The sequence below is a fragment of the Cyclopterus lumpus genome, chromosome 9 (genome assembly GCF_009769545.1).
Source record: "Cyclopterus lumpus isolate fCycLum1 chromosome 9, fCycLum1.pri, whole genome shotgun sequence".
Classification (NCBI taxonomy): domain Eukaryota; kingdom Metazoa; phylum Chordata; class Actinopteri; order Perciformes; family Cyclopteridae; genus Cyclopterus; species Cyclopterus lumpus.
The window spans coordinates 16389137-16520577 of record NC_046974.1 but is presented as its reverse complement, the minus strand read 5'-3'; the positions used below and the strand labels follow the sequence as shown (position 1 = coordinate 16520577).

Below are 131441 nucleotides of genomic sequence, written 5' to 3'. Positions count from 1 at the left end.
CTTCCCCGTGACTATCCCCTTCCCGGTAAACACACTGTATGTGTGTGAGAGAGGCAGAGAAGGATGCAATGCTCTTATATACCAGCCAATGACAGAGGGGAGGGGAAAGGTGGAGGAGGGGATAGAAGAAGAGGGAGGCGAGTGGAAGAATGGGTAGAGGTTAGGTTGGAAGGAGAGAGGGAGGAGAATCAACCATGGGTGGAGTGAGTGGGACACAGAACAGGAGGAAAAATGAGGGAGATGATATCAAGTGGGGAGATTAGGGGATGGGAGGAGACAAAAAAAATAAGAGGGCGGGGGACGACGAAAAGGGGGGGATTAAGGAAAAGAGTGTGGGAGCACTTCACACAGAGAAAATCACGAGGGGAGGAAGAGAGGGGACAGTTTATCTTTCATCCAGATATTTTGGGAACATTGACTCAATGCTGCAGGCTGCTTTATTTAAGGTGGAACCAGGTCATGACCTGAGGACACATCCCAAAGGCTTTGATCAACATATCTCTCAAAGGTTACCCTCAAATGATACATTGGGGTGATGGTGATTTGATACAAGCTCAGGATCACCTTCTTCAACTCCTGTAACAGGGTGGTGTATCTACTGCTGCGCTGGTGCCGCAGTATGAATATGATCATGAAGCACTGGAAGCTGTTCAGTTGAGTCACACTGACTTTTTAAACATTTTTAATTTGCCACCTTTATTTTTAAATACCATAGCTCCTTTGTCCTAATCAGTTTGAGTTGCTCGATACTAGATCTTGATACTACATCTGTTTTATGTGTTATGACTCTACCGCTCCCTCATTCAAAAATCTAAGTGACATGGAAAGCCAATCTCAACTAATCTCATACGCAATATCTGTGCAATGCCTTCTACACTTTTGTCTATTCCCCCCTTTTTTAGCCCAGACAGATAAATATTGACTTTAGACTGATACTTAGTGGCTCAATCAAACACTCATCCCATTCCTTTCTTGGCCCTGAACAAACACTCTCTCACATACACACATACACACACACACACACACACACACACACACATGCACACACACACCATCCTGCCAATTGCTCTGTGATGTGTTCACTGCACTGCTAGATCAAATTACTTTTTCAACAAATATCAAAGAGGAGATAGATAGCTTGATAATAAGTTGCCCATTAGCTTAGAGGAGGTGGCTGGACAAAGACGGGACGGTCTTCAAGACAGAAACAAAACAAAATAGAGAGAAAGTGCACACAGAACTTAGACGGAGAGACAAGAAGGGGGAAGCAAGCAGGCTAAACATTACAATTAACCTGCCAACTTTTTATAAGCTAACATCATGATGGATGCACAGTGTGAGAAGATGAAATACACAAAGTCCCACACATAAACACAGGATGCTCTTCATTACTTCTGCTAGCGGGCGTTCTCACAGTGAGTCGAACACAGACAGCGCACACTCCTCCAGCACAGCCAGGTTTAACAACAGCAGAGCGAAGCCTGGGAGGAGCGGAGACGGTGGAGTCATTAACCCGCTTCCTCTGCAGCGCTGAGGGGGTTAAGTTACACTTTACAGCGAAAGCAATTACAAAAGGCACGCTGTTTATTCAAAGCTATAGCACGGATAGTTGCCCATGCCTGTTGTAAAAAGGACGAATCACATCTGTATACAGGAAGGTGACATGGATAAGTGAGCCATGGTTAGCCTTGGTTGATGCTATGGTGAACAGCATAGCATGTAACTGAACCTTTAACTGTATAGTAACCAGGTTAATGCCAGCAGTCTATCTTGTTAATTTAATCAAAAACACACTGCTGATTATCCACAGCAGCAGTTACTATAACATCCTTTCCTTTCCTCCCTAGATGAGGTCCCACGTGTAACACGGTATGCCTAAGGTCAGGGGTATCCAAGGTAAACAGAGAACAACAGGAAATCAGAGGGGAAGCAAGGTATGCTGAAGCCAGAGTTTTGGGTTTATGAAGGTGGCTCTTTTAACGTGGCTGGATCAGCACGGTAACTTGTGCTGCATGGCGAGAACTAATTGATATGATTGTGTCACAAAAGTCCAAACAGTCCCCTTTTTATGAGAACTGCAATCCATTCCCATGTGACAAGAGTACTGGTTTTGAGTCTCATGAAGATAAAATAATTACAACAGGGGGCCCACCATAGGCCCACCAGTCTATTTCACTGTCTCAAAACATTTGATCAATTGCTTGTATTGTCACAAATGGCCAATGGCCACAAACTGCAACCGAGCGAACAGAGGAGATTTGCGGGCCCCACGATAATGATATCAAACACTAACAATAGAGAGTGCACTATAGCTCGAAACCTCAGACACCCTGCCAGTCCTTTGTTCTGTCAAATGGTCTATTCCAGTCCCCATATGCTCACCTCTCCACATGGTTAATGATCACAGCTTAGCCTCCAGGCAAACACACACAAACACACACAGACACACATGCACACATTGAGACAAGCCCCACCCCTTAATAGTATGACAATCTGCCCCTCGAAATGACATTTAATGCATCATCCATGTGAATAAAATAAAAGAGGGGCACCCGCCACCCGCATATTCTGCCAGCTGCCCCACACACACACACACACACACACACACACAAAGGGTCACGACCAATCTCTCTTGTGTATAAATCATGATTCAGGTCAAAGCTGAAGACAACAGCTGTGGTCTGAATAGCAAATAGTCTAAATTAGTTTAAATACTTTGAGTCAAAATTATCAACAATGATACGATGTAATTTCCAGGTGTGAAGTTGCCAAACTGTATCCTGAAAAAGATTATAATTATTCTTCCAATCCATGTTGTCTAATAAAGTTTGAAATGTACTAAAACTGTTATAATATATATATATATTATTCTATGTTATGTGGGATGCACTGGAGAATACCATTTTTAAAATAAGTAAAAGAAACAATAGATACAAGGTGTTTTTGCTTGTGATAAGTGAAATATTATCTTTTTGTTAAGAGGGGAAATAATTTGTAGGTATTTTTCTTTCTCCTAAACATGATGAACTTGGAGGAAATGGACAGCATGTCAGACCTAACTAACCCACAGTGAGAGGACACACACACATCACAGAAAACCCAAAAACATTAGAATTGTGCACATTATTATAGACAAACATTACGTTCACACACACTTATCTACAGGTAGAAGACTAACATGTGCACGGTTGTTTTTCATCAAGGAGAGTATTTGTCTGCCAGCCATCTAATCAGTCTGACCCCCCAGACTGATATAAGCCCAACTAATCCCACAACCCATGTCTGTAAATACGGCACAGTCAGGCACAGAGTGAGGGCGTCTTGTCTTTCTCAAGGTTTCAGCTGGCGTTTTCAGGAGTTACTTTAATTCACTGCCAAACCAGTAATGGTAGTACTCTACCCAGATAAGTATGCTTATTTGTGATTTGTCAAATGTGTTCAGATGGCAAACATACAGAGACCCCAGACAGACCAACACTTGATGTGTTTCACTATTTACTGTTTCTCATCATTGTCAGATATGGATAAAGATGACTTTAGGTCCTTTATGCTATAGGTTTTCATGCAAATGTGGAATTAAATACATGAACAATCCTAAAATGTAATTTGGTCTTGAGTTGATGCATCCAAGATACAGCCATCTCTCCATAATTGAGTGTATTATATAATAATAATATAGGCCTGTTTGGAACCCAGAGATGGGCTTACTATCCTGTATCTTCTGTATGACCTCAGTCACCGTTTATAACTGCTTGCTTTCACAGTGGAACATATTCCTCTCTGCCCACTAGACAGACAGACAGACAGCAACTGTTCATCCTAGAGAGATAAACTGAAAGAAATCAGACTTCAGCTGCTCAGAGACATGACTACACAACGGTTTAATGTGTGAGTCAAGTCTGGGTCAATTAAAGGCCAAATGCAAAGTTTCCTCTGAGACATACAGCACACACATTTCACAGAGACCATCCAACACTTAAGATCAGCTGTTCTCAGTCGTTCCTCACACCTACGTGTGATCAACACTAAAGTCCCTGAGCTCTCCTTTTTCTGTAGCAACCACCCTCAGGCATACATTTTCTCATCAAATAAGCAGGTTCTCATGAACTTTACTGACCACATTCAAGCTCCCCAGAGGATGAACTTTAAGATTTCATAGCGCAAGCACTTTACATTGCTCACATCCCAGGTAAAGCAGTGAGATGATGCCAAAGGGTTGTTTGCTCAAATACCATGAAACTGTGACTTGTGGCAAATGATGTCTATAAACACTTGCAGGTCCCTCATATCCACCTACGTCTATTAGTGTTTTTAGCTTGGAGTATAGACCTGGAGTATACTTTGACACATTGTGTCATTCAATTGATTTATGTTCTGTTGCTCTCTGCGAGACTGTTAGTGAATTTGGCTAAACTACTTTTGAACCCGATGCTGGGACAGCCTCCACCGCATTGAGCAGTCCCGGCCAACAGAAGGGAAGCTTCAGCCATATTTGGCATTGAAAAAATGACAACGATGCTTAAAGTTACGGAAAGAAGTGTCCAAGAGCTGTTGCTAAGGTTTTTAGTCCAGTGTTGGCGGACACTTTTCCCCCACAGTGCAATGCATTAAAAAAAATAGAGCAGCTATATGCAGCTGGAAAGATTTGAACAAACTGAGCGGTGAGCGAGTTCCATGAACAAAAAAAAAAAATCATTAATCGTTTTTTTTCTTTCTGGTTCTGATTGAAATGTTGGCAATATTTTCATTAGATTTCCACAATTGTGGTAGGATTGTTCCATATCTAGTACCATTTCCTTCATACAAAAATGGCAAGGTACATATTTTTGTGTGCGTGTGCAGTCTTTCAACTTTAACAGTTTGATAACATGTTGTGCCTTTATCAGCTGCAGCCATTACAACAGCGTCGGTGGCATACACTGGCTTCAGTGGCTTATGACTTATACATGCATTGTGGATACCCACATCCAGAAGCATAAATAAGACAAAGAAACACACACAACATTTTTGGGTGGAATAACTTCTGTGCATTTCTTTTCTCAGTTGTTCTGTGGTGAATGCAGACAATGAGGGAAGAAATGAACACAGCGTGTAAAGAGGAAGTGTAAAGTGTGAAGGAAAGCAAAGATTACAGAATGATGGGGAGAAGAAAAGGAAGTGGTGATTAAGAATTGATGAAATACAAATAAATCACAATTTAACTGAACCTCAACCTATGCTTAATCAAGTACTGTGGAGTTTGTGTGTGTGTGTGTGTGTGTGTGTGTGTGTGTGTGTGTATGTGTGTGTGCGTGTGTGTACACTTGCCATTGCTACCGATATAGCTGAGGAGAGGCAGAGCTTCAGTATTTGTAGGGTCTCAAGGGCAGATCAAAGCAACTGCTCCATTCAGCACAGACTAAAGCATAACCCAACGTCAATACTTCCCCGCCCCCCTTCCACACGCACACACACACACACACACACACACACACACGCACACACACACACACATACACACACACACACACACACACCTCCCCTCTCCCTCTTTCTCTCTCTGTCAGTACACTGTCTATATCTTCCACTGTCGATTTGTTCTGCTGTATTTCACTCAAATTGCTTCCAATGAGGTTACTCCAATAGTTACTTTGATGTCGTTACAGCATCACAAATCAAAGATGTGTAACAACAGTAATAAAAAAGAAATACACTGATATGTAGCATAACAAATCACAAACACCACCAGGACTGCATGCCAGTGATTGACACTTAAAACTCCCAAATCATGGTTTATGGCTTAGAGAAGAATCAGCCCACTCTTGATGTTACAACATTTCTTTTTTCTATTTCCATTGACATTTGACCAATTACATGATAGCCCTGCTTCAAACGTTACAATTGACTTGTGTGATAAAAGTGGGGAAAAAAGAAGAAGAAACCCCACGAAGAAAGAGCCAATGAGCACTGAGTAGAGTACAGAAGGCCGAGAGAGCTTCCCCCGTGATGTGTACTCACCGTGTCGCTGTGCTCCGGTCTATAGCCTCTCCGGTGTCCCGGGACCACACGCACTTCATTAGACATCCGCCGCCACTCATTGAGCTCTTTGTGTGATAGGTCCGTCAGTAATGAAGCAACGTCATCACGCACTCAGCCGCAGAGCTGGTTCAACACGAGGGAGGGTAAAACAATCTTAACAGTGATGCATTGTGACCGTGAGATTTAAAGAAACTTTAGACACAATACATTCATCTTTATTTTATTTGCATTAATTTGTATTTCCTATGATTTCCTCACATCGGACGCATAAGTGGGCGGGGTCGGTCAAATACAGCATCACCGTGCACTGGCACGATGGGCCAGGTGTAATATAGGGGTCCGCATCCGCAGCGTGCTGCCAGGTGACGAGAGGCCTCGTGCATGCACGCATGTGTCTGTCATAACGTTGTTTGTGCTTGAGGACAGAAAAGCATTGTTTGATAGCATGGCAGCCTAGGACATTTTAAACTCTGATCCAAATAAGAACGAGGAAGACGCGGTGATTTCTTACTACACGAGTGTGAGCTCTTGTGACATGTTCCTATTTTCTTTTACTCTCCTCTAGATACAAATGATATGATTCACCAACTCCCTCTAGTGCCCATTTGCTGCCATTACATACACAATAGCCACACTCTTGCCTGCCTGCTATAGTTAACTTGTCACATTACCCTTCCTGTCCAGTGAAATCCATGCATCTCCATGTTACTTGTTTGAAATCTTAAGATGCAATGAAAATGAAAATTCTTCGTCATAAAGTTGAAAACAGGGCAGAGGTGCAGGTGCAGGTACCGATAAGGATTCAGGTTTTAGAGTGCATCGAACCGCACCGATGAGCTCAGTCTCTGAAAGAGCACTGGTATAAATACTATAAATACTGTGGAAGTCACAAATTCTGAAACGATCAGCCTACATCTGTTGGTGAGATACAATCTGGAAAAGTTCAATCCATTGAAGGAGAGGAGGAAGAGTGATTTGTTAGGTCAAAGGTCACACTGTACCCCCGCTACAACACCAACAGTACTCCCCCAGTGTTGCCTCTCTCGTATCTGTTTAACATATTCACAAATAGTAAAATTGACCAAAATAACATATAGCACTTTATGTGGTTGATATCAAAGTAATTATGCAAGTGCCCGTGGCCATGTGAGGAGTGTTTTACTTGTCCCTGCTTGTCCATATGGCAGTTACAGCTGCTCCACCTGCCATTCACTAATGAACACGGTTCAACTTCATCCTCAGCATTTTGAAATGTGCTTTTCCTACCTTCATATTCTCGAACACTGAAATACTGGACTTCTGCTCAACGATAAAGAAAGCAGATCTAATTTAAAATCAAACACTTTATCAGAATGAACCAGATTGTTCCTCTAATGTGTGACTCATGCGGTGCAGATCTAAAACTATATATAGCACCCCGTATTACTAATGTCATTAATCACTCAGAGAAAGTTTCAGGCCCGTGGCTTTGGCTGACCTGTGTTTTCCACATGGAGAGCAAAATACAGTGAGAAGCATATGTGAGAAGACAGTCACAAATATTCAGAATTGTTGGATGTGGACTGGCTGTACTTTAACCAGTCTCTTTCTTAAACCACTCGGTAGCTGCCGTACATGCACAGATATTGTAGCAATAAAGAACATGTGAGGCAAATGTTCTCATTGAACGTAATCCATGGATTTGCAATCAGTAAAATATAAGTGTAATCATGTGTGCTCCTTTCAGATTTATGAAAATGGGGGATTCAGAGTGTTTAATCATCACATAAACGAACATGAAAAAGTGCTTCCCCAAAATGTCCTCACCTTCGTTATGAAACCAACAGATGCGTGTCAAATGTTGAAATGCAGATGGTACAGATACAACATCAAATGCTGAAAAACAGATGTGAATCATGAGCAAGATCATTTATTCTTTATTTTTTCAACATGCTGTAATTGCTGCAGTGTGCTGCTAATTAGTCTTGCTGGAAGGATTACATTAATAACAGGAATATTTAAACAGGTAAGAGCAAAGTTGCCGTTCTTTCCCTGGAGTGATTCTATAATCCGTCTAAAAAGAAAGGATTTTTAAAAAGTGTAATCAATTTACCATCCAATAATAATAATAATACTTCAGCAAACATCTTTGGTCATATGTGTACTGTGCATACATCTACATTAGTGGTGTACATCTCTGGCAACAACACTGTAGCATTCACAAATAACAAGCATAGTTCAGGTACATTTTGTATAGGAATAGAAATAGTGTAAGGAAACAGTGGAGCATGTGTTACCAAGACTGAGTCCACACAGAGAAAGACATTAAAGTCACCACAAGGAAAATGTTAACAGTGTGTGTTTCTATGAGACACAGGTGACCATGTCTGAGTCTTTTAACGAGTAATCACATCAATACCTCAACTGTTTATTATCCGACCATCTCCCCGTCAAAGAAAAGTTGGAGAGGTCCATGTTGCCTGAAGGAACTACTACCACAAGACAATAATTTAATATGTATACTTTAAATACTATGAAAACATCCTCACAGCCTGGAGTTATTGCTGCGCTTTCTTTCCTTTGCTTTATTTTTAGCAATATTTTGTGTGATATGAGTCAGACTCTTTTTGAAGTACAATGGTCTCCTTTTCCCATTAAGGTGGCAATAGATGTCCTCTCCTCAGTCTGCAGCAGATAATGCATGAAGCGTGTCTCACATCCACTAAACATTCCAGCTCAGAACTTGAGATCCCTGTTTCATAAAGCTGAACTAAGAATCTGGACCCAAAAACACATGAACATCAAAACATCAAACATGTGCTCCACCCCCATGCTGCCTCTCAGGGCGCACTTTTCCCTTGCAAAGACAAACACACAAATCTACACTGCATACCAGAGCCAGGTCATATTGTTTCATTTTGCATACAAACCTTTCTCATGTTATCTAAACCAGTGGTTCTCAACCTTTTTCAGTGAACCACCCCCTAACCAGCACAGAGCATTGTTTGTTGAAAAAAGAGGTAACGCACAGCGCTATGCCATCAGAGTCTGATTTAATATTGAATATATACAATTCAGTTTATGAACTCACACTTATATGTTATTGAATATTTATGAAATAACTATTTTTAAAGGATTTTTGACATTTAAATATATATATTTTCTATTCACCTACCCCCTGGAGTGCCTTCATGTACCCCCCGGGGTTTGAGAACCACTGATCTAAGCAAACAGGGCGGTACGTATGATTCATTTTGGTGGAGACATACTTTGTCCACAGGCAAAACAAGTCTGGGCCTGTAAGTTGTGTTCTGTGATGACAAATTAAAACAAAACGTACACGGGTAATTATCCTAACTATTGTCCAACCAAGTCCAGCTGATCATAGGAGTAGCTCTATAGCCTCAAAGACTTCTGATGAGAAGTTTAGGCTGATAAAGACATTGTTCTCCATTGCCTCAATGCTGTCCTCTAAGCAGATACTGTCGTGCTTGATGAGGCTGCTTTCAGATGTGGGACTGATGACGATTATGCGCGGGACACCCTGAGGCGACCTGGGATCATTGGATGGGATTTTACCAAAATTCAGGGAATCAAAAGAATCGCTCTTGTGGGGATCGCTAATGCCGTCTTTCTTCTCCAAAGCATCTGGCATCTCATTGGTCAGACTCTGGCTGCGCCTCCTGGTAAGAACCAGTAAGGGGAGAGAGGCGATGGTGAGGGAGCTGGAAACCAGTTCATGGTCACAAGTGCTGGATGGTTCACTCAATGTAGATGGGTGCTGGCAATATGAAAAAAAGAACAATTATCTCATTAACCCAAAACACATTTAAACTGAAGTCCCCGTGTTTATATGTTGTGTTTGTCACCTTCTCTGCAGCTTGGGTCTTCCGCTCTATTGGTTTCCGATACGACCTGCATCTGGAAGACTGTCTGTATGATGGTATGCTTCTGAAGGAATCCCCTGACTTCCTTCCAAAGGGCTCCATCTCTACATCCTTTAACACCTGCAGGACAAAAGCAGAGTTAATGTGAGCTGAACTGAACGTAATTCAAGAGGAATCCACATCCACCATTTAACTTCAACTATAACCAGGAACGGGAACATGAGTAAGATTCAAAATCTGTCAAGAAACTAAAGCTGCTGTGTCTTGGATTTCATTTATATTTAAACATTAACCTGGAGTTAAAGCCCACTCTTCTCGAATGAATGTAGGCAGACAACACTTGTTGTCAAGACACTATAAAAGTAAAAGTGTAAAGAATTAGAATATATGAGATTTAAGATTACATAATTCTCATGATTCATTTAGATACGTACAAGACATCTTATAGAACAACAAAATACATATAAAGTTTACCATGTTAGGGCACGCTGTAATAAAGTGAGTCCTTGATACTGTAGACTGTCTGCTGATGATGGAGTCCCGGAGAGAGGACTCACTGATGGAGGAGGACATGCATTCCTTTCGAGGAGTGGGAGACAGGAACCTCAGGCAGGGAAACTTTTCTGCCAGAGTCCTCCTAATAAAATACAGGAACAGAAACAATCTGTTTTGTTTTTCTTTGAAAGACGGATATGATGAACTACGACCTCCAAGAGTGAAGGTAAAAAAAGGAAAACATGACACAGATTCATCAGTTACCTGTATTTGTTGTGTATGATAGCGTAGATAAAAGGATTGTAGATGGCAGAGGCCTTTGCTATGACAGCAGGGACAGCCTTGGAGTAGGGCGACAGGATGTCGGCATGACTGGATGAGACAGAACAACAGGACTTTGAAAAAAAAGTTTACTTCTTCTTTTTGATATTTTGTGTCATAATGGAGTTGCCACAGAGGGCTGGTTTAGTCCATCTGACCTCTGTGTGTGTGTGTGTGAGAGAGTGTGTGTGTGTGTGTGTGTATGTGTGTGTGTGTCTTTGGCTACCTAATGAGCAGAGGAAAGTATTTTCAAGGTTACATAACTACACCTCATCCTCCTGTTTTTTCCCCTAGGACAGACGTGGTTTTGTGAATGTTGCGATGGGTTGTTGGATAAGCAGAGGACCGTCTATTGATGTCACTCATCAACGGTACTTGGCCTCCAGCTGACACAACATTACATAATGAAATATTCAATACCATTTTGGGAACACTTTTACCCATATTGGCAGACCAGCACCCCCACTCTGAGTCAGAGTGTCGTATTAAGGGATGGAACTTTAGCGTTACTCTTGTGCTGCTGTAAAGCGGGTTTACTCAATGTGATCAATGATCTATTTTACTCTAAATGGAACCAGAACTTACTAAATGAACATAATGCTGGATTGAAAAGGACTAGATTTAGACCAGAAACTCATGCCAGTTTAAGCTATATCATTTGAGTTGTAAACCCTGTGCTGACATCGTCACTCCACAACAGCTTTTCCATAGCAGGGATGCTATTATAGAGGGAACATGTATACGATGAAGAATACTATCTTGAAATGTACAAGCACACTGAAACCATTGCAGCAGAAATAAATCATATGAAAGAAGTCTTACCCAGCCCATGAAACCAGTGTGACACAGGCGTACGGCGACCAGGAGAGGACATAAACTACAATGACCACAAAGGCGATCTTTGCCAACTTCCACTCACTCTTCATGGACTTCTGCTTGATCAGGGTGGATTTCCTCACCTGGGTCCCCAGACGCTCCACCTCCCTGGAGGGAGGATTATTATTGTGGATCATTCAACAGCGGTATGTATTTTGTATTGCATGTCCATTTGCAAAAACCACACAATATTCACATAGCCTCTGATATAAGAGTTACAATACCTGCTAGTCTTCCGTATAGCCAGAAACATAAAGAGATAGCAGTAAAAGATGATTCCCAGTGGAATGAAGAAAACAAAACAGCACAGCATCATCGTGTAGCTCCTATTGGCCAATGTGTACGTGACATAATCCCATGTACAAGATGTCATCAGGCCCTCCGGGATATAAGAGCCTACAGGGGGGAATTGAAAGATATTAGGTGAAACATCAATGGTTGTGCATTTTGTTTGACTTCAGACTTTGGTGTAATGTCCGTGGCCCAGTAGATCAAGATCGAAGTGACATGAGTAACTGCAGGTGGATGAGTTACACCAATCGCTACATCAGTTTTTCTACAGCACAGGTCATCTCACCGGTTTCTGTTAGACTCTCACACAGCACACTGTATTAATGGGCTTCAGTAAAGAGGATGAAACTCACTCCAGCCAACAAGAGGAGCCAGACTCCAAGCCAACGAGTAAAGCCAGACCAAGAGGATGGCCAGGGTGGTTCTTCGTTTAGAGCCCCAGTGAATATTCTGCAGAGGCTTGGTGATCACCAGGTAACGGTCGATAGAGATGGCCAGTAGGTTTATCATGGAGGTGATGCCAAACAAGGCGCCGCAGAACGCATATATCTTACAGCCTGCAGAGAGCACATACAAACTCATATATATGAAATACTGTTTCATCTTATGTCCTCTATATATAAGTAGGATCTCAAATCTATTGTAAAACAAAAAAAGAGCGTTACCCATTTCTCCAAACACCCATTCCTTGTAGAGGCAGTTGATGAAGAAAATGGGGGACTGTGTGAAAGCCATGAGGAAGTCACTGATCGCCAGGTTCATGATGAAGTAGTTAGGCAGGTTACGGAGTTTCTTGTTACTACACACACACACACACACACAGAGAGAGAGAGAGAGAGGGCATAAAGTAAGGGTATGCAAGGGTAGGAAGTATTATTGACAGCTCTAACAATACACACATGTTTTGTTTTGCCCTTCATTCACTCCATAAGCTTTTTTTATAGAGAAAGTTTAGTTAGTTATTTAGTAGTGTCTACCTTTATAATATATAGTATCAGTAGCACAACCCTTGGTTGTGTGTTGTACCAAATGTCGTGCTTTCTTTAGGGGAAGGAAAAGAAACAGTCACCGTGTCATGTGCAGTATCTTGTTTGAATGCATAACTCATTAAACAAAGGGCTGTTTAATTGCCAGCATGAATCAGAAAGAAGCTTTTTGCTGAACTGGTCAACTCGGTGTGAACCATCATTCACTGCAGCTTGATTAAGCCGCATATTGACCTGCTGTCTGCCTCCACAGCTCTTCATTGATTCATCTTTGTTACGACGTCAGCTGAATTAAAAGTGGCTGCTCTCTGATTAAACACCAAACAATCAGGTGATGTAATCCTGTGAGCATCTTGAACATCTGAATGTGTATTAAAGTGTTTTGTCTGTTTGTATAGCACTGCTGGTGTTTGTGTTTGTGTGAACAAGTCACATGCGTGCATATGCCTACGACTATACGGCACTTACTTCCTTCCTGGGAAATCATCATATTGGGTGACATCTCACATTATCTCCCTCCCCCACTCTCTCGATCTTGGAACTCATAACATCATGTGCATTTCTGATTCAATAAACACATTATCAGCACAACACAGTGCACCCATCTAGTGTGCACCTATCCAAGGTAATGGACAGAAATATAAAAGCTTATGACAATCCCTGGAACACACACACACACACACACACTTTCTATCTCTGACCCAGTTTCTGTGAAACCGTTAATGTTAGCAGCACAATAAGAGGTCAACGGCCATCCAAATTAATCACATATAACACACATTCATCCTCTTGACTTCTTAAAACAATCCCTTTGTGACTTTAGATGGACTGTGTAAATTTCACAATTGATTTTAACAGCATTGTATATTAGATAAAAAAAATAATCAAATGAAGAAATCAGTTATACCAATGTAAAGAAAATGTTTACACTGCATACAAATAATTCTAGCACAGCTCTTAGCCTCAGTTGTGATCATACATCACAGGTATAATATTCAAGATGCTCTTCGCAATATTTCTCAAGGATAAAGGACTGATTTACTCTGATGAACCTCATTCTACTAAAGTGATGTTTCGACCTGGACACTAAAATGCAAAGATTATTTCAATGCTAATTGTACCCTTTGATCCTCTGGAGAATAAAAGATGTGCAAATACTGACCCAATGAATTAAAGACAGCAATTTAACACTCATGTTTGCTTGAGATGCATTTGCCTCCTAAATCAATCACACTGATTAAAAGAGAGAGAGAGACACATTAAAAAAGGTAAAAGCTTCAGGAGAAAAGAGAACAGGCTCCCCAATAACTCAAAAAAGTAAATCTGAAAAAACTAATCCCTCGCACAAACCCACCTGTAGAAGGCGAACATAACCAACACGTTGCCAGTGATGCCCAGCGTCCCGATGACAAAGACAAATAAGGCGACGATGTAGTGAGCATGGTCAGGCACATCCACCTTGCTGAAGAAGCTCCTCTGGGTGTGGGTGTTCTCTGGCTCCATGCTCTCAGTGGACCACATGGTTCAAACACCTCATCAGGATTGCCAACCTGGCCGGGTGCAGTGGGTCTAGAACTTTGTAAACTTTGCTTTGCTCGTGTCTTGGCTCCATAGTAGTACCATTCACACGAGAGATGCGAGGGAGATGGACAGTATCTGCTTCAGATTGTGCTACATTAAGGTTGAGATTAGTCAAGGTTCATATCAGTGAGAAAAGCCCTTTTTCTTCATAAACCATCCATGTAGTACGCTGTACTGAATACGGAGGAGAAGGTGATGTCCACTTTGGAAGTCCATATGTTTACCTCGGGAAGACTGAAAAGGGTAATCTGTACAAAATGATATATTTTTGGTCATGCCAAATGTTACCAAGAGTTGTTGGAAGTGAAAGAAAAAAGCAGTTCCTCTTTTACTTCTTTGTCTAGCAGTGTTAGATGCCAAACGACATTCACAGCCGTGCAGTCATTAGTTATCTCCAAATGTACCAAATGTTGAATCAACATCCATTCTGTTACTCCACTCTGGTCTGCTGTTCCACAACTTGTCCTCCACCTAATGTTTCCTGTTTGACCCTTGGGCTACTGAGTTGATAATAAACATCCAGTATATTAAATCCCCCACACGTTGAACATTGCCACTGTCTGTCCGCTCAGTGTCAGCCTGCAGCCTCCTCACCCGTCACACCAGCTGTGCACCAAGCTTTGAACCAGAGGCCTTTCTCTGATTATGTCGTCAAACGGCGACTCCTATCCGCTCATCTCTCTCTATGTGCCTCCTTCTCGCTGTCCCATGATGCTCCGTGTTGCTCTCTCAGCCCTGCTCCCTTGTCATACCCTCTCTTCTCCTCAAACCAAACATAATGCCATCCTCCCCCCTCTCTTCCCCCCTCTCTCCTCCCCCCCCCCCCTCTCTCTCTCTCCTCCCCCCCTTCATGTAATACAGCACAGCCCTGAGCTCTAACCCTTTAACTACGAGATCCTTACATAACAGACATCATGTTCACTAACTCGACCAGTATTAACAGCCCTTTAAGCACAGACTTTGAAAACGAGGTACACACGCTACAATGCCTGGACGTCGCCTTTCAAGTCTATTGATTCCCAGTATGCAATTCAGTACGGCCAGTTAATTAACAAGCTGACCAGTCCGTGAAACCTGATGCTTGCAGGCGAGCACTCACGCATGTCCTCTTGTCCAAATAGTGCCCGCTCTGCTGCCACATCATTGTGTTGACAGTCACCAACACACACAGACTTTTTAAGACCCCTCATGGAATCACACTAATTGGTCTTCCCATTCCCATTGATTCACCACAGCTATGACTCATAAGGCATGCATCATGATCCAGAACATACACACACACTTCTCACACACACATCATGTCATCCCTTCCCTTTAGCTGGAGATACAGGTTATTCATGTGCACATGGGGCAGCTTTAGGAATGTTTTAAATGGCACAAAAACCCAAAATTACTGTAGTACAGTTTATATCAATGAGTAGATTCAAAGGCTTTATCTAAATCTGACAATAGGATAGTACAATCGGGAAAAAAAACAAGATCATCAGTAACATATAATATAGTTTGTTCAATTTGTGTGATGTGGTGGAACCATCAACCTATTTTAAATACAGATTGGTTATTCGATGTACAATGGGAATTTGAGAAAGTGTGCATATAAAGAATGCAATACAATAACAAGAATGTCATTAATAGTGGTGCTAATATCATCAGGATCCATTTTGGAAGAGCAAACGGACATTTAATGAAGATATTTTCTCAATGATATTCTGAGGACTACCGACGGGACATCGGAAGGAAGCATGCCTCATCTTCTGGTCATTGCTTTTTATGGACATGTGTAAAGGAGATGAAGGGAATAGAGGGAGGTGAAGAATTCAGAGCTTAGACAGAGATGCCAACTAAGCCCCTACAGCAAGAGATAGCCTTAATCTGCGCACTGTGCATGCATGTGGATCAGTGTTTGATCTGCCTGGAATAAGAACTTATGTGATGCTCTCCATGTAACTGTGTGTCATATGTGTGTGATATGTCCACACATGCAGGCATGTGTACTTGTAATTGTGCTCTGCATCACAGTCCCCCAGCAGATGTGTTCAGGGATTACTGCTGGCCTTGATGACCTAATCACAGTTTATGTTTATGTCAGCACAGCAGGGGAATATACACCAGGCCATCTAGTGGTACTTCATGTTGATACAAAGGTATTTCAATTCAAACAAACACATTTTAACGAGGGAGTACGCATACTCTGGATGACATAAATAACATCAAATTTGATGCTGATTTGCCTTCCACTGACTGTGACTGCAAGACCACTTGTCGTGTTAATATAGTATAAACAGCAAGGATTAGAGGAAGATGAAAGAGCCAAGACATCCTCCTCATCTAACTCTTATGCACAAGCTGACAGCTCCATTCAAATTGTACTTGAAAAGTATATTTGAGTTTATTGAGAAAGATCACATTGAATTAAGTAGAAATATTATTAAACCTTATTTTTAAATAATCCACATTTCAGGAGCTTTAGCAAATCATAGAAATAAGAAAAAGAGCTAAAAGTGGCTTTGCAATTTATTTCTGTAAAAGGCCTGCTGCAGACCTGACTTTCGACAACTCAGTACAGTTCCGCAGTTTAATCTCTACTTGTAATACGTATTTACTAAATGACTATGTTTTCAAAATGGAAAGCATCCCAAGGAAGAATAACTTGTTTTGCCCAGAAAACTCAGTTTTCCAGCAAAAAAACGTTGTTTTATTTTTGGAATACAAAGTAGTGTTGGTGAAAGTGTTTTCATTTATTATATTCCACTGTAGTTTGTTTGTGTGTCTCATCTTCAGAGTTCCAAACCATGTGTAGCTTCCTCTCTGTTTCACTCAACACTATCTGGATGAATGACCTTGTCTGGGTGGAAAAACACATCAGTGGTACTGAGCAAATGAGGTCAGTATTCAACATGTCAATGAGTCAATTAGTATTGAACAAACTGGTAGCGCTGATGCTTATGTCCTGGGTATGAATCCCCTGTTATAGCTAGCTTTTGGCGCACAGTGGAAAATACACTAATTATTATTGAGTGGTGCTGGCCATGTGACCAAGACTGTGTCCTCGGGCACATGAGCCATGTTGGAGATCAATATTTCACTATTGAGGGAAATAACGTATAGCTACTCTACCGAGCACCGGGAGGTTTGTCGGGTGGGATATTGGATGCATGTATCAATTTTAGCATACTCACGAGAGTGAAGAAGTTAATGGGAAAATGATGTTGTCTATTTCACAATTTCTCCTTTCCTCTTAAACCGGAGAGGCCCTGGTACCGGGGGCAGACAAACCCCATATAACGATGTGTTAAATATGTAGCAATGTACTTGTCCCGCACGCACACAAATCGTAATGAAGCTCGGCTTAAAGCTCATGATCACCGTTTCACCTAAACGCACTAATGGTGGTGCTACTACAGTGGTGTCACTCTTTGACCTAAACTCAATGAACCAGCAGCTGATCTGAGAGAAAAAATAAACTTTACTTTTAAGATGTCTTACCTTTGCTGTGTTTTGAGGGCATACTGAAGCTGGTAATGGCTATTCCGATGTCTCTGAATAACTTTCAAGTTGACTCCAGCCGTCTCTATTCGTTTGCCTTCCTCTGGAATCAAACAGCCTATCCTCAGCCTTCCATGTGAAAACACGGCCATCGTCTCCATCTAATGGATGAATCATGGTGCTACACTTATCTTAAAGGCATTGGCTTTTCACAGAGCTGGTCAAATAGATCAATGGGTTATAGTTTTTTTTCTGATTTATTTATTTATTCTAATCAAATACAAACACAGCTGTACGTAGATGTAATTAATATCAATAGTGACATTAAATTAAAAGAGTGTTACAGTTTCGTTATGAATTTTTAACAGGGGGAATCAGTCTTTGATACCACTCATTAACTTGAAAGGTCTTTGACTTTCTCTAAAACTTGCTGATTTTCTTTTTGCTGTATGTGGATGGTGGGCTTTGTTTCTATAATCATTCTAAATCGGTTGTGAATGGAAAACGCTTCATTCATTGCTAACCATGCTTTAGTAAAAGTAGACGTGTACCTGTCCCTCTGGTTACAGGCGCTGATATTAGGAGGTGCAGCAGCATGTGGAGCAGAGAAATGGAAGTCCAGCAGGACATTATGGATATGGTATTAGAGCTTTAAAGCGTTAATGCATGTCTTAAGCCTCTTTAGTAACTCCCTGGGTTTCTGTTCACCACCATATTGGAAATCTGGGTTATAGATCATACAATGTGGAAAAAGCAGGACACAACACACTCTCCGTTTAGTGGAATGCATTTCAGTCAATAACAAACAGCCACAGTGGGACTCTGGATCTCTCTAATCAATCTCTTTCCCTCGTTGCCTCTACCTCTCCCACTGTAAAGGATTGTAATTAATCTGATGCTTTTTTAATTATGAGAAGTGATAGATTAACTTGATCATTGATCAATATAATATGTAAAGATATTTAAAGTATGGTGGTAAATATCAAGCTTGATAACTATCCATTATAATAAATGGTACTGTGGTAGAGTATCAAATATCACAAAAGCCAGAGGGTGTCAGCAGAATGACTAACTGTCTTCTTATATTCAGACGTACTCTTAGAAACTTACTCTTAGAAACTTACTCTTAAAAACGTTCTTCTTTGAGAGCTCTGAAATGCTTTAAATGGCATCTCAGGTCTGTAAAGGTGCCCCAGTTCTTCTCTTTGCAGATGGCCGCATGTGTATGTATTAAATAGGACTGAACACACACCATAAAAGCTGGACAAGACTGCACGATGCATTATAAAGGTACATATATCATTTGTGTCCAGGACGAGTGAATGGATATTGGCAAAATGGACACAGCTAATTATATCTGCAGTATGATATGAAACGAATGCTCCATACATCACAGTCAAATCTGTGGACAAATGTTTTTAGGCTCCATGTTTACTGCAAAATCTGGACAACAAATCATCAAAATCAACACAAAAAAGAAGAGGAAAAAGTAGATATAGGGCTTGTAGAATTGGGTGGCATCCAGCTGTATACAGTGTGTTGTCCTTCAGGTTGGTGCCTAAAAGCTCCTGGTGGATTTCCTACACACTGCCCAATGTAAAATATCCACATCAAATTCACATTACAGAACCATTTGGACCCAAGAAGGTAAACAGCATACAGTATTTTCTTAGAGTTAGCAGTGAAATACATTCCTGTCCGTTTTATATTTTTTGGACATGTCTTTTCTTAACATTTGTACATGCTTTATAAAAATACAGCCTTTAAACTAAATGCCAGATGTATAAGATGCACATTTAAAATGAGTACATACAGTAAACTAATACTATTTGCTGACCAACAATGGTGTCAAAAGTAGGCTCATCGGTGCCTGTCGTGGCGGCAACCCGAGAACCCGGTGGTGGACACCGGGGGTGAGGGAAGCCGTCAAACTGAAGAAGGAGGCCTTTCGGGCCTGGCTGGACCAGGGGTCTCCTGAAGCAGCTGACGGGTACCGGCGGGCCAGAAGGGCTGCAGCTGCGATGGTCGCGGAGGCTAAAACTCGGGCATGGGAGGAGTTCTGGGAGGCCATGGAGAAGGACTTTCGGTTGGCCTCAAGGAAGTTCTGGCAAACCATCCGACGGCTCAGGAAGGGAAAGCAGGGTCTACCCCAGGCTGTTCTCAGCAGGGGGGGGGAACTGCTGACCCGGACTGGGGACATCGTCGGGCGGTGGAAAGAGCACTTTGAGGATGAGAGTTAGCACCTCCAAATCTGAGGCCATGGTGCTCTGCCGGAAACCGGCGGATTGCTCCCTCCAGGTGGGGGCAAACTGCCTACCCCAAGCGAAGGAGTTCAAGTATCTCGGGGTCTTGCTCACGAGTGAGGGTAAGGTGGAGCGGGAGATCGACAGGCGGATCGGTGCGGCTGCAGCAGTAAAACAGGCGCTGTACCGGTCCGTCTTGGTGAAGAGGGAGCTGAGCCGGAAGGCAAAGCTCTCCATTTACTGGTTGGTCTATGTTCCAACCCTCACCTATGGTCACAAACTCTGGGTCGTGACCGAAAGAACGAGATCTCGGATACAAGCGGCCGAAATGAGCTTCCTCCGTAGGGTGACCGGGCTCAGCCTTAGAGATAGGGTAAGGAGCTCGGACATCAGGGGGGAGCTTGGAGTCGAGTCGCTGCTCCTTCGTGTCGAAAGGAGTCAGCTGAGGTGGTTCGGGCATCTAGTCAGGATGCCTCCTGGACGCCTCCCATTAGAGGTTTTCCGGGCACGTCCAAGTGGTAGGAGGCCCCGGGGAAGACCGAGGACACGCTGGAGGGATTATATCTCCCGGCTGGCCTTGGAACGCCTCGGGATCCCCCAGAATGAGCTGGAAAGTGTTGCGGGTGAGAGGGAAGCCTGGGTCGGCCTGCTGAACCTGCTGCCACCGCGACCCGACCCCGGATAAGCGGGTGATAATGGATGGATGGATGGATGGACAATGGCTCAAAATAATAAATAAAAGTGGACACAGAGTTGAGTAGAGGATGTCTGAGCATCCAAGGAGACATAACAAAGCTCAAATTAAAGATAATGAGGTTTCCTTGCTATCAGTACTTGGCAATTTTGTTTTTACATTTCCCATAAAATACCATAAAATTGGTAAATGTAATCATAATATCAAGTGTGAAACAAATATTTGTATTTTCTTTATATATATATATATATATATATATATATATATATATATATATATATATATATATATATAGACAGCTTCCCATCAACTTGTTTGTTAATAATGTGTAATATTCATTGTGTTGTTTTTGCTAAAAGTATTTCAGCAGTATGTTTCAGCCTTGCCTGCTGAAACATCCTGCTGTTGGTGAGGGTGCTGGTGAAGGCTGAGGCAGCACCCCAGCATGGCCCCACAGGGGGGCCCCACAGTGGGAGCACCACTGGGATAGCCAGCAACCAAACAGAGCATCTGAAGCATAATGAAAGCAGGCAACAACAACTCCATCCGGCTGAATTAGAAGCTGCCGCACTGCAAGCAGAAGAAAAGTATGTGATGCTGACAACTGAGCAGAACTTAGCTGAGGGATGGAAAAAACATCTTTTCTTCATTCATAATATTCACTTTTCCAACCATTAAATGTGCTTATCACGTCGATGTTCTCATAATTTTTATTTTTAAAAAAAATAAGCAAGCTACATTTTCCTCCAACTAAATATTTGGATGTGTCTATTTCTTGTTTAGAAATTAGGGAAGTTAAGGGGAAAATTGCATGATGAATGTGTACTGCACCATAGTTCTACATGTAAAGCATTTTCATGAAACCTAAAATCCTTTTTTGTTACAAAAAGAAAAATAGGTACAAAATAGGTGCAAATGCGTTTTCTCTGGTATTATTATTATTATTATTATTATTCATGTTATAAGATGACCATTGGAGAACATTTTGACTCGACAGTTTAGCTCTAGTCACAAAGGAGGAACTTTTTACTGAACACACAGCAACTTTGGAAAAAAGATGGAGATGCATTTGTGTTCGCAAAACAAAGACTGTGGATCCTAAAGAGCAATTAGTGTCGTATAAGCGGGACGTGCTTCTCTTGCTAACTCCCAAGTCGTGGATTCAGTCAGAAAAAAAACTTTTCCTGAATGTATGCACAAGTATAATCTTAGGGCTTAAAGGATTAGTCTCTCATTTGTAAGAGTATTTCTGAGTGTCCTCGAATCTTTCTAATCTTTTGTTTTGTCTGTTTTATAATGAAAAAAAAACATGAACAAAGACGTCAAATAAAGAACTGACTTCACTAGTGGTTAAATCACAGAATAGCCACGAGTTTAGTTCTGTCCATCCCTCTGACATTTCACACTTCCTGTTTGGTGTCTGTATGTCATATGTATTATTGATTTCACACATAAAAGGACCACCGTTGTGACCTGACACTAAGAGGAAGGAGCTGGCTGTGCTTTTAATAAATACAGAGCCAGGCACCATGACACATTCTCTCTGGCTTTCAACTGTTTAAATGTGCATCTCCCTGAGAGGATGAACTGTACTCTTTCATCATGTATCATTAAAGAATTATGGCTCATACAGACTGTTGCAGCAGAGTCTGATATTCTAGTCTGATAATGTTTTGTTCCAGTGGATTTCTGACTCATTGATGCTTTGTACACTCTGTTCTTTTTTCACTCACAGAAAAAAAAAACTTGGCAAGACTAATCAGAGTATTCTTTATAATAAATAGAGATCCAACAGAACATCCCCTTGTTTGGTAACACGGTTCCTTATGTTCCTTATGTAAGCAAAGACCCATGTGCGAACAAAGACAAAGGTCTAATTACGTCTACTGTTATTTCCATTAATCTCGTGGACGCTCTCCCGAGTCAGCTGAATTACTTGGAAAGAAGAGCGAGTAGAAGGTAGAAGTTATTTTCTGTACTAGTTTAATGTGTCGAATGAATGAATTGTTTTAACCCAATTAGGCTTGTCACTCGTCGCCAGTGTATTAATTGTTTTAATTGTATGTCACACCGAGCAAAAGCTCGGTGTGTTCATTTAAAGGGTTCCCGTTTATTGCCAAAAACCTGGTCATGAAGCATAAACTATACATCAACCTGAACATAAATATTTAAATATGTTTTTCTGTTATTTGAGTGGGTCAACCCTTTAAATGCGGCATTAGCTGTAAGTAGAGCAGGATGAGGTTATAGTGTTCCATGTGTATGTAACATGATTTGTTATGGTATTCAAGTCGAGATTAATGTTCTGATTGAGAAAATGGATTAGGGTTAGGAAACAGGTTAGGTAACTGTTCTGATTAATACAGAGGGAACGTACAAAACGATTAGATAAAACCAAATTATAACAAGTGAATTAAATGTGGCATGTTTAGAGCTAATCTTTTAGAGGTTACCTTTAACCTTAAACTGTGGATGACCTCAATATAACTAAATGGTTTCATCTACATGAAACAGCTGGATTCATTAGTTTATTTGAGTGTGAACGCTGCAGAGTTTGATGTAACTCTAGTTTTAGTGCTACGTGTTTGTGTGTCAGGAAAAAACAACAGCGGTCGCACAATCAAATCAAATTAAATATAAAATTCCTCTGAGCGACACTCAGTCCTCAATTAAATGTGCAATGTGCAAATTAGGTGGTAAGAGGTACCAAGACGACCAACGTAGGCTATCTGTTAGCTGCTGACATCACAAGGACAACCTTCATCAGTGATATGGTTACGTTAACATGATGGAGCTGTGTGCTGAATCTAAGCAAGACCATGTCCTTCTTGATGTCCAAGCCCTGTACAGTGATCGGGAGACATTACAGACTCAACTGCATACTTCATAGCTGGTTTGTGAGACTGTGCCATGTTTTGTGTTTGATCTGAGCCCATTACCCAAATAAAATCTAGAGCACACTGCCTTTCATGACCAAATAAAGCTCTAGCGTGAGTTCAGTCCGGAAGATTATACTCTACTTCCTAGGACGTCCAGTAGCCAACGTCCAGTTCCTCAGCAGAGGAGAAAACATCTGCTTCCTCTTGTTTCCTTAACTGCGAATCTCACCTGTTACTCTGTGTAACAAATTCTTATTTTCAACTGTGGCCTGACAAAAGGCGAAAACCTCTTGACGGAAAGGAGAGGAAAATAAATAAATAAAAGTTTTAAAAAGTGCCAAGGAGTGGAGAAAGCAACATGCTAACAGCCTGAGAGTGTGTGTTTGCTTAACAGCATCAACTGTTGTCTGCTTCTGTCACACATTCACAAACATATTGCTGCAGATCTTCAAGCCGCATCTCATATCCATGGCAGCGATTGCGATTGTATAAGTGAGCACAACATCACAGCCACACACGAGGAAATATATTTTAGAAAATATATTTATGGAAAGATTCTACATGCATAGTTTTTGATTCACAGTTCACAGTTCCTTTAAGCTCACTGTCCTCTCCGATAACCTGTTTTTCTCTTCATTCATTCTTTATTCATTGTGTTCTTCAAGATAACTACTATTCATAGGTTTCTGCCAACCCCTTTTATCTGTTGTACTCTGGTAGTAGTTGTACTCTGGTAGTAGTTGTACTTTGGTAGTAGTTGTACTCTGGTAGTAGTTGCACTTTGGTAGTAGTTGCACTTTGGTAGTAGTTGCACTTTGGTAGTAGTTGTACTCTGGTAGTAGTTGTACTCTGGTAGTAGTTGTACTCTGGTAGTAGTTGCACTTTGGTAGTAGTTGTACTTTGGTAGTAGTTGTACTCTGGTAGTAGTTGCACTTTGGTAGTAGTTGTACTCTGGTAGTAGTTGTACTTTGGTAGTAGTTGTACTCTGGTAGTAGTTGCACTTTGGTAGTAGTTGCACTTTGGTAGTAGTTGCACTTTGGTAGTAGTTGTACTCTGGTAGTAGTTGTACTCTGGTAGTAGTATGGTATGGAGTGTCATATCAATAATAATGCATTCTATTTGTAAGGCACTCTTCATCCAAGAATCTCAGAGTGCCACAGAGCGAGTACAGTTAAAACTAACAATAATAAAAAAATGTAAAAAAGGAATAGTTGACAAGTCACTCAAAAACGCCTTCCTGAATAAAAAGGTTTTTAGGCCAGTCTTAAAAGAGTCAATCATATCGGGTGAATGGTGTTGTATCGTCATACCTGGTAGGTAGCGTCCTATCAATTCTTTCTTATTACAAGTGATTAATATGATTGTATTCTCATAGGCTATCCGCTATATTTTCATTGCTTTTGTAATTGCTCACAATCGTTGTTTTCTAATAAGTGACGTCACGGTACATCGAAGTTGTGTCAGATCCATCGCATTGTTAATGCTCAGATCACTGATGACCTTTGGTTAAATCCATTCAATGTCTTATGAGTGATGTATGATTCATTAAATGTGGCATGTAAGTGAGACTTACTGCTGAGCCAAATCTATATAATTTCATGCCTGTTATTTCAGTTCACTAGCCACATTGTCTAATCTCAAACTGTTGCTACTCAGTAGCCATTTCATCGATCATTCGTCACCTGTTTCATTCCCAAAATAAAGCTTTTGGGGTAAATATTAGGTTGTGGTTTATTTTTGTTCTCCTCCAGTTTATCTTGCTCAGGGTAGACGGCCCTTAGTTTCACCTGACTCGTCTCTCACTGAAATGCTCTTTCATAAGCAGGTTATTTGGTTAGCATTTATTGTAGAGTCTAATTTTTGACAGGCAGCTGTCACAATGTACCATTTACCAACACTGTGAACATTTCTTGTTAATGAAAAAATGCTTTTAAATAGTGGCAAAACAAATTGTATGTTATTTAACTCACGGAATGTATTTGTTCTCACCGTAGAAGGTAAATGTAAACGTTCACACTTTTCAACAATCATCTTTTCATCATATAACAAATGGTTACACTAGTCTACCCGTAGATTACATGTTGTACAGTGGATGCTCAAACCCATGTCACTCATGCTCATTCACACGGTGGATTTCATTTGACGAGCCTTTCAGACTTGACAAACGTGTTGAAATGCCACAACGACCACTGACTTTTTTTCATTCTTATCAAAATAAATTCAAGAAGTAAATTTGTGCAATAACTGACAGTTTATTTTGGGATTTTTTGAGCTAAAACTTACAACCAAGGTGTGTGTGCCTCATCTTATTTTCACATTGTCGTCACTTTTTCGGGGTGGGGTGGGGGGAAACAACAATTAAGTTAAACAAGATTAATTAGAACAAATGCAGAATAAATAGCTGCAACCTTTGCAGAATGTTATTGAGGCATTGAAACTAATTTGACAATCTTGCACCGCAAATGCTGCAATAAGAGATTATCTATTTTGTCAACCCCCCCCCCCCCCCCCCCCCCCCGTGTCAACATCAGGCTTTCATGTGGCGAGTATCTGAGATTTCCTAATAAAAGGAGCATGTAAACTAAAAGGAGAGTTTATACAGAAACAAATGTAGTGTGCAGCTGACATCTCTTCGCCCTTCAAAACTAGCAACCTTTATAAAAACTGACATCAATCAGACTTCACATTAAATAAAGTTGTCTATGGACTGAAAATACGGCACGAACAATAATACGAGTGCGACAAATACAACAGAAATCCTCTATGGCCAAAGAAACCAAATCCTCTACAAAGACGTTTATCTCTGCTAGCTGCTCTAGGTCAGGTTCATGAAAAACTTGTGATGACTCTTGATCCCTTGGATCACTTGGTTCTTCCAGCAATCAAATAAGGATTTACAGTAGAAAAAAATAAAGATACGATTGGAATCCCATGAAAAAAAAGAAAAATTGTCCTTCAAAAACCTTCATTATCCATAACGCTTAAGCTCACAGATTACTTGTGCTTTGTAATATCCATGGTGTTTCTTTTATTGCTGTTGCCGTGTTTCAAAGGAGCAATTTACATATCAACAAGTTGTTAATGTTAAAATAAAAATGTACAACTAAAGTTGGTTTGTAAACTTTGCACACAGGAGCCACAATAATCTGCTCGTGACTCAAAGTAACAATTGTTGTTCGTCTTTTCGCACTTTGGGTTTGTACCACGTCGGCCCTGAATAGGAAGGCTAAAATGTTATGGTTTTAGTCAGTTTCAAGATGACAAATGAGCCGGTCGTGGTGTTCGCTCCACTTGACAATGTTGCTGAAACGCACCTTCGCTTGTTTAACGTGTGCTAGTTGGAACAGGTGTTTATGTTCTTGCCATCAGCAGCGTCCTCCACCAGTGCTAAGTGATAATCAGTGGAGAGTGTGAAGTGGGACACGCAGCCCACCAAGCCTCCCATGTACTGTCTGTTTGTGTGAAGAGCTATCTCCTTCATGCCACCTTCAGGGAGAGAACAAACACATGCAGATATTAAAACCGCTGTTGGATCTGCAGTACATATTCAGCACTTTATGTGATTGTGAGTGGAAAGCAACGCATACCAACATATAAAGGTCCATTGATATTGAGTTGTCTCATCTTTCCAGGAGACCTGCCTGTTTTTGCTCCATAGTCATCCACTGTCAGCTTCCCTGACTGTCCATCCCTGAACAGATAATAAGATGATTTATTACTAAACCAAATGGCACTTTCGCCTTTGCTTTTTGCATCCCCGAAGTATGTAATAAAAGAAACAAAATCTGAACTCCTTAGAAGGAAGTCCTTGGGTTTGTCATTTTCCACATGGATTGAAAGTTAACTTGTCTCTGAATGTCCAAGAAGCTGCAATAATCCATATTTGTATATCAACAAAGGATCAAATGTCATATATGCGATATGTGTAAGAGGTTGATCTTTGGGAGCATCTTAGTATATTTTAGCTCATTGAAAATAAAAAATAACGGTGTGCATATACGTACATAAAATTGACAAGGAGATAATATGTCTTGTTTTGCTGCTCCCAAGTGGACAAATAAAGCAAGTGGTGCATCTTTCCTGTCTGAGTGGCCAAGTGACACAGATGTTGTGATTACCGCCGTGTCTTTTTGACAGGATGTTTTTGAAGCTTACCTCACAGCTTTGACTCTGTGCCACTTTCCATCGGTGAAAGTCCCGTTGACAGCGATGTTAGCCGTACCGCTGCCCAGGTTATAACTAGAACAACATGGAAACACGTACAAGGAGTTTAGCTGGTTTCAAAAGGGGGCGGTGGGTTCACATTTGTACGGTACTGCCCAGATCCACCCTGGTCCTTTTCCAGGTCATGGTCCTGCCCCAGACTTCAGGTCTTTTTTTAGCTCTGCCTCTACTGGGTGCTTAGCTCTCTCTACCCTGCGGCGGGATCAGCGTCTCTCCCCATCATTCTCATCCTCTTCTTGCACTAAACGTTCTTCTCTTGCTAAAATCTGACCTTTTCCTGCTTGCCCGTGTTGTCAAAAACGACAGTGAAGAGCAGCCATGTGGCAAGCTGACTAAAAATATGTATAATATATCTCTCTTAGAATAAGTAGATACACTTACAGTTGTTTTTATTGTTTTCCTACTTTTATGCAAAACCTTACCTGAAGATTAGTGCACCCTCCTGAAGCCCCATAGACAGGAAGTCACTGTTGGGTCTCATTGGACTGTCTCCTCGCCATAGCAACAGACCGTCTTTGGCTGTGCTCTTAAAACGCATGAAAAGATTGGTCCTGGACCCAGACGCCCTACAAAAGTAATGACAAATTGAGTGATTAAAACTTTTGATGTGATGGAAACAAACATTATTAAAACAACATTAAAACTTTAAGATGGGAAATTGTATCTGAACATATCAGAAAACCCCTTTTCACACTAATTTGACTCCCAACCTTTTCAGGATATCTCTGTTGTCATATGTCAGGTAACTTCTGCCAATGAACTGCGGGATCTCAATGGATTCAGTCACAGCTGGGCAGAGAAAACATTGTATTTACTTCATAGCATCACAAGGTGGCAGTGTCTGCATTTATCTACAAATTGGATAAGCTAGAAATCTGCTTTTTGAATACATTAAAGAAAACTTACTGTTCAAACAGTAATTCCCACACTCTGATCAGTGAAAGCATTAAACACAGAGAAGGCATAGATAGACTGAAGGGATTAGGTTGTCCAATATATCATTTTAAATGCAATTACATGATTAAAGAAAACACATGTAATGAGCTCCTGAGAATAGGAAAGATCATGCAACATGGTTATGTTATTACACAAAAACAAAAACATTGTCATCATTAATTTCTTTACAATTTTTTAAGAATTATTTGCCATTTTGTTCTTTGCCTCTACTTCATACACAAACCACTAAGTGTGCCGTCTAAATGTATAGTACTTTTGGGTTTTATTCCGCAAAAAAGACATGCCAAAACATATTTATATGTACTCCTTGTCCTCAAAAGTACATGGCAACAGCTCAAAACCCATCTTTTGCTGTGTATCCACACACTGATTTCAGTTATATTTATCATGCCATTATCCAAACCGCTTATCCTATTTAGGGTCGCGGGGCGCTGGAGCCGAGCCCAGCTGTCATTGGGTGAAGGTGGGGTTCACCTGGAGGCACATATATAGAGGGCACATATATAGAGACACAACCATTTACACTCACATTCACACCTACGGGCAATATTAGAATCTCCAATTAACCTATGTAAGTAAGTCTTTGGACTCTGGGAGGAGGCCGGAAAACCCGGAAGGAACTCATGGTGCCACGGTCGGGGATCGAACCCTGGCCCTTCTTGCTGTGGGGTGACAATGCTAGCCACTGCACCACCGTGCACACCGTTATATTTATCATCTGATACCATTTCACGTTGGTTGCTCTCTAATCACAGCTCCTTCACTTATCATCAGTGCAGTGTTCTTTCAGCCTTTGCAATTGTTTAAACTTAACCAAACACTGCACTCAGGCCCGTAGAGATCACCCCCGCAGCCCCCGCACCGCGGGAGGGCCTTTTTTTTTTTAATCCAACACTAGCCAGCGGACTCGGCCGTATTGCGGCTAAGTGTCGGCTGACTCGGCTGTGTTCCGGCTCGATGTGGCCAAATGTGAGCCACCTTTGGCACATTTCACTGTTGCCATGTCTGGCCCAGGTGTAGCTGTTACGGACATGAGCAGATTCTGTCTGAGACATCGCAACCGGTTTATCGGCTGCCGAATCTGGGCCGAATAATGTAATAAATAAATAATATTACATTACGTAATAACATTAAGATATCCCTCAAAGTTGTCTCTCTCATATAAAGCTACACAATAAAAAAAAAGTATTTTAAACTGGCTTTATAAGTTTTAAATAATAATTGTAAAGGCAATCGTAACAGGCAACCACTAGGGCCTCCTGCTACGCGGACTGGTGTTATTGTTGGGCCGCGGTGTATTCTGGGAGAACTACGAGGAAATTTCTCTTGAGGAAAAATGAAACGCACATTTAAAAGTGGTGCCCAAAAGGTCATTTTCCAAGCTAAAACTGATCAAAACATATCTCAGAAGCTCCATGTCACAAGAGAGGCTGTCAGGTGTGGCCATCCTTAGCATAGAGAATAAACGTGTGCGCAGTTTAGATGTAAAGAGCGTGGTTAAAGACTTTGCACACAGATTTGCTAAAAGACGCGCACATGTAAATGCAAACCTGTAAAAAGTAGCCTACCGGTGTATCGACTATATGTAGGCATATTTGTTATGTTGTTGTAACACATGTTCTGTTTGAGCTGTTTGATAGGCCCTAGCATATGTTTTGTTTCTGTTGGAATATATTTGTTCTCTGTTTGAGCTGTTTTTTCTGATTGAATAAATTTCCCTAAAAAGAAAAGCTTGGGTCCTGTTCGTTAACTTTGGATAATGACCGCTGGACAATACATTGTGAGGGGGCCCTCTCAGGGTTATTCTGCAGGGGGGCCTCATGTGTTTCCGTTACGGCACTGACTGCACTTATTTTATAACGGACCTAGTCACAGGATGTATAGTATGTATACTAAATAAAAAAAGACCCCAAACATGTCACTGTGCTAAAAAGAAAAGAAATAGCTAGTTCCGTAAAAATATTGTTGACCAACTGACCTTTCTGGCAGTGCCTCCCATCATACCCTAGGGGGCAGTCACACTCATAGCTGTCCCACTTTGGCCTGCAGGTCCCCCCATTGGCACAGGGACTTTCCACACATGGGTGAGCTGAATTAGCTACGTTAACTCCACCAGCGGAGCCAGTTGTTATCGGGATGGTGCGGTCGTTGAGTATCAGCTGTGGATATAAAAAGGAAAGCGACCGACAAAGACGAGGAGGCAAGTAAAGGTATAAAAATCAGACACGTATATGCATCATGTTGTTGTTTTTTACAACGAAAGCAAGTGGTGTGACTTAAATATATATTATTTGGATGTTTACTCGTTACCAGTGCTGGATTTTCAATGAATGCCAAACTAATTATATTGCCAAATAAAAAACAAAAGTTTAAGTACAGGTGTTATAGATGTAGATGTGGTAATACCTTCTGAATAATTCCTGTGAAGGGCTTTATCACACCTGCTGTCCTCTTGGTTTTATCATATTCTGGTACTCCACCAATATAAAGAGGTGAGCTGCAGTTGATCTGAGTGAAAGCTCCCTGAAGAGTAAATTAAACAGATAGATATTAGTTAATTATGTCAGTAGCTTATACAAAAGAAACAAAGTGAGAGTTGTTTGTATTTTAGCTAGAAGCCATCATCATGTATACAGACATCTTGTGTACACAGTTGAAGTTCAAGCACCAATCAGGAAAGAGAATACATAATTGCATAATAGGCCTCATTTGTGAATGCACCGCCCAGAACTTACAGCTCCTAATTAAGGAGGTATCAGCAAAATAGTCAGACACAACAAGGACAATCACGAGGTGAAAGATAATATATAAAAGTGAAGTCCCAAGACCGGAAACCCATATGAAAACAGGGACATAAGCGTCCATACAGATTAATAAAGGAAGAACCCCACAACTGTGCTTGATTTGCTATTTCTGCGTGTTGGATTATCTGTGAGCTTCTTCAATCACGTTATTATAAATGCCCTTATTTGGACGAAGAAATACTTTTCATAACTTACTGTTAAAACTGTATTTGTCTTTTGTTATATTTGGTGACGTGATGGTATATAAGAAAAACAATATCAAACTGTGAGTTTAAAGTGATATATTTGCAAATGAATAGATGAAAACATTAAAGCAGGTATCAGAGGTAAAAGTGAGTTGAATCAGAAGGTTTGCTCGGGTGTTAGAGGACAAAACAAGACCCATAAGATGATCATATGTTCAACAAGTGTCTCCAATGAGACATCCATGTTGCTTTACATCTGCTGAAATAGTAATTACACCGCCCCGCAGAACTTAATAGTGTACAAAGACACCATTAGTGAGTGTGTTGGACATAACACAGAACCCAAATACCTCAGCAATTCCCTCCATTGGCCTCTGACTATCCACCTGGAGGATACCACTCTTTGCTGTGCGAGACACCCTCAGCTCATGCCATGTGTCCAGTCTGATCTTCTCTTCACTCCTGTTGCACAGATCATCACACACATTATAGGCCATACAGTTCAAATATAAAGTGAGAAAGTTAGGGAGACAGAGAATAGCATGAAAGTGCATCTATTTCACACCGTATTGTAGCTCCTCCAGAGCCGCAGTCAAATCTGAACTCTACATATCCGTCAACGAGGTTGATAGCCAGGAAGTCTCCGCTGCCTGCGTCATCACTGTACAGCAGCGTCCCATCGGGCATCAACGGCCGAAACGTCAGCTCAAACTCCATGAAGGACAGATAACTCTGAGAGGACTGAGGCCAGGGGATGACAGCGTACGAAAACGCAGTCTCATTGAAGAGAGGTGAGGACAGTGAGAAAGCTGTAGGGAGAGAAGCCATGAAGAGAAAAGAAGAAGGATTTGGGCCCAGCGGGAAGAGGAGGTGTGAGCATTAAGATGATTAAGAGTGAAGATGAAGAAGATGAGAAGAGAAGATGGGAGGACGACAGAGAAAGTGGAAGGTTACTTTGTGTGAAAGCTGGTCTAACATGCAATCAATCCCTCTGCCTCAGTACAATATATAATGATCCTCATACCCACCAATTTCCTTCATATTGCATTCAACTGGTCAGTAATTACCTTAAAAGGTTTGGGCGACAATCTGTGACCATGAAGTAAAAAGAAACCACAAAAGGGATTTTACATCCAGGACATGGTCAAATCGTACACGCCAGCTCGTTCACTTCGCTCGGCTTCTGCCAATCGGCTTGTAGCTCCTTCACTTCGAGCTAAACACTCAAAATCACGACTGTTTGCTGTGCTGGCTCCTCATTGGTGGAACGAGCTCCCCATTGACATCAGGACAGCAGAAAGTCTCTACATCTTCCGTTGCAAACTAAAAACACATCTTTTTCGACTATACCTTGAATAGGGAAGGTAGAGCCGTAGTAGCACTCTAGTAGCACTTAAATGTCCCTTACCGATAGCACTTTGTTGTTTAGAACTTTAGCAGCACTTAAATGGCTCTTACTGATGTCACTTTGTAGTTTAACTTTATTGAAGGAATTGTACTTTCTTGATTCTTGTTGTTCTGAGTTTGGACTCATGGTTTAATGCACTTATTGTAAGTCGCTTTGGATAAAAGCGTCAGCTAAATGACATGTAATGTAATGTAGTGTACTTTCTACGTTCACAGCGGTAAGAAACATTTACTCTTTTACAGACAAGAGCGAGTTCTCTTTGTAGGCGCGGGACAAAGGAAGGTAGAGTTGACTTACTCTCTGCACAAAGTGCTCCCCTGAAGCCGAGCGGGCACAGACAGATGAAGCCATCGGCACGGTTTGCAAAGCAGACTCCATCGTTGGCACAGCTGACCAGGTCACACACGCTGTCGCTGCACTCACCTTGTGGGGGGATTAGGGCAGACTCAGCATCTGTTTCAGTGCTTTCATCATTTCTAGTAACATTCTTACTCTATAACTGGGTGTATAACAACTGCATTCTGCTGCATTATAGAAAGTATACATTACAAAGTTCAAAAAGGTGCTATTTTATAAGCTAAAGAGTGAAATGTCACGAGCAACAATCTCTGCAATGTAGAAACACTGTCACCCAAATAATATTGGAGCCCACTTACTTTATAACAATTATTCATGTACAAAGTTTAAAATACAAAGTGTCCTTCTGCAGTGGCTTTGGTGCTCTGAAACTATATATCTGCAAAGCTTGAGAGGAGAACGGGTGCATTATGGGTAACATGGGTAAGGATCGCATACCGGTGGCAGCAGTCACACTGATTGCACATGCTTCCTCACCTATGTCAGCTCCACTCAGAGCTCTGCCCAGAGGCCAAGGTCGGATGTCAGTAGCCTTGTTGTTGATGGTCAGACTCTGAATGCAGCCAAGAAAGCCACGATTTGTCCCTGTCGCCCTGACCAGCCAATAAGCACTCGGGGATCCACCCACATACAGCGGCGAGCGGAAAGTGATCTTAGTGTACTGGCCCTTTGAGAGTGAAGAGAACAAAATGTGCTTTTGTTATGTGCCTTTATTACTGAAAAACACTTTGAGTGTAATCAACTGCCAGAATGGACTGAAAGGCAATGATGTCCGCAATACCTCATACCAAATTCATCCACGCCACAATATTAAAATTGAAATAGAAAAATCAATTTTTAAAGATGTACTATACTTTAGTCATATTTATGCACAAAACCTCTCACCACAATGTCCTAACTGTGGCATTGTATACAAACAATACAAATACGCATCTTTATCTTATACATTTCCTGTCTTATTGTTACCTGCGAGCGGCCAGATATGGGGGTGTCGTTGTCCATACGCAGCCAGCCGCTCATGCCGTCCCTAAAGACGGTGACCATGTGCCACTGGCCGACAACAACGCGACTCTCACTGACTATCTGAGCTGCTCCTGTGCCACAGTTAAACCTGAGGGGAAAACAGATCCAATATTAGAAGCTCACTTTTCCAAGACAATATCAAATCTATTCTCTATCTGCTTGTTCTATCAACTCAATGACAATGTATTGTGCTAACACTGTGAAATATTCAACATGTGTCATGGCTGCACCATTGAATCAAATGGATTTACAGTAGTATAGCTTTCTTCAGTGTTATGCTTACAACTCCTATAAGCTGGTTTCTACAAGTCCATCAGTTTTCCTCTTTGATGCTTTTGAAGACTTCATGAAAAACTTCAAAGGAAAAATGTTGTTCCTGTTTTTGCTGCTTTCATGAGCAGCCAACCCTCTGATTGTCTAAAACAATAAGAGAGTCCCCGTGTTCTTCACCTGTAGTGAAGCTTGCCCCGCACCAGAGCCAATGAGGTGAAGTCTCCGCGGCCATGTTCGTTCTCTCCACAGTATAGCAACAAGCCATCCTCAGAGTCTGCCTGTACCACAGAGAAACTGTTTAAAACTCCTCACCTTTTATGAATGACAAAAATCATTGGGGGGGGGGGGGACAGGGTGCTTTACCTTGAACTCGAAAGAGATCTGAAAGGTCTGGAAAGAGTTCTTCAAGGGTTCAAAGGTCATGTGAGAGTAGCCAAAGAACCTCGGAAAGTTCACAGGTACCACTGAAGAAGGGATAAAATACATTTTGGTGATGGAGGTACATTTAAAAACTTGGGGGGGGGGGGCTTTTTGCCTTTATAATGACAGCCATATAAGAGGTAGAGAGAGGGGACGACATGTAAAGCGTATCGGATTTGAACCTGGACCGCCACGGTCAGAACTGGCCTCGGTACGTGAGATGCCCACTCCAGTAGCCCCCCCACAGCAGCTTGTACCCAACTGCACTTCTCTCACCCTCAGAGCAAGTGTCCCCTCTTCGTCCGAGGTTACAGTGGCAGCGTGAGCCTCCGCCGTCGTAATCGCTGAGACAGAAGCTGTCGGGCGGGCACACAGTATCATCGCAGGTCAGGTCGTACACACGAGGCACCTCTCCTTTCCAGGGGGACATGGTGGGCGTAGTAGTGGTGGTGGGCAAAGTGACACTAAGGCGGATCAGAAGAGTTAGAAAGATAAGCTTAGTGAGTGCACAGTCCGTGTTTTTACAAAAAGCTAGCAGTTCAAAGTGAAACATAGTTCTGTGTTTTCGGGGAAGAATCAAACAGCACAATGCAAAATGTTCAGCGCAAGGCAGAGGTAGTTCAACCAGTAGTTATGATGTGCTGCACATCACAACCAAAATGACAGCTTAAATTGATGTGACATTTCGCTGTGGAAGAGCATGAAAAAAAGAAATTGTTGGTGGCTTTTAGAAGAAAACGGAAAGAGAGCAATCTAGAAATCAAGAAGCAAGACGAGCCGCAATAAGAATCATGATTTTGAGGCAATAATAACTCTGGAGGTAGTGACATTTCATCAATCTATAACAGATTACTTCGATCAAACAGAAATCAAGGTACGATCGAGAGGTACATCTTACCTGGTAGTGGTCTGTGGGGCAGTAGTTGTGGTGTCAATAGTGGTACTGGGCTCTGAGGTGGATGAGAAAATCCGATCTGTGAAATCCGGGAAGATGAGCGAGGTGGTGGAGGAAGCTGGAGGGGCAGTAACGTTGGGAGGAGCGATGGTGTTCATACGGTAAACAACGTTGCGACCAGATGGCGGATCAGGGCGTGAACGGAGCTGCGACTTCCTGTTGTCCTGATTGATACCTGGGAATGGCTTTAACTAGGAAGAGGAGGAGGATATACAAGATGAAATAAGCCGAACATGTTGAAGTATTCCTGTCCTGCTGTGGTATGTAACAACCCACCTCTTCAATAAAGATATCATAATCAGAGTCATCAATGTCGAAGCCATCTTCATCTTTGATCCTTGAATCTGTGAAGTAACGGCCGTAGTCACCGCTGCTAACATCTGAGGCACCTGTTCAGAAAGTACTTTATCATTTAACGTTCAAGGGCAGTTATACAAGATACATGATGATTGCAGTGGAGTGGTTGAAGGGTTAAACAAAGGTAGTTGAATCATGAAACAAGTCAGCATGTCAGTGAACATTTTAAATTCATATCAGGGATTCAGATCATCAAAGCAGAATGAACTATACAGCTATATATATGCAGTTTTATGCTGCTAAAATCTAGAACAGTCTTCCAGAATATGTGAGACAGGCCTCAACTCTGACAATGTTTAAATCCAGGCTGAAAACAGTTCTATTGGACAACTGAAAGTGTTTTATATGCACTCTTCGCTTTTAATATAATGAATATATTATTATTTTTATGGAATGATTTTATTTGCCTTTTTGTAATTTTATGTAGCTGTAAAGCACTTTGAATTGCCTTGTGTACAAATTGTGCTCTATAAATAAACTTGCCTTGCCTATATAATCAATCAGATTTTTTAAGTAGCTATTGTTACTTTAATTACTTATATGAGTGGCTTCTGATGGTCCAGAATTATTATGTATCAAATTTAACAGAACATCAAATGTACCAACAGCCAAATTGTTATGTAGAGGCTCCAAGTTTCTACTTGAAGAACAACAAACACCCTCATGTGGAATATTTCTCATGACAAAATTACAGCAAAATGATGATGATGTGTAAAATGGCCTCGACAACAAACAACAAATGTATCCAATTCATAGGAATGACGCCTGAGTCCTCTGTGGTTATGACAAGGTGACAACAATATTGTCATAACCAGGCTGCTGAAGCACGGACGGAAACATGTCTCCTCGATACACAACGGCAGCGCATAATGTAAAAAGACAAAGCCAGACAGTGAATACTGTATGCATAGCAACGAAAACAAATATTGCCCCGAAGAGACAGACAATTATTTCTTGATAGAAATAGTTAGTTGAATAATACTTCCCTGGTTAAGATAAATAAAAAACATTAGTTCCCTTCATTCAAACATACGTTCAGAACTTCGACTTGACATAAATGTGTATGCTATGTATGGTTCATCTGTGCTGGGCGATAGAATATTATATGTAAAATGTATATTTGACTCGTATGTATGTTGTACATTTAACCGTATAGAAATAAATAATGAGTCTCGAGATGCTAAAAAATATTCCTTTCAACAAAATAAAGTACTAAAGGATAAAACAACCATAGCGTGCATGTTCCGTGTGACACCTCCCTTGCCATCCACTCTACCTTGACAAAGCTTAATCTTAGCTTACATAAAAACATCCCCTCCCTCTTGTCTCCTTGCTCCTCCACCTCCCCATCTGCACTATCAAATACTGCATGTTTACGATGCTGTTAGTCAAGGGAGCGAATTTAAATGTATTAAGTTGTGGACTGATATCAAACTACTTATACAACATAGAAAACCCTTGAAACAAAACAAAGATATCATAGAAACCTGACTATTAAGTCTGAATGGATATAAAGTGCTAATTAACACAGCCTAATAACATTAACTCCTGAATACTGAGTGCTGGTGTACGGTGGTGGGGGTTGATGGGGGGTGCCCAAAAAAGCCCTCAGCAAACTAATCTTCTGTTGTGTAACAATCCCCCTCAGTCCATACCACCCAGTCTCCAACTGCGCACGCACGCACACACACACACACACACAAACACACACACAGAACAGTCACAGAGAGAGCGACAAGAAAAGTATGTTAGTCAGACAAGCCCACCCCCGCTGTCCACTCAAGCAGTGGTGCATTGTGTGCGTGCATGTGTGCGTGCATGTGTGCGTGCGTGTGTGTGTGTGTGTGTGTGTGTGTGTGTATGTGCGTGCGTGTGCGTGTGTTTGTGTGTGCGTGTGTGTGTGCGTGTGTGTGTGTGTGTGTGTGTGTGCGTGTCCATCAGAGGTGTGGATGGGCAGGGAAGGGGTCTGGCATCCCGTCCTTAATCCTGTCTGATGAGACTCGGACGTAACCCGCTTTTATCCCCCGCTAAGAAACCGCGCTTGTCTATCTTTTCGTTTCTGTCCGTCTGTCTGTCTCCCTGTGATTCTAACTGGCTCATTTATAACTGTATTGACTTTTTTCGTAACAATGTCTTTAGACCTCTCTTCCTGTTTGTCTTTCTAGCTCTGTCTCTGTCTCACTCTTGCAGTACTGACTTAATTAAATCAGGGCAGTTTACAGCAGTATGACAGCCAACATACATACATACTTTCTAGAGTCAACAGTGTGGTCTGTAGGTCACAGAGGAAAAAACGCCTGGATAATGTGATTGTGTCTACTCTGCTGTTTTATTTTAATAGTCATATCTAGACATACTCCTAAAGCCTGATATGCAAGAACATCCACTCACGCATGAGCACAACATTATGCCCATAGATTGTTTGAATGAAATGGTCCTCGATCCATTAAAACATTGCTATTACTGCACGTACGCATGTGTGTGTATCTGTAGTACACACCTGTGTGAAATAGTGTGTGTTTGTGTGTTTTAATATCAATCAGGCCTGATGATCCCCCTCCCCCACAAGCCGGCTACATCGAAAACATTAAAGTAAATGCTCTCCATCATCCAAGGCTCCACTGACACACTGCCAGGTGCTGTCCTACATTCAAGCTCAGAGTCAAACTGTGTTTCTGTGTCAAAATTAATGGAACAAATGTAATTTATTCCATAATAATGATTGGACAAAACAAAGACCAACAAAACACAGGAAATATTCCACATTTTAAGAAATTGGGGGGGGGGAGAGAGAAATATGCCTTAAATTATCGGCTCGATATATTAATTTAGAAAAAAAGAATCTAGTCGAGGAAAGGTAAAACATGTTGATAATAAAAGATTGGGCATTGTTCATGCTCTCTATAAACGATGCCTCTGTAATTGTTAGAAACTTTGAAATGACAGTATCGTTGGTTCACAATGCTGGGAGAAAAATGTGAGTGTTTCTGCAGTAACGTTGGGATGTAAACATTGTGGTTGACCATGGTAAATGCTTTATTGTGAGGATAACTTTGGCCACGGAATAAATAAGCACAGTTTGTTTAGTTCTGTGTGGGTGTATTGTTGAAAATAAACTGAAACTGACTGTTTTGAAACGTTGTTGAAACCAGACTAACGAGGGAGCTGAGACTGAGCTTTCCTGGCTATCACATCTCAGCTCGTTGGCACGGAGATGAACATGCAGCCTTACCGAGCGTGCGCACGGGGCTGTTGATGTGGCTGGGTGGGCTGACTCCGTGCACGTTGGCTGCCCTGACAACAAACTGGTACTCTGTTTCCGGTAATAATCCCTTCAAAACCATGGAGTTGGTCTCAATGGGCTCACGGATGTACGTCCACTCCGTGTCCATTTCTGGCCTGTGAAACAAAAGACATACAAAATATATTATCTGCTTTCATTTATTTTTTTTGCAGATCTTTCTTTTCAATATCATTATCCTCAAAACATCTTCAAAGTTATTGTTTTCGAGGACGGTGATGTGTTTTTATGTCCCTGCAAATGTCTACAAGCACAATTATTAGAGAGCTCTGAGTAATTCAAAGTCACAAAAATGCAGAATAACTTACTAACAAAACAATCAATGGAGATGTTTTTTTTTTCTATGTTACTATTTTTTAGGCCCTTTAAGTCTTAAAAGCATTATGTTCTGCTATTCATCAGAGTGTTGTTTTAAAAAGTTGAGCCAAAAACAAAATGAACTCCTGATCTTAATTTTCTTTCTTTTATCATCTCCAGCTGCCACATTAATGTGCTGATTCTGGACGCCTGGAGCCACAACTATCTGTTGAATAGAGTCATCTTCCACACCGATCAATGTCTCTCTTCAGCAAAGCCTCTTTTGATGTAAGACATATTTGCCTCTGAGATGCCCTTTTGTGTGGAAAATGCCCCTGCACGCAAAAACAGACTCTGATTCATGTCTACTCTGTCACAGTACGTGACAGTTTCTCTGCCTCCGTCTCTTTGTCTCTCTCTCTTTGCTCAGTTCCAGGATGTTAACGCCGCACCACAAAGTGTGTTTCCTCTTATGTCTTGACTCCTTTTTCTTCCTTTTTACCAATTCTTATGTCATTACGTCTTATGTCATTGTTTTGTATTCTATCTGCCTTTTTGAATTCACGTCAGACACAATCAGAGGACTCAATGCAAATTAGTTCAGACTTCCTTGACATTGTAGCTGAGGACTCATCGAGACAATAGAGGTCCTTTGTGTGTGTGTGTGTGTGTGTGTGTGTGTGTGTGTGTGTGTGTGTGTGTGTGTGTGTGTGTGTGTGTGTGTGTGCAAGAGGCCGGACACTACAGGACAGAGAATGAAATTCCTTCTTTCCTCGTGTCTCCACTGATCCTCGTGTCAAAACACAAATGGTTAGATTAAGCAGACCAGCAAAGCAGCATTGTGATGAGGGAGGCTAAATGTGCAGCAACAATACCCATTAATGCACAAATAAAAATGTTTGTAAATAACCATGTGAGTGATTACTTCTGCTTATAAATGTAAATGTTTAAATCGAAAGAATTAGTTCCACATTTTGGAAAATACACTATTTGCTTACTTGCTAAACATTAGATGGCACTCTCATATTTGCTTATCAATTTTGGAGCTAAAGCTAGGAGTCATGGGGCTTAGCTTCACATAAATACTGGAAGCAAGGAGAAACAGCTCGCCTGGCTCACTCCAGATGTTCAAAAGCATACCTACTAGCACCTCTAAAGTTCCAGTACACAACTCCTCATAAAATCACAACTCATGTTTCAGTTTGTATACAGAGTAAACAAACAAGGTATACACTGTTAGTTGATGAGCTTTTAGGCAATGGTAGGCATATTTTATTTTTTATGATTTTTGCTTAGCTACGTAAGAAAGGGTATACGTGTATTTCCCAAATGTTTTCTTTTTCACCCTTATTTAAATGCGTGCAGCATTGAGTCTGAAATGCTACTTGTCTCGTGCATAGTTTTTGCAACAAACATTTATTTCAAAATCTCAGCATGTTGACTATAACTTGGGCTTGATCAATGCTTGGCCCCACAACAAACATGTGTAATCATTGATCCATCAAGCGATCTGTGTGGTCATAGAAGATAAGGGAGTAGTGTTCTGGGTCAGGTAAAAGCTGTCTGAATTGTCCAAAGTCAGATGGCTTGTAAATTAGGAAGATAAAAGCAGTCAGCCTTTCTGCTTTGCTCTCAAAGCCGGTGATGGAACACCACTTTTCACTTCGGCCTGTTCTTTCCCTGTAATGTGGCCACTTCAGACTGCTCTTCACCTTGTAAGTGTCCCTATGTGCGGGGTTGATGGTGTTCGTATGTGTGTGACCTGGGTGTAATTTAGTGCAAATGTATAGACCTGTAAATATGAGTCTGTCTGAGTATTAGCAGCGACATTAAGCTGGGGAGGTCACAAAAGGCCGGTTTTATAAACCTTAAGCTTCATTAACTGCTTTCTTGGGGTTGCTCACTCAACTGACCTGATGTAAGCCACCAGGAAGTGAAGGACAGGTGCACTTCCCTCGCTCTCTCCTTGCTGCCATGACAACGCCAGCTCTGTGTCAGATACCGCCATGACAACAGGCTGAGTGGGGGGCGATGGGGGCATGCACATGTCTAATGGCACAGGAAAAAAAACGTAAAGATAATAACAATACCGCGTTAGAAATAATAGCATCCGTCGTAAAATGGATTCCTACTACTCACGTATTCTTACCATGTGACGCAGTGCCGATGTCTCGGGGCATGCTGGGTCTCCCCTCCCCTGCCCAACCATACGCTCCAACAGTGACTCTGTACTTAGTGTTCACTCTAAGGTTAACAATGTCCACATCCTAGAAGACAGCAAAAGGGGAAGGGGGGGCAAAGGTACAAATAAATACAAAAATAAATAAAGATTTGTTAGAGGGAGAGAAAAAAGACAAGAAGCAACATGAAAAGAAAGAAAGATGGTGTAAGAAGAAGAGTGAGGATGACTGAAGTGGAAAGTAAACACTTATAGATGTCGAGCATGATGAGAAAGCAGTGACATGATTTAAATTCAGTAAAAACAAAGAATAAACGATACTCACAAAGCTTGCTTGTCCATCGAATTGCCCCTTTTGAGAAAATAGCCACAATGTTAAATCATCATAATGTTAGTGACATAGATTGACATTTCTATAGAAAGTAAAAAGGGATTTTGAATACTTGCAAGATTGGATGAGGTATTAAATGATCATTGTAACCAAATATTCAAGGTTCTAGGTATTCTGTATATTCTATCTTATTGCATCTTATTTTCCAATGAAAATATCAAAAGCAACAACATCCCCCATGTCGATTTGTTTAAAAAGTAGATATTAAAAAAAAAAGTAAAACAGGTTACAAATTTGTAGTTAGATTTTTTTTAAAGCACTAAATAATTCCCTAAAAAAGCTGGGCTCTGTAGTTTTAATGTACATTATCAAAACAGGTGTAAATTGTTTATTTGCATAGAACTATTTTCAGCCGCGGAGTAATACACATTTGGTGCTTTAGTATAAAGGCAGCAAGACGGTGCATGTGGGATTAACTTTAAATAAACTACAAGGCCCAGGATCACCATAATGAAGCAATTCCTGTATTTTAATAGCTTTTGGAAAACAATGTGTCGGAGGAATTAAATGTATCAGGCATTGGCTACTCAGACAATATTTATTAGTACGATCAATTATGTTTTTGTTTTTTTCAGGGCCATGGTTGCTTCTCTGTGCATCAAGGAATCAGCACCGCGAGAATTGGGTTTCCTGCCACAGCGGAGATTTCCCTCAATCTCAAAATTGGAGTTTAAGAGGTTATTATAATATCACCACTGATTTCAAACATAAAGTAGCACAGTTAGCAGTCAGTGTACTCACAGTGGTCAGCATGTCCAAGCTGAGAGGCACCTCCAACAAAGACTCTGTCCCCATTGAATGGACATTCCTCATCTCTGTGTAGAAGACCTAAAAAACGTACACACATAGTCAAAGAGAAAGACTCGTACAAATACATATTTGAATGAAAAAGCCTTAGAATAATTCATTCAAAATCTAAGCTATTTTGGCCGGCATTCATGAATCTCATGTTTGAAAAGTAAAACAATCCCTTTAAAACAAGCTTTTAGCTTCCATTATCAAGTCGAAGCTGTGACAATGTAAACACAGAGTAAATACTATGAGGAAACAGGATTATTCATGAACTTCTAAAGTGATTGGCCAAATGAACACACATGCTTATCAACGAGTCGTGGGGAAGCTAAGGTAGCTGACTAATCCTCTTAGTGCAGACATATGGCCATAAGCAGAGTACGCTCATACTGATCCACACTTTGTTAATGTTTGACTCAAAACAAACAAAAGAGAGGAAGGAAGGAAGGAAGGAAGGAAGGAAGGAAGGAAGGAAGGAAGGAAGGAAGGAACTGGATCATGGTAAGGCTTCATAGCTCATTCTAAAAACATTAAATAAATAAACAAGTGGACAAACAAAAAGCACAGGCACTCAAACATTATGATTCATATAGAGTAAGTTAGACTAATTGTTTTAAGTCAGCAGCAACAATACACTATATCTAGATTACAAATCAGCCTTTGCATATCAATAAATGTACGTACAGTATATTATATTTCTACCAAGAATAGCAAATCCAAAGCACAGCTGGGAGCAAGAATTATCGTCAAGACACTCAAATAAAGATGTGTGACTTTCAGAGCTGTATTGCCCCTCAAACATGTGGCAGTGAAAGGTTTTTCCATTAAAACACCAGAAATGTTGTTGTGTCAATCCAGCCATCAAGGCCATCTTGCTGCACAGTGGATTTGAATGGCACTTTAAAAGTGTGGGGGAAATGTGGGGCCCAACCACGTCAACAGCTTGCAGAGGGCATCCGAAATATGGTTTTGGACATACGTACCTGAGAATTTTTTTAAATCTTTACCAGGTTGAAAAGCTTTCTATCAATTTTGATAAAGAGCATTGTTAGTAATTTAAGCCCACTGTTTTTTTTTGTTTCTTTCTTGATTTTCAACATTTCTTTCTGCGTCAACATGGCTGTTTAAATGTGCAGGTGGTGGCAAGCAAGAAAGCCACCACACAGACACGGCTGCTGGCAAACCTTGATGCAAACTGTATGGAGCATCTCACCTTAAGAATATCATAAACAATGTGTTAAATAATGGAACATATATGTGCTTAAGTAACCCATTACATGTGCCAAGATCATGTTACTAACAGCTAAACAGCTTTTTATCACACATATTTTCTCATCACCAATTGAGCTGTCACATAGAAATTAAAATAATACATATATTATTGCTATTTCTGTGTAAAGGTCCCAGTGTGTGGCTACCTTGTATCCAGTGATGGTGCTAACATGTCGCCGGGGCATCTTCCATCGTACACTAAAGGCGGTGCAGTTGACTGTCTCCAGCTGGATGTCTAGCGGAGGACTCAGGCGATCTGGTTTGTACGAACACACACAGAGATGATCAGTGAGGGCAACAGAAGATATTAAGGGGAAATGAGTCACTGTAACTACTCTTTATTTTAATTGTTAGCTCTGATAAATTACAGAACCAGAGACGATTAATGTTACATTTACATGGAAGGTTAGGACCAATATTTACAATAGTATAAGATTCTTTAGCATATTAACATTTTACATTTAGATCTGCATACGATGTAATACTAATTCAAGCGGATAAAAGCTGTTTGAACTCAAATGTTGAAGTTACGCGGCTCAAATGAAGAGGTGTGCCCTTTTAGCATTTTAGCACCGTTTAGCTCTGTTTTGGTTGTCTTGGCCATAACTTTTGTTTCTCTCTCATCTGCCTAGTTTCTTAGCAGCAGTCGGGGACTCATTAATAGCACCAAACAGCAGACTAGTTGGTAAGCACTTTGAAGCCAAATATGTTGTTTAATAAAGATGGACTACTTTTTGAACATACCTCATCATTGTGAAGATGAAGTATATAAATTGGAAAGCTAATTATAGTTGTTCAGAATAAGAAAGGAAGAAAAGTGTCTCCCTAATTTATGTAAATAAGGTTTCAACAAATTTCCAAATATCCAGTGATAATATGAAGACAATCTACGCTGTATTTCACCTCATATTCTATTTGAAGAGTGACAAGGGGGCCATTTAAAATGGCATAAACTGCTGGCCTCTAATATCAACTGACTCTGACTTCAAAGCTCATTATTTTCATTGTCCTGGGTGCTTCTGTGACACTTCAAGAAATTGTGATTGCACCTCCAGTGTCCAACTGTGGACCGAAAACGCTCTTATAGACGAAAGCGAAAGAGCTCTGGAGGTGTAGCTCATCAACACGGCCTGCTGTATATTCATTACCTGGCTTTAATGAAGAAAAATGAGCAGACAAGGACCCTTAGAGAGTAATAGACATGCATCGTCTGAAATAACATTTACACAAAGTATAGACGATTGTCACATCAAGAACATAAAAAAGCTCTTGAAAAAATTGCTGCATAACAAACTACGGCAGATAAACATGATGTATTATAAATTCATAGTATTCATTTAAACAAAAGGTTAATATAGCAAGGAAGACCTCTGCAAATGGAAATCTTATGTAGCTACAATGCTGCTCTTTTCAACTTTCCTTTTTCTCTCGTGACTCCCATCTTCAGCTTCCCATGTCGACCTCCAGAATCCTTTCAACATCTATTCTGCTTTTGTTTTTAACCCTCCTCCCTGCCCTCTTCCATTCAAGCGGGTAATTCAAAATGTCAGCTGAATTCCCCGATCATCCATATCTCCCCAGGGGTGCGGGCTGGTGCAGTTATGGCTGAGCTGAACTCACAGAATTAGAGCAGATAGAGGGAACTTCTCCCCAATCAATACAGGTGAGGCCAGAGTTCCCAGGTGAGGCCTGGTGCAAACTTCTGGAATACACTGGAGACCACTTTTAAGAACAAGGCCACAGTCACAGGAAACCATGCACTTTCCTGCCATCATGAAAGACACACAAAGCAACACCTACTGCAGCTCACTCAGAGCATAAAGAGCACAAATCGACCTTTTCCAAATCCATCAAGCACAAGTATGCCAGATTAGCAAAATGCCATGATTACCTAATTCCCTACTTCCACAGATCTGTGATATTTCCTTTGAAACAACTCATTACTCTCTAAATATATCTCGGCGAGGATGGCAGGCAGGCAGGCAGCAGGGGAAGGAGCCAAACACATGAGGATACACGGCCTCGTGCAATTTTGATTATTTAATAGAAAATGCAGTTTACAGGCAATGAGTGCAACAGAAGGCAGGTAACAAATCTAGACCGTAAAAGAAACCCAAAGAGCAATGATGCCACAAAGACAAGGAGCTGGGTTGCTATAAATAGTGACTGACTAATGGGGAAGTGGGAACAGGTGAGCAGGAGGCCTGGTGAGTGCAGGGCTAACGAGGGACAGGTGGTCCCAATCAGCACACGGGAGACGATCAAAACTGTCCGAGGAAAAAAACAAAGGCAGGAAGTAAAACAAGATGACTATCAAAATAAAAAAGATAAAAACCAAAGGGACATAATCTAAGTTTAAAGTATTGTCCAAATAGAAGCTTGACAAACAATGACTTCTAAGGCAAATACCAACGTTTTAAATATTTAAATTTTAACAAAACGACAAAACGGGCGGATTTTGCAACCAACATCAACTTGTTTCAACTGTCATTGGGGTTTCAAGCGGTTTCATGCAGCATTCTTTATTTATGTTGGAATTTCAATACTCTGGAGACTGTTATACCAATCTGCCCAAAAATTAAAGGAATAATACTTGCTTGCACTTGATCAACACTAGCCCAGACACACACCTACTCTATTGCTCTGATTCTATATCTCCACCTTCAGAGTCAGTCATGCTGCTCTTTCCAGGTCAGAGTCATCCAGTGACTGACCACTAAGACACATGCTGTTGTGCTGCTCTTCAGGATGGCTTCGGGAATGATATATAAACACTGACTCTGAAGGGATAAACTGAAATGTCATCTAAAAACAGTTTCTCATATTGGTTACATTTTCCATGTCTTTCACCAAACACTATTGTTTGCACTGAGTGACGTGACAGAAAGGGCTTAATTTCAAAGGAATGATTTTCATGACAAGTTAATATGTCTAGATCTACATTACAGTAAGTGTAGAGATACTGAAGGATTCTATAAATAATTCAACAGCGTATTCTGACTGGGTAGAAAGCTATCAAAATCCTGAAAAAGTAAGACCACCTTGGGGAGAGACGTCATTCAAACTTAACTCCTTCCTAGTACAACCAGTTGTGTTGTGTAAAAGGCTGATGTGATTCATCTGGACGTCATCGAGCCCTGTTGACATCTCCCCCTCCCTCTGAATGAAGCCTGAAAGACCTCAAAACTAAAAAACAAGTCTTAAAGACAGAACTACAGCTGTCCTCTGTGTGACAGTCCCAACTGTGCTGACAAACAGATGTAAAAGTCAGCCTGCTATAGCCTGTGGGTCCAAAAGAGTTCGGGAGAAATACGACAGACAGCCAGAGAGACTGACAGCCAGAGAAAACGGAAGTGATGGAAAGGTGGAAAGAGGAGGCACAAGGAAGAAACTTGGATGGGAAAAGTGTTCTGGGTGACAGAATATCAAAGATGAGAGAGAGAGAGGGGGGAGACACTGAGGTGATGACACAATCAACCTCTGGGATGTTGTGCCCAAAGGAGCACATTGACAAGGTTGCTGATGAATGTGCTGTTGGTCTGAAGTTGAATATATCCCTTTCTATCTTCCTTCCTTTGAGAAATATTTACATATTGTGTTAAATTCGTAAAATATGTGGACAGTTGTTTTTTTATCAACACAAACAATGTTTTAATAAAGAAAACACCTTTCACTCTTAGCCATGAAAGTGCTGTTGCTGTGGACAATATGTAGTTTACCGATTGTCGTTAATGTGGAGTTGTGTACACATGGGACTCAAAAGCACCTTGCAGAGAGAGGGATGGGGACCTTTTATAAAGAGTCTCAGTAACATGCTGCTCTGGAGCTTTTGCTGTATAGAATAATCACTTCTATTTGATGATGTGGAGATATACATGATGATGATGAAGTGCTTTCTAATAACCAAAGTTTATATTTCCCAGCACTTATCACCATAAACTAGAACGTAAAGGACTTTTAAAGTTACTTGGATTGTTGTGAATGCATGCTCAAATATGATATGTGTCATTTGTGACGTGCCACATTTTAAAAGCTGGATTTATGATACTGTAATCATACAAATAGAAAGATAAGCACAGGCTATAATAATGCTGCCCCGACCCACAATATAAAGGATTATCATTGTTGCTATTATTACACCTTTTACAATCTAATAAAAATAAATAAACTCACCAGATCTCCGAGCATTTGATCTTCTTGAACAAAAGCAAACGCTGGCTGTGCATATTGCAAAGATAAGTAGGTATAAAAGACTCCTTTCTTTACATGTAGATTCCATGTCTTCTTCTGGTCCAACGTTTAAAACGGTCAAATTATCATTTTATCACACATTCAAACGCCCCTGTGACTGTAAATGTAGCAAACCCCTTTGTTGATAAAAGTTTTCACTGATAAAAAAGAAAATCCCTCATCCAGATTTGGGCGCAAATGCCATCCGAAGACAGGCAGAAACTGCCCGAGAGAAGAGGGCAGCTACGGGTTGACACTGATAAGATTACAGTCCGCAAAAGAACAGTGGGTTGGACACATGGACCCGTTGACGGACGGACAGGCAGCTACTGTGTCCCAACGGGCGCGCTGACAGAGGATGGAGAAGCGTAATGCGCGACGACTAAAACAACTGAATGGTGGGCACGATCATTTTTACGCATGAATCTCGCTTCCGTGTCACGCCCCGGTCCGCGTCTTCGACCGCACATGAGATGGACTGCGAAGTGCAGGAACGCGGGGCCATTTAGAGTTAAGAGGATAACAAGCCTCTAATCCGCACACTGGACACAGATGGAGAGCATGTCTTGACGAGGAAGCAAGGGGGAGCCAGCAGATCCTACCGTGTGCGTGCGAGGAGCGCGCGCGTGTGTACAACAATGACCAGCAAACAAAACAATGAATCCATTAATTTATGACTACAACTGCCCGACTGATTAAGTGTTGTGTGTTGTCTCAACCCGAGACAAGAAGCGAAGTTTGAAGGAGCGGTGTGTGAGCGTGCGTCAACTCACAATCTTCACGTCACAATGTGCGTGTGTGCGCGTGTGTATGTGTGTGCGTGTGCGTGTGTGTGTGTGTGTGCGTGTGTGTACAGAGAGAGCAGTGTTCACAGGAGAGCTCAGACAAATCATCAGATGCATTCTTCTTGTCAACGAGGGCCAAAGAAAGACGACTTAACAATCGACGCACGGCGTTAGGCACTTTTAGCTCTGATCAAGTTCATTTTATTTGTCAAAGTTGTTCTACATGTCCTGCACAAATCAGCTTCAAACAATGCTTGAGACAGTAAATTGCCCCAAACCTTTCCTCTGGATAAATGTATATTATATTATATTATCAGTGCCGTAACGGAAACACATGAGGCCCCCCTGCAGAATAACCCTGAGAGGGTCCCCCCCTCCCCCCCATATGTAAGGGATAATGTATTGTCCGGCGGTCATTATCCAAAGATAAACGAACAGGACCCAAGCTTTTCTTTTGAGGGAAATTTATTCAATCAGAAAAAACAGCTCGAACAGAGAACAAATGTATTCCAACAGAAAAAAAACATATGCTAGGGCCTATCAAACAGCTCAAACAGAACATGTGTTACAACAACATAACAAATATGCCTACATATAGTCGATACACCGGTAGGCTACTTTCTACAGGTTTGCATTTGAATACACATGTGCGCGTCTTTTAACAAATCTGTGTGCAAAGTCTTTAACCACGCTCTTTACATCTAAACTGCGCGCACGTTTATTCTCTATGCTAAGGATGGCCAGACCTGACAGCCTCTCTTGTGACATGGAGCTTCTGAGATATGTTTTGATCAGTTTTAGCTTGGAAAATGACCTTTCTTACTTAACGGTTACTTTTATTATTTTGTACAGAGCCGTTGTCTTCTCAAAAGGGTTGCAGTGTTGGACAACGTGAAATGAAGTTAAACAACGATGTGGTTGTGGAGATAATTAAGGAAACGTGTCCGATAATGGGCACATGGGGTATAGTGAGAGCATAGGTTTAATAAGGTTAATGTATTTTCAAGCGCAACACATAGACAGAGCAGTACAGCTGTCAAAGTATAACGTTAGCTACGTGGTAATGTTAGCTATAGCAAACAGTACAATACCCGTCTCTTCTGGCAGATGAGTGCATCCTTCACCAGCTGGTCGAAAAAGACTTGTAATTTTGGGAAGTTTGGCATTTAATTCAGAAATGTTCTGTTTTGAATGCAGCTTTTGGGCACCACTTTTAAATGTGCGTTTCATTTTTCCTCAAGAGAAATTTCCTCGTAGTTCTCCCAGAATACACCGCGGCCCAACAATAACACCAGTCCGCGTAGCAGGAGGCCCTAGTGGTTGCCTGTTACGATTGCCTTTACAACTATTATTTAAAACTTATAAAGCCAGTTTAAAATACTTTTTTTTATTGTGTAGCTTTATATGAGAGAGACAGCTTTGAGGGATATCTTAATGTTATTACGTAATGTAATATTATTTATTTATTACATTATTCGGCCCAGATTCGGCAGCCGATAAACCGGTTGCCATGTCTCAGACAGAATCTGCCCATGTCCGTAACAGCTACACCTGGGCCAGACATGGCAACAGTGAAATGTGCCAAAGGTGGGTCACATTTGGCCACATCGAGCCGGAACACAGCCGAGTCAGCCGACACTTAGCCGCAATACGGCCGAGTGCGCTGGCTAGTGTTGGATTAAAAAAAAAATTGCCATGCGAGGCCCCCTGTCACTGCGAGGCCCCCCCGCAGTGCGTGGGCTGCGGGGGTGATCTCTACGGGCCTGTATATTATATTATATTATATTAGACACAAAAACGACCAGCAGCCATGGTAACGTTGATTTGTGCAGCCTTTTTCCATATTCCCTATTTATAGGACTTACTTGTCAGTGTGCACAGCATAATATAGAAAATCCTTTTATCTAATTATGATCCAACATTTTTACTACGGCTCAAACAGTCGGGCTGTTGAATATGGACGAAGTAGTTCAGCCACATATGAAGGAGTCTGGCCGTGCAGTGTTCTGTATGTGAGAGTGAGGATTTTAAAGTGGATCCTATGCTCTACAGGGAGCCAGTGAGAGACCTGAGTATCGAGGTTGATGTGAGACCGTCTATTTGTTCTTGTCAGCATTTTGGATTACCTGCAACTGGTTAATCGCATATTTACTGAGAGAGGAGAAAAGTGTCATTACAGTCATCAATACGATAAGAGATAAAAGCATGTGTGATCATCTCTAATTCAGATGTAGATAAAACAGATCTCAATTTGCTGATGTTTCTTAGGTGGAAGAAACAAGATCTAGACAGCTGCTTAACATAGGGGTCAAACGCCAAGGATTTGTCAAAAATGACCCCGTGATTACGCAGGTTTAGGTAAACAGCAGAGGAGAGTGGACCAATGCCCTGCTTGATCATAGGGACAGCATCATCAGGTGCAATAACTAGAACCATCGTCGTATTATCATTCAGTTGTAAGCATTTTACTGCTGTCCAGTCATTAATAGCATTGACACAATCAAGGAGGCTGGTTAACCTGAAGGCCTTACTGGGTTTAAAGGAGACATGGAGTTGGATATCATCTGCATATAGACGATAAGTTTTAATGATCTGTCCCAGGGGTAATAATTATAAAGAAAATAATAGAGGCCCCAGGACCGAGCCCTGCGGTACCCCACAGGACAGTGGAGAGATGTCTGACACAAATTCTCCCACCGAAACAGTAAAACCTCTGTTTGCGAGGTATGATGAAAACCACTCCAACGCTGTGCCTGATATGCCCACCCAATCACGTAACCTCTCAATCATGACGTTATGGTCTACGGTGTCAAACGCCGAACTGAGGTCAAGGAGCACTAAAACAGAACAGTCACCTGCATCAGATGACATTAATAAGTTATTTGAAACCCTCAGGAGAGCGGTTTCAGTTGAGTGCTGTTTGCAAAACCCTGACTGGAACTTGTCAAACATATTGTGCCTCTCCAGTGCAGCAGTTAGTTGGCCGGCCCCAACCTTCTCTAGGATTTTTGACAGAAAAGGCAGTTTTGATATAGGCCTGTATGGCAAAGCAGGATCAAAGTTAGGTGTTTTAAATAACGGCTGGATAGTGACATGCTTGAAATAGGAGGGGACACTTCCTGTGGACAAGGAATAATTAAAAATCATTATTATAGGAGGATCAATAATTGGCAGGATTTTCTGAAATAGAGAAAATTGTATAATATCCAGAGGGCATGACGATGGTTTTGATTTATTAATTAAGCTCTTGTATGCTGGAAAGAGTCCAGAACAGCAGGAGGTTGTGAGGAGCTACCGTTGGGTGAACAAATCCCAAGAGCAATGCCAGACCTAATCACCCTTACTGTATCAATGAAATAGGTAAGGAACTTATTACACTCATCAGAAGATAAGCAAGCTAATATAGAGACAGGTGGTAAAACAATGGTGTTAATTGTGTCAAACTAAATCTTAGGATTTCTCTTAGAGGAATAAATTAAGTTTGCAAAGTATGGTGTTCTAGCTTTCTTCACTACAAGATTAAAAGAAACTCTGAGATCTTTCAGATATGTGCGATGCACTTTTAGCCCAGTGAATTTCCATAGCCGCTCTGTCCTGCGGCACTTCCGTCTTAAGGAGTAGACAGTGTCTGTCATCCATGGAGAAGTGTTGTTTGCAGTCCTAGTCCTTTTATAGAAAGGTGCCACTTTGTGGTGCAATGTTCATTAAAAGACTGCATTAAAAATTCAACATCATTAAAATGTATGTTAAAAACATAGCTGAAGGGCTTTGCAAAGTGATCAGCTGTACTCTGAGTAATAATGCGGGAGTGTAATGTTCGTTTAGGACCTACAGAGTCAGCATTTACAGAGAGATCAAAGAAAATACATTTGTGATCACTGATCAGTAGGTCCTCACAACGGATGTGATCAATATCTAGACCCAGAGAGAAGGTCCACACACACACACACACACACACACACACACACACACCAATAGCAGTGAGGGTTATAAGCAGTATATCAATATTTAGCACACACTTTAATGTACTATAGTTGTGAGCTGCTTTTTATTTGTCAATAATGTTGCTGGAGTCTAAACAGGTCATGAACAATAATCCAATGACAGTATATTATTCAGGCAGGCAATATGAAATCAAAAAGTCAACGAACTCTAAAAATGTCATCATATCTGCCTTATAGACAAACAATTAAATGCTAGTGTGATACTTATATATGTTATGTTCAAAGTATTTTTTATGTCTGTTTCATGGTTTTTGTCCTCCTTTATGATATGCAGCTATCATTTTACTAATGCAGTTGCTTTGATTTCTACTCAAGTTATGTCAGATACAATGAGTGAGATATCATCACTGTTTTAAAGGAAGCAAGCTTTATGCAAAGATAACCCCACATCTTAAACATGTTCTTTTTACATAGCAGAATACCATTTCTGGATTTCGATTATGTGACAGGAAACTAAGGTCAACAGGCTCATAAAACACCCACTTTTCTATTTCAGACAGGTCCAGGGTCAGAAGGTGGAGCTCGAGACATAAATTCGACAAAATTGGTTTTAATTGAGTAGGATTCCGTTATAATATGTTACATCTAAGTTCAGTTTCTGACAAAAGTGACATCTTAACTGATCCTATATGAACTGAGTACCGAATTTTAGCAAGAGGATTTCCTCTTTGGATCTAACTTTCAGAAACTCAATCACATCCGCAGCGTGGCTCTGGGGATCTCGATAAAGTAAGCGAGGCTGATCGTGGCCAATGGCGAAGGTTCAGTTAGATAATAAGCAGCGTGATGGTCACGCTGCTGCATGGGGAGCTCACTGGTTCCATCTTCTGGACAAACACAAACTCACTCGGGACATTGCAGAGTGACTGAGAAGAAACAATTACAGAAAGAGAAACCGATGACCTGGCAGAGGCGGCCAAAGTCCAAGCCAAGCAACATGTGTTTACATAACATTGTTACACAAACAACCAGTGCACCTATGTCTATTTATTGGAATCAAGCTGACTCAAACCAAGAGGGAACACAACAACGTTCCTATTCGCCTCTTCCAAGTCAATCAAGTGTTACGTTTTAATTCAATTAAAAACAAGCGAATAAACCAGACTGGTGGTTTAGAAAATTGTCTAAAAAATTGTCAAAGGCATGTGAAGTGGTGTGTTGAGTGTTTGGTAAACTAATTTGTTCTTTCTCACCACACTACAAAGATCATTAAAAATATGAAGAAAAATGTATTAGGGTCTTTATTTGCATCAGTTGTTTTGTCCTTTTACACTTTTGTTATGCTGTCATACCCCTACTACAAAACTCAGTTTTAGGTTACCATATTAAGACATATGTCATGTTATTACTACATCGCACAAGTATAATAATCCTAGTTATGAATGAAAAATTATGTATGTAAGTCGTTGTATTCAAACATAGATAAAGAAAGGAGAAGCCGAAAAGATTACTCTTTGGTGTGAGCATCACTGAAGAGCTTTTTCATGTAGTAAATGTGTAACACATTGATAATAGCAGTGGTAAACAGTGTCCACGTGTGGCAGCATTTAAGATCTACATGTTTATGAGGAGTCAGTGTTTTTTAACGAGGCATTAGGAATCACTGATTTTAATGTTCTCCTCCTGAAATCAGACATTTAGGTTTTACATAGCCAGCTTGCGGGCAATAATGTCTCTCTCATTGCCAAACCGGAGACCAAAAAGAAGTAAATGGTCTATTTGACCTCATCTTAACATTTCAGAAACAAGTCCCAGTGGTTCAGCTCAGCATACGCGTCCACTCTCACAGCTCCCGTAGCCTGATCGCCCGGGGCTCGAGGCTCCAGCAGCACCAGAGTACACACGGTGTGGATTACTCTCTAAGCACCACTGTGGCTCCCCACAATGATCCAACCAGCATCCAATCCATGAAGAGCGATGCAATCATCAGCAAGGGAACTTCTTACTTTCTCTTTACTTCCTCTAAAAAAAACGGTTTGTCCTACAAGTAACACGACTAAGAAAATCAAGGTTGTAGACCAGTTGACTTACTAGACATTAATTCTATTTTTGGTAACTTCCCATTCGAAATGTTAATTAGATTCACGTCCACGTCCTTCAGTGAATCCAAAGGGTCCACCATGGGGTTAAAGGTGATCAGTTTCTCCTTCCCTGGAGCTATAACCCTAGCTATAACCCTACAAGACAGCTGATATTGTACACCTACCTGGCATAAGCCAAACAAGACTAAAGGTCTGCAGCCATGCTAGTGTCATGTCAGCAGGCGAACGTGCTCATAATGACTCATAATGCTAACATGCTGCATGATGTTTAGCTGGTATATGATTATCTTAGTTTAACATTTTAACTTGCATAACATTTGCTATTTGGCACTAAATACAAAAAGCTGTGGCTGACGGGAATGTAATTTTACAGTTATTTTCACATAAATTAAAGTGTTGGAGAAATCAACATTTCAACCCGATAATGGCACCAGATCAACAGGTAGGAAATCACCAAAGTTATTTCCATTCATCCTGAGGGGTACTTAAGTGTGTGTACCACATTTTGTGTCAATCCTTCTCATAGCTGTTGAGACATTTCATTCAAAAACACAAACGTCTAACTCGTGGCGGCACAGGATTAAAACTCAGGGGATCACCAAAGTATTTAGGATTCATCACCTGGGAACCATAATTGATGATGTTGAGATATTTCTCTGGATAAGTGAAAAGCCCAAACTTTGACAAAAGTCAAGTTGTCACCAAAATCATTCGGGTTCATCATTTGGGGACCATGAACGCCTGTACTACATTTCATGCCAACAGCAATACTTGTAATAGTCTGGACCGACCGTCCAACATTGCCGTCCCTGGCGCCATGCTTCTAGTTCTAGTACACAAGCGCAGATTCTCATCAGACTGAAACGTGTAAATGTAGAAAACAGGACTCATTAGGACTTCTCTCGCTGTCAGTGTGGAGAGTCAAGGTATTCTTTTTTTCTGCTAATCACACCGGCAGCAATGTCCCCACTCAGACATCCATTCCAGCTGTCAACTCCTCGCTCCCATAAGCTACACCACAGCTGCAGTTTCAAGTTGGCCGATAATGACGGGTCAAATGACCTGTGCAATTAGCCCTGTTACACGCGAGTCAAACTGAGCTCAAGACATGGCTGAAAAATTACAAATTCAATTGCAGATCGGCCCCTGATAAGCCCTCATCCGTTGCAAGAAGGAGAAATGACATCTGTTTGGTGTATTTGCCGCTTGCAGTGGTGTAATTGCTTGAGGATGAGGTATTCCCATACAGTTAAGGTCAGTGGAAAGAGAAGCCTCCTCTGAGCGATTAGGAGTCAAACTTCTAAAAACACAAGCGGCAACAGACAACTGCTATTCTGTATGACTTTACAGTTGCAGCATATTTGGATGCTCAGATGTTTTTTGCATGTTCGGTGCAGGCAAGTGATTACAATACAGTGTGGCTGACAAGCATGATTCATTATCATGAAACACTGCACTTCAAGGGTGCATGGACGTGCATGTGTGTTTACACGTATACGGTATGTATTTTACATCAACCATGTAAAGTTAAAGGAGCTCAGAGGAAACAGTTGTATCCAGTTGGGGAGCAAACGGTAATATTTCTCTTCTTCCTGGAAAGGTTTTTGCTGGATAAAATGTTTGTGTGCACCAGATCAGCGGTAGATTTTAAACACAATAATCACTGCAGAAGAAGAGAGGAAGTGAAGCATTTGGCTTCTTACAAATGTTAGCAATTTAAAGTGTCTTAGCACTTGAACTGAAGTCATCTTGGTCATCTCCATATAACTGAACTGGACCATGTTCAATCTGGACTTTGAATCAGATATGATCATGTGGAATAATTATCATAGATAATATACCCCGAAAACAAAAGTCTTAAAACATTACAGCTGTGTGAGCGTAATTAGTTTTACTAATTTTACTAGTTTGCCTAAAGTGAAATAAACAACTTCTAACTCTTAGAGAGCACTTTACACGTTCAGCATTGTTTATAGAGGTAGATACATCTGTTTCTGTTTCTCTCTTTTGAGTTTTCTGTTTAGTTTCTCTCCATCTATACTCGGTCTGGCTTTCTTTCTCTCCTCCTTTACTCTTTTTTTCCTCTGCAGCCATATCCCCTTTCCTCTCCTTGACCTGCTGGTCCCGAGGGGTCATCTTTTTCACTATTATATTATATTCTAATTGATATTTCGCTCCTCGTTTTGTTTTCAAATATTCTAATGCATTTCTATGCAATAAAAACTTGAATTGCGGCCGTGTTTGAAAGGTGATGTGACACTAAATAACCCGTCATTGCCTTAAGCCACTACAAACTCATGCTAAACGGGCAAAATGTTGCTTAAAGTAATGCTCAGGTGTTTTCAATTGAATTATTTGCTATGGATGACCAACAAAGATGACGTCATTTTTATTTATTCATTTTTAAGAGGAGATTATTTCTGTAGTTGAAGGTGTTTCAATGTGCCTTATAGATTCAGATCAGCAGCAGGTGCCCGGACTGACTCCCCATGACCCCTAAAACAACCTGATGGTGTCCTTTTGAGGCCCTCTGTGGCCTGAAGGAGGGGGCACTTTTCCTTTTTAGGACCGGGCATTTACCACAGCAGACAATAACATTTTTCTTCTTTTTTTTTATAAAGACATGTAGATTTCCATACGATTGGTCTTACTCCTTGATGTTAGAGTTGAGAAGCAGTTAGTGTTAACTTAACTATCGCACTATTACATGATGTTCTCCTGTTCATAACGACTGTGAAATGTGAAGAATTATCTGTAGAAGTTTGACTAATTCTGTATTTGTAGTTTTAGCTTGGTTTGGTATCAATAGCTTATATTAGCCAAAACACCTAAACAGGTTCTGTATGAAGAATATTATGTACATAACTCCTTGTGCTCTCTTAAAAGAATCTTAAGGACAGAGATTTAAAATGTTCTTTTGCACCTTTTCAGATATTTGTTAAATAAATACATCAAACTTTACCTCACAGATTATGTTAAACCAAACCATGATAACAATTTCTTCTTTGCAGCTAATTCCCAGTTAAACACCCAGTTGCCATAATGGATATCAGTTCACACTCCCTCGATGTTAAATGTCATCTGCTCATCAACTGCAAAACAGCTTGATTATAAGAGCACTGCGGTTATAAACAGCAACCAAATCTATTCAGCCTGTTTTGACATGGCTGATTAGAAACATATTTCCTTTCCAATGTCAACCAAACACAAAAGGCCGGATGTGGAATTGGGAGACATCTGAGTACACAGACTGAGACTCTTTCGTAACAGAACTCAACTCCTCTACCCTCACCAACTCTGGACCTGAGGTTCAATCGTGCAGGCTGTGGACTCCATCCCTCTGCATGGGTGGAGACAGGCAGAGGGAGAGGATGGACCATCAGACGTCACCACCACCTCCCATCGCTCCCGTTAGACCTCTCCTTCTCGTCCTCGCGGCTCAGTCAGGACTGATGGGGATTAGCAATGCGCAGGAGCGTCTGCATTGAGCAATAGTAAACCGTGCGTACCGAATGAAAACCTGGAGACTGTGAGCTGGGAGTTATTGTTGTCTTTCCAGCGTCGTTGGATTTGCAAACTTCAGGGGGAAGTGTTTGCTTTGTATTTTGCGCCTCTGCCTTTGGTTTCGTGCCTCCCTGGATGTTTTACAATTGGCATGCGTGTGATAGCGTGCAGTTCACAGCAGGCTGCGCGGGCACTGACACATTGATCCTCGTCGTTTTCAGGGGCAGGAACCCCGAGCCAATGAGTGCGCGCCACCCTTTTCCTCTCCAACTATTGCACGTCTTCAATATGCTGTTAATCACGTTTGCCAGATGATACCTGCTTGATTTTTCATTGCGCCATGTCCTTCTGTCGGACTGAGCTGGACAATGAAGTTATGGGATAGCCTGACCACTTGTTTGATACTGCTGAGCGCCGTGCACGCCAGCCGGCTGCTCCGGGTCCGACAGCAGTCCACGTCCACCGAGAGGAACGGGCGCGCCCCCGAGATTCCCCTGGAGCTCCCGCCGGTTCAGATCCGCCTGTCTGTCACTTCCCCCGGCATCGGCCGCGTTGAGGCGGGTACAGCGGACTGGGAAGAGACGCTGGCTGGAGGAGAGCAATGTAAGAGCCTGTGTTTTTTTATAGTGTCCAAAGTGCCCAAAAACATGTATGTAATTTGCACCCAGCAGAAGGCTTTCATTTATTTCTAGATCTAGAGTCAAATACAAATAATGAACTACATTAAAAACATGGGGAGCTGTCCACTCTATTACTGGTTTATTTTCGCTTTAAAAATAGTGTTTGGTCTGAATTTGATACTAAACTATTTATTTTGATGCATTTTAGAGTCCATGATCCAGTAACTGAAATATGTGCAAATGTGTCTTACCCTGGCCTCTAACCTCTTTAGTGGATTCAGATGTTATTATTCATACATTTCCCACAGTGTACAACACTAAGTTATGCTATCAATAACTTAATGATGAGTGACATCTTCAAATGACTCGTTTTTTTGTGCTCAACTTATTCCTTACAAAGGACAAAGAAATGTAATACATCTTCACAACTAATAGAAATAAATGAATATTTAGATTTAATACTATAAAAAATGGCAATAGTTGTCGATTCATTTCCTGTTAATCCACTATTAGCTCTACAGTGGTATTCGCCATGAGGCTAACAGCATCTGTATTGCAACTGTTCCACTCAAATAAACAACAGTGTGGTGCATAAAAATGAATGGAATCTATGTGTAACTTCAAACGGAATTCCTCTGCAGAAAAACAAAACAATACATTTCCGCATAGTTTCTGACCCAACACTCCATCTGTTCCAGAGCCAGAGTGAGTGATGAGATAGAGTGAAACAACATGTGCTGTCAAATATGATACGCCCTTGTAAGAGTGCCATTTCTTGATGTGTTTCAGACACCATGGAGGAACCATCCCCAAACGAGTTTGAAGACGTGGTGGACTTCATCAAAGTGACCATCAGTAGAATGCGTCGCTCCTCCTCATCCACCGTGTCCTCATCTACCTCCTCCACCACCTCCTCCTCCCTCTCGAAGGAAGAACTGAGCAGCAGGACTCGACACAGAAGGGAGAGGAAGAAGGGGGCGACCCAGCCGAGTGGAGGGCGGAAAGGAAGAGCCAGAGGAGGGGGGACAGGGAGTAAGGCCAGGGGAGGAGGACAAGGCTGTGTGCTCAAACAGATCCACCTCAATGTGACGGACCTCGGCCTGGGCTACCGCTCCAGTGAGGAAATGATATTCAGGTACTGCTCCGGACCCTGCAGGAAGTCAGAGACCAACTACGACAAAATCCTTTACAACCTCGTCCACAACAAGAGGCTTCCCCCTAAAGACACGCCCCCTGAGGCTTGCTGTCGACCAACGGCATTTGACGATGACCTCTCGTTTCTGGACGACAACCTCGTCTACCACACCGTGAGGAAGCACTCTGCCAGGAAGTGTGGTTGTGTGTAGGGAGCGTGAGCTCCTGTCAGGCTTTCTGTAGTTTTATATTCAACATTATGCTGTTGAGTGTTTTTTTTCTGACTTATCTCACTGTGAGGAAACTTTCAGGCATTATGTGGGGCCATGAGTCCACCGCTAAAGGAATCGATAAGGAGAGGAGGTGACGAGGCCACAGTTTTTACTCCGAAGCAATGAACCTCTTCTTCCTCCAAGAAAGCTACAATTTCCTAAACAGTTTACGTCTGTTATATGTTCAGAGAGATTTTAAATGTTTCCAAGGATACTCATCCTAAATGCCTCAAATCAATCAGAACCAATGGATGATTCGGTAGACGTAATCTGTCTACTGTATAGCAGCATGTTACATGGAAAACATACGAAATGTATTTATGAAAATCTTGAATGTATTAACTTATTAATATTTATTTAGTTTTTATAAAAGGAATACATGTTATTTATTACTGTAGCGTGATATCTCAGAGTGTGCCAAAGGTTTGTATATATTAAAGCAGTAAATTAGCGGGTTGTTTACATTCCAAAAGTATCTTTTAGGTGCCCTGTGGAGTTGTCTTGTAAACAATCAAAGTTATGAGTGCATTCAGTTTTTCTCATCAAAATACATTTTGTATTCTTGATGAATAACAAAAGAGTTTAATATGTTTTCCTTCTCATAAAACATTTGCAGAACGGATTTCTTTTTTAAATATCTTTTAATTAAGCATTGTTTACATCCATGTTCACAAGCTTGCAGTCTACTTGTTCTTTGTCTTCTTCTGCATTGCTACTTGGCTTGTTACCGGCACCTATTGTCGATCAGTGGAATATCTGAAACCGGTGGCAGCACGGTGTATTGTATGTATCGCCCACCTGCTTATACAATACAGACAAAAGAACATTGCTCATTAGCACTACTAGTGGTCAAAAACTTCACGGGATAACCTTCCTGGTATCTTAGCGTTTACAATGTTCCAATAGTTTAGTTTGACTGCATTGTTTCCTGTTTTTGTTTTGAATTATGAGGATAGAAAATCTATTTCAAAACATTTCGTCCTCATGATTACAAGAATTGTAATTGTTTCTTCACGGCTTATTTCATGTCCTCCCCTCAGATTAATTGCTGTGTAAGTTAAACAAGATTTCCTCACTTTATTAACATAATTACAGCTTTATTTTGATACAGTATTTACTTTTAAATTGTCTCATTTAATTATTAATAAATGTATATACACAGTGTAGTGTATTCTGTCTGCAATTTCTTACACATGGGATTTAGTGTGTTGGCCTTGTGTGGATGAGTGTAGCAGACAACAAGACATGCTTTGCTCAGAAAAAAAGTCCAACATTACACTATACAGTTTAACATATGCTTACATTAGGTAACAGACATTAATCATTGTATTTGTGTCCCTTTTTGTGTAAAGAGGGAGAGGAACAAAAGAGCAATGGGTCATCGGGGATGTACCTTTGTAATATATAAAAGAAGACCAGACTCTGATGTGATCAAATGACAAGAACAGGCATTAAACACAGGGGAGGATGGCGTATCGGTACCCAAAGCACAGTATAGTACCTATAGCATAAGAATAAAAGGAAGGTGAGACGAACAGTGAGGGATGGAAGATAGATGGATGAAAGATGAGTACAACATGGAAGGATGAGCCATGGAGTTAAGAGCTAAAGTATATGTTGGCTGAGGGAGGGAGGATAATGAAAATGAAGACAATGATGAAGGAGTTCGAGAACATGAGAAGAGATGATGTGTCTTGCTTAACTAATGTGTGTGGTCGATATCGGATCCATCCCCTCTCTCACATTTCACAGCCCTTCCTCTGCCTGTCTGTGAGTCAGTGCAGTCTGGTGCAACAACTACAGGGAAAAGTCTCTCGTATTTTCTTATGCAACTCATTGTTTCTATAAACGACGCTGTGATTCTCCAGAGCTGATACGCCAGTGAAGCTCCTGAGCCGGTGATTAACACTGTTTGACAGCTGAGGCTTCACTGTTAGACGTGTTTAGTTCTACAGCTCTGCTGTGCAGGCACTAAGAAACGTTGTCATGAAGATGTTTACAACCCTGTGCTTGCCATTTTGATTTATTGGATGTTGAACATATCACCATGGTGACATGACAGTTCAAATCTGCAGGTCCTTCCTTTCATTTCCCCCCCCTAATTAATTTAGTTCCCAAGCCACCGATGATCCAGCAGTACTGACGGAAGTATAAAACCTAAACATCTTTCTGAACATAACACAGCTCGGCTTGGCCAATTAGCTTGTATAGGACCAATTGAAAGATATTCCTGAGTTAACCAGTGCCAATCCTTTAGAAACGTCATCAGTTTTAGCTGTGGACAACAGAGGAAACCATTAGAGCTCACTGACCACTGTCATTAGTCAGATGAGTCCATTGCTCTTTTGTTCATGGTGTCAGAGCAGCCTGTAATGAAGGATACTGTTGCACCAGAGTGTAATACAACACAAGTGTTAGCGGGTAAGAGGATGGCGTTGCAAACAGGTGTTAAATACTGGCAGGGCTGTACGTGTTGACACACTCATGTTACATTAAGAATGGGGTTGGTTCACCTAAAGTACAATATAGTTTCTCTCTTCCCTGCATGTGGTTTTATCCAGAGTAACCAGAGCGCTGCTTCGAGAAAAACAAAATTCTGTTTAATTTTACTAAACCCATTTTCCATAGGACACTTTTAATGTGCACCTGCAAGAGCAGCTAAGCAGCCGAAGGCCTTTTGTAGTAGCTAAAGGGGGTAAATAGGGACCGTGAAGTTCCTTTCTCCAATGATTTCCAGACCAATCTTTAGAGGCTGCTGTTAAAAGTTGACTAACCCAGAAAAAAACAGCTTCCTTGGCGTCTCAGCATGATGGTTTAAAGATTTACTTTAGAAGATCACCGCAGCTCAAATCATCAAAACATACAATTTAAATCAGTGACCAGCTGGTTTTCAAGAGGAAGACAATGTGGGAACAGCTGGCGTGAGAAAAGATACTAGTGATAACGTGAGTGTAACCACGGTGATATCAGACATGTCTGTGGTCTTCATGAGAGATGTCAAACCACAAGAAGCTCTTTGTGCCACTGCACTGGAATCTGTCAGTGTGACTCAGGCTTTATAACAAGTCAATTGTAAAGACAACCACAGAAGGAGGCATCACAGATGGAAACAATACAGTTACCAAGTCAAGACCTATGACGACGGCACAATACTGATGCTGTCTCACCCTGCTTTTAAGATCAAAAGAGACTCCAAGATCTGTTATCTTCTCATACTCACAGTCGAATGAAGTAGTTTGTCTTTTGTGAGTCTTTTAATCTGAAATTTAAAAAAACTTGAAGGTCACAAACAGAAAGACAAAAAGAGAAGGGAGGTCTAAGGGTTTTGGTGCCAAGGTTTGGCTAAATTAAATTAGATAGTAAAAAATCTAAAGAAAACACTGGTATTTTAGTGATTCATACAAGAAACAGGCTCTGAGCCACAGTTTAAGAAACTGCTGGGCTGTCTTTAGACTGCCTACAACACAAAGCAGAGGCAGAGGGGATTACCACGGAGCTCTAACAGCACTGCACTGATCATCGTCAACTGGCCTACCGCCAAGCCCCCAATCTGGACCACCAGCCAAAGGCTCCCCACTCAAACTGTCCCCCCCCCCCACACCACACACACACACACACACACACAGATACGCACACACATACACACACAGTCATCGCTATAGTAAACTGCCGATGGAATATACGCTCATTCACCCAATGGCCAGCAAGAACGAAGAAGAAAACAATCGACACTATCGTATTAACACCATAAAGACTGTGGCTTGAAATTTACAGAAAATCTTCTATTTTTTCAGCTTCTCTGGAAGATGTATTGCATTTTGCAGAGGTTTTAATATGTTGTGTGCTTGCAGGTGGGTGATTGTGATGAAATATAAGAAGTATGTGTGATGCAAGTACTTGATATTGTTTAATTTAAGTGACATGAGTCATTTGAACTTCAGAAAACTTGACGTGGCTTAGACACAGATGCGCCACTTTTTTGACGTATGACTTTTAGAAATGTCAGGAGGTGTGAATGTAACGCTATCGCCTCCGTGTTGGTGTGTGAGAGGTGTTCGCTCAGATGGTTAAATATTCAGGTGGAACCTGAGAATGTGCATTACGGGGTTCTGTCTCAGCCTCACACCTGTGGTGTGTGTGTGTGTGTGTGTGTTCGTGTTTGTGTTCATGCAGGAAGTTTAAATCTCTGTTCGAGTGTTGTGACAGAGGGGCAGTTTAAATAGATGTTATTGTAAAATGTTGCCATTTCAATTTCTATTAAAGCCCAGAAGTTGCAATGAGAAACGCTCTGTGACTGTGTTCCCGGTGCCTTCCAGCCCAACAGTGACGTAAAAATAGAAATTGCTTCAAATGCTCTTGGGACTACCCGAGTGTAAACCCTTTTCTGAACGAATGCCCTCGCAGCGAGTAGGCAAAGCCAAAGGTTTTGACAGGAAGCTTTCTGACATCCACTTCTGTCTGTGTTGTTCGAGTTTAATGATAAGAAACAGCTCACAGGCAGACTGGACAGGAGCTGAGTGGAAGCTGTCCGCTCCAATGTGACACACTAGATCAAGCAAAGAGGAAACTGCTGAGAGGATGTGACGGCCTACTTGAAAAGGGTGTGATCCTGAATGGCACCACCAAAGACACACTAGCAGACAGAAAGTTGTCTTCGGATTTATCCAACAGTGGCTTCAATAATGCACTTGCTTGTGACTACAGATTGGCAAATGCATGTACAGCTTAGTGCCATTTCTACTTGTCAAATGTATTCACAATGTTTTGTGTGAGACCGCCTACCACTTGTTTCTCAGATCAGCGTTTTAGTGTGAACTCAAGAGCTTCAGAAAATTCAGGAAAAAAAACTAAACTAACCTAAAGCAAACTGTTGTAGATAGCAGACTCAATTATTATCTAGCAGGGACCAGACATCCCGGTTTTTCCACGATTGTTCTGGTTTCAAGCCGGGTGTCCCGAGTCTTGTCAAATATCTGTATAACATATAGTCAGCTTTCCCCAATTAAAATAATGGTGACCACATGTTAGCTAACCTGAACAAGTCATATACTGAACAGCATAAGGACCCAAAAGCAGATACAGAAGAAAAGAATAGAAGCAGAAACAGAAGAAGGGGAAGAGTATAAATAATGACTGACTGACTTGGAAGTGGGAGCAGGTGAGCAGGAGACCTGGTGAGTGCGGGCTAACGAGGGACAGGTGAAACTAATTAGGGCGGGGCAGACAATCCAAACTGTCAGGAAAACACTAAAAGGTAAGCGCTCTGAAACGAGAGGAGAGATGAGTAGCAAAATAAAACAGGAAACACTGAACATGAATTAAATTAATGAAACAAAGGGGAGACATGAAGCAGGGCATTATAACAGGGTATTAGAAAACCACAGCATTGTGCATCCTACATTACTGAAAATGGACCAAAAGCGTCTGTGCTATTTCCTCGGTCAAGAATGAGAACTTGATGTGTGCAGCTGCGTTTTAGATGCATTTTCCTGGAACATGACAAAGATGAGGGGGGGGCAAATTGAGAAAGGTTTCTGGGTTCGTTTGTTTATCTGCTCCCTAAAAATTGCAATTATGATCAATATCAAACAAAAACAGCTGTAACAGCCACAATTTGGGAGTTGCATGAGAACATATTTTGACTACTACAGCTGTTTCCTCAGAGGAGAAAAAGGTTTGAAATATTACAAAATGTTCATAGCATGCATTGTCAATACATCTGGCTCTGAAGCACCTCTGCTGAGGTACAGGGTGGAACTGTCTAATCTCCTTTGTAAACACAGTATGTGTGTGTGTGTGTGTGTGTGTGTGTCTGTGTGTAAGACCCCAGGAGGTAAACCAGACCATTATTTTCCACTATTTTCCTCTCATGGGGAAACAGACCTTACTTTCTTGCTCTATCCCTCCATCCTCCTACTATCTTTGACTAAACCCTTCCTCTTCCTCACGTCGCCCTGCGTTTTGATGTCCCTTAGCTTCATCTATTAATGTTAGGGTTAGCACCCCGCCCTCCCGTTTTCTTGTTCTATTTTGTGAATGAACTCAGGACTTTTCTCCCTGTGCGTGTGCCTGTTAGTCCTCATGCACTCGCGTGAGTGTCTGACTGTATATTCCCTGGTGTCAAAGGAGGACCCTCTCACTTCCTCCATAAACACATCAGTGGTATGCAAAGGATCTGTAGCCTCTGACTCCTATGCAACTGCAGTTATGCCTCGTAAATAAGACGCATCCAAAGTTATGGAAATGACTTAGTTTTTCCCAGGGTAGTCATACTGGGAAAAACAGTTCTTGGTCGCAGCATTAAAAAAAAAAAGAAAAGAAAGAAAAAAATTATTTGTTCATTCAAGGATTGTAGAAAGCAAGCATTCACCATGCTGAATTGTATATGGGACCAATAGACAATCTCATTTACATTTTACCAAACTTTTAAGGCACTCAATGCTGGTTTCACTCAACACCTGAGAGTTACAAATAAACTTCACACAAAGTTAACATGACTTTGGTTTTAGACATTTCTCATCACACATGCATCATTGTTTCTTTAGCATGACCATGTCATTTGAGGCAAACTGTTAACCTTCAAACTAATGTTAACCATCAATTGACATTTTCAAACTTTGACGTGAAAGTAGTATAAATAACATTTGTTGTAATATAGAAATTAAGAGCTACATAAATATGAGTTTTTATAAAAGATATTTCATTACAAGAAAGTATGGCTAACATTAATGCTAGCTAACATTATATTCTGTGATCTAATAGAGCCTCATTATAGAAATATATGATAACGAATTTTTTCCACATATGTTCACAGAAAGCATCTTCTGTTCTGTTGTCCTGTGTAGTTATTCTGGATTTTGTTTTATATTTTGTTTCCTGGGGTGAGAGTGAGGTCTACTTGTAAATCACTGTCTTTCCTCACTAGCACAAAATTGTAATTGTGGCCTTATTTATGCTGCGTATCCTGCATTTAATTTATCATTGTAATTCATCGGCAACTAAATCAAAGTGTTATGAACTTCCTTCTCAACTTTGCTCTTTATCTGTGCTTGTGTGTTTGCCTCAAAAGAACATAAATCTGATGAAAACATTACACAGGTTGGCTTTAAAATGTAACACTGACAATATAAGTAGTCGTTCCTTATCTAACACAAACCACATCTGTAGTCTAAACTCGTTCCAAATGGGAAAAAAACAACACTGCAGCATGCCAAAAACTGACATAGCACCAAACCACGTGTGTATACAAGGATGTACAGCTCATCAGGGCACTGAAACAGTATGGGCTTCTCAAGCAAGCCTTCCTCTGTGATAACTGCAGCACTGCACAAGTGTTTCCTCTTCTGTGTCCTTTTTAACAGCACAGGAACAAAAATATAGGGATTGTATTAAGCTATAGAAAAAAGATTTACTCCTCAATGAAATCTAAATATTTGAATTTCACTGTTTAAGACCATGTTCATACTGTTTTTGCTTTACGCGACAGCATGCTAACTAAAAAAAAAGGGGGAAATGTACGAAGTACTTCCAACTTCAGACGGACAACATTGTGACCGCACATCCGGATCAGCCCAGTGATCCAGAAGGGCGCGAGAAAACTGATAACGCAACTGAAGAAATGCGTCAAAACACATCAGATACTCATAAGCAACAAGCGAACACCTTAGTAGTCCAATGGAACGTGAATTCGCTGAAAAATTTTTTCATCAAATGTTGCAGTTATTAGATCCTGATCAAACCCCAAACAGACGTGTGTAAGATCCCAAAAATACCTACACTAGTATTTACAAGTTTCTGGTCCTCTAACAGACATCTCTTTCCCCCCTGAGGTGAACGGACCCTGAAATGGATCCTACTAAGCCAGAAAATGACTCACAGAGCAAAAGCAAAGAGCAAACAGTTCAAACCTCTGACTCACAGCCCCTTTATAACCCCTCTATAACCTCTCATAGTCTAGACAGACCTTCTTATGACCCCTTGTACTGCATTAATAACCCCCATCCAGCCCGAGTGAGCAGAGACAGAACTGAAGGAAATCTGATAGCTCGTGCTCGGTTGCCCTGTAACACACATCCTCATCTCGCTCCGACAGAACTCCAGAGCCAGATTGCAAGCGTGTACATTCAACAGCATACGAACACACACACAGTGACCGACGTCTAACTGTTTTAAGGCTACTTGTTACTGTGATCTTGCAAAAAGGTGGAAAGTAGAAGTCGGATAATAGCATGGCATGTTTATTTGCCCTTTGATTCATTTAAGTTATGCCATATGGTGGAAAGTTCCCCTCGCCACTGTGAAGTGGACACATTTTTAACATAGATTACCACAACAGGAAATAAAACATTGACCTCTGTATTGTTTCTGCCATGCTCTGACCTTTTGAGGTACACCGAACAACAGCTCCTATCCACTCTGGATGAAAAAAATGAAAACCCGACCACACTTTGGGAACAAGCCGAGTTAATAACTTTAGTTCTTACAGACTTTTTTCAGCCGTTTTTCTTGCACTCTCCAAAAGACAAGTAACCTTTTAGCTTATTTTAGTTTTTTACTGAGAGTTTGATGAGAAGATGGATACCACCTTTTTGTCCTATACGTAAGATGGTTAGCTTAGCGTAGCATAAAGACTGGAAACCAGGAAGAAGATGTTGTTGAGTTGCATTATGGGAAGTTATCCAGTGTTTTTGGAGGTTGACTCATACCAAGACTGTCAGCTGTCTTTTTCTAGGCTGTCGCTCACATGGCCACCAATTATACCAAAGTGTAATACTAAAAAACTGGATTTCACCATTGAAAAAGACTGAAGCCATTGGAATTCTTCTAAATGCTTGTTTTTAATAGAAAGCAGAAAACCGACTCTCAGTATCAATGAGAGTTCAACTTGTTTTATACCATATGGTTTAGCATTTTATTATGTTTAGTATATTTTATGCTCAAGCCTGTGTGCATGTTTCACTTGACTGAAACATCAATTTATATTTGGGGACAAATAGGGAGGACCGGGGTCCTGTATTTTTTATCTCTATATTAAAATGAGCTGTAAGTAACAGCAACACATTTTCTAATCACGAGTAAAAGAAAAGCACCAGCTGTAAAGTCCAAGTAGGTTTCCAGCTGCTTTTTCTTATTTTTTTGTGGAGCTTTAAGTGACTGTGGCATCACCGTGGGACACACTTCCTGTCTTATTTTATGGCTAAATCTGGGGATTTGGTGGATAAATTGTCCTGACACAAAAGAATAACATTGAAGAAACTGTTATGTTTCATGCCTCAGCTGAGTTATGAGCGAGCTGAAACGGAAAAAAACCTTCTGTGTACTGCGAACCGGTCACTCACTGAATCTATTATTCAACAAAAGATACCATGATTACAGCACTTCACACTGAGGCTGAACACACAAGTCAAACAGGACGCTGCTTTAATGTCAACGCAGCCCGCTGTGATGGAAGGACTCAAAACCAGAAGGCCTCACACGAGCATCAGGAGCAGTGGAAAAAGTTGCCACACACACACGCACGCACGCACGCACGCACGCACGCACGCACGCACACACACACACACCAGAAGTAAACACTTAGCTTGTCTACTCTATCCAGCTATATTGTGATATTGTGATTTTTATCAGTCTCATTCTCCTCTCATATAAATAACCAGCTGCATATATGATGTTTCAACATTGCTGTAGAGCAAGCTGAGCACTGCCTGAATTCTACTCTTTTATTTTAAAGGGATACTCCAGTGAGTTAGTATTGCATTTCCATAAAGTCGGGGGTCTCACAAGAGACAGTTTAAGAAAAAGAATAATCAAAATCAAAAGCAGCAGAGGCCGAGATGTCCTGACTTCTATACCCTATAATTGGATGCGACAATTTCCATAATGCAATCAGATCGATCAATCTTGTTATTTAGGATTGTCTACATTTAGAGCCTCTAAGCCCTGATGACATCAGCAGGGTCCTTTTCTCCGTTTTACAAAGCTCCCCTCAAGCAAAAGACTAAACTGGTCGTCACATGTGAAGTCAGTGGAGTGCCCCTTCAGTGGCTAAATGGGCCGTTGTGATTGTGGTGAGAAAGTCCAGAATCCAGTAGCCAGTGGATGTGGGCAGACTGATATCAGCTCAGTGTGGATAGAGGCTGAGCTATACAAGAAGAGCGTGCACACGGAGGTGAGAGACGGGAAGCATCGAGTCTCATTGGTGCTCCAAAGTCCGGGAAACACCAAAAAACACCTTTCAGGCTTAGTCTGTTTACTCAGCACTTCATTTTGTCAGGAATGAGCATTAAAAAACATCTCCACACAAATAACCTGGAAAAACCAAAGACAAATGATATGTCTTAATGCACATGCATGTAAAAACTAAATAATATTGGACTTTACATCAGGACCAGAGTCCAAAAAAAAGAAAAGAAAACATGACGGAAAGGCAATACAATACAGATGATCTCTGTAACAAAAGTAAAGTTTCCTCTCTGGGTCTGTGAGTACTCCTCTTTAATTCATGAGGATAAGCCTGCGTTGCTGATTCTCCAGCACACAGAGAATAAACTAACCCGAACCAAGACTCTGCTGCTGGAAACCGGCACACGTGTTTTCTTTCACATCAGCTAAAACAAGCAAACACTGCACATAGTACACCATATATTTAACCGCCACAAAAGGATGCATTAGTATTTCCGTTGCGTTCGAGACGTCAACAATTGTCTGACGGTAATGTTTCTCAAATCTGAATCTTGTTACAACAGTTGCATCATTTTCTGTGTGTGTTTGTGCCTCTGCTAAGAGCAGAAGTTGATTCATATTCAAAATCTGGAGGCAATTAGCTGGCAGAGCAGAAATCCAAATGCCAAAGATAGTCATAATGTCAGCCGCACAATGGTGTTTTGACAGGGACCAAGGAGACAGAAAAATAGTAGAGCATGGAATTATAAGACGGAGCTCCCTTTCTCTTTTTCTCTTCCCCTTTCTCTCTGCTCCCATTTCCTACATCTGTAGAACAGATCATTATGGTGGCGGATGGGTGAGATTAACCCCTAATAAGACTCCACATTAACACCTCACCGCTAGCGTGTCTGGCTGTCTCATGGCATGACAGATTAGCTGCTGAAAGCCTCGTGGTCCACAGTAGAGCAACAACACAAACCTTCTCCAGGTCACGGAGCAAGATAACCTTTGAATTGTACCTTCTTTTTTTTTTTTACGTCTACATCTGTCTCATGTGGACTCCACGCATCCACATCCCGCCTCCTTACATCTCCCTTCTATTAGAGGCCCCATGAGAACTAGACCCACACACACACACACACACACACCATAGAAGAGTTAGACTCCCTGTGTGTGAGAGTAGAACAGTGTGTTCAGAATTCATGGTGCATGTCTGAATGCAATGATCCATGAAAGAATAGGTCCATGCAGGCTGGCGACCACAGGCAACATGGAACAACGCACATGTACACGCACACGCACACGCACACACACACACACACACACACACACACACACACACACACACACACACACACTCAAACACACACAAAGAAGCATGGAAACAGGCAAGAAGCACAAATACAAACACAGGTTTATGCAGAAATAAGCCTTTCTTCTTTCCTTTGACTTCCTGCACACCCCATCCAATACACACACACACACACATGCACGGGTTGTCTCCGCTAGTGGTGGAAGTTATCCATCACATTTCATTCCCTCACTCCATGGAGCACCTCACAATCACCTCATCTTTCCTCATCACATCTGCCAAAACATTTCTCTTACGTTCGCAGCCCCGACGGTTTCCAAGCGTTCCCCCAAACCGTCCTCCACTTTACTGTAATGACACAATGTGGACTTATAGGGTCAGAGTCCCCCAAATCCGTCTGCCTTGTTTTCATCGCCAGAAAATAATACTCCTTTGATGATATGTATAGGTCGAGCATGTTGGGTTATATTTTGCAATTAAGTATTTCGGGATCGATATATCTGCAGATTATTTGGCGTCTCAAAAAGGAATATAGAAACTGTCTGTTACAAGATTTTAAACACAGAAAAACAGCAAGTTCTCCCATTTGAAAGACTGAGACAAGTGAATGCTTAAAAACAACTCAAACTATTGATTGATTCTCATAAGAGTTAAATTTGTATTTTACTGCTCTGTATAAGCTTAATTATTCTACTTAATTTGATATCAACTTGAACAGTAATCTCCTACTAGTTCCCACCATGCTTAAATAAACACTTCCTTTGTCTGCCATTTCATTGGTAACCAGTGCCTGAACCAATGAGTCAAATTCATAAATTCCCAGATTATTGGGTTTGGATACCTAGAAGTATAAAGTTGGATTCATTTGGTTTGGATGGTGGTGCTGCATGAATGCTACATTAACTCCAGTGTTTGCATTGAACCTTCAACACAAGGAGGTACTGGCAGCTGTAGACTTCCATTGCAATTAAGAAGGTAAGCAGGAGATTCAACGTACAAAAAACACTCGGAAACATTATATCAGGTGCTTTCTTCAGTCAAGAGATGTTAAAAGGCTTTTGTTCTAGTCTGAATACTTTAATAAATATTAACATTAACCAATAGGTCTGAGGAAAATGTGTAAATATACAGCAACCTGAACACTTGAGTTCTGGCAACCAGAGGCGGGTGCTGCCTCCTAGTGGCTTCAGTACAACACGACTATTTGACGAGGTGCAGTATGAACACAGGGAGGAAGTTTACAAACAATATAAACTCAACTTTTAAACTATTTTTTTTCTTTGCAATATTTTTTTTTTTTTTGTATGAATGACAATCCATCCATCCATCCATCCATTTTCAATACCGCTTATCCTCATTAGGGTCGCTGGAGCCTATCCCAGCTGACAATAATTGATTAAAATGTATTTCAGTGTAAACAGTGAACAATATTGAATGATGGGGGTCTTGTGAGGAACAGAAACTATTGTATACAAATTTAAGGGTTTAAAAGTAATTTTTATTTGGCATAAAAATAGCAAAAACTGAAGTGTCGACAAACATTACACAAAACAAGTTATACGACACCTAAAAGGACATGCGTTAAGACTTCAAAACCTCCATCTTGATGCAACCACCTTGTATTTAAATGCATCCGTGTTGGCAAAAAACCCACCGCTGAATAATTTATACAGAGAAAACTGACATTTTTGTTAATCTATGGTTCTAAGTCATATGATACATTTCCACAACTTCTTCAGAACAAATAAAGTAAGTTTCTTATTCTCAAGATGGAAAAACAAATTAAAAACCCAAATGACAGGGGGAAACTCTCCCACACTTCCATAGTCTCTGAAAGGCCTCCATCCTCCCTCCTGACTTTACAGGCTGTTGGCCTTGGACGTGAAGCTCTTCAAAGTTTCCCTCAGCTTCTGTACAGCAGCTTCATCCTCTTCCACATCCTTAGAGCAGACACGTTGAACTCGGCCGTGCAGATCGTCCAGGCACTTCTGTTGTACAAGAACCACATTAATGTATTAGACTCACAATGTTCTTATATCAGGCTTGTGATGTTTGCGCTGGGTAAAAAAGCTAGATGTACTCGTTTACATTACTCCTTTGCTTGAAGAATGCCAGAGACATAGATTCTCCGTTGCAGTGCAGGGGACAGAGGTAGAGTTGTAAGAAAGTTACCTCTGTGATCGACAAGTGGTTAGCAGCTGTGGAAAATACAGACGCAAGGTTGTTGGCTACTGTTCGTCTCTCCTCGTTGGTCTCCTGCAGCACCAGGTGGTACCTGAAGAAGAGACGACCACAAGTGTTTTACTCCCAAACAAAAGACGGAAACAAAAAGCTCCAGGATCTTAAAGCTCACACATCAAGTCCTCTTTCATGACAATTAGAATAAATGGTGGCCATTCGACTATGTTGTGTTGTGGCCATAGACTCCAGCAGGATGAAGTAATCCTTAAGACATAAATGTTGTTGATAAATATCTAACAGTCACTCACTGTTGTTGCGCTGCCTTCAGTTGTTGCACGGACTCGTCGTAACCGCAATTAACCTTCTTCTGAAGAATGGTAACATGGTTCTCCGCTGCCTCCACCTCTGCTGCCCATTCCTGTTCCTCTTGGACAAGTTCCTTTACAGACACAAACACACAGGAAACGTATCGTTACTACATGAGTGATGCACCTGTGCACAGTGTGTTCCCAACATGTTAAAAATGTTTCCTTATACCTCTCTTTCAGCTGAGAAGACAAATAGTTCAGTGCTTAACTGGCACAAACTAAAGTAATCTCGTGGCCATGTGGTGAAAGCTGTACGGTGTTCCTACCAACATGAAGCAGAATGAACTGTACCTGCATGTCAGAATCCAATCGTTCATCCAGCTTGCGAATCTTCTCTCTCAGCTGCTTTAGGTCGTTGGACTTGTCCAAGATGTTAGAATTCACCTTAAAAGACACACACACACGTTTATAAATAACAAATGTGATAAAGAATATATATATTTTAAGAGCACTTTTGTATATTGCATCAGTATGGTAAAAGGTTAATAGCACACAAGATTATGTTACCTGATCATTAGACCCCTCCAGACTGAATTTCATGTTGGCAAATCGACTGCTCTCTTCATCCATATCACTGGTCAGCTTTCTCAGGAGCATCTACAACACACAGCATAGATTTTTAAATTATTTCCAAGGCCTAAAATGGGGTAAACATTTACATTTAATATGTCCAAAGCAACACATAACTGGAAATAACCTAAGCATTGGGATAGTAACCTAGACGTGTTCATACTGAATTGAATTAAAATCCAAAAGACTCGTTCTTGTACAGATTCAAATGCACGATCCTTTGCTGGAGGTACCTTTATCTGCGTTCCATGTTGAACCATGTTGCCGGATCCACATCGAAATGGCTTGATCTCAAAATCATGACCAAAGGCATTCTCTGCTGACAGTGGTATCAGCTTCAGTTTACGTGCCACCTTGTGGTACTCAGCTTCCTTCAACTCCACCTGCAGGATAGGAAGGGCAAGGAAACAAGTGAAATTAAAAAAAGGTTCAAATGTGTGCAACTGGATGAAAAAAAATTGGCTATTATCAATCTATACCGACTAAAAATGGGCAGCAAAAAATACAAAATATCATAGTTTAATCTCAAATATTCATCTTTAAAAAAGTGTACTATTCCTGCTCCTGTGTGCATCCATACTACAGTAGATGTACATACAGTACCTTCTCTTTCACTTTGGCCAGAGCAATCTCCTCGTTCCACTTGTGCTGTTCAGCATCTTCAAGAGTCTTCCTGAGACTGGAGATGGTCTGTTGGAGTTCCCTCTTCTCTCTGTTGATCCTCTCGACATCAGCTGGAGTGAACTTCTGCTTCTGCAGGAGGAGTTGCAGTTCATTTTGCTCATGTTTTAGAGACTCCATGTGACTGCCTGCAAAGATTTTTTTTAAAAGACATCAAAAAATCTGTTGATTGGAAAGAGACGTTCATAGGTTTTATAGAAGACCCGTCATGACCACATGTAACAGCCCCAATGTAACAGCCCCCATGTAGCAGACCACATGTAACAGCCCCAATGTAACAGCCCCCATGTAGCAGACCACATGTAACAGCCCCCATGTAACAGCCCCCATGTAACAGCCCCCATGTAGCAGACCACATGTAACAGCCCCCATGTAACAGCCCCCATGTAACAGACCACATGTAACAGACCACATGTAACAGACCACATGTAACAGACCACATGTAACAGACCACATGTAACAGCCCCAATGTAACAGCCCCCATGTAGCAGACCACATGTAGCAGACCACATGTAACAGCCCCCATGTAACAGACCACATGTAGCAGCCCCCGTGTAACAGCCCCCATGTAACAGCCCCCATGTAGCAGACCACATATAGCAGACCACATGTAACAGCCCCCATGTAACAGCCCCCATGTAACAGCCCCCATGTAACAGCCCCCATGTAACAGCCCCCATGTAACAGCCCCCATGTAGCAGACCACATGTAACAGCACCCATGTAGCAGACCACATGTAACAGCCCACGTGTAACAGCCCACATGACACTGTTTAAACACATCGGTAAACCTGTGCTAATTTGAACCTGAATACTGTCAAGTTCCGACATAAAAACTATGTTACTTGGTGGGAGCTTTCTTTGCAGTGAATGGTGGGACTGTTGCATTCATTACACTATGCAGTTTTAATAACACTGTAAAGTAGGATCTCTGATACGTATTCATTAAAAACAGGAATGTCAAATGTTTTATAAGGAAGACTAAAACTGAGAAAGGAAAAACTTGGAAATGTTACCTAATGTACAGTAGTAATTCAGACGTTTTTATGGTGATTTAATACTAACATCCAGACATATCCGATGCAAACAACTGACATGGTTATATTTACCAGTGGTCTCCAGCTCATCACTCAGTTCTGAAGCTCTTGTCTCCAGGTTGGCTTTAAAGGACTCCAGGTTGCTTCGATAACTCTGGAGCTTCTTGAGATCTGCCTGCAGCGTCACCCTTTCCATTCTCTTGGTCATTAGACGGTCCTGTTCAGGGAGAGAGACAACAGTCTGATATATTGTTTCTCACACTAAAGATGGTTCATATTACTATTACACAACCAAAAACAACCCACAGTATGCTGGCTACCACTTTAACAGGTGTGCACCTCCAATAATTGTAATATTATAAAATGTCTCCTCACCGCCTGGCTCTCCTTCTCCAGTCGTTCAACATCTTCACTGAGTCTTCTGTACTTCTCCTCCATCGAGGCCAGCAGCCCCTCGTCAACGTTGTACAGTTTCTCTGTGAAGACAGTTTGTTGAATTTTTGAAAAACGTTTTCAGTGGGACACAAAATCTAAAACAAAATCTAAATTGAAACTAACAATTAACATTAAGCTTGAATATACAAAGCAATCCATTATTAAAAAACAACTAATTTCATAAGAGAGATGCTGTGCTTACTTAGTTTATTGAGGAACAATTCATCCACATCATCAAATGCGTCTTCACCCTGCATGAACTTGGAGTATGCCTCAGCTGTGTAGTCCTGGACGAGCTACACAGAAGAAGCAAACGTTTTAGATTTAGACCAACAAAATAGGAGTAACCATATAATGTTCAGTTCTGTTGGAGAGAAAACACAGAAATAGTTTAGAGTACCTTGTTATACTCTGCACCCTCCTCAATATTATCCTTGTCTTCACAGAAGTCACTGAACAGCAGCTCCTGCTTACTCAGATGCCAGGTGATCTGACACACAGAAGCACAAACACTGGTTTTAACTGGTTTAATTAAACAAAGATGTACACGTTTTGTTTATGCTGCATGCTATGCAAATTAACCTGGTTTTATTCCACAGAAATTGATATTTGAAAATGTTTTTTTGCTTCTTACTTTTACTTGGTCAATAAGCCACATGAGAGCACCGAGTGCCTGAGGCCAGGTGTGGGGAGCTCCAACAGAATACATTGAAGACTTGGAGAGAACAAATGGATAGCTTAAACCAGAAACAGGGAGAGAAATAGAGGCAGACAATCAACAATGTTGCTTAAATGGTAGTTGTAGACAATGGTACGGTACATTAATGTTCAGACATCTTGTATCATGAGTTTGTTATATGCTGTATCCATTATTAAGATTTTCTCTCCGTTGTTTCTTAATATAGCCCCGGCCATTAAAGTCCAGTGGAACTAAACCTTCTGAATACACATAGCTCAGCAACAAAGTGCTTTTTTATGATGAAAATTACTTCAGGGCTTTCAGGATAGCTGGAACCTCCTCTTCAACTTTTGAGTTTGGCATCTCGAAGCTTGGGTCTAGCTGACGGTAGATGAACTCAAACACCTTCACAAACTCCTTGGTAGAGGGAGACTGGAGGGTCTTGGCTAACAAAGTGCCCGGGTAACCCTGCTCAGTCAAGAACTGGAAAGACGTGAGAGAGAATGTCAGGCAGGGAAGAGCAACAGTAAAGATTCCCACTCATATTGACCAACAATGTACTACTTTTCGCTGCAAATGCAAGTACAAACGATACAATTCGATTTCACACTCACAGATATCTTCAGTAATAATTTTCTGTACCAATGATGTAATACAAATAAATAAAAACACAAACCTAATATATTGATGTTATGCTAATATAGTGAGAAGAGAACCACTGTAGAACAGATGGTGCTGGAGCCCTTCAGACTTTTGTGTGGTACATGTGTCCACCAGGCGTGTCAGAAAGGAAATTAAGTGTATGTTTCTGGCTGCCAAAGTGAATTTCCAGACACAACTACTGAGAAATAAAGTGTTTTTACCTCATGCAGCTGCCTGATACATTGCTGAACAAAGGATTTATCGTGCAGAGGTCTGGTGTCTTTGATCTTATCCGTTCCTCCAAACCTTGACATGGTGCTGTTGCGAGGCATGCTGGCTCCTACAGTCCTGCAGGCAAAACAGTAAAACACAACCACAATATCAAATATCATTATTTGATATTGTATTACTCTCACAGGATATTTATGTACAAACCTTTCCTTCTACACTGTGTAAGATAAAGACTATACATTTTGACCACTTTATTTTATCTTTAGCTACTATTGTAATTATACTGGTACCGTATTTGATTGTATTGCTTTACATACTGTATCTTCTCAGTCTTTTACAGTTGTTCTTTACACTTTAATGGTACATGGTAATGAAAATGTGTATATTTTTCAAATTGTATTCACTTACCGGGCACCAAAGAAGCTGGTTCGTCTTTCAGAGGTCACAGACTGCGGTTTGGGTATGTTCAGCTTTCCAAAGGAAGGCTGTTTACTAAAGAAAGAAAAAGCATGAACACATGGATGTACTTCACTTTCTGACTTTGACTCCTAACATGGTCACAACAAATGTGTCAATTTCACCCCATGTACAAAAACAAGTACAAACAATGAAGCCTCTAATTTATTAACGACCTAGTGTTTGTGTCCCAGTTTGTCATCACAGGAATATGAAATATTATGAAACTAAACCCAATATCTTACCATGTCTGCAGTGCATTTCAAACTGAGATATCTCTGCGTAATATGTTGGATGCAAAAGTAGTATGAGAGTAGTCAAACACTAAAGTGGATATCGTTAGTTGTTTTGTTGGTGTGACTAACATCAGGTCATATTTGCCTATTGAAAGAGCGGACTATCATTATCAAAGCAGTATCTCTGCTTACTATACAAGTCAAATGTATGACTTCCAACCAACCTCTTTGGCGTTGTATACACCATGCTCATCCTGTTGCTGTCTTGCACTCTCAAGACAGAAAGATCCGATGGTCTGCCCATTGTCCCTCGACTCATCCTTCCACTGAAATAAAAAAAAGAAATGTACTCTTATTGACCCCCGTGGGCAAACTCCTCTCTGCATTTGACCCATCCTACTTATTAAGGAGCAGTGGGCTGCAGTGAAGCGCGCGGAGAAAAACAGGACACAAATAAAAGACAAATAAACAGATGCGGTAACGTCATCCTAATGTTTTACAAAGTACACACACATATAAGCTACATATCGGAGTGCTCATGTGGGCCACCTTTTTAAATGAATGACCATAACGTTAGATATGTCCCCGACAGGCGGACGTTAACTTAACGCTAGTCAAGTCGCTTAACTACGTAAGCTAAAGACAACTAACTAGTTAGCTAACGTTCCTCGTTCGGTTACCTAGTATCACGCTGGATTAGTCGTGGACTAACTAAATATAATACGCGTCGTTACGAAGTTCAGCTCACGTAACGTAGCATTTATTTTACGGTTGGTAACATCGGTTAAATTAACGGTAACATTTGCTAACTGTAGCTTAAGCCAAGCCGCAATAAGAGCGACGGGCATAATACTAAACAAGTTAAACTAAATAACAATATTGCTGCTTATAGTGCTTATTTTAGTAAATTAAAAACGTACCGCTCCATATTGTAACGTTGAAAAGTTAATGTTTCCAAAAAGAATCGAGCATCTGAACGGACGAAGCCTTAAAACACACCCCGCCAAAAATACAAATATTGGCTGGCGGTTACGTCACCAAAGTACGGAAAGCCACTTGATCCAAGAAGGCTTCGTCATGCACTTTACGAATATGACTTGTCCACAGCGTCGCACGCACACAATATTAAGCATACAGACCGTCCCAAAAGTTTAATATTTAACTTCCGAAAATGAAGTAAAAAGCCTAACATATGAAAATGGGTTAATAACTTCTTGCTGTATGAATAGAATATTAAAAATGTAAAGAAGAGTTTTTTGGATTGTAATATGAATGACTAATGATCCCAAAAGTCTTTGACTTTAGTGATTATGCTTAATGTACTAAATGCACTTGGTATGTAAATATAAAGTAAAACAATATAGTACGCCAGGTAGTGACTGATGACTTCCATAATGGCTGAGCATGATTCTCCAAAAGGGCAAATTTAGTAACACCCCCGGGAAAAAAAATAATTAACGATTGAAAGTATGGTACATTCAAATACTATAGCAATAATTAAGACCACAAAATATGACATTATGTCTGGTTGGGTTAGTTTTAAATATGTGGACAAAATAAAAAATAAAAAGGTTTGTCTGGCATTATTTTGAAGGCTCTCCCTCATAAAAGATCAACTCTCCTGTCAGGCCTGTCTGTTTTAGCAGTATCCAGGTCCTACACTTTTCTTCATTTACAAAATGAATAGATCAGATTAACACTTTGAGCAGACAAGTGACAAAGAGAAGTAGAAAATTTATTGCAGTATTTGTTCCACCAAAAGGGTATGAATCCCCTTTCCTCTTATTACTAGGGTGACCTAATACAACAAAATCTACATTTACAAAATATCCTCCTGCAATAGGCCACATATACTGCATGCGTAGTTCGAAATAGAATAAATTATGTTCAGAGGACTCTGCCATTGTACAGCATGGACAAATAAAAGTGAACAAAAATAAAAATTCATATTTTTTTCTTTTTTCTTCAAATATCTAAAAGCTAAAAGGAAAAAACCATCAGGGTGCTAGTATATAATAAACTCCAAAAACACTTTAATAAGAACATCAAAAAGACTAATTTCCAACATTCACTTAAGGTTTTATTCTTTTTTTTACAGCTTTTTTGTCTTCAGAGATATAAACATTTTAGGTTTTTGTTGTGTTAAACTATGATACAGTGGGAGTAGAAATGAGCGACTAGAATCTGCTGCACAACAGCGAAAGAGCTCCCACAACAATGTTGACAAAACATTTCCCTCCAGGTCTCTTTTCTGATAGCCTTTTTAAGGGATAATTTGGGTGAATTATTCCTTTAATGCCTTCCGGATTCTATCCTCTGCACTTGTACACAAACAAAACGTGAGCAGTCCCTCTAATATAATAAGTCTTATGTTTTGTGTCATTTTTGCAAGAATAACTCATGTAAAAGTATGTAGTGTCAAATATTCTTGCCCTCCTGTGTTTTCTTACAAAAATGAGGAAGGAGAGGAGCAGGGTAGGAATCCAGTGAAGTTTGGCTGTGTTGTTGGAGGTGGCAGGTTGAGGAGGAGTAGGAGCAGGGAAGCGGGGGATTTTGATAAAGTAGAAATGGAGAAGGGGGATAAAAAAAAAAAGAAACAAAAAGAAACAAAAAAAAGTCCAAAAGAAACACCACACGGGAGCCATTAGCTAGCTCCTCCTTCCCGCGCTGCATACAGTGAGCGTAAAGTCTGTACTATTTTGTTGCTCAGTTTGTGGTTGCTGGTCAAGGCAATCTTCTTGTAAATGATGTCCGATTCCTTAATAGTGTCCACCCAAGGCACCAGTTTGCGTCCGTCACGTTTCTTGGCCTCTGCCCATGGCCCCGAGTAGGAGCCGGCCATCCAGTGGATGCTGTATCCCTGGGAGGTCTTCTGGATGACTCGAGCTATTTGCGGCCGGTCCTTGTATTTGGGGCAGGAAAGGGCAATCACATCCATAGATTCCACTGTCTCGTTCATGGAGTCACCTGCTCGCCTTGACCTTCGAGAGGACTGTAGGGAGGACAGAAGAAAAAAAAGAACATTGCACTATTTTCACGCACATTTTAAAATGGTATTTTATAATAGTGTGCGTTTCAATTTCTCTCACCCCTGGCGTCCTTTCGTCTCCATCACTATAATCGTCATCAGTCTCTGGACCGGCCTGATTGCGCGGACTGGGTCCTGACATGGGGCCAGAGCCTCCCAGTAGGGCGCTTATGGCTTTGTTTCTGATGTTGGCGCTGGCTGACGCTTCTCCCTCCTCATCCTCCTCATCTGGGTCCAGATGTTCCATCAGAACCTTGAACTGTTTGGAGTGAAAAGACAAGAAACTGACCGTGAGATGTGTAATTTCTTTCAAGCCACCTGAAGAAAAAGAAAGTAAGAAGTGAAGCGCCAAAGCGAGGTTATACACATTGAGGTATGACTAACGAAAGATGCCAGCCTCCACTTCAAAAAAGCCACCACTTTGTTTTAAGGTACGCGTCTACACTCGACATTACAGCAAGTTTCCAAGAAATCATTTCAAAACAAATGTGTCCTTCTGGGGAATGTGATCATCAATTTCACATTCAATAAGTCAGTCAGACATTAATTAATAAATACAAAATATATTAAATAAATGAAAGGACGGGAGATGAAAGAAGTGAAAGCAGCCAGCTCAGATGAATTAGGTCAGGACGAGGTAAAGAGTAGAATTAGTAAGGCACAGCCTGAAACCCACTGCGGGGCCTCGTTATTGTCCAAAACACCATTTAACATGAATAATGCCAACATTTTCACATTTTACTGGGTACTGTTAACTTTCTTCATATAGCTAAAAATTCATTTGTATCTAAATGCTGCTGATACAAGTGAGAAGACCTGAAAAAACAGATTAACTGTCAATCGGTAATGTAGGCCTTGATAACACATTGGCAATGAGATACAGCTTTATTACTTACATCTAGATACTGTCTGACAATACGCTTCTTCACATCTGTTGACAGTGTGGCGCGAGCCATGTTGTTGGCGATGAAGTCGATGGTTTGTCGTGGGTGGAAGTTAACTGTGCTTTTTTTGTTCACTGCCTTATCGTACACCTTGGCTGACTCTGTCGGAGAGTACTTCTGAATTTTACTGTGGAACACAAAAAAAAAAAAAAAAAAAAAGAGTTATAGGGGTCAGGAATTTCCCAAAGTGGTTGACGGTTTAAACTGGTCAAACTAATCCGCACTTAATTGTTATTGTTTTATTATGTAGATCTTACCCGTCAGAGAATCCATATTGGTTCTTCAGATGCTGTTTGAGCACCAGCAGCAACAGGATGCCCTGAACAGCATTAGCAAAGTCCAAGAGACCTGTAGGATTGTCCGGGACGAGCCTCATTACTTTTTCCACATCCTCTAGATCCAAATCGTCCAGATCAGATTCGGACTCTGAGCTCTCCGGGTCAGCTACAGGTTTTCTGGCCTTTTTGGGCCGCCGTACCACACCGTCATTGTCGCTGTTTTCTTCCCCATCGCTCCGAGGAGAATCGCAGTTCATCCTTTCCTCTTCATTCTCTCCATCCGACGCGTTCTTCCACACTTTTACCTTCTTCTCCTTACGCCTCGGCTCCTTTAGCAGAAGCTGGACAGAACACATACAAAACTCCAAATAAATAACTAAATCACTATAAGGAACTTAAATGCATTTAAAGATTTGTTCAGCCCTATGACGCAGACACATGCAATCTACTTTTAAACATGCTATCCTACCTCTTTGAAGGTTTGCAACAAGTTGCTGCCTGAGACCGACAGGGTGATGTCTATGTGGTGCATAATGAAAAGAGGCTCCTCCTGGCTCTGGTATGGGAAACAGGCCATGTTGTCTGCTACAAACAGCAGCATGTTTACTTCAGTCTTCTGCAGAAAGAAAGAAAAGAGTGGGAAAGCACGATCGAGAGTGAGTGCCTGAAACAAACTCACACAGCAGTGTTTGTTTATTTAAATGTTAAATTCTTGGCCAAAACTTTCTACACTTCTGAAACTTTCTACACAATAGTGTTTGTCATCTCTTCATTAAAAGCATTTTAAACCTCTTATTTTGTCTACATTCCCGAGACTCATATTTAACGTGAGCATTCTATTTAATATCTTGCGAAGACACGTTGCTTGACAAAAAAGAAAAGAAAAAAAAACGATTTTGCCTTGGCATGTTGTTAATGAGGAAATACCACTTTACAATGAGCAGTGCCAAGATGTGTGCAGGTTTACTCACAGAGCTGTCATCGAAGAGGTTCAGCAGTGAGATGAGGAAAGCCCTCCGGTGCTGCCGGTTCCCCCGGATCATCGAGAAGAGGTGGGCGCAGAGTGCCGAGTGCGTCTCGTCCTGTCGGAAACCTCTTATGATGGTCCTACGAGACGACTCGATGGCCTGCTGCAAGTTGTATGACATCTTCATCCCAGCCACTGCCTTCATCTGTGAAAGAATATGTTGAAAGAGAAGTGTTAAAAACTCAGTATTTCAGAGAACGTTTGAGACAGCTGCTGCCATGACAATCTGTGTCAATAAAATAATAACACTCAAATTTGTATTATAGTATTTCTCCAGAACTACAAAAGCTCCATCCACAGTGTGAAAAGAGGGAAAAAAACTATTGTATATAGAACCTGGCTGTAATGCTTTTAACATGCGTGTTTGTTCCCAGAGATTTGTCTGCAGGCCTTTAATGGAGGAATAAAGTTCCACCACAAACCATTTCCTGCAGTAAAGCAGCTATGGAACATGATTGTTGCTGAAGTGCTCTGCAACTGTTTGGGGTAGTTAGGGGTTAGGGTTATGGATATCCTCTGAGATCACAAACGTTCTACCAACGGTGCTGAGATGTTGCTGGAGCATTGCAGGATCGTCTGTTGGTCATTTTATACTGAAGGGGAGAACTGAAAGGCAAAGTTAGAATTCCTTAACTAGCTGACATTGAACACAAACTCACATGGATGAATCCTGTGTACTTCTTGTCAATCTCCACCAACTGCTGGTCAGATTTGTTCCTCATGCTGGGCTCCGGGTCTGTTGCCATTGCAATGAGGTAGGGTACACACTGCACAGACGGGACAAAAAAAGAGGTGATGCTCACATGCATGTCTTCATATTTCTGTTCATCAAAACAATTCAAATTGAAGTAAATGAGGGTTTAATTATACTACAGCACATGAACAATGGATCTGGGTTATTTTTAGGATTTAAGATGCTCTCACACACACACACACACACACACACACACACACACACACACACACACACACACGCGCACACACACACTAATGGATCAGAATACAAATATGGATATGAGGACCAAACAGAAAACTATTTGTTTGATATTAATATTATATAAAAATATCGCCTAAATCTATGAGCCAAATTCTAACCATGCGTTATCAAAATGGGATTTCATTATTTCGAGGTAGAGTGTTTTGGCAGCTTCTGGCTCTTACCTGCACAGGATGGATGAGACCCTGGTTGAGTGTGAGAGCGATGACGTTGAGAGCAAAGTGCCGTACACTGGACTGGGTGTGAAAGAACGCCTCCAACACCTGCTTTAGATAAAGCTGCATGATGGAGCTGCTCATCCCTGAAGAGATGTCTCCCATCTCCTTCAGATCCTCCTGTTTGGACAGTTTCTTCCCTGCAAGGACACAAAATAGGATGAGTCGCACCAACTTAACCACCATCGTAAAAAGAAAATAATTTATTAATCACTTTGTACACTACAGACTCTGTATGACAACAGAGGATGTAACACCGGAGTGCTGAATGGAAAATCGGTTAACGTACAGCAACAGCTTCACTTACATTCTCTGTCTGCCTCCTGCATCCGCGTGTCTTCCTCCTGAAGGTACGTCTGGAGGTTTTTGAGGATCTGGATTTTGAGGTTGATTGAGGAGGCCCTGTCAGCCAGGATCCCGTTGTACAAGGTCTTCACCTCAGGCATAAACATTTGGCTGGGATGCATGATCACAAGGAAGCCTGAGGGCAGAAAATGGCAAACAGCAAAGTCATGTGACAACAAGTAAGCAACGCATCTCCAGCTACCTCATCTCCACCTGCTGGGGAATGAAAATCTGCACTCAGACACACAACATCCCAAGATGTCAGTCTTTCTGAACACTAATATTTGCACTCAATAAATATGGTGACTTTACATGAGTCAAACCGAATAATATTTAAAAACGGTGTTCTTGCCTAAGCCGATGATGGCTTTGGTCTTGACCTCCTCGTCCTCATGTTTAGTGAAGTATATCAGCAGCTCGAGAACTTTTTCCTTGATAACAACCTGTACACAACACACAATACACATAGTTGTGAGATAATGTAAATGTATTAATTATTTGTAAATGTATTAATTATTTCTTTTAAAAAAGATGGTAGAGCAATGGCTTTGGTTTCACATCAAAGATAATTTCCCCAACTTTAGTTTACTTGCAGCAAAGCCCAAAACTAATATTTGAACTTACTTTTGCAATAAATAGCTTTCCACAGCGTAAGTTTCAAAGTTGAAATGCAATCCTACCTTGTTTGTGCCCTTGAACTCCTCCAGATCAAAATCAAAGTGCCGGGCCAGGGCACCCACAGTGAAGAGCGATCGCAGCAGGAAAGGCTTGTTTGCTACCAACGTCGTGCTGTTGGGATCCTCGTGATGCTGAACCTTCAGCTTGTTAAGTGCACCTGAGGAATTAAATAATACATTTGAAGTTACTTCTAAGAAGACCTTGAATCACTGGTGTGTCCGATTTCTTTCTATAACACTGGTGTCTTTATCTTGGAATGTGGTAAAAGTGACACTTTTACTGCAGACTTCAAAACTGAGCCCACGAGATCAGAGTTGCTAACCGTATATCTCACCATAGAATCTGTTGAAGCAGGCCCAGACAAACTTATAGTTGTGCGTGACTTTGTTGACAACAGCTCCAAGACAGCTCACACAGTGCTGGACCACCTAAAGGAAAGGAAGGAAGACATCATGTCATCTCTATGACAACACAGATTACATTTCAGAGCAAACATGGTTCTAAAATGTTTCATCCAATAAGTATTTTCTAAACACAAGCTACTGCCACGCACCGTCATGCCGTATTTGATGATCAGCTTCATGAGGTCTTCTTCGATAGTTGCAAGGTAAGTTTCACTGGGGTGCTCCATCAGAGGAACCACAAGCTCCAAGATCTTTGCCACATTGCAGATGACCATGAAGTCATTGGCAGTCTGTAGGGGAAACAGCATAACAGTAACTACAGGGGAAGCTTTGATACTTCAGGCAGCAATATTGACTAGATTGGGGGTCCCGATACCCAATCCTTAATTACATAAGGAGAGTATTTTCTAAATAATTAAGCTATAACTAAATGGATTGGGTATAGACAACTTACGTTACACTTTGTGGTCAGGTAGGGTTGCATGGTCATGGCATGTTTGACCATGAGCTGGGCCCTGATCTTGCTGAATAAGTACAAGGTGGTGATGCACGCCACTAGCCGTGTTGAGTTGACACCTTTGTTCTCTACAGAGGAATGGGGACATCAATTAATACGTTATTCTACGAAATCAATCTTATTATAGAACATTGATTAACTCAACTAGAAGTATAGACCGTGGTTTAAGACAAATTAAACTGCTGCATTACGCACAGTTTAAGTTTTTGTCAAATATTAAAATTGCAAACCTGCAAGAGACTCCTCGTATTTGAGTATGTGTTCGACCAGATTGTCAACGAGCTGAACACAGGCTTTTTTGGCTGGCTTATACGACGCATCCTCTTCAGACTTGAGAAGCTAAAGTCAGAGAGACAATAGTCATTTACATTTTCTTTTAAACTTTGACATATTCCCCAGCAGGTGAAGAAGCCCCGACACACAATCCAATACTTACATTTGAAAGAAGCTGCTCAAACCAGTCATAGCCGGTGTCTCGACACGCTGCAACCTGAAAAGGGGACGAGACAATGAAAATGACTCTGGCCAAACTTCACCATCAGGCAACCAGAATTACTTGGTTGTATGCCTCCGCCAACCAATCACGTTCCAACATACACAGCAACATAAACCCAAAAACATAATGCCTCCAGTGTTGATACAGAGTGGAGGCTGATGAAAGACTGATTTGACCTTATTGGATACAACAACCTGACATTTAAACTTACCACATCAGTGATGTTGAGGATCTTTCTGGTCATGGTCTCTTTGTCTTGATTTGGAGTCGGAGTAAACCACAACTTCTGGAATGTCTCATTCACCAGTTTCTATAAACAGCACAAGTTCACGTGTCATTAGTTTTTGGGGATGAGTTTATTGCACCAGAAACGTTAATCTTAAAAGAGGCATGATGAAAGAATGTGGGTTATATCTCACAACAAATAAAATGGTGGAGGTACGAAGGTGCAGCTGATCCATACCTTGATACCTTCCTCATCATTGACCCTGCGGATCATCCTCACACACATCTCAGTAATCTTGTTGAAGGTTGGCTGCTCCAGACAGATGTCTCTGAGGATCTTGATTACCCGCTTTCTTACACTGATACCAGTGTCCTGTGCACCAACAAAACAACAAAATGAATGCAGGCTTTGTTCTGCAAGCATTAACAATGCCTGTGTTGTCATTCCATACAAAAGAAACATCTGCATGGGTTGCGATAACACTTTTCTGACAATAGGTGGCAGTATAAGACCGTAATGGAGAATGAACTTTCCATCAACCCTCTCAAGCATTTCCATGACAACAGGCACAACAATTTCAATGTGTTCACCTTTCAGATGCAGAGTACAAAGAAAGAGCACAGAGCTTGTGTGTTGTATATTACCACAGTCAAGACAATGATCATGTTGTAATTTTACCCATGTAAAAGCAGACTTGAAACATCCAAATTAGCCTTTTAAAGCTCATTTTAAGCATTTCCCTGCTATTTAAGAGCCCTGAATGGGACGAACCTCCATATTTCAGCCCGAGCCCCACACCAATAACTTTAAGCTCTTGCTGATACATGCAAAAACACATGCACAACTAAGACTACAGTGTAATGCACATGAGTAAACTGCAACTATATTTCATACAGTAAAGTAACATAAGTTGGGTGGCTTGGGCCATAAAAATCAACTGCCAGTACTCAGCACGATGTATAAGATCACAATAGAATAGTCGAGTAAGTAAACGCAGTGTGTCACGTTACTCTCAGCTTATGAATGGACTTTGTTGCCCCGATAATGTTCTGTTCTGATAAATCAGAGTTCCAACTGCAGCATAAAAATGTCAGAATCAGAGAGTGGCGTAAACAGCACGAGACAATGGACCCACAATGTATTTTGCACATGCATATAACCGTGCAGGTTGATGGCGGGGGGAGCATTGATCTGGTTAACTCTAGATTAAGATTTTGTTGGCACGACATACCATAACATGATTGTAAACAAGGCTCATCAATTAAAGCAGTTATCAGAAAAAAGATCATACTGGGAATGTAAAACCTCACAACACAATAATGAGTCTACAATGAGTCTGAATGGGCAACGTACCAGTATCCTCTCTATGAGCATGTCATAGTACTGCTCAGTGAGTTGGGGTCTGCTCAGCACAAATTTGCCCAGCAGCTCCACAGCTGCCTCTCTCACACTGGTAGAGTTGTCCATCAAACGACCGTGGACACCACGCTGCATGTCGGACTACAGAGAGTGAAGAGTGGGTCAGTAAACAGTGAGAAGACGACAAGATAAGCGGTACAATAAGAAAGTACATCTTGACAGAGCAAAAATGTGACTAGAACAGAGATTAGGACAGCAAACATTGTGAGCAGTATGTGAAGGTATGTGGTATTCGGACATTAAAAAAAATGGTCTTTTGTAAACACAGGTCTAACATACCCGTGCCAGTATGCTGGGGTCCACAGCCACAACCTCAGACAGACATTTCATGGCTTTAGTTCTTACAGCAATGGCACTCTCCCCAAGGACTCGCAAGATCTATGAAATAAATAAATAGATAGATAGATAAATAAATAAATAAATAAATAAATAAAAAGGCACCAGCCTGATTACACAAACTGATCTTTTTTCCATTCAACAGTTGAAAAAAAAGGACAAACCAGTGAACCCCGATAACACCTGTACCCTACTGTTTGAACGATTTACAGATTATTTTACGTTGCTGCTTCATTCAAAAGATAAAGATACTTTAAGTAATACTCAAATCTTACCTGTGTTAAATAAATATCAAAGCTTTGGGCGAACGGCCTCATGGAGGCCAAATAACGCACAATCAGACAGGAGTCCTCATAATCCACAGTGTCAGAGTTCATTCTGGGGAGAAGGACAAAGAGTCATCATACAGTCAACTGACAGAGAGATGTAACTGACAGGCCGCTGGCAAAAAAACAAAGAAAGCTTTACTTCAGTGTGGCAAAATGAGCCGGCGTTGCCTTGATGATGTTGCGCAGGAACTTCTTGCGCTTCTCGGCACGCTGCATAATGTCGCCGGTGGTCTCCATCTCCTTGGCATGTTGTGGTCCGTCCGATGAGTCCTCATCCTTGGAGTTCTGGTTCCTCATGGACTTCTCAGCTTCTGTGGTGGCGTCCCGAAACCACTGGGCAACGTAGAACTTTCTGGCAAACTAGAGGACATTGAAGGTCTCAATATCAGAGTGAGCGGATTAAAAGTATATGATTTATTTAGAGCAATTAATCAGTGAAAGAAAAATTCCAATAACACATGTCAGAGACACTACGAGTCCGTTTTGTTATGTGAGCCTTTAATGGAGATATTTATTTCTAAAGAATAAATTTGAGCAGATACATTTGTGGCTAACAATTAAATGATTGTGTGTATCAGTGTGGTTACTTACAGAAGGTGATTTTCTTTTTAGCCCAGTTAATGGAATAAATTAAAAGTCAACGTAACTCTCCGGTGTCATGAATCTAAAACTCCAACAGTGTTTGAAGTCACCACTTGCAGCCAGTCTAATGTAAACCCACCACCAGGGAGGCATCAGTCTCAGCATTCTCCTCCAAGTAGTCCAGTAGGGCCTTCTGCAGCTGCTGGGTCTCGTCAGTACCTTGAGACTATATAATCAGAGAGAGCCCATAAGACATTTTCTGTTTGTTCCGTTGAACTTATCTTTGTCACTATAAACATCCACTACGTTCAGGAGACAGTGAGGACATCAAATGTGAAGTTGTTCTTCTACCTCTTGCAGGATTCGATCAATTGATCTCTGGTCCATCTTGCTGGTGACGCCGTCCTTCCTCAAACGAGCAGCCACCGTGCCCAGGTAGTCCAGAGATGCTACTCGCAGAGCCATCTCTGTCTGCTTATTACTGAACTGGTGGACCTGATGGGCATGTTACACTTTAGACCAAGATTGACTTTGACTTGAACCGTAAAAGAACCAATTGTATCATTGCATTCAAGATGCCAAAAATAAATTAAAAATAATAATGATGTTGATGGATGACATCAAAAACTAGTGATATAAAAACAACAAGACAAGTTATTTTACACACAATGAGTTGCAACCTCTTAAGTCTAAGTCTCAGTGTTAAAAGTGTTCCGTTTTGTCAAAGGAAGGTAAATATGTCCCTTGCTATCAATCTGGATTATCTATTCTTGAAAACACTTTAGCACAAATAGTTGCATTTCCAGTCTAAAGAAAGCGCTCTGTCATACTAACCAGTAGTCGACCAAGCAGACTGAGCAGCAGCTCTGCAGCAGGCCACTCTGGTTTGTTTACTGTCGAGAGCAGATCCTGGACAAAGTTCTCAAACAATGGCCGGTAATCTTCTTCTGCCTGCTTGCTGCCACATCTTGAGGAAGACGGAAAGAGGAAAAGGGTCACAGAAAGCAAAATGAGAAAGAATTAATGGTAGCACATTAAAATCAGGGGGCGAGGGTCAGAAAATCAAGCAACCGGAAATTGAAAACGGTAAATTGATGTGTGAGGCCTAAATAGCCGTTAGACTAATTCCACCAAACATAAGGAAGTGTTTGAGTACTTGACAGACTTGAAACAAGTAGTTCCCTGAATCCTTTGCATCTTGTGCAATACCCAGCATGCACATGGGGAAACATGCACACCATGAGGATAGTGGTGGTTTAATTCATATTTATAGTGACCACAGAGGCCAGAACAAACGGTGACAGTAATGCATGTGAAAGAGAAAAGGGAGTGATTCTCCAGCCTTTTTCTCGTGCATTAGTCCACACTGTGCGCGTGTTAATAAATACTTATGACGACAGCTTTAGTACAGTGCAACTGTTCAAATATAAGTACAACGCTTATTTGAAGGCAGTACAGACTGGAGTGGTAATTACTTTTTGAGGAAGACTGAGAGGAAGTTTTGTGCTGTTCTCATTGCCGTCTCATACGAGTTGGTTATCAACACATCTTGATCCACCTAAAAAAAAAAGGACACAAAAAGGACTTGTGAACAAATTATGTGTCTGAATGCGTGTCTGTATTTGTATAAATTGTACATTAGCTCGCTTGTGTATCTGATTGTGGTCCTACCTTGCTCTCGTACTCGTCGAAAATGTCTTTGTCATTGGGGAGGTGGACCACACACTGGATCAGCTGCAGCACCAGAGCCGTCACCATTTGGATGTACAACGGCTCTCCATCCTGGTCTGAGCTGTTCAGCCTGAGGACACAAGGGGCAAAGATACATGGTAAGTTACTATTATTATGGGTAACGTCCAGGAAAAATAATGGAATTGGTGGTGTAATAAACACAATTTTGCATCGGGACATCTTCGCCTCACTTATTCCTCTGCTACATTAATGGTTAGACAATAATAATTTGATGCCTTATCCCTGCAAATTCCTTGTGGGCATAAATCAATGTAAAGTTATATAAAAATAATTACCTGAAATTCCTAAGGGAGCGCTTGCTGGTGGGCAGTCTGGCCAGAGAGGTAAAAATCTCCTCTAAGATCAACTGTCGATGCTTCTCATAACGCGAGAACACCTGGAGACAGAAAATAAGAAAGGTGGTGAGTCTCTCCCTTCAGAGTTTTGTAGAACAGTAAAAAAACAATGTCAGGAGGTTTTTAACTGCAAAAAAACCTGCAATGGAGTGTCTAGAAAAACAAACTTACTGCTGTAACTAGTTTAATGGCACACAACTGCAGCTCACTAACATTCTCCACAAAGAACGGAGTGATTCCCATAGAAGAAACCTGGAAAAGAAAAAGAGAGAATGGCATAAATCATCATCTCAATGAAATAGTTTGACTTCATAAACAGATGACTGCAGTCTAACATTGTTTTTCAAGTGCTCTGAGTTTTTACCTGGAGGATGGTGGTGTCTGTAAGAAGCTGGATATCTAGGAGCTCCGAGATGTTGCTGACAATGTCGCACACTTTATTGTACAACATGACAATCACGCGCTGCTTGTGTGTGGAGCACTTTGCACGCTTCGCCTTGGAGCTTAACAGGCCACCTGGATGGACAAAAGAAACCCTAGTAAAATCCTTTGCAAAGTGTTTTTGATCATGAACCCTGATGTTCATTCCGGACGCTCTGGCTGCTTGAGATGAGATGCTAGAGTTGAGGACAGCTGTAATTTCCTCAACAGGTCATACCGTTTGTGCTTATGGTATAAACTGCCATGCAGGAGGAGTTTAACAGCAGTTCTTGGATAGTTTTGTGAACAAAAGTCATGGAAGGTTCAAAGATATTAATCAGCCACGTTCCAAAGCTTTCACTCCAGAGGCTCTGCCGCATATATAAATTTGAATGGAACAAAGCATGTGTGTCTTTATCCTCACCTCCATGGTCCACCCTGTAGACTGGGTCGTATTGTGGATACAGTGTGTTCTGAAGATGGAACTTGGTGTATTGTAGCACCCTCTCGATGACGTCTTCGATGTAGACAGCCTTCGGCATGTGCCCTGAGGTCATGATGTTAAGAGCTGTCAGACAGGCGTCTGCTGACTGCGTGACTCTCTCCATTATCAGGTCTCTCCAAAGTTTCTCCTCATCTTCAGCATCGTGGTCCTGAGGTTGGAAAAGAAAGCAACGTGAATGTGTTTTACAGAAATAAACTACCATCCAATGTTGTTATGTATAAAAAGATCTTTTGCAGCATTTTAACAATTCATTTTCTATTTCTGCAGGCGGTGAGTATTTTTCAACATAAATAATGTATGGGATTTTTTCGTACAGAATATCACATAATTCTCATGTTAGTTAAACACCACTCTAAAGTATATTCAACAGAAGGGGAGGGAGGGCGCTCACATGGCTCATCATGGTGGAGAGCTTGGACCCATCCATGATATTCTTTTCTAGTATGTTCAGCAGTTTCACCAGCTTGTCGGATGGGATCTACAACAACAGAGACAGTTATTTAAACCTCCATCTGAAACAGCACCACACATCAACAGTGCACCTTTCTTGATAGTGGTATACTACTATACACAGTACCCTGCTGGAGATGCCCATGGCCTTTATCTTGGCGGACTCGCTGCCCAGTTCACTCAGCTGGTGTTTGCCAAGCAGAAATTCTTGAGGTATCTCATCATCATCTGCCGCTGCTGCAAAACACAAAACCAAAGCAGAATAAACAAATACTGTGAGGTTTCTGCATTTGGATCAGCCCTCATATAAGATAAGATAATCCTTTATTACTCTTGCAGGGGGCATATTTACCTATGGCAGTGAAATCCACATCCTCCAGATTCTCCAGTATGTTGTCAATGCTTGTTAAGAACCTCTTGAATGTGGACGAGTCCATCAACTCTTCCTGGGTGAGCTTGGGTTCATATGCTTTCCGTTTCTTCTGCTTCTCCTTTATCTTCATTTTTCTGGCAACTGAGCGGGAGAAAATTCATCTTAGTTTTTTTTGCTTCTTGTTTTGTTTTTATTATGTGTGCCAGATACTAAACACTCTCAACAAGTTCATTATTTAAAATCAATGTCACACACAACAATAAAAAAGACTATAATTGGATATGGGGTGACAGGTGACTTTAATACAGACTTTCAGTCATGCTGGGTGGCGGTGAGTGTTCATCGGAGGAGTCTCGGTAGCGGCTCCCTGAGCCTCGTCTGCTGTCCCGGTTCCCACTTTTCCGATGTTCCCCTGAACCCCGGCGATCTCTTTCTTCCACATCCCAGGACCTGTCTTTGTCTCTGCGCTGGCGCTTCTTTGCAGCTGTAGAGATTAGGCATAAAGAAATCAGGCCCTAAAATCTAAAAGAAAAAGGTGTGCCAAAGTACACTAACCCTTTACAATGTATTGGTATTAAAATATAAAAGTAATTATATGTAGAAATGTTCAGCTCATTTAGGTTCATTACATTTTAAGACGTTTTCCCAAAGCAAACGATCAAACCATGAGAAAAGACTAGCGACGATGACCTACGAGAAGCAAATCATTTTACTCACACTCTCCATTTGCGTCATAGTCCTCATCCGAGCTGACCTCAGCGTATTTGGGCTTCTCATTTACAGTGCTTCGTTTCCTCTTGTTCACCTTGACCCTTTCACACAGGGGCATGGTTGACTCAATCTCTGCCAGCAACTCTGGTGGCAGCTCCTTCAGAACTGACGGGTCCATACCACCTGAAGATATTAAAAAAATTACAAATAAAAAGAGTTCTGTTTTCTCGTTTAAAAGAATGGCAAAATACAAATGTACACAGAGAGTGGAAAGATGATGTAAAGTTAGAGCAAAACCACTCGCAGTTCAACATCTTCTTATCCTTACCTTTGCTGGACCTCACTGAAGAGATCCTGTTCTTTCCAGACTTGCTGTGTCTGATGATCCTCTGGATCTGGTCAACAGACAGCTTTTTCAGAACCACTACAGGCTTGGGCCTCTTCTCAAAGTCCTGCACCAAACCAAGCCTCTCCAGTTTAACCTTGGGCTGTCCCCACATCTGACTTTCGTTTGGCCCACTGTCGTCCTTATCACGTTTGATCTGAAGAAAAGCAACAACAAAAAAAGAGTCAGCCCGTGTTAAGTTTGAGGTTCAAAATACACACTTAAACAATTTGGACAGAAAAGCATGAGCTTTGTTTCGAGAAATAAAAATAAAAATGTACAAAATAGATCAAAGTGGTTGAAAGGAGATAAGGGATTTTTATGTTCGTTTCCAGTATAGGTTTGATAGCAACGAACAATTCCCTGTTTTCCTAACATTATCTCCATGTCTTAAATTGTATGAGTAATGGTCAATCAACACATGGTACATTGTCATCAATGCAGTGCCAAGGCAGCAACGCCCCCCAGCCACTGAGGGTGACGGGCCAAAACGAGAGATTTTGTTTGTAAAGGTTTCCACTCATACAATAACCAATCATTCCTACCTGGCTGAAAGAAGTTAATTTGTTAATGGCAAGAATCTGCCAATGCGATATATTTCATAAATAAAGAAATTAAGACATTCTGTTGAATCAATTTGTTGCATATTCATTTCCATTTATCATCAGCACACTGTTGTTGATTTTTAGAATCTATCGCTATTATATGCTGAAAATTGTGGAGACATTTCTCAGACTATGATTCAATCCAACCAATTCCGTCACAGGGAAGTCATAACTCACTAGCCAATGCGAAACACTGCTTCCCATTGCAAACGCTACCAGTGACTGACATACATCGTAAATGACCCATTAAGTCAAAGCATTGGGGAGCCCTACTGAGAAGAACAGGCTGCAGCTCTAATGAGACGATTGAGATCGATACCGTGATCCCATTTCATCTTCCTGACCAATGCCAGTGGCCTCATGACAGATCGGTTTGAACTATGTTTCTATCCTTCAGCAGCTGCATGACGACTCTTAACCATTTACACCATTCTCCGTACGCATGACAATCATTGTTGGTGTGCCGTGTGGGTGATAACCAACCAACTTCGATTGCAACATTGGGTGCTAAATATGGCTCCCATACGGTGGCTGCTAGAGCAACGATGGTCGTTTGTTCCTTGATACAACTGATCCTTTCTCGTAGCATAAAATAAGCTATTGTATGCAACCACACAAAAACTACCATATTTAAAAAAATGTGCATGTGGCTGGGGGTTGCATCTCTCAACACTGCATTGACAGGAGATGTAAGAAAGGATGCAACAAATAGAAGCATGATTGTAAAGAGAAAATAATAGCTTTTTCAGTCCAGATATTTATGGCTGCATGATACGGACAGTGAATGTTTTAAGCAGACATTTACCCACATGAAACATCTGAGAAACAGTATTGGAGCAATTCTTAAAAAGGTACTTGCTTTTGTTTGCACACCGGACTTAATAAACTCTTCTACTTTAGGCAGATAGTTAGGTGTGGGTTAATGAATTAACTGATTTTCATCCGAGGAATAAACAAAAGGCTTACAAATGGGAAAACAAAGATGTAAACGAGAGTGAACGGTGGTGTTTGTTTTTTTGTGAGATTGCAGGCAGTGAAAGTTGAATGATTGGTAGGTGGGTAGACATTTGGCTTGGGTCAGCCCAGATCACCTTAGGGATCTGGAAGTTCTTCAGCGCGCCACTATGCCCTCCAAGGAGCTGAGCAGGGAAAGCATCTGGAAGTTTAGCACCAGAGGCAGAGGATGCCGGTTTGGAACCATCATGCCTATTGCCGCTCCGACCAGGCTCCCCAGTGGAAGAAGCCCGGTACCTATCTCTGTCACTTCGACAGCGCGAGTCAGGTGAGCGTCGGTCTCGACCACCTGTCTCGCTCCGATGCCTCCTATCTTTGTCAGCTTCTCGGTCCCTGTCTCGTCCGTGTTCGCCTCGGTTCAATGACTTTGGCATCTCTCCCCGTCTGTCAGAGGACTTCTCATCATGTCGGTGCTTTGATGACTCTCGACCATCTCTCCTGCTGTCATGTTTATCGACCCTGTTCTTGATGACTTCAGGTCGCCCATCTGGTTTCAACCGCAAAGCCGTGTCAGAACCCTCCACTGCAGCCGGCCCACTAGCTGGTTCTTCAGGCCAGCGTTGGGCCTCAAGGGCTGGAATAGGGGCAGCCAGACAGGGGTCGAGCTGGCCATCAGCTCGGCCTGCCTGCTGGAGGTCGATGCTCACCATGAGGGGAGGGCGGCTGGCACCGTTCCCAGCTGCGGTGGCCTCTTGCGGGGTCAGTTTGCCAGCATTGCCCCCTCCTGTTGATCCACTGCCTGGGGCACCTGTGGGGCCACCTGGTCCTCCTGCGCCTGGCTCCAGGGGAAAGGAGTCCTGTTTTCTCTTCTTCAGTGGCTTGTCTATAAAGAGAAAGAGATGAAGATAAACCAAACTTGCAAAACCTCTTCATAACCATTTGTTCAGAATGTCTCCATATAGTCATGTTTATGCTATTCTACATACCTTTATCTTGAACCTCCTTGGAGCACTTCTCACTCGCCGCCTCTCGTTCTATCCTTTCAATTTCAGCAAGGGCATCCAACTCTGCCTCGTCGTACGGGGAACTGGGAGGCTGGAGACTACTGGCATGCTGTTGCATCCGAGCTAGATTTTGTTGGAGAACAGGCACCTGCTGAAAGCCCAGTTCTGCCTCCATATTGTCAGAGTTCTCGTCCATTCCCGGCAGAGTATCACCTGAGAAACAAAAACACCTTTACAAGGTTGTATTTAAAAGGGATTTAAATGGTCTCTGATCCAAGACGTGAGTTTAGCATACCACCTCAATTATTCTAATGCCGTGAAAGCTTGTAAATAGAGATGTAGGAAACCACATAACAAAAACACGAGGACCCAGCTAAGATTGGGCTGTTCCAAAACCTTCCTTACCTGGGGTATCGGACTCATTTGACTTGACCCTGGACAACTTGAGGGTGAGTTTTGTAGAGTCCTTGTTTGGAGAGCTCACAATGTCATACAAATCTTTCTCCTCTTTCACTGCGGGCCCCTTCTTCCTTTGCTGGAGCTGCTGGTTCTGGACAGGTCCTCCCTCCCTCGGTGAGGGCGCATAGGGAGGTGGTGACTGCAGAATCAGCGGGGGACGAGAACCTGCTGTAAAGAAGCAACACCAAATAGAGTTAAAGTTACCCTCCAAAGACAAGTAATAACAAAGTGCACAAAAGCAGACACAGCACTGTTGTTACAACTGACACTAAGGATGTACAATGTACGAGGCATCCTCCGCGAAATTATCACTGAGAGAGACCGGCCTCACACCATTCTGTTGCTGTAAAATTGTAATCATGAGTTTTAGAGAGCCACGGGAGGCCATTTCCTAAAAGAAAACCGGTAGGCACTGTAGCCTCTCCTTTCCTCTTCTAGTGTTCTTACATTTGGGTGTTCCTTCACTCCCTGCTGGGGAGCAGCCGGACTGTGGAGACCTCAGAGAGAAAGAAGGATTTCTCATGGTGGAGTCACCCTCCTAGACAACACACAGAAAAGACAGCAAGTCCAACTTTTGTCAAATTTTCACAAATAGAAATAATCTTATCAAGGAGCGCTGACTAAAGTGTCCATTATGTATTGGGAGGACTAAAATAATATGAACATGGCATTCTTTCCAGGATTCATAACCATAATGTTGATTTCATTTAATATATAGCTTAATAATAATAATAATAATAATAATAATAATAATAATGGGGGAAACAATATTAAGATTCCACATCAAAACCATTGTCCATATATAAAATTGCCGATTGAAAATACCATAAGAAGATAAATCTCTGAACCCATAGACGGAACTGTTAAGTACAGTGACATCACATGCATGCCCTCAACATGATGATTGGAGAAAATATATGTTTGGCTCACGTTACAAAACTTCCAAACCTCAAAGAAAATGTCTAAAAATAGCATTATTCAACACCAAACGTTGTCGTTTGTTCATAAAGGTAGGCCGCCAGTAGTGAACTGATAATGTACTCATTTTAGACGGTTGTACCTCATTGCTCAGTCGGTGTACAATGTTCATGTAGTCCTCCGTGCCATGTCTGTCTGAGTGATGGTTGGCAGCGTTGGCCATCTGCCCCGATACTTTGCCCTCATGGATATTTCGTATGCCACCTGGAACCATGGGACTGGCCACAGACACTGCCAAATAAAAGAAAAAAAGAGGTCCTTTTTTTAATGATCCATGAGTGAGGCAATTATAACATTGTTGATCATGACAGAAAATATATTTTTAAAAGTTGAGATATACCAAAACATTGTTGGTAAAATAGAGTAAATAAGCACTTAGTGGACCATGGAGTTTCTAAAAAAAAATGTTATACAGTATATGTTATGAAAACTAAATAGTGTTTTTATTTAGGAAATCCACGGTTAACCATCTGAATCATTTGAGACAAAATACAGCTGGAAATTGAAAGCAATGAGGCAACACCTGTGAAGCAACTGAAGGAAGTCTTCAGTTTGTACTTACAGTAGCTTAACAAGGAAGGAATGGAAAACCTCTAACTTTTAAAGTATACTTCTAATTGTCTAATGCCACGCTGCTAGCATGGTTACCTCACATGCACGTCTGGGATTGCGCTGATGTCTTTCAATGAATCATACAGATCACGTACTTCAAGAAATGCCTCCTGATGCATGCACATGCACATGAACACGCAACACACACACACACACACACACACACACACACACACACACACTCTCTCTCTCACCTTGTTGTATCTGTTGGTGTTGGTTATAGCTGGGTGGTTGTTGATGGGGATACTGCTGTATGTAACCAGGGGCAGGGCTCTGGGGAGTGTAGGGGCTGGGTACTGGACTGTTCTGGCCCATGTACCGACTACTGGAACCAGTCTGGGGAGCAACAAACCGACTGGACAAAGTGGAGAAGAAAGAAAGTGAGCAAGCACGTGGAAGGAAGTTACATGCCACCAACAACAGTAAAACAACTAACATTACATAACTTAAAATATAATTGTATTATCTATCAATTATTTAATGATACTACTTATACATACAGCAAATCATCCATTAAACTAGATAACACAAAATGTTGCGATGCAACTGGGATACACCAATTAAAAACAGGATACTATATGTTCACAACAGTTACATGGTTACCGTTTTTAGTAATGGTACATAAGGGTCTGCTAAATTCTGCAGCCTGACTCACCTTGGTGGATTAGGAGACATTGCAGCCGGCTGGAAGTTAGCAGGCTGGGCCGGGCTATGCAAGGAATTTTGAGTGATCTTGTACGTTGGTACCATTGGCTGCTGCATAACATCTGTTCAGAAAGGAAAAAAGAAACCAGTATATTTATATAAATATCAACATGAAGCTGGTCTTTATGGTTGCATGCTTTCATGTCATAATGTGCAACAGGTAGTTATCTCTTACTTTTCTCCCTGAAGATGCCAGGGTTCCTGGCCAGCATGGTCTGCAGCAGCAGTGGTGCATCTCCCTCTGGCTCATCGCTACCCAGGTTGTCCTTCAGCTCTCTGAAATCACATGTAAACCCCAGTCAAATTATAAAATAGTGAGAGTAAGACAAGTGGGCAGCATCACTAATAGAAATATGAAGAAAAAGACACAAGTGAATAATGTTTAAAACTCTAAACACGTGCATGAATGCAAATATAAATTGCATTTTGAATATATATGATCATGTAGCCTACAATTTAGAGTTGGGAAAGTGAACACTCTACTGTATTCTATGAGACGGTAGCCACCTCGCTTGTTTTTGGAACATATGGACAATGTTGAAAATCAATGCGCAAAATGCCTATAAATTGGATTTACAGAATCTTCAGAATGACTTAAATTGATTTGTCGGGTATTTTCAGTGGCTTCATGTGAATAAAGATAATTACCTCAATATAGGATGACAAGTAACATAATAAAAATGTGACCTCATTGAACACTCTTAAGTAATAAGCACTATTATTGTCTATTGCCTATTATTAATGGATAATTTTGTGCCATGAAAGCAAGGTGATAAATCAAGATAAATCATGATACTTTTCTGAAACTATAAATTGAATACAATGTTCTTGACATTTTAATTTTTAAAATTTGTATTTAATATTTGCATGCAGCAAAATCTCATAATTTCTAGTCAACAGTGGCATCTCTTCTGTTGCCTGTTCTCAAAGCTAATGCGTAAGGTTATCTGACATCCTAAGCTCTAACACTGACAGCCCAACCATTTTCAGGCAGAAATGTTCAGGCAAATGCAACTCCTCAAATCAGGGTAGGGTCCTGACACAATGTTGACATATACACACTTTCACTTATAAACTCACATGTGCTCTGTGGACACCTGGTTGAGGCCATGGGCCAGCTGGGAGGCCAGATTCTCATCCCGACAGCCCAGTAGGCAGGTAACTTCCTCTGCAATCCTCCCATTGTATAGGAGGCTCTTAGTGGTGGTGGCCGGGAGAGGGGAAGGGAGGGGCAGCTGGTTCAACACTGAAACAAGAGATAGATGATGGAAAGTATAGAGATGGGAAGGTAAAGAAATACAGATGTGAAAAAGAGACAGACCGGGTGAGAAACAAGCATCAGCAATAGAGGGCACGCAGTTGTAGAAAAGTAGAGGGAAGGAAAACAAAACATGACAAGAGACAGGATATACCATCACATTTGCCAATTTACATCTGCTAATATTTCAGATTGGCAATTTCTAAATCTGTTGTCGGTGAGTTTGGAGAATGACTGCGTGTCACTCACAGTCTGTGAGGCTAGCGATCCCAGCAAGAGTGGTGATGGGAACATGAGGCATATCCCCATTCATGCTGAAGGTGAGGGTGGGGGGGGGGGTACACAGGTAGATCAGGGGGTCGATGAACGACACCCGTCCTCACATCTCCTGACTCCTAGGAGAGAGGAAAATTAGTCAGGGACGGAGAAAGACAAAAAAAACAGCATGAGTGAAGACAGGAGAAAGAAGAAGAAAGAGGACAAGAGTAAGTGGAGGAGAAAAGTCAAGGATTTACGAAATGAGTCAAAACAGAAAAAAAAAGGATAAAAGGACGTAAAACGATAAAACAGTCAATTGATACTATTCAGAGACATCAAAAACATGAAATCAAATGCATTGATTGAACAAGTATGTGCTACATAAATACTGCTGTGTCTGCCCTGATGCTGAGATTATATTGTATTGCATCATCTGTAAGGCACAAAGATTTTTGTCTGATTAGATCTTGTCAATCAAGATAAAGGGACACAGATCTTCGCCTTTTTACTCATATATCTAGTATTATTTATATTACTAATCCATAAGGGAGAGGGTCTTCGGTGCCCTCTGCATCCTTTGGGTGAAGCAGGGACACAGGATCAAAAAGGTCCTGCCACTACCAGGAGTGCAGGTTAGGTGTTTTAGGATTGAATCCAGGTCTTAGAGGTCACTAGAGGACTATTAGACCACCCTGACACTCATGTTATTATACTGGCATATGCTATAAGCAGCGACAAATCAACAATTAATTAAATACCAATGAATAAAATATTTAAATTATTGATATTTTATTGCTACGTCATGGTTTTAGCCTTAGTTTACTGACTGATGCTTATTATGAGTAATTTAAATGTCATGTCTTAGCTTCCCCTTAGTAGAAAATAAGCAAAATATACAAACATCTTGGTGGCTTCTATAGAAGTGGAAACCAATGCATTCTCTGTAAGGTAAATAAATGTAAAAAAAAGTTGTAAACACAACTGCACAATATTAACACCACAAGTGGCTCATTAGGTTAAATAAAAGAAAGGGCCAGTGTGGGGGGGAAGCTTGCTCAGTCATGCATCACACTTCCACCAATTGAATGATATACAGACTGAGTGATAATGCACTCCATTGAATAAGCCTCGACATTGTGATTGTCCCTGGTAATACAGTAGATACTAGAAACAACGTTCCGCTATTCTCTACACTTAATATCACTAGTACTTTGAAACCAAATTAGTCTTCAACTAATGTCAATCTTTATGTTAATATCATACCAGTCTATTCCCCTTCACTAATGTCAAACCACAGGGCACTTCACCCTCAGGTTATAAGGATGGATGTGCACAAATTAGAACCCTATATTGGTCGTATACCTTTCCTTGCTAGGTGTCCTTGACCTCTCAAGTAAGACTGCAAGAAAAGCAGAAGGAAAAGCCACCAGCAATGTTCTAAATATCAGCCCAGGCTTTGTGGATAAACCTGGTTGTTACAACAAGCCGGTAGACGGTCAGCACAAAACTCTTGTTTTCTGCGTTTCCTCCCCAAGACACAATTATGATGAGTGATAGACATCAAAATGAAAGACATTGATACCAGTAAGCCGGCATTACTATCACTGATAATGACAAGTCAATGAAATGATAAATGGCTCAAACCATTGTAATAATACCTTTTTGAAGAACTCTGTGCAGTCTCGGGTGGACTCACTGACATTTCAGATAAAAAAAGTTCCACTCCTTCAATCTGAAAGAGAACATGGGCCTGCGTCAGACTTTGAGACATAAAAATGTATTACCTATGGGGACAGTTTTATGTAAAGTTGGGTCTACAGCCGTTAAACTAATAAACTAACCCAAAACAGCAAACATAATGCCAGATACAGCATCACAATATGCAAGTGTGTCATATGTGAAACAACAATGGCATCACTGCTCCACAACCTCCAAACCTAGAATGCAACAGCACGCAGTACTGTTGACCTTATGAGAAAACCTTCTCCAATGCTGCTAAGGAAGTGCAACACGTTTGACAACAACTTCTGCCGAATAGTGACGCCGCGTTAATCTGTAAATATACCGGTGCGACCGCCGATTGCTGAGGTCATAGCGTAGTAAATACGTGCAACAACTTCTGCGTATCGCCATTGGAGGATCAACAGATGGATATTGTAAACATTGCATGAGCTAGCTGGAGCGATAGCATGCTCGGTTTATGTGCTCTTCCTCTCGTAGCAGGGGCTAGGCTGACAGCTGTGAGACTGACAGGCAGGAGGCAGCACAAAGGAACAGATGCACTGTGATGGTGGCGGCAGTAAAAGGGGGGGGGGGGCTGCATCCTCCAGAAGCCGACAGCCACCGAGCGGAGTGTGCAAAACAGACGAACTGCAGAAAAGCGCTCAAACTGCATTTGTTGTTGTCGAGATGCCAAAAGACACGAGATTCCCGCCAACGTCAACATGTCAACCACACTCCGACAACTTGCTAGTTTGGCGTTAAGTGACGTGAACTACGGCAGGAGGCGACGTCGCGTGTGCTCAGTCTGTAACTTAAGTCACTCACAACGTTTCAAAACAGGAGTAACCAAAGCCAACGGCAGCCCTGTCACAAGGCTCCAGCGAACCAAAAGCACACCGCTTAGTCACAAAAACACAAACGAGATGACAACATAACGACGAGCTGAAGCACAGTGGACGTTAGCGTACACATTACACTGTTTATATCTTAGCGAGCTCAAACCGCAAGCTGCACGGACCCACCAGCGGTAGCTTCACGTCACACCGCTCAGAAGTTTACTGTCCGGGTCCTCCGAGCCGACCTCTGAGTCGGAGTTACCTTTCACTCAAGCGTATGTCTCGTTAACGCCGCTTGACAACCGCTCACAACAGTAGTTGTGTTTTAGCCGCGAGCTAGTGACGCTAACTAGCTCCAACTGTTGTGGGTTCGCTCCTAACGCTGTTCAAATAAAACAGTGCTTCTCATTTATTACAAGGGGGCGCTTGTCGGGAGATAATAACAGCTACGCGTTAGCCGCCTGTGCTGGGGATAATGCGACGGGTTGAGTGTGAGTAGATGTAAAAGCAACGGTATCAATTCCAATTCCGTTGGCAACGGCCCGATCCTCGACGAATGACATCCAGTTTGAGGCCGAGCGCTCTGCAAAAAAAAAAAACACACCTAGCTAGCTCCGCTGGCTAATTCGCTAGCTTCCGTTAACTCCCGGTCAACGGTTAACGGCGCCGTAGGTGGTCGCGCGCCAGAGCGGTTTTATTGACGCTAGGGTTAATAATTGCAATTTGGAAAACTCCATTGCATGGCGATGGACGGGGCAGTTATATTTACCTTCGGATGGGGCGTCCAAAGGGAGCGGAATGTGCTCGGTCCGTGTCCGCGTCTCTAGCTCCCCCTTTCTTCTTTCGCGCAGATCCTCCAGGAGGAACTCGACTGGCTTGCCAGCTAGCTGGTTAGCTAGCTTGCTAAGCTATCAACAATAATCCGGGTCGGACCGATTCGTTCTTTTTCCGCCACTCGAGGGTGAATGTTTCAACGTACATTCACGGGGAAACATTCGCTCGTCGGCGTTTCAGTCGGTCTGCACCGACATAAACAGTGAGTGCAGCCAATTTCGACAGCAAACGAGAAATATGACGATTGTTGCGATCATCGAGAGGCTCTCCTCTCGTAGAACAAAATGCCGACCGGAAGTTCTGCCGTCTGACTGACCAAAGATCTCAGGAGTGACTCCCTCCATCGGCGCCAAACAAAATGCCATGCGACGTTTCGTGATGGAGCCGCTAGATGGCGCTGCGGGACAGCCTTACCCGCTCTGCAGCCGACACTAATTTTACTAAAACAAATAAATATATTATAACATATACATACATAAACAAATAGTACTTTTCTGGTGATGAAACAGGCCATTGAATTACCAACAATATACATCTTCTACAGTCTCTTCTCGCCTTCGAAGTATATCATATATACGCTAGGTGGCACACAAACACATGTTTTTTTAATGTTTTCTGTTTTATACTAAGACGGACTCCGTTCCTTTACTTATAAAGTGGTAATAGCCTGCTGCTAATTTATTTATTTTTTAATTGGAGTACAATTTAGATTTTTAGCTTGATATGAACATCATCATATGAAGCATCAAAAGCAAAAGTATAGGCTAGTCTTGCAGAATTATCCTTGTAAGAGTGTTATTTAACTATTGATGCATGAACATTAAGCAACATGTTATGGTCAAATTGGAAGCAATTGAAACTATTTACTGTTATTTTAGTTCGATCTATAATAATGCACACTGTTTGAAGGCGGTTCTGTCCATAACATCGGCAAAGTAACTAATAACTATATCACATAAAGTTAAGGCTATTAAAAGTAAATCTGAATGTAGTAGAGTGGACGTAAAGTAGCCACAAATAAAAGAGAAATTATATTTATATTATATTATTATATTTGAGAGATTTGAGTATAGATTTTTCAAACTCTATATATATTAATACATTTGACTTATATACAGTATATATACAGTATATATACACACACACGTGTGCTTAATCTGCAGAAAGTTGGTACATTTGGTGAATTTTAAATACAATTTTCTTTTCAGGAAGTGTAAAATACAGGGTTTTGAATAAAATCACTATCGCTGTTTGACCTCAAGGTGTCAGCACTGGCATTTGTTAAATATGATGGTGATGAGCATTATGAAAATGCTTTATTTGTTAGAGAGGCATATACTACTGTATAAGGCATCTTGTTTTGGAACAACAATTCCAGCAAGGACAATCATAATTGGTGGAGGAAAATGATAACAGCTCTCCACTCCAGTCTCAGCAACCACCAGATGCTGCCACCTTAACACTTGCTAAGCTGTTTGGTATCTGTTCATTACATCCCTCTGGACAGCTCTTAGGTATGAATATGGGTAGTTTGCACACTGCCTAGAACAGGTATGTCCAAACTAGCTCAAGACAAGGCAATTATACTGCCCAATATTAATAATTTGCCACATGGGGATTTACAATCTACACCATATGACACCCTCTATCTTTTAGACCCTTGATTCAGATAAGGAAAAACTATCAAAAAGGAAACTTTGACAGGGTAAGATATAAGCAATAGAAGTCGGCTGTACAGATTACACCGATTAAATCAAAATGAATTCTAGACAATATGGATGACACAATTATGGATTGAAGGTAAACATATATAAAGAATATAGATCCAGATGTCAAATGAGGACAAAAAAAGGATTTACAACATTTAGATACATCTACTTATTACACATTTCTATAGAGGCTTTGCTTAGAGCTCACATATTATATTTGTAATAATAATTACTTTCAGATGTCCATGATAAAATGCTAAATACACAACCACTGAGTTTATTTTTTTTTAATTCATAAAAATCCACGCAAGATAAAACAACAATTATTGTTTAGTCATGTGTGTGTGTGTGTGGTATGTGTGTGTGTGTGTGTGTGTGTGTGTGTGTGTGTGTGTGTGTGTGTGTGTGTGTGTGTGTGCAGCCACATGTGAATTCATGAGAGAAACAATCATATCAAGAGAAAACGATTGTTAGTTTGGTCATAAGGTTGGTTAGAACATGGTCTAACAAACAGATGCAATCCTCAAGTAACCTTTTACAATTTTAAATCTACAATTAACGTACACGTTTATCTACATTTAGCTATACAAATATAGTATATTTAGAAGAACATTCTATACAAAGCCACTTATACATTGTTATGTGTAGTGAATAGTACAAGCTAGCTAAAAAATACATTCATAATAAATCAAATGAAATAAACAGTAGATTGTATTATCTAAAGAAAGCTGAATTGAGACCAATTGAAGGTAAAAAACTGACTACCATTTTTACTAATTTAGTATAAAAGAAATATTTCATACTGCCATCTGAATGTTTCAAACAACTATTTTTTAGTTCATGCCAATGTCAGAGGGCCTAAGGGATTGACTCAGACTCTTAAGGATTCATCAGAAATAAACTCTTTCCATTGAAGCAGTACTGTATTATTGGGCAGGTTAGTAATATGTTTAGGCATGGGCAGATATGATTTAAATAAACTACACAGAATTTTGGAAAGTATTTTTGGTGCTTTTTTGGTTGAAATATAATGGCTTGAAAATGTGTAAAAACACGGTGAGTGATTTTGGTTCTTCAGATCTCATGATTGTAATGATTGGCTTGAGGAATATGTGGAAAAAAAGGCTGGATAGTTACCAAGATATTCTGACAGCACTTCCTGGTTTGGACAGTTACGGGACAAAGGGATGTATGTCAACGGGTAAATTACATCACTCACTCAGTCAGTTGAAGATGCACAACATCATAGAAAATAAAGCCACAAATGTCTGTACATAAGTTGGTCAAATAAGCAGCCTTTTTTCCCCAGACGAACTTGGCCCAGTCACTCCAGTGTATGTACATGATATCCAACACTTTTCATATCAGTTTCGAGACACAATTCTACAACCATTTCACTTACATTTTTTCACATGAAACACCGCTCAAACAAAACAAAAGCAACAACTTTAATGCCAGGTCTTTGCAAGTATGGGCTGTAATCTGCTGCGGAGTTAAGACTCACAGCAATACTGACCTCTAGTGAGTGAGTTTAGTCATCACAGTTCTGAGAGAGGTTGGATATGGCATGCAGGGACCATCAGGCTCTAAAATAGTTCAGTCTTAATAGTAAACAGCTGCCCTTCTATGGCAAATATAGTACTCAGCAGCATACCACAAACCTTAAGAAAGACACCGCAACAGCAAACCACTTCAAGTCAACAGTCTTTCAGGAAAGACCACACTACATCTCACACATCTTGGCGGAAAAATATCCTAGCTGTAGATCAATTTATTTCAAAAACCTCCAATCTTGTAAAAGGAAGGTTTTCATATTAAGAAGAGCATAGTTTGAAAACGCGGTTCAATGCAGTGCAATGGTTTTTCCGAGGAATGTAGGCAACCCCGGACCAACATCTACATCTTTGTCTCGCTGTGAGCAGGCCTCTCTGTATCGTACTCATTCTCCTGGCAGATGAGCTGGTACGGCTTCTTGTTGGCCTCCTCCACCACTGAGTTGCCCATCTCGGGGTCCTTCTTCTGCAACTCGTGGCGAGACAGGTGCTCCACTATACCTGCACCGATGGAGTCTCCAAGGACATTGGTGATGGTGCGGAATCGGTCCCTGAGGACCGACAGAGAACAGGTAAAGACGCGGCAATATGAAACAAGAGAAGAAAAGACAAAAGAAACACGAGAAAAGACAAAAAAAGACTAAAGGAGACGATGAATATTAAAGAATTCAGTTGAAGTAATTGAAAATGAAATACACATGGAGTGTCTGTAAATGTGTTTGCATAAAAGAGTATCATTAATAAAACGCAGGCATAGTTTTAATCGTTGCGGACAATTTTCGAAACACAGTTTGCACTGGGGGCTCGGATGCCGACTGAATAAAAAACAGATGGATGGACAAGGAATGTTAAGGGAGTATCTCTGGAAGCTGCTCTAGAGTGCACACCAGGTTGATCCATTTTAACCCATTAAACCCCCCCTGAGAAGAGCCTAATGGATACTACTATATTATAACTATTATAATTTCATTTTGACTTAACCCTCTTCATCTCTCTCTAAAACCAGCATGTTCCAGTTTGTCCAGAGTGCTGGTGCTACTGGAGAAAACACCCTGATTATATAATGTTTTGTTGACTACTTACAGGAACCAATCAACTGCAATGATGAGTGAGATGTCATCAGTGGGCAGGCCTACAGACGTTAGCACTATTATCATGGTCACCAATCCTGCCTGAGGGATTCCAGCTGCTCCAATACTGGCTGCTGTGGCTGTGATACTGATGGAAAGAATACAGAAGAAAAGGCAGATGCAGAAAGTTTAGGTGCATAAAGATCTGTGACATGTCCCTGTATTGAGCTCTCAATCATTCATAACATTGAAGAGGGTCACTTAGAATAATTCCCTTGGTTAGAATACAATATCCCATCTACTGCTAAGAAAAAAAGCATAACTGGTGGAAAGTCATTTATAAAGCAGCAAAAGTTGTAAACTTGGGTTAGGCTGTATGTTTTGCCATGATGAAGACAAACGTAATATAAATAATCTCTGGTAAATCCAAAACTGATTCAATGCTTTGAGGAAGCCAATATATTTTCCTTTTGGGGCTTTTTTAAAAAATCATTGAATGAATGACATTAATGAATGTTAAGTCCCGTACTGTCAATCACATACCTGATGGTGAGAATCTGTCCAAAGTTAAGGTCATAATCATTGACCTGAGCAATAAAGATGGCAGCCAGGGCTTCATATAAAGCTGTGCCATCCATGTTTATGGTGGCGCCAACTGGGAGCACGAAACGGGTCACGCGCTTGTCCACCTTGTTGTTTTCCTCCAGGCATTTAAAGGTGATGGGCAGTGTGGCAGAACTACCAGAGGAGAGAGGCAAGGGGAGAGTGAAACAACAGCGACATAAATATCAACCCAGTCTCCTATAAATGATTGTAAGATGCTGAGCCATGCCTTTCAACGCTCATCTGTTGCATCCAGGGAGGCAAACTCTTAACCCAACTCACGATGAGTCAGCGATTTTAACAATTCGATCTCCTTGTGCACGGAATAATGTATATGAGAGAATGACGATATAGTCAACCTTGACCTTTCTTATCAGTCTTAGATTTTGAGTTGGACTTCAAATTTATAATTTTAATATTTTCTTGAGTCAAAATCCAATCAAATACCTTGATGATGTTCCCAGGGCAGTGACGAGGGCCTGCAAAATCCCACCAATGAAAACGAAGGGGTTCTTCTTGGTGACGATCAAGTAGAGCGTTGGCAGGACAATTACGGCGTGGATGAGCAGGCCACAAATGACTGTCACTGTGTACATTCCCAGCTGGCCACCCATGGATGTGATGTCGTCCATCTCCACGATCTTACCAGCAATCAGGAACAGGATACCGATAGGGGCATACCTGAGGTTCGATGAGTGTTACTGTTATTACAGAACATCAACACTTCATTCCACGTTGTCCCTCTCCATCCATTCATCAATCAACCGGTACTTACCACATGATTATAGCGACCAGCCTCATAATGGCTTCATTGAGACAGTCGAAGAAGTCCTTGAGAGGCTGCCCCTGTTCCTTCATGCTCCCGATGATCAGACCGAAGCAGATGGAGAATACCACCAGGCCGAGAGCATTGATGCCATTAACCGACCCCGGCACTGGGATCATCTCCTCCCGGGTGATCACCTGGCTACCATTGACTGTGAATATGGTGTCATTCACTGTAATCGTCACATAGACTACTCTCTTGGCATACTGCGTCTTGAACTGTAAAGAGGATGAGTTGAAGAGCGATCAATTCCTGGAGCAATGCGATTTTTATAAATACATTTAGAATATTAGGGTCATTTAAGATCTAGATTGTTCGAATATAAAGAAAATGTGTCTTTAACATTATAAGATTTCGAGGCATTTTTTATTCTTTACACAAATATTTGTTTGTGGTTTTAACTTCGTATATTACCATCTGGTACACAAAATGTCATAAGTACTCCCGTCTGCCTAAAATGTGTTGTTACAAGGAAATGAAAGTGGCACTGACTCAGCGGAGTCAGATGTAAAAGCGTGGAAAGCTAATTTACATTTTATTGCTGAGGAATTTAACAGAGATCTCCAGTAACTAGTTGAACGTCCACAGGAACGACAACGGCATGAACATGAACATGAACATACAAGATAAAAGTACTGGAGAGGCTTTAAACAATGCAAAATGTGCACTATATGCTAAAGTGAGACAACTAAGGAATACAATATTTCATGTAACTGCAGGACAAAGAAAGAGAGACTCACCTGTTTGGTGCAAGCTTCCACAATGTTCGGAGGAAACATGTTTCTAGAAAAAAAAAAAAAAAAAGAGGCACATTATTTTTAGGATGAACACATTATTTACAGATTACACACGTGCATAAATATTTGTGTAGGTACCGGATGAGGTCCAGGAAGGCATCAGTTGGGTTGATCTCCGCCATCTGTGGCTGTTTGATGAATTCATCCTTTGATCCTTTTCCAGGGTGAATAATGAGAACCAAGATGATACCGATGAACACAGCAATGATAGTAGTGGTGGTGTAGTAGACCACCGCCCTCAACCCCATTTTTCCAGAAGCACGGCCGTCCAGAGCGGCCATCCCTGAAAAGGACATATAAATGAATCGATTTCAGTACAAAGGCGTTCATCCTCCAAAGTCACGTTAGTTTACTGTTAACACAGAGATTAAACGTGGACTAACAATCGGCCCTCAATTGAATATATGAGAACTTACCAACAGAGCGACATTTAATGCAGCATGATTCAAAAGAAACAGCCGATGATTGAATTACAAAGCAATACTTTGCTCCCTGCTAAGTCTGGTGATCATTCCTGCAACCAAGGCAGAATGCTAATTATATATAACCTCAAATATGTGCTGAGTTTTATTTGATTTGGATTTTAGTCAAATGCTTTTACTGCAGGGTGCATGATAAATAGTTTTGACAAAGCTGGTTTGTCGGTTACAGATTGACAAATCACTGCTGTAGCAAAATAAAAGATTTATACGAGCCATGGACTCGTTTGACAACTCATGGAGCCTGGAAGCTAAACCGTCCGCCACGGTCCGAACAGCATGAAACAGACTTTGTCAGGAATCTCTCTCTTCCTCTGGTCTCAACATGCCCAGGACTAAGGCTCTTATCCAATTTTTTGGATCCTCTTCCTTAGATTCTCTTCCTCCCCTCCCTCATTCTCTTCCCCCAAATTCTCCACCTCCTCTCCCAGCCACCCCACCTCTTGTTTCAGGGTGCCCCCGTGGCAGCCCTCCCCTGCTCTTCCACCTCTCCCAACCCCCACATCTTTGCCTCCCTCTTCTCTTCTTCTTTCTTGCTCGCTGATCTTTTTCCTTTCATTAACCCCCCTCCCCCTCCCCAATTCAGCCCTGGGAAAACGTGTTGACTTAGACAGACCCCGCACACACACAATGATCCCCAGCCTGTTGTCCGGGTAACAACAGGTCTCACCAATTCCATCCTTTCAAAAGAACGAAGGAATCAAGATTGAAGGAGAGCTGAATGACTTTCTTTTTTATATGGCGAATGTTTTTCGAACACACAAGTAGGGGAGGGGGGGAACTGCAGGAGGTCTAACAAAGAGGGCAATTAACATCCACTGACTGGGCTAAGATTGACTCCACAGCTCGAACAAGACTTTTCCTGAAGGCTTGCAGTTAGGAAATAATTTTGTGGAAAGCCATGTTGAGTAGTTTGTTTTAAGTCTCTCATAATCCATTGGTTTTCCTATGGATACTCTAGAAACAGAGCTTAGTTACATTCATGCTGAAGGACGTTGGTTCTTAAAGGAAAGTTGATAAAAGATAGATCAACATAAATCTAATAATCTATTTATTATCTTCTCTAATTTCTTCAATTCCTTACAATGTCAGCATGCCCAGGTGTGTGTGTGTGTGTGTGTGTGTGTGTGTGTGTGTGTGTGTGTGTGTGTGTAGGGTTTACTGAAACAGTTACTTTTCACAATCATTATATATATATATATATATATATATATATAATATAATATATAATATTATATATTGTATTATCATTATTATCATTCAGTTGTAAAGCTGTATGGATGAATAGTAGGAGATATACAGTACATCATTTTTTTGCTCATAGGGAAGTCAAATAATTGTGATGACATTTGTCATTACTAACACTGTGAGTGGGCTGAAGAGCAGGTTACTTTAACAGCAAATCAATTGGTTTTAATTTGTTGCAGTAAAACTGATCTTCTGACCTGATTAAGATCTGGAATGACAATCTACTACAAAAACAGATTAAAATAGGAATAGCAGGAATCAGTTGTGCCATTCAGAATTACACGTGTGATTGAATGAGGGGATAGCCAGTGATTTTGGAAGATCACAGTAATACAATTGTATCTAATTTGCATTGTAGATTTAATATTATGTCATTTACATTTTAGAGTATTGTTAGACATGTAGCTTTCTATGTACGGCTATTGGATTAATAAGTCTTGCTAGTGGCATGGTACCTGTGTCAGGATCTGTAGTGTTGTGTCGTGTTTCCTGTCTTATTTTGAAGTCCTTGTCTCTCGTGTCCTCTGTTTCTCTCCACTTCCTGTCCCTGTGATTGTCTGCCCTGTCCCTGATTGTTTCCTCCTGTGTCATGTCTGCTGTCTTTACTTCCTCATATGTGATTACCTCTCCCTGCCCTGATGTGTTTCACCTGTGTCTCGTTAACTCCCCTCCCAGTGTGTATATATACTCTGTGCTTCACTTGTCTCGTTGCCAGTTCGTTTTTCTTCACCTGTGAGTCAACTTACCAGCGTTTTTCCTGCCTGATATCCTGCCTGATATCCTGTTCTGATTCCGACGTCCCTTCGTTTCCGAGTAAGCCCGATCCCTGCCTGTACCTCTGCCGAGTTTGACTGCCTTCCTGTGAATGACCCTGGACTGTTTACGTTGACGATTCTACTCTCCCCTGAGTGAGACAGCTGCTCTCACCACAGCGGGTCAGAGCCTTGCCGACCGGCCTCAGTCCCTCCCCAGTTACATCGGGAGAACCTTCGGCGGTCCTTCTCCAGAGTCTCTATCCTGTTACAATATTACCTTTATCAATAAAGGATTCCTTGTGAACTTTACTCTCTGCCTCGGGTCGTGCATTTGGGTTCTCTCATTAGTGCCCCGGCGTGACAACCTGTACATGGTACCTGTGTGGCTCTATGTAGCTGATCACATACAATGACTGATGATTAATGCAAGGTATTTTATTGTTGTAAGGCAGTGTAGACTTTCTAAATCATGTTGCACAACCAAATTAGCCTAATATTCAATATCATCAGAAAATAATCAAATCAAAAATTATATTCCTAGCATATATGGTTTTCTTGAAGTGGTGAAAACAAAGCAACAGTAGGAGTAACCAACTAATATTAATACTAATAACCATAATAATAAGTAAATAATAAGATACAACGAATGATAAGATACAAAGAAAAAACAAAGAATTATGCGTTTTATTTTGACTTTATATTCAACTCAGTTGATAACTTTTATGGGGCACACGCACACACACACATGAGAAAGGATCCGTGTGCTGGTTGACCTGACAACAGAACAGCACTCTTTGTTGATTTCCACATGTTTTAGCTGCTGTCATGTGACATGATGTCAGAGGATGCTCTTGTTATGCCACGCTGCAGCACAAAGCAGGTTATTATCGGACGTGTCTCCGTCATCCCTTCATGAAATGGGCCTCTTGCCATGTCAATCACCTCTCAAAGATTGGACTTTTAGTCTCAATATGTCCCACCTAGCTTTATCAGTCAGTGCTGCTGACCAGTGTTTTTGGAAAGTCTATTATTTTACTTCAATAACAAGTGGAGGCTCAGCTCAGTCACAAACTCAAAAGGCCTCTGCTTCTGGAAGAAAACCCTCCTGCGTGTCAGACTGAGTGCATGAACCATGTAAACAGTGATGAATTAACTTGTTATATCCATGGATTAGGACCGAACGTCTCAGTGTCATATGTTTGTGTTTTTCTCAAACATACGCTCAAATACATATGAGCTGCAGCAGGTACAAGATGTACTGAAACCACAAAGTAATCAAGCCCACAAATCCTGAATTGCTTATTTAATGAAAACACTATATATATGGGATGACTATGGTTATGCTGTATCAAGATCAAGACAAATTGGCTCCAGATGACCACAAAGAGACACAAAACAACTCCAAAAAGGGGCATAACAACCACAGATACAAATGAAGTGTGCCTTGCTCCTATAGAAGTGGTAGTGGGGCCTTTTGCATGTCTGTACTCAGGGCCCCATTGTATCATAAGCCAGCCATGAAATATAGTAGTGTAAGTAAAAAGCACATCTCTCAATGTCTGTTGGTTTCTCGCTCATTAGGTGACCTTAATCCTGCCCACCACAAAACCAACAAACAGCGCAGACTGAACAAACAGCGGGCTCACTCTGCCACTCATGAGGTACATGTTGGTCTATGTAGCCACATAACAACACCCATTACTACCTGTGAATCATAACTAAAATCTCTCACCAACCAGAGTCAGTGTATCCTCATACTTTTTCCATATGTGCGAATGCATGCTGTGCTGTACCGTCCCTTCAGTAGAAGGTCGAAGGTGGATGGGGTTTTGTTTGATGGTGCGCTATTTCTACAATGGTTGTCAGAAAGCTGCGACCCATGCTGAGGACACAGGCTTACAGATACAGATGTGCATACAAAATAACATGTTAGGGTTTGTGTGGTATTAGGCGATAAAGTAGAGGGCTGCATGTGGTGACTTAGTTCTTTGATATCAATTTAGAACAAACTCTGGTTTGAACTGTCTTAGAAATGTGTGCTTATTTTAGATATCTGAGGTACATTTGAACTAAAAATAGCCAATGCTTTTTTACTTTGTTTGAAAAGAAACGGTTTTGGTCTTTCAAAAGGCAGGAATACTGTTATTTCAAGATCTCTCATTTTTCAAGTGAATAGAACAGTAAGAGTTAACATTAAATAATTAAATACATACAATCTGGTGGTAAATGTCCTGATTGCACTAAAATGACCTGATGTACGTACCTGTGATGAGGCTGGAAACCAGCAGGGGCAGCACGAGCATCTGAAGCATTCTCATCAGCAGCTCTCCAGGGAACGAGAAGTACTTCACCTCCCGATAAGACATCTTATAAGGTCGCAGGGCAAATCCAAGTATGATGCCTATAATGTGGATCAGATGTGGAAGAAAAGTCAAAATGTTGTCAGTACATTTCAAGTTGTTTTGTGTTTACATGATTAGAGCCGAAGAGAGCCTCATATTTGACACCTATAGTTGGATATAATCATATTACAGGAACACGGTGCATATTTATGTATGGATATTCAACATAGTAATACTTTTCAGAGTCCCGAATTAAAACCTGAAAGCTGCAACATTTCCGAATCAGATGCCGGTTTATTGCCAATTAGGTTTAATGCACAAACAATTTGGTTTTAATAATGATGGAAGAGAGGTGGGGTGTAATGATAAAAGGTTAAAGCATGTGAGGTGTTTGTTGTCATTGTATTTAGCATAAAATATGCTGCTATTTTAAAGGGGACCGGCACTTCTGCTGTGGTCTTTTTTAAACTTGATTTTCTTTTGAAAATGTGTGCAGTAGTTCTTTTATTCCGTATCAGTGAAGTCTATTCTCCCAAAGAGCCATTTACCCCCACCAACTGGGATCCAGGTGGCTGACCCAGCCGCCCGAAGTGAAGAATACCCTGAATTCAACAAAATCAACAAGTCACATGGGTTTGTCACGGCATGGGGCAAATTCAGCCGGGCTGCAGATGTGCATGCGGTGGGTGGGCCTGGCTCACTTCCTACAGAGTCAGATTCAAAAGTTAATGGCGACAGGTCAAGGGTCAGCCGCAGGGTCAGATAAAGGCCTGTCTGCTCAGTTAATCTGAGGTCCATCTATTCTCTCATCCGCTGGGTTTTGGTTTTATTCTTTTCCTTCTCCCGTACTGCTACACTTGTGTAGGTCACGCCAGATTGATGGATTGTTGGGGGGGAGGCAGAAAATTGGCTGCCTCTACGTAACAAGTTTAAATAGAGGAGGGGTGAAGTTATGAAGTGGAGGAGCAAACAAAATCTCCAATAATATCCGGTTTTAAGTCGACTAAATAACCAAAAGAGTGCACTGTCTGAACAGTGTCCTACGGGATGGAGAAAAGGTTCACAGTTACCAAGAATTACAGCAATGACGGTAAAGAGCACAAAGGCATTTCTCAAGAAGAATCCTTTCACATCCTCCTTCGTGATGCTCTCCACTCTCTTCTTGGCCAGCAGGGATCGGGACTGGATCACGGTCCGGATCTGATGGAGACCGCTCCGGTTCCTTTGTGGGTTCTCCCCGTTGCTCTGAGTCATAGCTGCCTCTGGAATCTTCAGATAGGTTATAAACTTGCAGGAACTTGAACTCGACAGTCAGCTTTGATGGAGACACCGTCAAGGTGTTGTTGGATCAAAGCTCTTCCTCTCTGTCAAGCCTCTTTTTTGGCTCAAGGCTTATCAGTGTCCTGATTGAAAGGGAAGAATGTATTGTTAGAGTTAGCATTTGATACTTGAGCACATAAACTAGTGCGGAAAGGTAGTCAACCACTCTGTCACACTTTTAGTTCAGTCAGATAATAAAAGGTTTGTAACTTTAAAATGTGTTGAGTTGTGCTGTGGATCATGACTTTGCTACAATCTATAGCAACTGTCACATAAAAAACTCTATACAGCACATACAAAGTAGATAAAGTAATAATCCCGATACCCCTGCAAAAATGTATTAGAAAATGTAATATAATGTAGCTCTTCTGTCAATAAAAGGCTGTGTACATAAATGAATAACACATGTGTTGCACTCACAACCTTGAGGGCATTCAGACTTCCTCCTATGTACACTCGAGTAACTTCAGCACACGTGTCATTATACAAATATTGATTCACACACAGATACAGCTACTGGTCAAATGGTAAATATCCATTTGTAGACATACGAAATGGTAATATACTGAGATAGAAAAAGATGTTGTACCTTTAAACTTGAGCAACGAATTCCTCTGGTAATCTCAATTTCTTTTCAGGGGGAAAGTTGTGGTTTAAAGCCCGATCAGCGTGGCAGGGACAGAGGAGCTCTTTGGCTGTGAGCTGGTTGGTGTGAGTTACCAGCAATGAAGAGAAACAGGAGAAAATGAAGAGAGGGGAGGAGAAAGGAAAACAGGGGACGAGGACATAAAAGAGCCAGTGAGAAAATGGAGGCGGTGCTATAGTAGAAGAAAAACTAGAGCTAGTCACTCACACAGTGTGGGCCTGTGGGGAGGTGAGGCGGGAACTAAAAAAGTGAAGTAATTTAGAGGAGAGGGTGGGGCTGCTTTTCAGACAGAGGGGAGCTTGAGGAATAATGAGCTTTCTAAGCAGGAGAAAGAGAAAGGACCTTCTTGTTTTCTTATGTCCCTCTCAGCCATCCTTTCAAAAAAGACATTTCATGCTTGATAAGTTCAGCCTGACTGGAGATTCCTGTGGAGAGGTGATTCAACTGAGAAATAAAAGGCCTCTATCCCTCAAAAAGAAATGGAAGTGGGTTAGCCATTCATACATTTATTTTGACACATCTCCAACCGACATACTCATCAATCAATCATCAATCTGACTTTTTTTCTGCATTTTAGTTCATTAAACATTGACACTAGACAAAGGTCATCTTTGCTTTCATGAAAAAACAGTGGAGTCTTTCGTTGGTGCTCTGCAACTTTTAACTTTCAAACAAACAATTTGTGTAAACAGTAACACACGTTTTAAATCTGGATTTTCTTTCACTACTGTGCGACATCTATCTACGTGTGTGCCAATTAAACGTAATGACTACCTGGGCTCCAGACACAGGAGAAACAGTGGTCGTGAAGATAAACACTTCCACGGAGGATGATCCAAACACAAGCAGGCTGATGGTTTGGCAGCCAAATTCAGGAATTCACAGTTTGGAATGTGATGAACGAGGGTGCATACAGAAATGTGTGTGTGTGTGTGTGTGTGTGTGTGCATTTGTGCATGTGTAAATGTGGGTAAATATGCCTGGGAAAAAAGAAAGTGTGGGTTTAAATGACTCATACCAAAGGAAACCTGTTTGGCCGAGACACACACACAAACACACATGCAGGCACGCGCACACACACACACACACACGCACACACACACACATATAGTTCCTGCTCCATATTACCTCAGTAAAATTATATAACCTATGACTTTGGCATGCGTCTTTTATACAATTAAAAATAATAGAATAATTTCCAAAGATAATACCTTGAAAAAGTTTAGAATATATTAACGGAGTTGCACTTTGCATGATATATGGGAAAGTTCACTCAAAACAGAATTGTAAGAATCTATCCAGGATTTGCTGAGATGTGGAGATCAGAACTGCAGATTATTTCCAGACAGTGGAACTTTGGCATTTAAATCAAGTTATTCAAAGCTCCAACTATTTCAATTCAGCAACAACACATAATGACACAGTTACTCACAATAATCCACAGAGAGTGTTGTGGGCTGCTTCTTTTCTTTTAGATATACATAGTTTGTAGCAATACATATAAATGTCCAAATGTCTGTGGCTCCTTTGACTTTGATTTTAGAGGTCACAATGACACTGGGGTCCACATGCAACTACCACTGATTGAGCCAAATTTGGGGAAACCAAACTGAAACTAAGACAGTCTCTCTGTAGTCTTTGGTCTAAAATGTAACAGGACATTCTGTTTAAACTAGCATTTTAAGTCTGAAAACAAGTGCATGCACACACTGAGAAGATCAAGATGTTTCCAATCAGAGAGTAAATACTTTCAGACTGTAATCATTATTCATAACATAGTGGAGCAACAAATAAAAACACAGAGTTCCTCAGAGACGTTTGGATAACGGTCATTAGCTTTGAACAAACGGGCAATTACTGACTGAATTGCAGTGTGAGAGAATCTGTGCTGTGTTTCTATCTTCCTCCGTCATCCCCTGGGCCTCAGAGACAGTGAACAGCTTCCCTCAACACTTCAGTCACTGGCCAATTTGTGTACAGAGCGACTACCATTGTCAGTGGCTTCACTTCTGTTACTGCTGCTGTTCATTCACTTATGTATAACTCATATATTAATGAAGACAATGTTCACTCCCTGTCCATCAAATTAGATACAGATACAGCCTACAATTTAATAATAAATTCAACTATGTTCATTATGAGGTTATAGTAAGATCATTTGGTTACAAGGCAAGAGCAGAGAGCCCACTTAGACAATGAGGCAAAAGAAAGTCAAAATAAAAGGTCTTTACTACACCAGCATGTCAAAACAGCGGTATCAGTTATCATGCAGAAAAGAGGGGAGACATTGGGGGCCTAGACAAAGGAGATCAACCGGGCTGAACACTAGCAGACCCAACACTAAAGGAACAGCTCGTTGGCGAACTGCTAGCCTGCTTCAGGGCGTCCTAGGGAAGCATGAGAGACACAAGAGATTGCTTGCTTAGTTATTAAGGAGCAGTGGGCTGCAGTGAAGAGCCCGGGGAACAACTGGGGGTTCAGTGTCTTGCTCAAGGACACTGAACCCCCAGTTGCGGGGATCAAACCGGGTACCTTGTGGTTAACGGGACAACCACTCATCCCCATGAGCTACAGCCGACGATTATATGCCATCAAACATGTTAGACCTGCTGGGACCACCTTAGGCCAGTTTGTATTGGCATTGAGGACCCAAATGTAGACACTAGGGCAGAACTGGTGAGAAAACAAAGGACCAACGTTAAAATGAACAGACTTTGCAGACAAGCAAACAAATCAGAGGGGCAAGGCGGGCAGGCTGATCATAAACAGGCAGCGGGTCAAAACACACGTAGCAGAAACATCAATGATTTAACCATGATTTTGGAGTGTGAACAGGTGAGCACGTGGTTGTGGGACTCAGGCGACCAGGATTGGTGGGGCAGTCTGAGTGAAACATTGTGGACAGGTGGAGAACGTCAGGTCTTGAAAGTTCCCCTGAAATGTGTCATATTTAGAAACACTCGCTGGCTCATGCCCTCACCAGATCTAAAAGGGCGAACAATGCTGAAAAGATAGCAGCAAGGATGGAGTTAGTAGCTGATAATGCAGCTCTCTCTTTTGCACCATCATCAGTTATTCTTTCTAGTAAAAAGTAAAGAAGATGTGTCTCTCTTACACATCTTTGTACGGTGCAGTGAAAACAAAACAAGCATATAAAAGTAGAACATTAACTACACTATTCCTTTCTATATCCATCATCCAATTTCATCAGAGGACTGACATAATGATTAGATGTTATGTGAAAATGTTATTGCTTCACCACAGCCTTCAGGTCAACACGTGTTTCATAATAATTTCCATCATCAAGCAAAATGATCCCTGAACTGATCCTTGAATGTGTGACAGCAATACTGGGAGACCAAATTCCTGGCTCTCCCATCATAGAACATCAGCTCATCTGGAAAGCCTTAAATAAGCACCCCGTCATTCCTCACCGCAGTGACCCACACGGCATCCGTCGCACAGCTATCCCAACAAGCAACAACAGACAACAGGCCCCTTTGTCTTGCTGTCCCCATGCAAAGCGAGGGATCGGCTGATGGGGTCAGCTGAAGAGCAGAACTTGTAAACCCAAAGAAAGGAGGAGAGACTCAGGCCTCCTGTCGTAAAACGCACAAACACAACAGAGAAACAGGTGAATGGTACACATTGCCATGGATGCTGGGTAGAAAATGTGTTGCCTTTGGACTGAGTTTGTGTGTATAATTAATCACTTTGTGGGGGACAAAGATTGGGTTCATCATGGAGACCCAACACCCATTTGTGGACAAAAAACAGTTAGTCCCCACAAGGTTTAAGTAATCAATAATGTATTTTGCTTATTGAGTGACATTAGAAGACCGTTTTCACATTCATCTGCTGAGGGTGAGTTTCTCTTATGCTAGGAGTTAGATGAGGAGATTGTCACCAATCTTGAGCGGTGGTTATGAAACTAAAGCGAGTAGCTGGCTCACTTAGCTTAGCACAAAGACTGGGAACAGGAGGAACCAGCCAGCCTGGTAACAACATGTGTTTACTGGCACCACTAAAGCTCACTAATTAATAAGTTGTATTTTGTTTGTTTAATCTATACAACAAATTGTGTGTAGTAATGACAAAAAGGGAGGAGGAGTAGATGTAATTTGGATCATTTTAAACAAGTTAATTGAAGTTATTGAGGAAAGAAACATGTTGGATACAATTTAACATTCAAAGTAGAGTCTTAAAATGTGTCTGGAAGGGATCTTTAATGATTTACTTTGGGGTTAAGACTTAAGGCGGAGATATTAGGGTTAGGCATGTAGTGGCTATGGTCAAAGTTAAGGTTAATCTACCACGGATGAAACAACTTCCCTGCTCTTACATAAGAAGTTACCAAGAGCGCAGTGTCTCAAATACTTCAAGAAGAATCCTGGTCTCAGTTCTGTTAAATAGATTAAAGGAGGAATGTGGAACAAAACGGGTTTCTGTTTTCCCATCCTGATGCAACAATCTGTTGGTTCATTGTAGGCTACAGGAGCCACGTGTCTTATCGGCATTACATGTTCTAATGGGATTTACTTTAAAGGGATCGAAGTGGAGAATCAGATCATGACAGACATTCTGCCTAAAAAGATTCAAATAAGGACATGTGTTTGTTTCAGCCTCTCGAAAAAATAAAAAAAGGAAATAGTGTCTGCCTGTTGCTGACATCCTTCATCAAAATTACATAAATGTTTGGAGAAAGTGAAGAAAATGAAGCTGATAGTTTGACAATTGCATCCCCTCATCAACTGCTTTTGTGCTGTAACTATACAGTAAACAATATCATCAGCATTCTACTATAGGCTCACTTTAAAAAGGCACAAACTTTCCCTTTCTCATACACACACACACACATGCACAATTTATACACAAATACACACGGGTCAAACCCTCCATTTCAGCACCACTGAGTGTGTGCAACTTTAGCTGGCCCAGGCTGCTCTACCAGGCCAGTCGTTTCAAATGGGAGTGGTCCACTCCCAGGGGAGTGCTGTATCCAGGACAGGTTATAAGATATGTGGTCTACAGTGGCCCTCTAGGGACATATAGAACTGAGGCCACTTTGTTCAACCGCATCATTGTGCACAAGGGTTTCCCATGGATCAAATGTCACAGACTTCAAACCCAGGGGTCTCAGCGCACTCATAGCAGTCGCTCAATGGGCACGATGGGAGACGAGGCTGTTCACACACCGTTTCTCACTGACCTGAATGAGGCCACGCTGGACGTTGTCCCGGTGGCTCGTCAGGCTAGAGATGCATGGATTAAAACAACTTGGACTGAACTCTGAGGGGACGGGTAGAGAGAGAGAGAGAGAGAGAGAGAGAGAAAGAGAGAGAGAAAGAGAGAGGGAGAGAGAGAGAGAGAGAAAGAAGGCAGCGCAAGGGACCGAGGAGGTCTAGACATTCAGTAACAGTTGCTTGGGCTCAGGGACTTTACCACACAGGAAACAAGCTTCCCCCTTTGCTCACAAACAAGGAATCTCTGCTGTTCCACACTACTGATGTGATACAGGAGAAAAATGAGCCAACTTTGAAATAACAGAGAATCATGGGTAAATAGTATCATTACTCTTTGAGAAAATCTGGAAAACATAAAATGTTCTCTGCATTGTCGCAAATAGAAGTTCAGAACTGTTGCATCAACATCAACAAAGTTCATCAGTGTGCCATCTGTGTGTGCCCAATATAGTCTTTTAATGATTTGAACTCTCGGCATATTAGGAGATCTTTACCTTCTTCATTGCCCGAGTGCTAAATGTTAATTGGTTGCTATAGAAATGTCTGATTGTCGTGCCAGGTGCGGTGTTAATGACCTCAATCAGGTTCTCCTGTGTCTTTTCTGTAAGAACTTGCAGAGTGGTGACTCTGATGAAAGCTGAAATGTTGAACTCTACTATGTCCTATTAGCACTGCATCTTGGATAGGACAAGGCTTCGGTTTCAACATGGTTTGAGTTTCCAAAATAATCGGTGCCCCGTGATGCAAAGGGGAGTGACCAAAAAGATGACAGAGACATGTGTTTGAGGCTCTCAACGATTTAAATATGACACCCTCCTTTTTGTAAACAACTGGCCAAAGAAGCCCATCTTTTGAAAATAGGAGATGAAAGTGCTCAATGACGATAGAATAAAAAAGAGCAGACAATAGCTTGAAGGAGAGGCAGCTATTATCTCACGTATATCACAGTTCGGTTTAAGTCTCACTTCTCAGCTCTGTGGGTCTGAACTCATTTAGTTTTTTTGCCTTTTTGGTGGAATTCTATCATTATTATTTTCCTCTCATGTATGATACCATGAACTCCTGTTTTAATTCATAATGATATGACGAATCCACACGATAATCATAATCAGCAGCAGCAGCACACTGGCATTAGGAGCAATGGTTTCAGTATTCATCATTGTTATGCATTTTAATGTTAGTTAGTTATTTAGAAGATTCTGCTGGAGCATTTAAACAAATTAAAAAGTATAAGGAGGTGCATTTGTCAATCTTTGTTGTCTTTGTGTGATGCCGAAGATGTTAAAGGAAACATTCATTACCTTCATCTAGTGGTGGAAATAATCATAGAAATATTCGGTGTCATCATTCCTGTTACAGTTTACTAAATATATACGTTAATTTAAGTCAGTGGCACTACGTTCAATAGTTAAATGGAGACTATTTCAGAGTATGTATGAACATGAGTGGACTTGTCTGCACCTATCTGTCTTTGTGTTAGATGTGAGAATGTGTACTTGAGTGTAGTTTGTGTGATCAACAGAAATTAGGCCCAATTCAGAATTGAAGCAACAATCTCAGAAAAATACATTGGGATTAAATCTCACTCACACATTTGTATCACAGAGAATGCTGAGGATATAATTAGGGCATTAGGGTCTGAATGGTCACACAGCTTATCACACTAATCCCACAGCGAGAAAGAGAGAGATATAAGGGGTTAAAGTGAGAATGTAGGTTGACAGATGGCCCTACTAAGTACCTGCCAATGCAGTCAGGTTTTATCTGCAGTCTGGATCTAGCCCTGCAGAAACAAGACGGAGGCAACGCGTAATGTGAAGTCCCTATAGTTAAGTGCTGATCGACACCGAGCATAATAATACCGATTTATGAACCAGATGGAGTTGATGGACAATCTTCTACTGGACTGGCCTGAATCTCTGCACATTTTTGGGTCCGTTTGGTTAGAGGCACTCGGTGTGTCCAGAGGGGTTGTGGACTGGACTGTTTGTCTGAATCTTGTAGAACATCTGTGTCTGGACCTGATGAGCCAGATAGACATTTTACTGGAGCACCGATCTGTGTGCTTCAACATGCTGGGCCCTCTCTACGCCGACGACCCATATGTGTGGATGTCCCTCTACATCTGAAAAGGATCAAAGATGTTTGTCAACCTTTGTTGCTTTTTTCCCCCCAACTTTGTCGTCTGGAAAGCATTTAGACCATGAGGTAAATCCATAGCTTAGAGTGCATAAGATCTGTCATTCTCATTGTACAAACAGTGTACGTGGTGTTTTATAGACACGGATATTCAGTCACCATTAAGGGTGATATCATTGTCTCTGATGTGCAGAAGTTCAGAATACCTGAAGCTGACATTGCAACCCATTTAAGGATCTGATTTGTCTTTTTTGTTTGGCTCTCAGATAAAAGCCACGAGGCGTTGGGGGAGGAGCCACAGACTGAATGGAGACGAGGATGTCCTGTACCTGGACAACACTTCCTCCATTTCACAGCTGGAGACCAATGAGGTTCTTTAAATATATAAATTCCAGCCTGATTCTGCTAAAAGGAATGAGGGATAATCAGCAACCCTGGCACTGTTCCCCTGAACCACTCCCACAGATCTCTGCCCTGCAGCTGAGCACAGACCATGCCCACTTCCACTGTGTTTACTAACCTCCCACCACAACTTCAGAGAACTAAAATCCACTTATGCCAACAACGTTCAAAGCTCTGGCAGAAATCAATGTCACGTGGTTCCTCACTGGTCCTGTCCATAGTAAAATCTAAAGTCCAGTTATAATCACTACCAGCTCGTTGTCCAGTAGGGTAAAAAACAACTAATTGCTTCCATGGTTTGGTGCATATTAACAAAGCAGAAGACAGAGCTCTCTATTTCTGCCCTGACAATCATCAGCCGACCCTTCATCACCTCAGTAGAGGATAAGATGGTTGTCCTAAACAGAACCGCTACCCCTGCACTAATATTAGTGCCATGGCTGTGGGCACACGACCCGTCCCACCATAACTACCTTGTCTGATGGAACCGAATATGTCTCCCCCAGAAACAACAAATCCACCTTTTTTCGGGATGAGACTTCGGATATCAAATCCATTTGGTTAATAGGATTTTTTAAAATATTAATAATGTAATTACTTAATTATGGTCATTGGGCAACAACTAAGATATATAAACCATATTGAAAGGCATTTATGTAAATGATTGACGCTCCCTCTTTGTGTTTTAAAGCTGTCATGAAGGCAGCAGGTGCAAAACAAAGAGCTGCATTAGGCATGGGAGTATACAGTGTTTCTACCGTGTGACAGAGTTTATGATTTGTGTATTTATTTAAACGCTTTGCTGCATAAAATAAAGATAAAAGGAAAAGAGTTAAACTATCTCCTGTGATTCACGTACAAAAAGGAAGTCCCTGTATGCAGCTCTTGAGCGGCTTAACAACGAACAACATTGATGGACCGCCGCTACAGAACCTATTTTAAGGCCTCAGAGAAGCGAACCAGACTAAATGTAACAAGAAGAGAACAGTACGGGGAAGACAACACCGGGAGATACACGATCATTTACTTTTTCCCACGGCCGTGTCAGCAGAGCCGGTCTGCTATTTATGCGGACACGCAAAACGTTTGTGTCCAATCCCCAAACTCCAAACATTTGAAGTTGAGGTAACGACCAAAACAACTCCCAAGTTTCTAGTTGAGTGTTTTGCGTTTGTTGTTAGTGGTGCTGGGGGTGTGACACTTAGAAATATGATCAGGACAAATTACCAAGTCTTATCTGTCTTCAGTTGCAGGAAGTTGTAAACTATGCAATCAGAACTGTCACAAATTTCACTACGTCTGAGATCAGACCCGGGCATTGTACCTTTGGCTGTCGCCGACCGGCCCATGGGACGTAAATGGGAAATTAGGAATAAAATGTCAAGAAGTGTAAGTAAAGTAAAGTAAAGGGACTGTTGATGCTTGTCGGGGCAAGGTGCTCAAAAGAGCATGAAACCTGAGAGCAGAGATTCAAGAGGTTTGAGAGAAGAAAGGCGAGGACGTCCCAGAGCTCTCGGATTGGAAACTGAATGGAAAATCTTGCATTTGCTGTTGATGTGACTGCACGAATGAATGATCTAAATACCAAACAGCCAGGCAAGGGCCTCTTTGCACATGACTTGTAGGCTTTCATGAGAAGGTTGCAGTTTCCTTCAAGCCAGATGGAGGGTAACATTCTCAAACCCTGAAAGGAGCCACAACATCAGCTGATCACCTCCACGGGTACACTCATCCATGTTAGAGGCGCTGCATGGGGAGTTTTCAAGGCCATTTCAAGACTTCCAAACAGTGGAGAGTGAAATGCACATCATTTCATCTCCCTTCAAACTTTCCACATGAGGAGACCTGCTCAGAATAAGAAACGGAGAATGTTTGTTCACATATGGAGTCCGTCTTTTAAGTGAAGAGCGCCACCTACCGTACTGGAGTATGTAGTGTATATTATTCTGACATCCACTCACTAGGGTCATGTCTTGCTTTGAATATAACTAAAGATTAGAAAAGTGTGTTATTGTGCTGCATGTTCAGACAGCTGCTTTTATTTGTTACACGCTGATAGATACTGTATGTGGCCTCGATGGATGACATGTTGGAAGGAGAGGAAGTTACACAAAACTGAGACAGCATCTTCTCTGTGCTGATTCTCTGAGGTTGGATATTCTTCTCATTACCGGCTGCATTGTGGTTAACGTTGAATAATTGAAAACATAAAACACATTTTGAATTCAGTATAACCTCTTCAGCTTCTTCATAAACTTCATTAATTTATAGTACACTGTAACATGTAATAGTGGTCCAGACTTACATTAAATTAGTTCACTTTACTCAGCTATCAGAAATATCCCTTCTGAATAGTTTTTACGGTGTAACAGTTCATTGCAGGTGGAAAATAACAATTTAATTATTGGTTTGAGTATCAAAGTAACAAAAAACGGCTGCGGTCTGAGCAGGAAGCCAACATTCAGTACATGTGCAGAGACTTGCCACCAGTAGTCAGAGACATGCCACCACTAGGGGTCAGACTATTGCCACCAGTCAGAGGAGCCCCCTCCTCTTTTATTCACCTTTCTTCAGGAATTGAAAACACAACTTCCACTGACATTTTATCAAACCAATTTTGTTACTGATGTGACTGCGGTGTCATTTCTCTAAATATCTTTTTAATGTATTGGGTTTCATTCTGCCAGGTGAGCATGTCGTCTTGTTCATCTCTGCCATCAGATGTCAGACGATTGACACTCAGAAGATTGACACAGAGTGGCAGGTGACAGGGTGGCTTTACGGCAGCTCACTTATTCCAATGGAGGATAATGGGTATC

The 131441-nt window shown here is 41.3% G+C and overlaps 6 protein-coding genes across 9 annotated transcripts; 1 reads left to right on the top strand and 5 right to left on the bottom strand.

Annotated features, from left to right (window-relative positions):
• Positions 1 to 9180: 9180 nt before the first annotated feature.
• opn4xb (opsin 4xb) lies at positions 9181 to 14374 on the bottom strand. Its single transcript, XM_034541734.1, has 9 exons — positions 14208 to 14374; positions 12533 to 12666; positions 12221 to 12424; positions 11801 to 11972; positions 11523 to 11684; positions 10644 to 10751; positions 10359 to 10521; positions 9867 to 10004; positions 9181 to 9778 (listed from the first exon to the last, which is right to left on the bottom strand). The coding sequence occupies exons 1-9, from the start codon at positions 14372 to 14374 to the stop codon at positions 9380 to 9382; spliced, it is 1647 nt and encodes a 548-aa protein (XP_034397625.1). The 3' UTR covers positions 9181 to 9379.
• Positions 14375 to 27070: 12696 nt separating this feature from the next.
• On the bottom strand, positions 27071 to 49210 carry LOC117736603 (pikachurin). Its single transcript, XM_034542044.1, has 25 exons — positions 49105 to 49210; positions 45078 to 45187; positions 43609 to 43695; positions 42802 to 42828; positions 42447 to 42564; positions 42211 to 42346; positions 39932 to 40098; positions 36619 to 36731; positions 36286 to 36533; positions 35664 to 35944; positions 35331 to 35431; positions 35145 to 35245; positions 34638 to 34782; positions 34149 to 34338; positions 33612 to 33737; positions 32472 to 32715; positions 32257 to 32368; positions 31324 to 31440; positions 30896 to 31076; positions 28867 to 28890; positions 28671 to 28749; positions 28383 to 28526; positions 27892 to 27975; positions 27324 to 27427; positions 27071 to 27222 (listed from the first exon to the last, which is right to left on the bottom strand). The coding sequence occupies exons 1-25, from the start codon at positions 49208 to 49210 to the stop codon at positions 27071 to 27073; spliced, it is 3297 nt and encodes a 1098-aa protein (XP_034397935.1).
• Positions 49211 to 60907: 11697 nt separating this feature from the next.
• LOC117736643 (glial cell line-derived neurotrophic factor-like) lies at positions 60908 to 61462 on the top strand. The gene is made up of 2 exons (XM_034542110.1): positions 60908 to 61002; positions 61060 to 61462. The coding sequence occupies exons 1-2, from the start codon at positions 60911 to 60913 to the stop codon at positions 61460 to 61462; spliced, it is 495 nt and encodes a 164-aa protein (XP_034398001.1). The 5' UTR covers positions 60908 to 60910.
• Positions 61463 to 74474: 13012 nt separating this feature from the next.
• ndc80 (NDC80 kinetochore complex component) lies at positions 74475 to 81559 on the bottom strand. Its single transcript, XM_034542394.1, has 17 exons — positions 81434 to 81559; positions 80738 to 80839; positions 80230 to 80313; positions 79812 to 79938; positions 79259 to 79431; positions 78904 to 79006; positions 78670 to 78759; positions 78472 to 78565; positions 78210 to 78310; positions 77907 to 78051; positions 76721 to 76926; positions 76351 to 76500; positions 76055 to 76144; positions 75839 to 75931; positions 75488 to 75618; positions 75171 to 75273; positions 74475 to 74986 (listed from the first exon to the last, which is right to left on the bottom strand). Exons 1-17 carry the CDS (start codon positions 81439 to 81441, stop codon positions 74858 to 74860), a joined length of 1929 nt encoding a protein of 642 aa, XP_034398285.1. The 5' UTR covers positions 81442 to 81559; the 3' UTR covers positions 74475 to 74857.
• Positions 81560 to 82230: 671 nt separating this feature from the next.
• nipbla (NIPBL cohesin loading factor a) lies at positions 82231 to 107845 on the bottom strand. Of its 3 annotated transcripts, none has more exons than XM_034542687.1 (49): positions 107426 to 107845; positions 105757 to 105830; positions 104090 to 104235; positions 103663 to 103828; positions 102758 to 102858; positions 102533 to 102644; positions 102072 to 102232; positions 101348 to 101496; positions 100735 to 100825; positions 100234 to 100455; positions 99811 to 100041; positions 98962 to 99707; positions 97209 to 97422; positions 96887 to 97063; positions 96480 to 96653; positions 96149 to 96310; positions 95924 to 96033; positions 95738 to 95824; positions 95266 to 95494; positions 94786 to 94937; positions 94593 to 94673; positions 94362 to 94462; positions 94006 to 94135; positions 93810 to 93892; positions 93169 to 93301; positions 92686 to 92829; positions 92474 to 92560; positions 91892 to 92112; positions 91699 to 91801; positions 91367 to 91465; positions 91022 to 91168; positions 89906 to 90040; positions 89654 to 89752; positions 89383 to 89436; positions 89177 to 89285; positions 88884 to 89014; positions 88579 to 88719; positions 88360 to 88453; positions 88028 to 88182; positions 87700 to 87790; positions 87310 to 87483; positions 86952 to 87142; positions 86450 to 86557; positions 85735 to 85935; positions 85233 to 85379; positions 84743 to 85104; positions 84438 to 84612; positions 83603 to 83800; positions 82231 to 83505 (listed from the first exon to the last, which is right to left on the bottom strand). In XM_034542687.1, the coding sequence occupies exons 3-49, from the start codon at positions 104151 to 104153 to the stop codon at positions 83158 to 83160; spliced, it is 7590 nt and encodes a 2529-aa protein (XP_034398578.1). In that variant the 5' UTR covers positions 104154 to 104235; positions 105757 to 105830; positions 107426 to 107845; the 3' UTR covers positions 82231 to 83157. The 3 variants fall into 3 exon arrangements, with proteins under 3 accessions (XP_034398578.1, XP_034398577.1, XP_034398579.1); XM_034542686.1 differs by having other exon boundaries at positions 104090 to 104232; positions 107426 to 107814; XM_034542688.1 differs by having other exon boundaries at positions 82488 to 83505; positions 99532 to 99707; positions 107426 to 107841.
• Positions 107846 to 109488: 1643 nt separating this feature from the next.
• Positions 109489 to 120919, bottom strand: slc1a3a (solute carrier family 1 member 3a). 2 transcript variants are annotated; one of them, XM_034542689.1, is made up of 10 exons: positions 120782 to 120919; positions 119943 to 120275; positions 118794 to 118931; positions 114127 to 114331; positions 113992 to 114034; positions 113201 to 113469; positions 112873 to 113106; positions 112366 to 112560; positions 111836 to 111970; positions 109489 to 111303 (listed from the first exon to the last, which is right to left on the bottom strand). In XM_034542689.1, the coding sequence occupies exons 2-10, from the start codon at positions 120124 to 120126 to the stop codon at positions 111096 to 111098; spliced, it is 1611 nt and encodes a 536-aa protein (XP_034398580.1). In that variant the 5' UTR covers positions 120127 to 120275; positions 120782 to 120919; the 3' UTR covers positions 109489 to 111095. The 2 variants fall into 2 exon arrangements, with proteins under 2 accessions (XP_034398580.1, XP_034398581.1); XM_034542690.1 differs by lacking the exons at positions 119943 to 120275; positions 120782 to 120919 and adding an exon at positions 119421 to 119462.
• Positions 120920 to 131441: the final 10522 nt, after the last annotated feature.

Coding starts and splice junctions, on each gene's coding strand:
- opn4xb (XM_034541734.1), bottom strand. CDS start 14,374: ATGTGGTCCACTGAGAGCATGGAGCCAGAGAACACCCACACCCAGAGG. Junction 11,685..11,800: donor GCTATACGGAAGACTAGCAG/GTATTGTAACTC, acceptor TCCTCCCTCCAG/GGAGGTGGAGCGTCTGGGGA. Junction 10,005..10,358: donor TTACAGCGTGCCCTAACATG/GTAAACTTTATA, acceptor TTTGTCCTGCAG/GTGTTAAAGGATGTAGAGAT.
- LOC117736603 (XM_034542044.1), bottom strand. CDS start 49,210: ATGGAATCTACATGTAAAGAAAGGAGTCTTTTATACCTACTTATCTTT. Junction 45,188..49,104: donor ATCAAATGCTCGGAGATCTG/GTGAGTTTATTT, acceptor CGTACAAACCAG/ATCGCCTGAGTCCTCCGCTA. Junction 34,783..35,144: donor CGGGGCAAGCTTCACTACAG/GTGAAGAACACG, acceptor TTTTCCCCTCAG/GTTTAACTGTGGCACAGGAG.
- LOC117736643 (XM_034542110.1), top strand. CDS start 60,911: ATGGAGGAACCATCCCCAAACGAGTTTGAAGACGTGGTGGACTTCATC. Junction 61,003..61,059: donor CGCTCCTCCTCATCCACCGT/GTCCTCATCTAC, acceptor AGAACTGAGCAG/CAGGACTCGACACAGAAGGG.
- ndc80 (XM_034542394.1), bottom strand. Junction 80,314..80,737: donor GTGTATACAACGCCAAAGAG/GTTGGTTGGAAG, acceptor TTCTTTCTTTAG/TAAACAGCCTTCCTTTGGAA. Junction 79,432..79,811: donor GTATCAGGCAGCTGCATGAG/GTAAAAACACTT, acceptor ACGTCTTTCCAG/TTCTTGACTGAGCAGGGTTA.
- nipbla (XM_034542687.1), bottom strand. CDS start 104,153: ATGAATGGGGATATGCCTCATGTTCCCATCACCACTCTTGCTGGGATC. Junction 96,311..96,479: donor GCCACCCAGCATGACTGAAA/GTCTGTATTAAA, acceptor TCTCCCGCTCAG/TTGCCAGAAAAATGAAGATA. Junction 86,558..86,951: donor GTCTCATCCATCCTGTGCAG/GTAAGAGCCAGA, acceptor CCGTCTGTGCAG/TGTGTACCCTACCTCATTGC.
- slc1a3a (XM_034542689.1), bottom strand. CDS start 120,126: ATGACTCAGAGCAACGGGGAGAACCCACAAAGGAACCGGAGCGGTCTC. Junction 113,107..113,200: donor CTGGTCGCTATAATCATGTG/GTAAGTACCGGT, acceptor ATCGAACCTCAG/GTATGCCCCTATCGGTATCC. Junction 111,971..112,365: donor GGACAGATTCTCACCATCAG/GTATGTGATTGA, acceptor TCTTTCCATCAG/TATCACAGCCACAGCAGCCA.